Source organism: Heterodontus francisci, chromosome 1 (genome assembly GCF_036365525.1).
Source record: "Heterodontus francisci isolate sHetFra1 chromosome 1, sHetFra1.hap1, whole genome shotgun sequence".
NCBI lineage: Eukaryota > Metazoa > Chordata > Chondrichthyes > Heterodontiformes > Heterodontidae > Heterodontus > Heterodontus francisci.
Genome location: NC_090371.1, coordinates 42,655,874 through 42,800,052, shown reverse-complemented (window position 1 = coordinate 42,800,052; position 144,179 = coordinate 42,655,874). Strand labels below are relative to the sequence as shown.

At 44.5% G+C, this 144,179-nt stretch overlaps 1 protein-coding gene across 3 annotated transcripts; it reads right to left on the bottom strand.

Annotated features, from left to right (window-relative positions):
• Positions 1 to 56,174: 56,174 nt before the first annotated feature.
• Positions 56,175 to 140,542, bottom strand: tacc3 (transforming, acidic coiled-coil containing protein 3). 3 transcript variants are annotated; one of them, XM_068029667.1, is made up of 17 exons: positions 140,423 to 140,542; positions 111,705 to 111,870; positions 100,102 to 100,259; positions 96,814 to 96,875; positions 88,307 to 89,348; positions 86,315 to 86,369; positions 84,799 to 85,003; positions 82,327 to 82,385; positions 80,858 to 80,976; positions 79,044 to 79,104; positions 77,872 to 78,024; positions 73,061 to 73,137; positions 72,913 to 72,956; positions 72,526 to 72,686; positions 68,111 to 68,217; positions 66,043 to 66,163; positions 56,175 to 56,837 (listed from the first exon to the last, which is right to left on the bottom strand). In XM_068029667.1, exons 2-17 carry the CDS (start codon positions 111,867 to 111,869, stop codon positions 56,772 to 56,774), a joined length of 2,655 nt encoding a protein of 884 aa, XP_067885768.1. In that variant the 5' UTR covers position 111,870; positions 140,423 to 140,542; the 3' UTR covers positions 56,175 to 56,771. The 3 variants fall into 3 exon arrangements, with proteins under 3 accessions (XP_067885768.1, XP_067885773.1, XP_067885782.1); XM_068029672.1 differs by having other exon boundaries at positions 140,460 to 140,538; XM_068029681.1 differs by lacking the exon at positions 140,423 to 140,542 and adding an exon at positions 140,249 to 140,379.
• Positions 140,543 to 144,179: the final 3,637 nt, after the last annotated feature.

Below are 144,179 nucleotides of genomic sequence, written 5' to 3'. Positions count from 1 at the left end.
CTGTGTCCGCTCAGTGAAGCACTGTGTCCTCTCAGAGTGAATCACTGTGCTCTCTCAGAGTGAAGCACTGTGCCCTCTCAGAGTGAAGCACTGTGTCGTCTCAGAGTGAAGCACCATGTCCTCTCAGAGTGAAGCACTGTGCCCTCTCAGTTGAGATGCACTGTGCCCACTCAGAGTGAAGCACTGTGTCCACTCAGAGTGAAGCACTGTGTCCTCTCAGAGTGAAGCACTGTGTCCTCTCAGTTGAGAAGCAATGTGCCCACTCAGAGTGAAGCACTGTGTCCACTCAGAGTGAAGCACTGTGTCCTCTCAGAGTGAAGCACTTTGCTCTATCAAAGGGAATCACTGTGTCCTCTCAGAGTGAAGCACTGTGCTCTCTCAGAGTGAATCACTGTGTCCTATCAGAGTGAAGCACTGTGCTCTCTAAAAGGGAATCACTGTGTCCTCTCAGAGTGAAGCACTGTGCTCTCTCAGAGTGAAGCACTGTGTCCTCTCAGAGTGAAGCACTGTGTCCTCTCAGTTGAGAAGCACTGTGCCCACTCAGAGTGAAGCACTGTGTCCACTCAGAGTGAAGCACTGTGTCCTCTCAGAGTGAAGCACTGTGCCCACTCAGAGTGAAGCACTGTGTCCTCTCAGTTGAAGCACTGTGCCCTCTCAGAGTGAAGCACTGTGTCCACTCAGAGTGAATCACTGTGCCCTCTCAGAGTGAAGCACGGTGTCCTCTCAGAGTGAAGCACTGTGTCCTCTCAGAGTGAAGCACTGTGTCCGCTCAGTGAAGCACTGTGTCCTCTCAGAGTGAATCACTGTGCTCTCTCAGAGTGAAGCACTGTGTCCTCTCAGTGCAGCACTGTGCCCTTTCAGTGTGAAGCACTGTGCTCTCTCAGAGTGAAGCACTGTGTCCTCTCAGATTGAAGCACTGTGTCCGCTCAATGAAGCACTGTGTCCTCTCAGAGTGAATCACTGTGCTCTCTCAGAGTGAAGCACTGTGTCCTCTCAGTGCAGCACTGTGCCCTCTCAGAGTGAAGCACTGCGCCCTCTCAGAGTGATGCACTGTGTCCTCTCAGAGTGAAGCACTGTGCCCTTTCAGTGTGAAGCACTGTGCTCTCTCAGAGTGAAGCACTGTGTCCTCTCAGAGTGAAGCACTGTGTCCTCACAGAGTGAAGCACTGTGTCCTCTCAGAGTGAAGCACTGTGCCCTTTCAGTGTGAAGCACTGTGCTCTCTCAGAGTGAAGCACTGTGTCCTCTCAGAGTGAAGCACTGTGTCCTCACAGAGTGATGCACTGTGTCCTCTCAGAGTGAAGCACTGTGCCCTATCAGAGTGAAGCGCTGTGCTCTCTCAGAGTGAAGCACTGTGCCCTCTAGAGTGAAGCACTGTGTCCTCACAGAGTGAAGCACTGTGTCCTCTCAGAGTGAAGCACTGTCCTCTCAGAGTAAAGCATCGTCCTCTCAGAGTGAAGCACTGTGCCCTCTCAGAGTGAAGCACGGTGTCCTCTCAGAGTGAGGCACTGTGGCCTCTCAGAGTGAAGCACTGTGTCCTCTCAGAGTGAAGCACTGTGTCCGCTCAGTGAAGCACTGTGTCCTCTCAGAGTGAATCACTGAGCTCTCTCAGAGTGAAGCACTGTGTCCTCTCAGTGCAGCACTGTGCCCGCTCAGAGTGAAGCACTGTGCCCTCTCAGAGTGATGCACTGTGTCCTCTCAGAGTGAAGCACTGTGCCCTTTCAGTGTGAAGCACTGTGCTCTCTCAGAGTGAAGAACTGTGTCCTCTCAGAGTGAAGCACTGTGTCCGCTCAGTGAAGCACTGTGTCCTCTCAGAGTGAATCACTGTGCTCTCTCAGAGTGAAGCACTGTGTCCTCTCAGTGCAGCACTGTGCCCTCTCAGAGTGAAGCACTGTGCCCTCTCAGAGTGATGCACTGTGTCCTCTCAGAGTGAAGCACTGTGCCCTTTCAGTGTGAAGCACTGTGCTCTCTCAGAGTGAAGCACTGTGCCCTCTCAGAGTGAAGCACTGTGTCCTCACAGAGTGAAGCACTGTGTCCTCTCAGAGTGAAGCACTGTGCCCTTTCAGTGTGAAGCACTGTGCTCTCTCAGAGTGAAGCACTGTGTCCACTCAGAGTGAAGCACTGTGTCCTCTCAGAGTGAAGCACTGTGCCCTCTCAGAGTGAAGCACTGTGTCCACTCAGAGTGAATCACTGTGCCCTCTCAGAGTGAAGCACTGTGTCCTCTCAGAGTGAAGCACTGTGTCTGCTCAGTGAAGCACTGTGTCCTCTCAGAGTGAATCACTGTGCTCTCTCAGAGTGAAGCACTGTGTCCTCTCAGTGCAGCACTGTGCCCTTTCAGTGTGAAGCACTGTGCCCTCTCAGAGTGAAGCACTGTGCCCTCTCAGAGTGAAGCACGGTGTCCTCTCAGAGTGAAGCACTGTGTCTGCTCAGTGAAGCACTGTGTACTCTCAGAGTGAATCACTGTGCTCTCTCAGAGTGAAGCACTGTGTCCTCTCAGAGTGAAGCACTGTGTCCGCTCAGTGAAGCACTGTGTCCTCTCAGAGTGAATCACTGTGCTCTCTCAGAGTGAAGCACTGTGTCCTCTCAGTGCAGCACTGTGCCCTTTCAGTGTGAAGCACTGTGCTCTCTCAGAGTGAAGCACTGTGTCCTCTCAGATTGAAGCACTGTGTCCGCTCAATGAAGCACTGTGTCCTCTCAGAGTGAATCACTGTGCTCTCTCAGAGTGAAGCACTGTGTCCTCTCAGTGCAGCACTGTGCCCTCTCAGAGTGAAGCACTGTGCCCTCTCAGAGTGATGCACTGTGTCCTCTCAGAATGAAGCACTGTGCCCTTTCAGTGTGAAGCACTGTGCTCTCTCAGACTGAAGCACTGTGTCCTCTCAGAGTGAAGCACTGTGTCCTCACAGAGTGAAGCACTGTGTCCTCTCAGAGTGAAGCACTGTGCCCTTTCAGTGTGAAGCACTGTGCTCTCTCAGAGTGAAGCACTGTGCCCTCTAGAGTGAAGCACTGTGTACTCACAGAGTGAAGCACTGTGTCCTCTCAGACTGAAGCACTGCCTCTCAGAGTGAAGCATCGTCCTCTCAGAGTGAAGCACTGTGCCCTCTCAGAGTGAAGCACGGTGTCCTCTCAGAGTGAGGCACTGTGGCCTCTCAGAGTGAAGCACTGTGTCCTCTCAGAGTGAAGCACTGTCTCCGCTCAGTGAAGCACTGTGTCCTCTCAGAGTGAAGCACTGTGACCACTCAGAGTGAAGCACTGTGTCCACTCAGAGTGAAGCACTGTGCTCTCTCAGAGTGAAGCACTGTGTCCTCTCAGAGTGAAGCACTGTGTCCTCACAGAGTGAAGCACTGTGTCCTCTCAGAGTGAAGCACTGTGCCCTTTCAGTGTGAAGCACTGTGCTCTCTCAGAGTGAAGCACTGTGTCCACTCAGAGTGAAGCACTGTGTCCTCTCAGAGTGAAGCACTGTGCCCTCTCAGAGTGAAGCACTGTGTCCACTCAGAGTGAATCACTGTGTCCTCTCAGAGTGAAGCACTGTGCCCTCTCAGAGTGAAGCACGGTGTCCTCTCAGAGTGAAGCACTGTGTCCTCTCAGAGTGAAGCACTGTGTCCTCTCAGAGTGAAGCACTGTTTCCGCTCAGTGAAGCACTGTGTCCTCTCAGAGTGAATCACTGTGCTCTCTCAGAGTGAAGCACTGTGTCCTCTCAGTGCAGCACTGTGCCCTCTCAGAGTGAAGCACTGTGCCCTCTCAGAGTGATGCACTGTGTCCTCTCAGAGTGAAGCACTGTGCCCTTTCAGTGTGAAGCACTGTGCTCTCTCAGAGTGAAGCACTGTGTCCTCTCAGAGTGAAGCACTGTGTCCTCACAGAGTGAAGCACTGTGTCCTCTCAGAGTGAAGCACTGTGCCCTTTCAGTGTGAAGCACTGTGCTCTCACAGAGTGATGCACTGTGTCCTCTCAGAGTGAAGCACTGTGCCCTTTCAGAGTGAAGCGCTGTGCTCTCTCAGAGTGAAGCACTGTGCCCTCTAGAGTGAAGCATCATCCTCTCAGAGTGAAGCACTGTGCCCTCTCAGAGTGAAGCACGGTGTCCTCTCAGAGTGAGGCACTGTGGCCTCTCAGAGTGAAGCACTGTGTCCTCTCAGAGTGAAGCACTGTGTCCGCTCAGTGAAGCACTGTGTCCTCTCAGAGTGAATCACTGTGCTCTCTCAGAGTGAAGCACTGTGTCCTCTCAGTGCAGCACTGTGCCCTCTCAGAGTGAAGCACTGTGCCCTCTCAGAGTGATGCACTGTGTCCTCTCAGAGTGAAGCACTGTGCCCTTTCAGTGTGAAGCACTGTGCTCTCTCAGAGTGAAGCACTGTGTCCTCTCAGAGTGAAGCACTGTGTCCGCTCAGTGAAGCACTGTGTCCTCTCAGAGTGAATCATTGTGCTCTCTCAGAGTGAAGCACTGTGTCCTCTCAGTGCAGCACTGTGCCCTCTCAGAGTGAAGCACTGTGCCCTCTCAGAGTGATGCACTGTGTCCTCTCTGAGTGAAGCACTGTGCCCTTTCAGTGTGAAGCACTGTGCTCTCTCAGAGTGAAGCACTGTGTCCTCTCAGAGTGAAGCACTGTGTCCTCACAGAATGAAGCACTGTGTCCTCTCAGAGTGAAGCACTGTGCCCTTTCAGTGTGAAGCACTGTGCTCTCTCAGAGTGAAACACTGTGTCCTCTCAGAGTGAAGCACTGTGTCCTCACAGAGTGATGCACTGTGTCCTCTCTGAGTGAAGCACTGTGCCCTTTCAGAGTGAAGCGCTGTGCTCTCTCAGAGTGAAGCACTGTGCCCTCTAGAGTGAAGCACTGTGTCCTCACAGAGTGAAGCACTGTGTCCTCACAGAGTGAAGCAATGTGTCCTCTCAGAGTGAAGCACTGTCCTCTCAGAGTGAAGCATCGTCCTCTCAGAGTGAAGCACTGTGCCCTCTCAGAGTGAGGCACGGTGTCCTCTCAGAGTGAGGCACTGTGGCCTCTCAGAGCGAAGCACTGTGTCCTCTCAGAGTGAAGCACTGTGTCCGCTCAGTGAAGCACTGTGTCCTCTCAGAGTGAATCACTGTGCTCTCTCAGAGTGAAGCACTGTGTCCTCTCATTGCAGCATTGTGCCCTCTCAGAGTGAAGCACTGTGCCCTCTCAGAGTGATGCACTGTGTCCTCTCAGAGTGAAGCACTGTGCCCTTTCAGAGTGAAGCACTGTGTCCACTCAGAGTGAATCACTGTGTTCTCTCAGAGTGAAGCACTGTGCCCTCTCAGAGTGAAGCACGGTGTCCTCTCAGAGTGAAGCACTGTGTCCTCTCAGAGTGAAGCACTGTGTCCGCTCAGTGAAGCACTGTGTCCTCTCAGAGTGAATCACTGTGCTCTCTCAGAGTGAAGCACTGTGTCCTCTCAGTGCAGCACTGTGCCCTCTCAGAGTGAAGCACTGTGCCCTCTCAGAGTGATGCACTGTGCCCTCTCAGAGTGATGCACTGTGTCCTCTCAGAGTGAAGCACTGTGCCCTTTCAGTGTGAAGCACTGTGCTCTCTCAGAGTGAAACACTGTGTCCTCTCAGAGTGAAGCACTGTGTCCTCACAGAGTGATGCACTGTGTCCTCTCTGAGTGAAGCACTGTGCCCTTTCAGAGTGAAGCGCTGTGCTCTCTCAGAGTGAAGCACTGTGCCCTCTAGAGTGAAGCACTGTGTCCTCACAGAGTGAAGCACTGTGTCCTCTCAGAGTGAAGCACTGTCCTCTCAGAGTGAAGCATCGTCCTCTCAGAGTGAAGCACTGTGCCCTCTCAGAGTGAGGCACGGTGTCCTCTCAGAGTGAGGCACTGTGGCCTCTCAGAGCGAAGCACTGTGTCCTCTCAGAGTGAAGCACTGTGTCCGCTCAGTGAAGCACTGTGTCCTCTCAGAGTGAATCACTGTGCTCTCTCAGAGTGAAGCACTGTGTCCTCTCAGTGCAGCATTGTGCCCTCTCAGAGTGAAGCACTGTGCCCTTTCAGAGTGAAGCACTGTGTCCACTCAGAGTGAATCACTGTGTTCTCTCAGAGTGAAGCACTGTGCCCTCTCAGAGTGAAGCACTGTGTCCTCTCAGAGTGAAGCACTGTGTCCTCTCAGAGTGAAGCACTGTGTCCGCTCAGTGAAGCACTGTGTCCTCTCAGAGTGAATCACTGTGCTCTCTCAGAGTGAAGCACTGTGTCCTCTCAGTGCAGCACTGTGCCCTCTCAGAGTGAAGCACTGTGTCCTCTCAGTGCAGCACTGTGCCCTCTCAGAGTGAAGCACTGTGCCCTCTCAGAGTGATGCACTGTGCCCTCTCAGAGTGATGCACTGTGTCCTCTCAGAGTGAAGCACTGTGCCCTTTCAGTGTGAATCACTGTGCTCTCTCAGAGTGAAGCACTGTGTCCTCTCAGAGTGAAGCACTGTGTCCTCACAGAGTGATGCACTGTGTCCTCTCTGAGTGAAGCACTGTGCCCTTTCAGAGTGAAGCGCTGTGCTCTCTCAGAGTGAAGCACTGTGCCCTCTAGAGTGAAGCACTGTGTCCTCACAGAGTGAAGCACTGTGTCCTCACAGAGTGAAGCACTGTGTCCTCTCAGAGTGAAGCACTGTCCTCTCAGAGTGAAGCATCGTCCTCTCAGAGTGAAGCACTGTGCCCTCTCAGAGTGAGGCACGGTGTCCTCTCAGAGTGAGGCACTGTGGCCTCTCAGAGCGAAGCACTGTGTCCTCTCAGAGTGAAGCACTGTGTCCGCTCAGTGAAGCACTGTGTCCTCTCAGAGTGAATCACTGTGCTCTCTCAGAGTGAAGCACTGTGTCCTCTCAGTGCAGCATGGTGCCCTCTCAGAGTGAAGCACTGTGCCCTCTCAGAGTGATGCACTGTGTCCTCTCAGAGTGAAGCACTGTGCCCTTTCAGAGTGAAGCACTGTGTCCACTCAGAGTGAATCACTGTGTTCTCTCAGAGTGAAGCACTGTGCCCTCTCAGAGTGAAGCACGGTGTCCTCTCAGAGTGAAGCACTGTGTCCTCTCAGAGTGAAGCACTGTGTCCGCTCAGTGAAGCACTGTGTCCTCTCAGAGTGAATCACTGTGCTCTCTCAGAGTGAAGCACTGTGTCCTCTCAGTGCAGCACTGTGCCCTCTCAGAGTGAAGCACTGTGCCCTCTCAGAGTGATGCACTGTGCCCTCTCAGAGTGATGCACTGTGTCCTCTCAGAGTGAAGCACTGTGCCCTTTCAGTGTGAAGCACTGTGCTCTCTCAGAGTGAAGCACTGAGTCCTCACAGAGTGAAGCACTGTGTCCTCTCAGAGTGAAGCACTGTGCCCTTTCAGTGTGAAGCACTGTGCTCTCTCAGAGTGAAGCACTGTGTCCTCTCAGAGTGAAGCACTGTGTCCTCACAGAGTGATGCACTGTGTCCTCTCAGAGTGAAGCACTGTGCCCTTTCAGAGTGAAGCGCTGTGCTCTCTCAGAGTGAAGCACTGTGCCCTCTAGAGTGAAGCATCGTCCTCTCAGAGTGAAGCACTGTGCCCTCTCAGAGTGAAGCACGGTGTCCTCTCAGAGTGAGGCACTGTGGCCTCTCAGAGTGAAGCACTGTGTCCTCTCAGAGTGAAGCACTGTGTCCGCTCAGTGAAGCACTGTGTCCTCTCAGAGTGAATCACTGTGCTCTCTCAGAGTGAAGCTCTGTGTCCTCTCAGTGCAGCACTGTGCCCTCTCAGAGTGAAGCACTGTGCCCACTCAGAGTGAAGCACTGAGTCCACTCAGAGTGAAGCACTGTGTCCTCTCAGAGTGAAGCACTGTGCCCACTCAGAGTGAAGCACTGTGTCCTCTCAGTTGAGAAGCACTTTGCCCTCTCAGAGTGAAGCACTGTGTCCACTCAGAGTGAAACACTGTGTCCTCTCAGAGTGAAGCACGGTGTCCTCTCAGAGTGAAGCACGGTGTCCTCTCAGAGTGAAGCACTGTGTCCTCTCAGAGTGAAGCACTGTGTCCGCTCAGTGAAGCACTGTGTCCTCTCAGAGTGAATCACTGTGCTCTCTCAGAGTGAAGCACTGTGTCCTCTCAGTGCAGCACTGTGCCCTTTCAGTGTGAAGCACTGTGCTCTCTCAGAGTGAAGCACTGTGTCCTCTCAGATTGAAGCACTGTGTCCGCTCAATGAAGCACTGTGTCCTCTCAGAGTGAATCACTGTGCTCTCTCAGAGTGAAGCACTGTGTCCTCTCAGTGCAGCACTGTGCCCTCTCAGAGTGAAGCACTGTGCCCTTTCAGTGTGAAGCACTGTGCTCTCTCAGAGTGAAGCACTGTGTCCTCTCAGAGTGAAGCACTGTGTCCTCACAGAGTGAAGCACTGTGTCCTCTCAGAGTGAACCACTGTGCCCTTTCAGTGTGAAGCACTGTGCTCTCTCAGAGTGAAGCACTGTGTCCTCTCAGAGTGAAGCACTGTGTCCTCACAGAGTGATGCACTGTGTCCTCTCAGAGTGAAGCACTGTGCCCTATCAGAGTGAAGCGCTGTGCTCTCTCAGAGTGAAGCACTGTGCCCTCTAGAGTGAAGCACTGTGTCCTCACAGAGTGAAGCACTGTGTCCTCTCAGAGTGAAGCACTGTCCTCTCAGAGTAAAGCATCGTCCTCTCAGAGTGAAGCACTGTGCCCTCTCAGAGTGAAGCACGGTGTCCTCTCAGAGTGAGGCACTGTGGCCTCTCAGAGTGAAGCACTGTGTCCTCTCAGAGTGAAGCACTGTGTCCGCTCAGTGAAGCACTGTGTCCTCTCAGAGTGAATCACTGTGCTCTCTCAGAGTGAAGCACTGTGTCCTCTCAGTGCAGCACTGAGCCCTCTCAGAGTGAAGCACTGTGCAGTCTCAGAGTGATGCACTGTTTCCTCTCAGAGTGAAGCACTGTGCCCTTTCAGTGTGAAGCACTGTGCTCTCTCAGAGTGAAGCACTGTGTCCTCTCAGAGTGAAGCACTGTGTCCGCTCAGTGAAGCACTGTGCCCTCTCAGAGTGAATCACTGTGCTCTCTCAGAGTGAAGCACTGTGTCCTCTCAGTGCAGCACTGTGCCCTCTCAGAGTGAAGCACTGTGTCCTCTCAGAGTGATGCGCTGTGTCCTCTCAGAGTGAAGCACTGTGCCCTTTCAGTGTGAAGCACTGTGCTCTCTCAGAGTGAAGCACTGTGTCCTCTCAGAGTGAAGCACTGTGTCCTCACAGAGTGAAGCACTGTGTCCTCTCAGAGTGAAGCACTGTGCCCTTTCAGTGTGAAGCACTGTGCTCTCTCAGAGTGAAGCACTGTGTCCACTCAGAGTGAAGCACTGTGTCCTCTCAGAGTGAAGCACTGTGCCCTCTCAGAGTGAAGCACTGTGTCCACTCAGAGTGAATCACTGTGCCCTCTCAGAGTGAAGCACTGTGTCCTCTCAGAGTGAAGCACTGTGTCTGCTCAGTGAAGCACTGTGTCCTCTCAGAGTGAATCACTGTGCTCTCTCAGAGTGAAGCACTGTGTCCTCTCAGTGCAGCACTGTACCCTTTCAGTGTGAAGCACTGTGCCCTCTCAGAGTGAAGCACTGTGCCCTCTCAGAGTGAAGCACGGTGTCCTCTCAGAGTGAAGCACTGTGTCCTCTCAGAGTGAAGCACTGTGTCTGCTCAGTGAAGCACTGTGTACTCTCAGAGTGAATCACTGTGCTCTCTCAGAGTGAAGCACTGTGTCCTCTCAGAGTGAAGCACTGTGTCCGCTCAGTGAAGCACTGTGTCCTCTCAGAGTGAATCACTGTGCTCTCTCAGAGTGAAGCACTGTGTCCTCTCAGTGCAGCACTGTGCCCTTTCAGTGTGAAGCACTGTGCTCTCTCAGAGTGAAGCACTGTGTCCTCTCAGATTGAAGCACTGTGTCCGCTCAATGAAGCACTGTGTCCTCTCAGAGTGAATCACTGTGCTCTCTCAGAGTGATGCACTGTGTCCTCTCAGAATGAAGCACTGTGCCCTTTCAGTGTGAAGCACTGTGCTCTCTCAGAGTGAAGCACTGTGTCCTCTCAGAGTGAAGCACTGTTTCCTCACAGAGTGAAGCACTGTGTCCTCTCAGAGTGAAGCACTGTGCCCTTTCAGTGTGAAGCACTGTGCTCTCTCAAAGTGAAGCACTGTGTCCTCTCATAGTGAAGCACTGTGTCCTCACAGAGTGATGCACTTTGTCCTCTCAGAGTGAAGCACTGTGCCCTTTCAGAGTGAAGCGCTGTGCTCTCTCAGAGTGAAGCACTGTGCCCTCTAGAGTGAAGCACTGTGTCCTCACAGAATGAAGCACTGTGTCCTCTCAGAGTGAAGCACTGCCTCTCAGAGTGAAGCATCGTCCTCTCAGAGTGAAGCACTGTGCCCTCTCAGAGTGAATCACGTTGTCCTCTCAGAGTGAGGCACTGTGGCCTCTCAGAGTGAAGCACGGTGTCCTCTCAGAGTGAGGCACTGTGGCCTCTCAGAGTGAAGCACTGTGTCCTCTCAGAGTGAAGCACTGTGTCCGCTCAGTGAAGCACTGTGTCCTCTCAGAGTGAATCACTGTGCTCTCTCAGAGTGAAGCACTGTGTCCTCTCAGTGCAGCACTGTGCCCTCTCAGAGTGAAGCACTGTGCCCTCTCAGAGTGATGCACTGTGTCCTCTCAGAGTGAAGCACTGTGCCCTTTCAGTGTGAAGCACTGTGCTCTCTCAGAGTGAAGCACTGTGTCCTCTCAGAGTGAAGCACTGTGTCCTCACAGAGTGAAGCACTGTGTCCTCTCAGAGTGAAGCACTGTCCTCTCAGAGTGAAGCACTGTGTCCTCTCAGAGTGAAGCACTGTCCTCTCAGAGTGAAGCACTGTGCCCTCGCAGAGTGAAGCACGATGTCCTCTCAGAGTGAAGCACTGTGGCCTCTCAGAGTGAAGCACTGTGTCCTCTCAGGGTGAAGCACTGTGCCCTCTCAGAGTGAAGCACTGTGCCCTCTCAGAGTGATGCACTGTGTCCTCTCAGGGTGAAGCACTGTGCCCTCTCAGAGTGAAGCACTGTGCCCTCTCAGAGTGATGCACTGTGCCCTCTCAGAGTGAAGCACTGTGTCCACTCAGAGTGAAGCACTGTGTCCTCTCAGAGTGAAGCACTGTGCCCTCTCAGATTGAAGCACTGTGCCCGCTCAGAGTGAAGCACGGTGTCCTCTCAGAGTGAAGCACTGTGTCCTCTCAGAGTGAAGCACTGTGTCCGCTCAGAGTGAAGCACTGTGCCCTTTCAGTGTGAAGCACTGTGCTCTCTCAGAGTGAAGCACTGTGTCCTCTCAGAGTGAAGCACTGTGTCCTCACAGAGTGAAGCACTGTGTCCTCTCAGAGTGAAGCACTGTCCTGTCAGAGTGAAGCACTGTCCTCTCAGAGTGAAGCACTGTGTCCTCACAGAGTGAAGCACTGTGGCCTCTCAGAGTGAAGCACTGTCCTCTCAGAGTGAAGCACTGTGCCCTCTCAGAGTGAAGCACTGTGCCCTCTCAGAGTGAAGCACTGTGTCCTCTCAGGATGAAGCACTGTGCCCTCTCAGAGTGAAGCACTGTGCCCTCTCAGAGTGATGCACTGTGCCCTCTCAGAGTGAAGCACTGTGTCCACTCAGAGTGAAGCACTGTGTCCTCTCAGAGTGAAGCACTGTGCCCTCTCAGAGTGAAGCACTGTGTCCACTCAGAGTGAATCACTGTGTCCTCTCAGAGTGAAGCACTGTGCCCTCTCAGAGTGAAGCACGGTGTCCTCTCAGAGTGAAGCACTGTGTCCTCTCAGAGTGAAGCACTGTGCCCTCTCAGAGTGAAGCATGGTGTCCTCTCAGAGTGAAGCACTGTGTCCGCTCAGTGAAGCACTGTGCCCTCTCAGAGTGAATCACTGTGCTCTCTCAGAGTGAAGCACTTTGTCCTCTCAGAGTGATGCACTGTGTCCTCTCAGAGTGAAGCACTGTGCCCTTTCAGTGTGAAGCACTGTGCTCTCTCAGAGTGAAGCACTGTGTCCTCTCAGAGTGAAGCACTGTGTCCTCACAGAGTGAAGCACTGTGTCCTCTCAGAGTGAAGCACTGTCCTCTCAGAGTGAAGCACTGTGCCCTCGCAGAGTGAAGCACGGTGTCCTCTCAGAGTGAAGCACTGTGGCCTCTCAGAGTGAAGCACTGTGTCCTCTCAGGGTGAAGCACTGTGCCCTCTCAGAGTGAAGCACTGTGCCCTCTCAGAGTGATGCACTGTGTCCTCTCAGAGTGAAGCACTGTGTCCTTTCAGTGAAGCACTGTGCCCTCTCAGAGTGAAGCACTGTGTCCTCTCAGAGTGAAGCACCGTGTCCTCTCAGGGTGAAGCACTGTGCCCTCTCAGAGTGAAGCACTGTGCTCTCTCAGAGTAAAGCACTGTGTCCTCTCAGAGTGAAGCACAGTGCCCTTTCAGAGTGAAGCGCTGTGCTCTCTCAGAGTGAAGCACTGTGCCCTCTAGAGTGAAGCACTGTGCCCTCTCAGAGTGAAGCACTGTGCTCTCTCAGAGTGAAGCACTGTCCTCTCAGAGTGAAGCATTGTCCTCTCAGAGTGAAGCACTGTGCCCTCTCAGAGTGAAGCACGGTGTCCTCTCAGAGTGAAGCACTGTGGCCTCTCAGAGTGAAGCACTGTGTCCTCTCAGAGTGAAGCACTGTCCTCTCAGAGTGAAGCACTGTGCCCTCTCAGAGTGAAGCAATTTCCTCTCAGAGTGAAGTATCGTCCTCTCAGAGTGAAGCACTGTGGCCTCTCAGAGTGAAGCACTGTAGCCTCTCAGAGTGAAGCACTGTGCCCTCTCAGAGTGAAGCACGGTGTCCTCTCAGAGTGAAGCACTGTGGCCTCTCAGAGTGAAGCACTGTGCCCTCTCAGGGTGATGCACTGTGTCCTCTCAGAGTGATGCACTGTGTCCTCTCAGATTGAAGCACAGTGCCCTTTCAGAGTGAAGCGCTGTGCTCTCTCAGAGTGAAGCACTGTGCCCTCGAGAGTGAAGCACTGTGTCCTCACAGAGTGGAGCACTGTGTCCTCTCAGAGTGAAGCACTGTCCTCTCAGAGTGAAGCACTGTGCTCTCTCAGAGTGAAGCACTGTCCTCTCAGAGTGAAGCATTGTCCTCTCAGAGTGAGGCACTGTGGCCTCTCAGAGTGACGCACTGTGTCCTCTCAGAGTGAAGCACTGTCCTCTCAGAGTGAAGCACTGTGCTCTCTCAGAGTGAAGCACTGTCCTCTCAGAGTGAAGTATCGTCCTCTCAGAGTGAAGCATTGTGGCCTCTCAGAGTGAAGCACTGTGGCCTCTCAGAGTGAAGCACTGTGCCCTCTCAGAGTGAAGCACGGTGTCCTCTCAGAGTGAAGCACTGTGTCCTCTCAGAGTGAAGCACTGTGCCCTCTCAGAGTGATGCACTGTGTCCTCTCAGAGTGAAGCACTGTGGCCTCTCAGAGTGAAGCACTGTGCCCTCTCAGAGTGATGCACTGTGTCCTCTCAGAGTGAAGCACTGTGTCCTTTCAGTGAAGCACTGTGTCCTCTCAGAGTGAAGCACTGTGCCCTCTCAGAGTGAAGCACTGTGTCCTCTCAGAGTGAAGCACTGTGTCCTCTCAGGATGAAGCACTGTGCCCTCTCAGAGTGAAGCACTGTGCCCTCTCATGAGAATCACTGTGTCCTCTCAGAGTGAAGCACTGTGTCCGCTCAGTGAACCACTGTGTCCTCTCAGAGTGAATCACTGTGCTCTCTCAGAGTGATGCACTGTGCCCTCTCAGAGTGAAGCACTGTGTCCTCTCAGAGTGAAGCACTGTGCACTCTCAGAGTGAAGCACTGTGTCCTCTCAGAGTGAAGCACTGTGTCCTCTCAGAGTGAAGCACTGTCCTCTCAGAGTGAAGCACTGTGCCCTCTCAGAGTGAAGCACGTTGTCCTCTCAGAGTGAAGCACTGTGTCCTCTCAGAGTGAAGCACTGTGCCCTCTCAGAGTGAATCACTGTGTCCTCTCAGAGTGAAGCACTGTCCTGTCAGAGTGAAGCACTGTGCCCTCTCAGAGTGAAGCACTGTGTCCTCTCACAGTGAAGCACTGTGCCCTCTCAGAGTGAAGCACTGTGTCCTCTCACAGTGAAGCACTGTGTCCTCTCAGTGCAGCACTGTGCCCTCTCAGAGTGAAGCACTGTGCTGTCTCAGAGTGAATCACTTTGTCCTCTCAGAGTGAAGCACTGTCCTGTCAGAGTGAAGCACTCTGCCCTCTCAGAGTGAAGCACTGTGTCCTCTCAGAGTGAAGCACTGTGTCCTCTCACAGTGAAGCACTGTGCCCTCTCAGAGTGAATCACTGTTTCCTCTCACAGTGAAGCACTGTCCTGTCAGCCGGCCATCAAGCACCTATCTATTCTAATCCCTATGGCATTTCAAGTGCTCATCTAAATACTTCTTAAATGTTGTGAGGTTTCCTGCCTCTACCACCCCTTCAGGCTGTATTCCAGATTCCAACACCCTCTATGTGAAAAAAGTTCTCCTCAAATCCCCTCTAAACCTCCCGCCCCTTACCTTAAATTGTTGCCCCCTGGTTATGGATCCCTCTGCTAAGGGAAAAAGTTTCTTCCTATCTATCCTATCTATGCCCCTCATAATTTTGTATACCTCAAACAGGTCTGCCCTCAGCCTTTTCTGCTCTAATGGAAACAATCTAGCATATCCAGTCTCACTTCATAGCTGAAATGCTCCAGCCCAGGCAACATCCTGGTGAATCTCCTCTGCACCCTCTCCAGTGCAATCACATCCTTCCTATAGTGTGGTGACCAGAACTGTACACAGTACTCCAGCTGTGGCCTATCTAGCGTTTCATACAGCTCCATCATAACCTCCCTGCTCTTACATTCTATGCCACGGCTAATAATGGCAAGTATCCCATCTGCCTTCCTATCCACCTTATTTACCTGTGCTGCTGCCTTCAGTGATCTATGGGCAAGTACACCAAGGTCCTTCTGACCTTCTGTACTTCCCGGGGTCCTCCCATCCATTGTATATTCCCTTGCCTTGTTAGTCCTCCCATAATGCATCACCTCACACTTCTCAGGATTAAATTCCATTTGCCACTGTTCCGCCCATCTTACCAGCCCATCTACATCGTCCTGTAATCTAAGGCTTTCCTCCTCACTATTTACGACACCACCAATTTTTATGTCATCTGCGAACTTACTGATCATACCTCCTATATTCACGTCTAAATCATTAATGTACACTACAAACAGCAAGGGTCCCAGCACCGATCCCTGCCCCACTGGTCACAGGCTTCCACTCGCAAAAACAACCCTCGACCATCACCCTCTGCCTTCTGCCACTAAGCCAATTTTGGATCCAATTTGCCATATTGCCCTGGATCCCATGGGCTCTTACCTTCTTAACCAATCTCCCATGCAGGACCTTATCAAAAGCCTTACTGAAGTCCATGTAGATAACATCAACTGCCTTACTCTCATCTACACATCGAGTCACCTCCTCGAAAGATTCACTCAAGTTTGTTAAACACGATCTCCCCCTGACAAAGCATTGCTGACTATCCCTGAATAATCCCTGCCTCTCTAAGTGGAGATTGATCCTGTCCCTCAGAATTTTTTCCAATAGTTTCCCTACCACTGATGTTGGACTCACTGGCCTGTAATTACCTAGTTTGTCCCTTCTACCCTTCTTGTATGATGGTACCACATTTGCTGTCCTCCAGTCTTCTGGTACCTCTCCTGTGGCTAGAGAGAATTTGAAAATTTGCATCAGAGCCCCTCCCATCTCCTCCCTTGCCTCACATAACAGTCTGGGATATATCTCATCTGGGCCTGGGGATTTATTCACTATTAAGCCCGCTAAAACAGCTAATACTTCCTCCCTTTCAATGCTAATTTGTTCAAGTATTTCACAAAGCCCCTCCCTCATCTCTACACCTACAACGTCCTTCTCCATAGTGAACACAGATGAAAAGTAATCATTTAAAACCTCATCTATGTCCTCCGGCTCCACACACACATTGCCACTTTGGTTCTTAATGGGCCCTACTCTTTCCCTGGTTATCCTCTTGCCCTTACTCATAAAATGTCTTGGGATTTTCCTTTATCTTGCCTGCCAGTGATTTTTCATGCCCCCACTTCGCTCTCCCAATTACTTTTTAAGTATCCCCCTACACTTTCTATACTCCTCTAGGGCCTCCGCTGTTTTCAGCACTTTGAATCTGCCATAAGCCTTCTTTTTTTTCCTTATTCAATCCTTTATAGCCCTTGACATCCAGGGTTCCCTGGACTTGTTGGTCCTACCCTTCACCTTTACGGTAACATATTGGCCCTGAACTCTCACTATTTCCTTTTTGAATGACTCCCACTGGTCTGATGTAGACTTTCCTACAAGTAGCTGCTCCCAGTCCACTTTGGCCAGATCCTGTTTTATCATTTTGAAATCGGCCTTCCCCCAATTCAGTATTTTTATTTCCGGTCCCTCTTTGTCCTTTTCCATAAGTACCTTAAATCTTACAGAGTTATGGTCACTATCCCCAAAATGCTCCCCCACTGACACTTCTACCACTTGTCTGGCTTCATTCCCTAGGATTAGGTCCAGTACTGCCCCTTCTCTTGTAGGACTTTCTACATGCTGGCTCAAAAAGCTCTCCTGAATGCACTTTAAGAATTCCGCCCCCTTTAAGCCTTTTGCACTAAGATTATCCCAGTTGATATTGGGGAAGTTGAAATCCCCTACTATTATTACCCTATTATTTTTGCACCTCTCTGAGATTTGCCTACATATCTGCTCCTCGATCTCTCTCTGACTGTTTGGAGGCCTGTAGTACACTCCCAGCCAAGTGATTTGCCCCTTTTTTTTTAAGGTCTACCCATATAGCCTCATTTGAGGAACCTTCTACGATATCATCTCTCCTTACTGCAGTAATTGACCAATGCCACCTCCTATTTTACACCCTCCCCTGTCACAGCTGTAGATTCTATACCCTGGAACATTGAGCTGCCAGTTCTGCCCTTCCCTCAAACATGTCTCTGTGATAGCAATAATACCATATTCCCATGTGTTAATCAATGCCCTCAATTCATCTGCCTTACTAGTAAGACTCCTTGCGTTAAAATAGATGCAATCCAGGCTTGCATTGTTCGCTTGTGCCTTAACAGGTCTATATTCGCTCTGCCTTCCAGACTGACTCAGTTTCTTTTCTACATTTGACTGTGCATTACCCCCTACTGTACCTCCACTCTGTATCCCATCCCCTTGCCAAATTAGTTTAAACCACCCCCCCCCCCAACCCCTAACATCACTAGCAAACCTGCCACCAAGAATGTTGGTCCCGTTCTGGTTTAGTTGCAACCCGTCCAACTTGTACAGGTCCCACCTTCACCAGAAACAGACCCAGTGATCCAGCAAACTAAAGCCCTCCCTCCTGCACCATCTCCTGAGCCACGCATTCATCTGCTCTATCCTCCTATTCATATACTCACTAGCACGTGGCACTAGGAGTAATCCAGAGATTACAACCTTTGAGGTCTTGCTTTTTAATTTGCTACCTAGCTCCCGAAATTCTTGTTGCAGGACCTCATCCCTCTTTCGACCTATGTCTTTGGTACCAATGTGTACCAGGACCTCTGACTGTTCACCCTCCCCCTTCAGAATGTCCTGCAAAGTGATGAAGGAAACAGTTTATCCCATTGTGTAGATCTCCTGAGATTAAGAATTTCTCTAGTCCTATAGAGCAGAAATTACTGTTGTTAATGTCATCATACAAACACTTACTGCACTCGTACAGTGGCATCACAGTAATTTGTCAATTTGATTGCACCAAGTTTTCTTTTGTTTTAACAGAAATATTAACCTGTCTAGTTAAACAACTCCAGGAAAGTTGCAGAGAGAGGAACTACGTCGGATACTGTTAAGCATTCACACAATAACATCACGAACAGTCGTATTTAGCAAGATTGTTAACGTCTTTCATGGGAATCCCATAAACAAGTTTGTTACAAATACCAAAATGAAATCATTCCAAAGAATGTACTTATTGTAGCCATATGTAGGAAGTCGTGGAACTCTCACACCTGCAGCTGTAGCTTTGTTCCATTGGTATCATCAATGGGAATAATGGGCTATTCTCCATACTCCCTGTTCCTGATGCTGCTGGAGAAATTCATAAAGTCATGAGGGGTTCTTCGACACAAATCTTTTGCTACAAGGCCACCACTAACCAGCATTTGAGTTGTAAACTTGACACCCTACAGGAGCTATCCATGGTAATGTGTACGAAGGGTTGTTACCTGCTTTGCAGACTGTCATTGAACAATATGCAGGAGAAGCAGGCAGACAGGTAACACCTTTCATATCTATATATAATATAAATATCAGGACGGACCCCTGCCATGTGGGGAGAGCACCAGGTAAATTGTGGCGGCCACCCTTTATGATGGCTCGCCAAGGGCCCCCCGGCAGTAATAGCTGCTGGAGGTTCACCCCTCTGATCGCTGGGGCCTGCCTGCCTGGCCTTGGCACAGTAAATTAAAAAACTTACTTGATCATCAAGGGTGAGAACAGAAAGTGCCGGAAATACTCAGCAGGTCTGGCAGCGTCTGTGTGGAGAGATTCTTTCTGTTCTCATTTCAGAGTTCCAGCATCCGCAGTATTTTGTTCTTATTCTGATCTTCGAGGGTGCCTCAACATGGAAGAACCCTCTTCTTCCCGCAGTCTCAGCAGCAACTACCTCTATCGGCTGATTGGGCCGGCAGTTCTGAGAGGCAGGCCGCCATCCTCAATTGTACGCTGGTCTTGGCAGTGGCCTCTTAATTGGCTGCTGCCAGTGAACTCCTGCCCAGTCCCATCGTCTGCCCGTGCGCGTTCATTCTTGGCAGCAGGAAAAGCTCAGAGTTGGAAAAATTCCGGCCAGAGTTTCTGGTTCAGGTCGATGTCCTTTCATCAGAAGAATTGTTTTTCCTTCATGAGTTTCCTGCTGCTTTGGATGTAGGCTCTTTGGAGAAGGATGTAGGGTTGCATAAGAGTGTGGTTTTGGTATCCTGGCCAACATATGTAGAGGAACCAGACAACTACTTAACAGCCTCTTTTATCTCTTCACCAAGGAGTCAGCTGGGGTTTTACCTCCCAGCAGAGGTTTAGCGATGACTGAAGTCTGATTCAGTTCCCCGAATTCTCTTTCATTAACCTGGTTCGGATCAAAATTATTTTAATTTACTAACCCTCATTTAGGTTATCTTCTAGACGCTGATTGAGCGAATTAACTCATTCTTGCCAAACTATCAAGGAAAAAGCCAAGACATGCACTAACACTAGTTATTGGTTGCAAATAACAAGTTAAGCTTAAAGTTGGGTACATATACGTTTAACAAACATGCATGAATGTAATCAGAGTTACCTAGCAGTTGAGGAGCAAATCTTTAATGGACCGAGTTACTTAACCTATCAAGTAGCGAAGGCTAACAGGCAATTCATTGTATCACTGTAAATCAGCACTAATGAATGCTGAGCATTAACTATAGCTGTAAGCAGGCTGAGGCTATAAATTAGCGAGATTACTTCCAAAGTAATTCCTTAGATAAGTGAAAAGTTAACAGCCTTGATAACCATTCTATTAAATATCCCATGCCTATATGTGTAGGTGGTGAGGCAATACTGCAGCAGAGAAGAATTTTCTTCCTCATTGACTCTGATGATGATAATGAGGATGATGATGAGAAAGTGGTTGATGAGGAGCAGCCCACAAAGGGGTCCCTGGAGCAATATTCTGCTGCATGTTCCTCTGCTCCAACTCCCTCAATGTTACTCCCTGCATTGCCTCTATTTTTTTCCTTCCCACACATCAGTTCAGATAGTGTCACCTGGAGAGAATTAGATAGCATTAGTGGGGATGTGGCATTGGGTACACATTACGAGGGAACCAGAGGAGTGGGAGTCAGTAAGCATGTGCCACCTTCCCAGAAGATGCAGAGGAGAAAGTTGGTCATGGCACTCAGATCTCATAGATACTGGCATGAAAAGACAGATGTTTGAGAAACATTACATGTATGTTCAGGCTCTGAGGCCAGTCTCTAAAGAAGTGCAGAGACTGAAAATGGTGTCTCTATCTGCTATTCTCATTTTCAGTAACATCATGGAGGCATTTTATACATAGCAGGTATCAATGACGCATGTAGCAGCCTTGTTGTAATCTGTGGCAGTCCCAGAACCCCAGAACTGGCCTGGGACTGGTTCATGACTCCTGTCTTCACAGAACCGTGGACCTGGTGACAGTAGAGACCAGATTAGACGATACCCTTCGTACTAACTTTCACACGTTGGCTTTCACAATCTAAGAGCTGCCATTAACGCTGTCAGTGGGGATACAAAACCAGGATGTAGTGCAATGGCAATGGCAGGAGGTGATCGGCATGAGACTGCCATTTCTCAAGGCAGCAGGACATGGCAGGCATCAGGCCTTCCCTCTGTAGCATCATCTAAAGTGGGATGTAGGAGGAGATACCAGGCTGCCCAGTCACAAAATCCAGAGATACAGCTAATTGTGGCTGTCCCTCTCCTGCACAGGACCAAGCCACTATGAGAAGACCTTAGTACCATCAATTTTTTGTACCAACAGAACCAGTCAACCATCTCTTGAGGTTCTGCCCTCAGCTTGCATCTAGGAGAAACACTAGATAGGAAAAGAAAAGCAAGTTTATATTTCCAGTGAAAGCATGGTGTGAGGAAAGAATAGTATAGCTTATACTGAGTTCCTTGTACTTAAGGATATTGTACACTTATTTCATATATCAGTTATTCCTGGAGTTTACAGTCATGCAGGAAAGGCTGCACCTGTATCGTGCTCAGTTATTTGTTCATATTATTTAAGCTTGAAAGGTTATATGTTCTCGTACAGGTACTGGATTTGGGAGCTGGAGTAATGGCAGTGGTGACAAAGGGATACTGCTAAGCATCATTGGTAAATTGAGTTATGCTGTCCCTTGCAGCTATGACTGAAGAGTACTCAGAGAGAGCAGGCAAAATCTTTCTGCCTTAATCTCTGGCACAAGTAGGGAAAATCCCAAGATATTCTATAAGTATATCAATGGGAAGAGGATAACCAGGGAAAGAGTAGGACCCATTAGGGACCAAGGGAGAAATTTGTGGGTGGAGCCAGAGGACATTGGTAGGGTGTTGAATGAATACTTCACATCTGACTTCACCCAAGAGAATGAGGATGTAGATATGGAACTTAGAGAGAGAGACTGTGAGGTTCTTGAGCAAATTGTCATAGAGAGTGACAAGGTATTGGAGGTTTTGGAAGGCTTAAAAGCGGACAAATCTCCAGGTCCGGATGATGTACTGCGCTGTAATGTTCTAATTTGTGTCCCAGGATGCTGTGAGAGGAGGGTGGAGATTGCAGGGGCTCTGACCCTAATTTTTAATTCCTCTCTGGCCACAGGGGAGGTGCCAGAGGACTGGAGAACAGCTAATGTGGTCCCACTATTTAAGAAAGGTTGTAGAGATAAGCCAGGGAACTACAGACCAGTGAGTCTCACATCAGTGGTAGGGAAACTATTGGAGAAAATTCTGAAGGAGAGAATCTATCTCCACTTGGAGAGGCAAAATTTGATTAGGAATAGTCAGCATGGCTTTGTCAGAGGGAGGTCATGCCTAACAAATTTGATTGAATTTTTTGAGCATGTGACCAGGTGTGGAGATGAGGGTAGTGCAGTTGATGTAGTTCACATGGATTTCAGCAAAGCCTTTGCCAAGGTCCCACATGGGAGACTAATCAAGAAAGCAAATGCACATGGGATACAGGGTAACTTGATAAGGTGGATTCAAAATTGGCTTAGCTGTAGGAGACAGAGAGTGATGACAGACGGCTGTTTTAGTGACTGGAAGCCAGTGTCCAATGGCGTACCACAGGGATCTGTGCTGGGTCCCCTATTGTTTGTCATTTATATAAATGACATGGATGACTATGTGGGGGGTAGGATCAGTAAGTTCGCGGATGACACAAAGATTGGCCGAGTGGTTAACAGTGAGGTGGAGTGTCTTCGGTTACAGGAAGATATAGACGGGATGGTCAAATGGGCAGAAAAGTGGCAGATGGAATTTAACCCTGAAAAGTGTGAGGTGATACACTTTGGAAGGAGTAATGTGACATGGAAGTATTCAATGAATGGCCTGACACTGGGAAGTTCCGAGGAACAAAGGGACCTTGGCATGTTTGTCCATAGATCTCTGAAGGCAGAAGGGCAGGTTAATAGGGTGGTGAAAAAGGCATATGCGACACTTGCCTTTATCAATCGAGGCATAGATTACAAAAGCAGGGAGGCCATGTTGGAGTTGTACAGAACTTTGGTAAGGCCACAGCTGGAGTACTGTGTGCAATTCTGGTCGCCACATTATAGGAAGGATGTGATTGCATTGGAGGGGGTGCAGAGGCGATTCACCAGGATGTTGCCTGAGATGGAACATTTAAGCTATGAAGAGAGGTTGGATAGGCTTGGGTTGTTTTCGCTGGAGCAGAGAAGACTGAGGGGTGACCTGATCGAGGTGTACAAGATTATGTGGGGCATGGGCAGGGTGGATAGAGAGCAGCTGTTCCCCTTAGTTGAAGGGTCAGTTACGAGGGGACACAAGTTTAAGGTGAGGGGCACGAGGTTTAAGGGGGATTTGAGGAAGAACTTTTTTACCCAGAGGGTGGTGACGGTCTGGAATGCCCTGCCTGGGAGGGTGGTAGAGGCAGGTTGCCTCACATCCTTTAAAAATAACCTGAATGAGCACTTGGCACATCATAACATACAAGGCTATGGGCCAAGTGCTGGCAAATGGGATTAGGTAGACAGGTCAGGTGTTTTAATGCATCGGTGCAGACTCGATGGGCCGAAGGGCCTCTTCTGCACTGTATTATTCTGTGATTCTGTGATTCTGTGAAGGGCGGGACCATTTTGGGGTTTGCTATTTACCAGACTAAAGCAAATAAGAGCCCGCCTCTGGGCTCCCTGACCAATTAGGGAGGAGGGGTGTGATGATACACTCATTCTGTCAAGGGAAGGATTTCTAATTAAAAGCACCACAGCATCTGTCAGAAAAGCTCACCAGCGCTTGGATTTTTCAGGCTGCAGCAACCACAGGAATGGAGAGGAGACCTGGGAAGGCTGTTCCACCACTGCACACCCCGCCCCCCAACTTGGTCTCTCACTCTTCCCTGGAAGTCCTGCTGTGGGATCTGAGGGGCTGCAGTGAGGTGAGCTTTCCCAAAGTCGGGAGGAAGAGGACAACCTCGCCAACCAAGCAGGCCTGGATGGAAGTGGCCAAGTAAGTCAGCAATAGGACTGTGCTCCCTCCAACCTGGAGACCGTGCACCGAGAGGATCCAGGACCTAAGGATCGCATTTTATTTTCAGGTGCCAAGCCCCACACCCTGACTTGCCCAGCATTCTCCTGCACAGTACTCCCTTGCAGCTGCATTCATTCCTGTCTCTCCAGGCACCTCACATTGTCATCTGAACAGCTAACCCTCACTACCTCTCAGCCTTTTGTCCTCTTGCATGCATGTCTTATATTCACCCTCCACAAACTCCTCTCCACACAATCCATTTCTCATACTCACACCTCTCTGCTTTCTCTCCTTGCATGAGAAGAGAGCTTACATCTTGGCAAGAGGCAGAGACTCAGGTCTGGGGTTCCCCTCCAGTGACAGGCACCTTGTCAGCCATTGCCTGTGCCTGCGTATCTGCTCCACTGGGAAGGAGCTCTTGTTCCAGGAGGCTGCAGATGCCAGCAGCAATCTGCTGTGAGAGCCTGAGTCTCCGAAGACACTGGTCCTCACACCTGTCAAGAGAGCTTATATTCCGCCTGAAGACCTTGTGTTGGGGCTCTCACCTCCTCCCAGCTGGATCTTGGTGTCCATCCTCTCTGTCCTGTTGTTGGGCAAGCAGCTGAGCGGAAGGCAGATGGCGAAGGAGTTCTGAAGAAGGGTCACTGACCTGAAACATTACCTCTGCTTCCCTCTCCACAGATGCTGCCAGACCTGCTGAGTATTTCCAGCATTTCTTGTTTTTATTTCAGATTTCCAGCACCTGCAGTATTTTGCTTTTATATTAAGGTACATCTGGTGTTGCTGCTGGAGCTGTTGATGGTGGTGTACCCTCTGCCCTTGACACTCAGCAGAGGTAGAAGGTGGAGCTGCATAAGCTGTGCCCATGCCATGATGAAGGCTGGCAGAAGGGAAGTGCAGCTAAAAGTGAAGGGCCTTCCAAGAAGTTGACAAGCACCTGTCAAGCAGTGAAAGCACTCTTGTGGTCATGGCTGGAGCTCTTCAGTGTAACTGATTAAAGCCTTCACAACCTGTCAGCTTCACTGAAGAAGCTCTTCTTGCTGTGCACTCGCCTCAGTAACCCAGTTGCTGATAGTCTATTTATAAAGACCAGGAATGGTTGGGAAATCCAGGATCCAGTGCTAAATAACCTCTTAAGTGGCTTCTCAACAACTTCAACCAAATTACTTTCCCCAAGTCCCACGGTGGTTTCCTTCAATCCTGCATCTGGGGAAAGCCAGCAGAGAGTGGGATCACATTGGGATCATCACCTTCTGGGACTTTCCCGCCCCCTTCTCCCCCAAACCCATGTCCAACAGCTGGGAAAATTCCTCCCAGCCTTCCCTCTAACCTGCCTCCAAAGTAGCTAGGTCCATCGCCTAGGAATCTCCATGTCCAAGCATTTTTAGATGGTTAAGCTGTGCAGGACACAGCAACGTATAACCATACAGCATACATTCCCAGGGGCTAAAAACTGATCAAGAGGAGGTATGAAAAAGGCTGGCTGTGCTTAAAGTCGATAAGTCATGAGGACAGGATGAAATGCATCCGAAGATACTGAGGGAAATAAGGGCAGAAATTGCAGAGGCACTGGCCATAATCGTCCAATCATCCTTAGATACAAGGGTGGTGCCAGAGGACTGGAGAATTGCAAATGTTACATTCTTGTTCAAAAAAGGGTGTAGGGAAAAACTCAGCAACTACAAGCCAGTCAATTTAACTTCAGTGGTTGGAAACCTTTTAAAGACGATATCCGGGACAAAATTAACAATTACTTGGACAAGTGTGGATGAATTAAGGAAAGCCAGCATGGATTTGTTAAAGGCAAATCATGTTCAACTAACTTGATTGAGTTTTTTATGAGGTAACAGAGCTAGTTGATAGGGTAATGCAGTTGATGTAGTCTATCTGGACTTCCAGAAGGCGTTTGATAAAGTGCCACATAAAAGGCTTGTCAGCAAAGTTGAAGCCAGTGAAATAAAAGGGACAGTGTGGATACAAAGTTGGCTAAGTGACAGGAAACAGAGTATTGGTGAACGGTTGTTTTTCAGACTGGAGGAAGGTATATAGTGGGGTTCCCCAGGGGTCAGTACTGGAACCATTGCTTTTTTTGATGTATATTAATAACTTAGACTTGGGTGTACAGGGCACAATTCAAAATTCGCAGTTGACACAAAGCTTATGAGCTGTGAGGAGGATAGTGATAGACATCGAGGACATAGGCAGGTTGATGGAATGGGCGGACATGTGGCAGATGAAATTTAATGCAGAGAAGTGTGAAATGATACACATTAGTAGGAAGAATAAGAAAGGGCAATATAAAATAAAGGGGAAGAAACTTATTGGCAAGTAACTGGTAAGTTATTCCACTTATTACATTAGCAATAGTTAGGTTGTAAAGCTAAGTAATGGCAGGGCAGCTTGACCAAGTGGAAAGTGCCTCCTGTGGCATGTGGGGAGTCATGGACGCACCTTGTGTCCTAGACAAACACATCTGCAGCAAGTGTCACCAGCTGCAGAAGCTTGAGGTCCGGGTTTTGGAACTCGAGCAACGGCTGGAGATACTGTGGCGCATCCGTGAGGCAGAGAGCTACGTGGAGAGCATGTTTCAGGAGGTAGTCACCCCAGAGTTTAAGACAGCACAGGCAGATTGGGTGGCTGCCAGATAGACAAGAAGGTCAAGGCAGGTAGTGCAGGAGTCCCCAGAGGGCATCCCACTTTCTAATCGGTATTCAGTACTGAGTACCGATGGGAGAGAGGGTTCCTCTGGAGAGTGCAGCAAGTCATGACCAGTGCACCATGGGTGGCTCAGCTGTGCAGGGAAGTAGTAATCTCCAGATTACTCCCAAGGCCATGTGCTAGTGAGTATAGAAATAGGAAAATACACCAGATGAATGCGTGGCTGGAGAGATGGTGCAGGAGGGAGGGCTTTAGATTTCTGGGGTATTGGGACCAGTTCTGGGGAAGGTGGGACCTGTACAAGCTGGATGGTCTGCACCTGAACAAGACTGGGACAAATATCCTTGCAGGAAGGTTTGCTCGTGCTGTTGGGGATGGGAACCTAAGTGTAATCTTAGATAGGACAATTTCAGGGCAGGGAACAGGAGGCAGAAAATTAGCGAGTGACGCAGATGGACAGAAGAAGCAAAGGTTAAGAAGTGTGTATTACAGGAATTTGGCAGTGTTAAAGGGTATTTATTTAAATGCAAGGAATATAGTAAATAAAGCTGATGAGCTGAGGGCACATGACAGATAGACACATGACAACATGATATCTTTGCTATAACGGAAACTTGGCTTAAAGAGGGGCAGGAATGGCAACTCAACATCCCTGGAAATCGAGTTTTCAGGTGGGATAGAGAGGGAGATAAAAAAAAAGGAGGCTGTAGCGTTATTAGCTAAGGAATCAATAACAGCTGTGAGGAGGGATGATATACTAAATGAGTTATCAAATGAGGCCATATGGGTTGAGCTCAGAAATAAAAAGGGGCAGTCACACTACTAGGACTGTACTTTAGACCCCCAAATAGTGAGAGGGAGGTAGAAGAACAAATATGTAGGCAAACTTCTGAGTGCAAAAACTATAGGGCTATAATAGTTGGGGATTTCAACCACCCCAATATCAACTGGGATACAAACAGTATGAAAGGCACAGAAGGGACAGAATTCTTGAACTGTGTTCAAGAGAACTTTTTTAGCCAGCACGTAACAAGCCCAACGAGAGGGGGTGAAATTCTAGATTTAGTCTTTGGTAATGAAGCTGGGCAAGTGGAGGAAGTAACAGTGGGTGACCGTTTTGGAGATAGTGACCATAATACAGTAAGTTTTGGCATAATCGTGGAAAAGGACAAGATAAAACAGGAGTAAAAGTTCAAAATTGGGGAAAGGCGAATTTTAAGAAACTGAGAGGTGACCTGGTGAAAGTAGACTGTATACAGCTACTTGAAGGAAAATCAGTGGGAGGCGTTCAAAAGTAAGATACTACAGGCACAGTGTAGGCATGTCCCCACAAAGATAAAGGGTAGAACTGCCAAATCTGGAGCCCACTGGTTATCTAGAAGCTTACAGGGTAAGTTAAAGCAGAAAAGGAAAGCTTATGACGATCACAAAAATCTTAATACTTTAGAAAGCTGAGAGGAGTTTAGAAAGCGCAGGGGTGAAGTAAAAAAAGGAAATTAGAAATGCAAAGAGAGGACATGAAAAATAATTGGCAGGTAAAATCAAGGAAAACCCAAAGATGTTTTATCAGTACATTAAGAGCAAGAGGATAACTAAGGAAAGGGTAGGGCCTATCAGAGATGTACAAGGGAACTTATGCGTGGATGCAGAAGCTGTGGGCAGGGTTCTTATTGAGTTTTTTGTCTCTGTCTTCACAAAGTAGAAGGTTGATGTAGACATTGTAGTTAAAGAGGAGGAGTGTGAAATATTAGATACAATATGCATAATGAGAGAGGAAGTACTAGAGGGTCTGACATCCTTGAAAGTGGATAAATTGCCAGGGAAAGATGGATTGCATCCCAGGTTGTTAAAGGAAGCCAGGAAGGAAATAGCGGATGCACTGAAGATCATCTTCAAATCCTCACGAGATACAGGAGAGGTACCAGACAATTGGAGGTCTGCGAACGTTGTACCATTGTTTAAAAAGGGTGCGAGGGATAGGCCAAATAATTAAAGGCCGGTCAGTCTGACCTCGGTGGTGGGTAAATTATTAGAATCTATTCTGAAGGACAGGATAAACTACCACTTAGAAAGGCACGGATTAATCAGGGATAGTCAGCATGGATATGGTAAGGGAAGGTTATGTCTTACTAAGTTAATTGAGTTTTTTGAGGAAGTAACAAGAAGCATTGAAGAGGGTAGTGCAATGGATGTGATCTACATGGATTTTAATAAGGCATTTGACAAGGTCCCACATGGCAGACTGGTCAGTAAAATGAAAGCTCACAGGATACAGGGGAATGTGGCAGGTTGGATCCAGAACTGGCTCAGTGACAGGAAACAAAGTCGACAGATGATTTTGTGAATGGAAAGCTGTTTCCAGTGGCGTTCCACAGGGAACGTGTTGGGTCCTTGCTGTTTATGGTATATATTAATGATTTGGACTTAAATATGGGAGGCATGTTTGGGAAACTTGCTGATGACACAAAAATTGGCCGTGTAGTTGATAGTGAAGAGGATAGCTGTAGACTCCAGAAAGATATCAATGGATTCCTTGAGTGGGCGGAAAAGTGGCAAATGGAATTCAATCCAGATAAGTGCGAGGTAATGCATTTGGGGAGGGAAAAAGAAGCAAGGGAATACACAATAAACAGGAGGATATTCAGAGGGGTAGAAGAAGTGAGACACCTTGGAGTGTATGTTCACAGGTCCCTGAAGGTGGCAGGACAGGTAGATAGAGTGGTGAAGAAGGCATATGGAATGCTTTCCTTTATTGGCCGAGGTATAGAATTCAAAAGCAGGGATGTAATGCTGGAACTGCATACAGCGCTGGTTAGGCCACAGTTGGAGTATTGCGTACAATTCTGGTCACCACATTACTGAAATTGCTCTGGAGAGAGTACAGAGGAGATTTACAAGAATGTTGCCAGGGCTCGAACATTGCAGCTATGAGGAAAGATTAGATAGGCTAGGGTTGTTTTCCTTAGAACAGAGGAGGCTGAGGGATGACTTAATTGAGGTGTACAAAATTATGAGGGGCTTAGATAGAGTAGACAGGAAGCGACCCGGGTTCAGTTCTGGGTACTGCCTGTGCGGAGTTTGCAAGTTCTCCCTGTGACCGTGTGGGTTTCCGCCGGGTGCTCTGGTTTCCTCCCACAGCCAAAGACTTGCCGGTTGATAGGTAAATTGGCCATTGTAAATTGCCCCTAGTGCAGGTAGGTGGTAGGAGAATGGTGGGGATGTGGTAGGGAATATGGGATTAATGTAGGATTAGTATAAATGGGTGGTTGTTGGTCGGCACAGACTCGATGGGCCGTAGGGCCTGTTTCAGTGCTGTATCTCTCTATTACTCAATGACTATGACCTATTTGCCCTAGCAGAGAGGTCAATTGGTAGAAGGATTAGAGGAGACATGAGGAAAAACTTTTTCACCCAGAAAGTGGTGAGTGTCTGGAATTCACTGCCAGGAGCAGTGGAGGCAGAAACCCTCAATTCTTTTAAAAGGTAACTGGACATGCCCCTGTATCCCATGGGCTACGGACCAGGTGCTACAAGGTAGGATTAGATTGGGCGGCTAGTTTTTTTGGCCGGCACGGACATGACGGGCTGAATGGCATCCTTCTGTGCTGAAAGTTTTCTATGGTGCTATGGATGCAGGAACAAAGGGACCTGGGTGCATATGGGCAGAAATCATTGAAGGTGGCAGTGCAATTTGAGAAAGTGGTTAAAAAGGCATACGGGATCCTGTGCTTTATAAATAAAGGCATAGAGTACAAAAAGAAGGAAGCTATGGTGAACCTTTATAAAACACTGGTTCGGCCTCAACTGGTGTATTGTGTCCAATTCTGGGCACCGCACTTTAGGAAGGACGTGAAGGCTTTAGACAGTCTGCAAAAAAGATTTACGTGAATGGTTCCAGGGATGAGGGACTTCAGTTATGAGCATAGATAGGAGAAGCTGGGGCTGTTCTCTTTAAGAAGAGAAGGTTGAGACGAAATTTGATAGAGGTGTTCAAAATCAAGAGGGGTTTAGACAGAGTACATTGATCTAATGTGATTGGCAAAAGAACCAAAGGCAACCATGAGGAAAGGTTTTTTTACACAGCGAGCAATTAGGGTCTGGAATGCGTCAACTGAGAGTGTGATTTAATTGTGGCTTTCAAAAAGGACTTGGATAAGCACCTGAAGAAAAGAAATTTGCAGGATTACGGAGAAAGGGCAGGGGCGTGGGACTAACTGATTGCTCTTACAGAGAGTTGGCAGACTAAAGGGGCCAAATGGCCTCCTTCTGTGCTGTAGCCATTCTGTGAGTTTATTCTATGATTCTATATTGCACAGCTGCTCCTGATCTATCAAGGTAATGTAAGTGCCCCTTTAAGACACCTATGGTTCTCTCTATAAAAACTTCTAGTGGAGGCATGTGCCTCATTATAGTGCTCCACAATAGAGCTATTTTTGCATCTCTTAAATTTTGCATCATAACAGCACCTTGTCACCCATATTCCATCTTCTGATTTGACAATTCCTTGAAGAACTTAGGGAAGGTAGAATTCCTTAGGTCAATTGAATTATGACAACTTTCAGCAAATTTGGCATGTGGTCACATGTCTGGAAATCCAGTGAGTGGCATTAATAAAAATAGAAAATGCTGGAAATACTCAGCAGGTCTGGCAACATCTGTGGAGAAAGAAGCAGAGTTAATGTTTCAGGTTTTTCTAAGGTTTAAGGCTTTCATCCGAACCCATGAGTGGCAATTCCTTTTATTCAGAAATTTGAGGGGGTTAATTATCAGAGTTACATAGAGTCATAGAGTTATACAGCACAGAAACAGGCTCTTCGGCCCATCGTGTCCATGCCGGCCATCAAGCACCTAACTATTATAATCCCATTTTCCAGTACTTGGCCTGTAGCTTTGTAAGCTATGGCATTTCAAGTGCTCATCTAAATACTTCTTAAATGTTGTGAGGGTTCCTGCCTCTACCACCTCTTCAGGCAGTGCGTTCCAGATTCCAACCACCCTCTGAGTGAAAAAATATTTCCTCAAATCCTCTCTAAACCTCCTGCCCTATGCCCCCTGGTTATTGACCCCTCTGCTAAGGGAAAAAGTTTCTTCCTATTTAACCTATCAATGCCCCTCATAATTTTGTATACCTCAATCATGTCTCCCCTCAACCTTCTCTGCTCTAAGGAAAACACCACTAGCCTTTTCAGTCTCTCTTCATAGCTGAAATGCTCCAGCCCAGTTAACGTCCTGGTGAACCTCCTCTGCACCCTCTCCAGTGCAATCACATCCTTCCTATCGTGTGGTGCGATATATTGCACCTGCACACAGGGGCGCCCAGGAAAACAATGCAGCAGGTTCTCCCTATGTTGCAGCTGCTTTGCTATAATTCCATCATGTTGAGCAGATGATCTCCCTTAGCTCTCCTAAAAAAAATCCCTGTTGAATGCCAGGTTTCTACCCTGGTTGATATAACAGATTATCCTGTGGTTGCGCAAAATAAGCCTGTGGGCATCTCTTCCAAAGTGATAGGCAGAGCCATCCGAACAGATGATCTTGGCTACAGTTCCTCAGGGAGTGACTCGCCCAACTTCTCTTGTGAAATGCACTTTTCTCATGCAAAAGCTCCAGTGAAATTTCCATTTCTTCAGCTTAGACTGTTAAATGTTTTGAAGAAGCTAATATCTCAAAGGATGTATCCTCGTTAAGTGCGCTCCCCTCCTCCATCCTGTACTGTTCCTTCTCCTCAATTAAAATTGCAAACAAGGGAATGCCCATTGCAAATCTTTTTCCTGATACTCAAGTGCAGAGGGAATAGACCAGTGGTCTCACAGGCCCTGAGGGTGTTTGTGACAAGACCAACTTTATGCAAGGGGGGAAAAAAATGCTTTTAAAGCCCTTCTATAGCTCCAGCGATTACCCTTCGTTGCATCAGGCTGTAATCTCCAAATTTCACTCAAAATCACATCCACCAGTCTCAGCTAATGGTGCCATCAGGTACACGCCTGTTAACTCACTGTTAATTATCCCGGGTGCAGTGAAAAACAGAGGATACAAAGTGGTTAACCCAGTTTATACAACGTGCATTTGCCTTTTTTTAGTCATCATTGCAACACTATAATCCCCCACACACTGTCAAACGGAAACAGTTCGATTTCTTTTTGGAAAAATCACTCGTTCCTGACACGTGTTTTAATTATTTCAGGGAGAGGAAAAAAAGAATATTTCAGGTTTTGTTTTGCTGATTTGGCCCCAATTCACAAAGTGTCACCCGTAACCTCTTTCAAAATCCAAGTCTATCTGACCCGGTTGAGTTAAAAAAAAATTATTGAGTTTCAAAATTTTTACAAACCAAATGATGTACAAATAAAATCCTTGTAGGGAACTATGGTTTACATAAAACAAACTTCTTGTATCAGAGCTGGCATGAATCAATTATACTTGACAATCAAGGAAATAAAAGTAAGACATACTAACAACACAGTACGTAAAGACAGACAATAATAACACAAAACTCAGCATTATGCAGCACAAGGACAGAATGCCAGAACACACAAACCACAGTCATCAAACAAAGTAATAAAACTTCAACTTCAAACAACTGGAGTCATTTCACAGGAAAAGTTATATCAAGCTCTTCAATTCATAACACCTCAGTATATTTCATGTTTTATTATCTAATTCTATCATCTAGCTCTGCATCGAAAATGTTTCAACACTTTTCTTTGGGCATCAGCCCCTGTAGTTTGATCTGCCACATCCAGCAATCCTATTAACTGATGGCAAAGAAGTCCTTTTGTCCACTTGACCTTCTGGACCCTTGTTTTACTGGTCTTGGCACCCTGTTTCAGTCGTGTAGCGTGACATAATCACACACAACCATGAAGCAGCGTCACAGCATAACGTTATGACCTTAATAGTCCACGTGGCTGGTCTGTACTTCAACTCCACTTACCCACCTTTGATCCATATCCCTTCATAACCTTACCTAACAAAAATGCTATCAACTGCAGTCTTCAAAATTTCAAATGACCCAGCATCCAACGTCCTTTGGAGGAGAAATAGGGCAAAAGTTTTAGGGCCTAAACAAATCCCCGTGGAAGCCCACTTCCTCCATTCTGTTAGTCAGAATATATACCTATTATTCCTACTCTCTGTCTGCTACCCCTCACCAATTTTCAACGCAAGTCAAGATGCTTATAATGTCTTGTGTGGAACCTTATGGAATGCCTTCTGGAAGTCCATATAGATAACATCCCTAGACACTGCCTTATCTACCTTATTAGAGACTGCCTCAAAAACTTCAGTTAAATTAATCAGACATAACTTACCCTTAACAAAGCTATGCTGGCTCTCCCTAATCAGCTTATATTTGTTCAAATGCTCAGCCACTCTACCCCTAATGTCAGATTCTAGTAGTTCCCCACAACTGACCTAAAACTGACAGGCTTATCTCTACCACCTTCCTTAAATAATGGAGTAATATTAGAAAATTTCAATCTAACAGCACAGTTCCCAAATCATGAGAGATTTGAAAGACTATGACTAATGCTTCTGCAATTTCCTCTCCTACTTTTAATATTATTGATTGGACACTATTAGGAACTGGAGACTTATCTATCCTAAAGTCCCATTATTTTTTCCATTACCTTTTATTTACTTATATTGAATCCAATAAGTGCTCCCCTTGATCTGCTTTTAATTTTTCTTCTTTTGCAGTATTTTATCCTCTTCCTCTACCATGAAAACAGATACAAGATACTCCTTTTAATGGATTTGCCATTTGCCAGTCTGGAAATATACACCAGGTAAAGGTTGTCAACTGTGGTTGGATGTATTCCTGCAGGTTTCATCGTATGACTGCCCGCCTGCGCCCATTCCGCCCAGCCAAATTGCGTCCCCACACCCACCCATCTCGAATACTTCTATAACTAAGAAGCAAAAGTGTTCAAATAAAATCAGATAAATATCACAGATGCCCCTATGGATTTTCTCCCAGTTTGTTCTCAGCTGTGTTGAGGAGATTAATCTTTAGTTCCTGTAAATTCCAGGGCAGTCTTTGAGGGTTGGCACTGCCAGTTCTGCCAGCATCTGAAAAAAGGAAAATATTGATTAATAGTTCAGATTTGCCTGTCTTGTTTTTAGTTCTGATGAAGGATATACCCTCAAAATGTGAAGCTGTCTTTTCTCTGAACAGATGTTGACCAGCCTTCTGAATATTTCCAGGATTTTCTCTTTTTACTTCAGAAGTTAATGTTTGCAATTGTTTTTCTTTTTATCTCTTACTAAGAACTCAACTTTTTAAACAAAATTTGAATCACTGCTTAGGAATATTAAAAAAGGTTGGTTGAAAAGAAAAGTTTGACTTCAGGAAAAAAACACCTTTCAGACAGTCATTGAAAAAACAATTTTATTTTGTAGCAGGAATTTAATTTGAAAACAGACATTTACTGGGTTAAAATTGGACTGTAGTTTCAAGTGAAGTTGGACTCCTTTGCTGTGGGTTTTGGTACATTATGCAACATTGAGTACAAAATATCGAATCCTTATTAAGTTTTGTTCTACTAAAAGAAATTAGACCCTGCAGTTTTATAGACACAGGAAACAGGTACAGACAGAAATCCAAGTCAAAACCTCAATTAAGTCTCATTATTCCAAGGTAGCTGGGGTAATTTCCAATACCCATGTGACAACAACTTTTTACGATGTTTCTCTCAACTGCCCATGTTAAATTCCAAAACAGTGCAAATCTTATTACCTCTTGAAAATAAAACTGTCCTACAGTGCCATCTAGCGAGTAATAGGCAACTTCTGCTTGCCCAAGAATTATTTCTAGTTACAGTTTTAGAGAGTACTTTATAGAATCTTGCAGCACAGAAGGAAGCCATTTGGTGCATTATCTCCGTGCTGACTCTTTGAAAGAGCTATTCGATTAGTCCCACTTCCTTGCTCTTTCCCCATAGCACTAAGTTTCTCCTTTTTAAGTATCCATTTCATATGTAATTCCCTTTTGAAAGTCACCGTTGAATCTGTTTCTACCACACTTTCAACTAGTGCATTCCACATTGTAACAACATAGGAACATAGGAAATAGGAGCAGGAGTAGGCCTTTTGGTCCCTTGAGCCTGCTGTGCCATTCAACTAGATCATGGCTGATCTTCTACCTCAATGCCATTTTCCTGCATTAACCCCACTTACTGCATAAAAAAAAAATTCTCATTATCCCTGCAATTTTTGCCAATTATCTTAAATCTGTTCCCTCTGATTACTCACCCTCCTGCTAGTGGAAACAGTTTATTTCTATCTACTCAATCAAAGCCCCTGATAATTTCAAACACCGCGATTAAATTTACCCTTAACCATCTCTGCTCTTAAGAAAAAACCCAGTTTCTCTAGTCTCTCTACATAACTGAATTTCCTCATCCCTGGTGCCATTCTAGTCATTCTCCTCTGTACCCTCTCAAAGGACATGGCATCATCCCTAAAGCATGGTGCCCAGAATTGGGCACATACTCCAGCTGAGACCTAACCAGTGTTTTCTAAAGGTTTGTATGTAACTTCCTTGCTTTATGTCTCTATGTCTCTGTTTATAAAACTTAATACCCTGTATGCTTTTGTAACAGCTTTATTAACTACTGCCCCCAGGAGTCTGTTTCTGCACCCACTTTAACATTGTTCCACTTAATTTAAATTGCCTTTCTTAATTTTTCCTTCCAAAGTGTATCAATTCATACTTCTCATTGCATTTAAGTTGCCTTGTGTATTTATTGGTCTCTCTTCTTAATCATATCTTTGTTTCCCTCACCACACACATCACCTTACATCCACCTCTGGAAAAAAACTCCCTTAAAAGTTACCTGGAACCACACTTTCAAATTCCCTGCTACCAAACCTGCGACCCTCCTTTTCCCACAAAACTTCTGAAGTTGTCAATCTGCTCAATCACATTCTGTCTCCCATTTTTGATGCCTTTGTTTGCAGTAAAACCGTTTGTATCTCCCATTCTTGTGTTTCCTTTGATTTGGTCCACATTTTTGCTTTCTCAAATCCAAGGGACACTAACTTGAACGTAGCTGGCACACAACTGATTTAGTAATCCACCACCATATCTGGCTGGAGCATATCAAGCACTATTGGGTCTCACTCTATTCTGTCAAAGCCACTCACTACCCTGGATCATCCTGGAGAGTAAAGATAACCCCCCGATCCTTTACTCCATAACTAGTCATCTAAAATCCCTCCCCAACTCCATCAGAGCTCATGGACATGTCATCATAATCTTGATCATCCACACAGCTGTCTTTGCTGCTTCATCAGCCCCTGCCTTCCCACATTCCCCATTGCCACCAAGCCAAACCTCCCCCAAGGATCCCCCTTCCCTTGCCCTGAACCACACCTTTCTTTAGTTTCTCTCTGAACTAGCTTTGCCATGTATCTGCCCACTCCCCTGACCTCTCTATAGGGACAAAATGTTCCAATCTGGAAAAAATGGCAAAGTTCTCTTTGTTGTTGTGTGCACCTATGTTGCTGGAGTAACTTGCTAACCTCACCTCGTCTGGCGAGGTAATCCTATTTAAATATGCTCCTTTCACAGCTTGAGCCTTGGAATAGGTGTGATTTGATGTGAGGTCCATGGAATTGGGAGAATGCAGCACTCAAAGCCACATGAGGTAGGCCTTAACTAACTCCTGTCTTTGGAAAGACTACGGATAAGTTTTCATCCTTCTGGGGGAGGGTGGACAACCAGAGGTCGTGGTCATAGCAATGACATAGGTAGGAAGAGGGACGAGTCCCTGAAAGCAGATTTTAGGGAGTTAGGAAGGAAATTAAAAAGCAGGACCTCAAGAGCAGTAATCACAGGATTACTCCCAGTGCCACCTGCTGGTGAGCATAGGAATAGGAGGATTGAATGATTGAACGTGTGGCTTGAGAATTGGTGTAGGAGGGAGGACATCAGATTTCTGAGGCATTGTGACTGGTTCTGGTCAGTAATAAAGATGGCCAAGCTCAACAAAAAACAAATTCAACCAAGAAGTCCCCTCAATGGCTGCCATCACCACCTCCATCCCACCCCCAACAGTTCCCCACTCCCTCCTGCCATTGCGCTTCTCTTTGCCGCTCCCTCCTGCGCCCGTCTTATCGCCATTCACTCCAGCCTCACTGCTCCCCCTGCCTCTGGCCCAACCCGCACTTCCAGCTGCTTGCTCCCCACTTCCACCACCCACCCTTCCACCCCGCTCTCCGGCCACCCACTCCACCCACTCCACCCACCATCCCCCCCCCCCCCACCCTGCTCTCCGACTGCTCGCTCCCCACTAACCCCAACCCCCCTACCCCGCTCCAGCCACTAACTCCAGGGCATGCCAGGGGGGTCAGGAAGAGAGGAGCGAGGAACAATTGGCACAGGGGCGGGGGGGAAGCAGTGGCGTGGTCTGGAGTGAGCAGCTGAGGCAGGGGAAGCAACCGGTGAGGAGGGGAGTGGGGGAGGGGGGGTGGGAAAGAGAAAGCATCGAGGGCAGGAGTGAGTGGCTGAGAGGGGGGAAAGCAAGGAGGCCTGGAGCCAGTGGCCGGGGGTGGGGGACCAAGTGGCTGAGGGAAAGCAGCGGCATGGCGGGGAATTGAACGGGGTTAAGTGGCGATTGAAGCAGGGATGATGGGAGGGAGAGGGGTACTGTTCGGGTGAATGGAGATGGCTATTAAGGGCCGATGATGTTATTGTGTGGTGATGTCATGTGCGCACATGTGCACATTCATACTGGCAAGCTGGCAAATGTTGGCACACATTGATGCCATCCACGATCACGCTGCACATGCTTTGTGTTGTCAGGAGTCACTTTGTATCTCCGCAGGAAGATTTTCTAGTGCTGTTGGGGAGGGTTTAAACTAGCTTGTCAGGGGGATGGGAACCTGAGGGGTAGTTCAAATTGGAAGAAAGTAAAACTGGTAACAAGAGATAGAAAAGTAGCAACCAAAATTAGAAGGCAGGCAAAACAAAGGAGAGAATCAACTAGGGTTAGAATGCAGAATCATGTCAAGAAGACAAGGTTAAGGGTACTGCACCTGAATGCATGCAGCATTCGCAACAAGGTAGATGATTTAAAGGCACAAATAGAGGTAAATAGGTATGATCTAATTGCCATAACAGAAATATGGCTACAGGGTGACCAAGACTAGGAACTGAATATTCAAGGATATTCAACATATAGGAAGGACAGGAAAAAAGGAAAAGGAGGTGGTGTTGCATGTTAAGGGATGGGATCAGTACATTAGTAAGGGAGGATCTCAATCGGAAGAACAAAATGGGAATCTGCTTGGGTGGAGCTAAGAAACAGCAAGGGGCAGCAAACATTGGTAGGAGTTGTTTATAGGCCAAACAGTAGTGGTAGTGTGAGGCATGGTATTAATCAGGAGATTAGAGAAGCATGTAGCATGGGTAATACAGTCATCATGGGTGACTTCAATCTGCATATAGAAATTGGTAAACCTAATGAGCACTAATGCTATGGAGGATGAATTTCTGGAGTGTGTTAGGGATGGTTTTCTAGAACAGTATGTTGAGAAACCGACTAGAGAGCAGGCTATTTTAGATCTAGTATTATGTAATGAGAAAGGCCTCATTAATAATCTTGTTGTAAAATAACCTTTAGGGATGAGTGACCATATTATGATAGAATTTTACATTATGTTTGAAAGTGAGATAGTTCAATCTGAAGCCAGGGTGTTAAATTTGAACAAAGGAAATTATGAAGGGGCAAATTGGCTGAGGTGGATTGGGAAAATGCATTAAAAGGTATGACAGTGCATTGACAATGGATAGTCTTCAAAGAATTATTACATAGTTCACAGCAACTATACATTCATTCAAGGCACAAAAACCCCAAAAGTAAAGGCAGTCAACCGTGGCTAACAAAGGAAGTTAAGGATTGTATGAGATTAAAAGAAAAGGCCTATAAAGTTGCCAGAAATAGCAGTAAAACTGAGGATTGGGAGGATTTCAGAACACAGAAAGGGAGGACCAAGAAACTGATAAAGAAAGGAACATAGGAACAGGAGTAAAAACAAGAAGTGCTGGAAGTATTCAGTTCCGATCATGGGTCACTGACCTGAAACATTAACGCTGCTTCTCTCTCCATAGATGCTGCCAGACCTGCTGAATATTTCCAGCATTTCTTGTTTTTATTTCAGATTTCCAGCATCTGCAGTATTTTGCTTTTAATATAGGAACAGGAGTAGCCTGCTCTGCCATTTAATACGATCATGGCTGATCATCTACTTCAATGCCTTTTCCCCACATTATCCCTATATCCCTTTATGTCATTGACAGATTTCTAAATATCAATACTTTAAACAAACTTAATGACTGAGCTTCCACAGCCCTCTGGGTTAGAGAGAAAGGGAGAATAGAATATGAATGTAAACTAGCAAAATACATTAAAACAGACAATAAAAGTTTCTATAGGTATGTAAAAAGGAAACATTTGGCTAAGACAAATGTGGGTCCATTACAGGCAGAGTCAAGAGAATTTATAATGGGGAATAGTGAAATGGCAGAGAAGCTAACTGAAGCTTTATGTCTGTCTTCACTGAGGAAGATACAAGAAATCTCCCAGAATTAGAGATCCAAGGGAATAGGGAGAATGAGGAATTGAAGGAAATTAGTATTAGTAAGAAGATTGTATTGGAGAAATTAATGGGGCTGAGGGTTGATAAGCCCCCAGGGCCTGATATTCTACATCCCAGAGTGTGACAGAGGTAGCTATGGAGATAAGGGATGCATTGGTGATCATCTTCCAAAATTCTATGGAATCTGGAACGGTTCCTGCAGATTGGAAGGTAGCAAATGTCACCCCACTATTTAAGAAGGGAGGGAGAGAGGGAAAACAGGGAACTACAGACCGGTTAGCCTTACATCAGTCATAGGGAAAATGTTAGAATCTATTCCAAAAGGATGTGATAAATGGACACTTAGATAATAATGATCTGAATGGACATAGTCAACATGGATTTACGAATGGGAAATCATGTTTGACGAACCTGTTGGAGATTTTTGAGGATGTTACTAATAGAATTGATAAATGGCAGTTGGTGGTGTTATGACCCGGAGAAAAATGTGTCAAGGGGTCATTTGCTGTCTTTACCTGGCCTTAATGTAATAGGGTTTTATTTTTAAACACACTGTTTTGAGCTCCCATTTTGTGCATCCTTGTTCACAGTTTTCCAATAATAAGGTAAAGAAACCAACACACCAGGTTTTTTCAGGTTTCAAGAGTGAAATTTATTAAACCTTATACTCTAATACAGTTAATGCCTACAAATATGATGCACCCACACTAGCATGCACACACAATATACACATGCAAATAGGGACAGAAAAAAGAGGGGAGAAATATAGTAGAGAGGGGTTTGAGGCAACATCAGAAGAGTTTCTTGTTTACTGTGCTCCAAGCTCTCTTGATTGTAGGTAGTCTTGCTGTTCAGCAGGGCCGATTGTTCTTGTTAACCCTTGTTCATGTAGGACACTTTTCTCTCTGAGGTTCATGTGTTTTCAATGGATTCCAAAGCTGGTGAGAAACGAGATGACAGCTGACATGAGAGAGGTCTTCTCAAACCAGGAGCTTTCTGATTTCAAACACTCTGTTGGAAGTGCAAATTTCAACAGCCAGCTAGTCATGTGACTAAAACTGGTCTGACCACTTCTTCTGTGTTTGTGGATTCTGCTATCTTAGTCAACCTGGAAGGCTAACTCCCACTACCTTCAATATCTAGTAATCAAAAGTCCATTGTTAGTTGATTGGGTCAGGGCATGGGCCTTTGTCCCTTGTTCCAACACTGTTACCATGCAAAAGTCTTTCCAGTCAGGGGCTTGCAATTTTAAGTTTTAAATGCTCTTGTGGTGAAATAATGTTTGTCTCGGTCTTGGCAGATGGGGTGGTTTGCCTGACAGTGGACTTAGTATATTTGGATTTTCAGAAGGCTTTAAGTCCCCCACAGGAGGTTGGTTAGCAAAATTAAAGCACATGGCTGCATAGTTCTTAGACTGCCTGGCAGTCACCCATCCCTTCTCTGCCTGCATGCTCATAACCTGCGGTGTGACCAGCTCCCTAAATATGCTATCCACGTAGTCCTCTCCCTCACAGATGCACAACAGTGACTCCAGCCACCGCTCAAGTTCCAAAACCCAGAGCTCAAGTGTCTGTAGCCAGTGACACTTCCTGCAGATGTGCGCGTCTAGGACACATGGTGTGTCCATGACTTCCCGCATACCGCAGGACAAACATTCTACTTGGCCGAGCTGACCTGTATCATACTAGGCCCCCACGTGCCAAGAATGAGGCACATTAATTTTGTCATGAACATTGATTTTAAACTGTTACTGGAGTGTGGGGAGGACTTGTTGAACAGATCAACCGTGGCTGGCAAAGACATTTGCAGATTAACAGACGGTGTTTGGAAGGACAAAGCAGCCATTCCCTGACATTCAATGCACAATGGACTTTTGATCACCAGATGTTGAATGTGGGGGAAGCTCGCATTCCAGGTTGACTGCTAAGATGACCGAATACACAAACAGACATGGTCAAACCAACTAGTCACATGACTAACCTGCTGGGCAGCCTGAGCTTTTTGGATTTGTACAAAGCCTTTGGGGGAAAAGCTGTTTGTTCCTGGACTGAGATCGCTCTCCTGTCTGCTCCCATCTCTTTCTCACAAGCCTCTGAATCCATTGAAGAAACATGAACTCCAAGAGAGAAAAGTCTCCTACAGTGAACAAGGTTTAAGAAGAATACTAGGTTCCAACGAAAAGCAAGATCAACCTCCAATCAAGGACTCTACAGTGAGCTCAAAGAACGTAACAAAAACTCTTCAGATATTTCCTCAAACCTTTCCACTTTATTTTTCTTCTGCTCTTTTCTGTCTCTATTTGCATGTGTGTATCGAGTATGCATGCTAGCATGGGGCGCGGCGTGTATCCACAGGCGTTAAACCTAAACTCGAATTTGATTAACAAAATTTCACTTTTCTTCTTTAAACCTGAGAAAACCTGTTGTGCTGGTTTCTTTGCCTTATAATTGGAAAGCAGTGATTAAGGATTCACCAAGGGGGAGCTAAAAATACTGTTTAAAATTAAACCCTATTACACTAAGACTAGGTGAAGGCTGAAAGGCAACCCTAGACCTCATTCTCACCTAGTTGAAGCAGAAATTTGGGTGCTAGCATCTGGAATTTTACCTACAGACAAATGAGAGAAATTAGAAGTGGGAAGCCAAATTGTTCCCAAGCAAAAAAAAGAGCAAAATTTCATTACAATGTTTTCTTGTGATTGTGTGTGATTGAATACTAACATGTCTGCGACTGAAGCTAGTAGCTTCCCAAGCCAGGGTGAAGTAACTTGGGATAAGTTAAAAACACTGTCTATGGAGGCGTTGAGGAAGATGGCTGAGCAGTGAGAGATCACTGTACTTGGCAAGGCTAGGAAGTCTGAACTCCCAAGGCTAGTGGCCAACCATTTTCCCCTTGAATCTGAAGAAGCAGAAACAGGGTTAGAAGCATACTCTGACAGGGTATTGTTAGCATAGATATAATTGGAACAGAGGAAACATGAATTTGAGGAGAGGGAGAGAGAAAGAATATTCCGGAAGGAATGCGAAGAGAGAGAATTGAAGTAGCCTGAGTTAACCAGGGGGCAACAGTGTAACCCCAGTGAAAGCATGGCCAATATGGAGGAGTAGAATTCAGGGCTGGGTACAAAAAATTGTTAAAACTAGCTCCACTAATTCCAAAATTCAATAAGGAGGATGTCGAAAAATTTGTGTGTCCTTTGAGAAACTGGTAAGCAGTTAAAATGGCCAGCTGAGATCTGGTCTCTCTTACTGCATAGCAAGCTAACTGGAAAAGCCCATGAAGTTTATTCCCTGTTGTCAGATGAGAGTTCATCAAATTATGAACTGACCAAAAATATTATCCTCAGGGCATATGAATTGGAACCCAAAGCCTATCGCCAAAATTTTAGAACCCTCAAGAAGCAAGCTAATCAAACTTATCTGGAGTTTGAAAAAAGTAGGCAGCTGGCTTTTGACCAGTAGCTGAGGGCTGTTAAAGTACAGCTCAGCTATGAGAATCTCAGAGAAGTAATTCTGTTAGAGGAATTTAAACTCTCTCTCCCACTCTCCATAAAGACCCATGTAGAGGAGCAGCAGGTCCAGAGAGCCCAGCAAGCGGCCATTCTGGCTGATGAGTTTGCTTTAATTTATAAGTCAGTTTCCCAGGGGAGAACCTTCCCTCGTCACCCCACAAATCCGAAAAGGACAAAAGAGTGCGCTGGGAGGGAAAGAAAAGCAGGAGACACGGGGGCCCTCCACTAGCCAAAAAAGAAGGTGCAATGAGCAGGAGCAAGACCCGGAGACCTGTGTGCTTCCATTGTAATAAAGCAAGGCATTTAAAAGCTGACTGCTGGAAACTAAAGGAAAAACCTGGAGGGTTAATCAGCACACACCTGCTCAGTGAAGACAACAACCTGATGGAAAGCGGAGCAGAACAAGCTGTGGCTTTACCTGCAGTAAGAGTGAGAGCCAGGAAGCTTACGACTGTGTGCAGGAAAAGCGAATAGGATTCCTGAAGGTTATCAGGGTTTTGTGTTTGAAGGGAAAGTGACCCCGTATCCCTCGAGTGGGGCAAGCAAGCCCATAGTAATTCTAAGGGACACAGGGACCACTAGATCTCTTTCACTGGAAAAAGGCCTGACCTTTCCCCCAGAGAGTGCAGTGAACACCAGAATGGTGGTGAATGGTTTTGGAGGGCAGTGTACACTGGGTGCACCTGGAGTGCGACCTAGTTTCGGGACCGGTGACCGTAGGGATTGTCACTAGTTTGCATGTGGATGGAGTTGACCTGCTCCTAGGTAATGATCTTTTTTTTTATTCATTCACGGGATGTGGGCGTCGCTGGCCAGGCCAGCATTTATTGCCCATCCCTAATTGCCCTTGAGAAGGTGGTGGTGAGCTGCCTTCTTGAACCGCTGAAGTCCATGTGGGGTAGGTACACCCACAGTGCTGTTAGGAAGGGAGTTCCAGGATTTTGACCCAGCGACAGTGAAGGAATGGCGATATAGTTCCAAGTCAGGATGGTGTGTGACTTGGAGGGGAACTTGCAGGTGGTGGCGTTCCCATGTATTTGCTGCCCTTGTCCTTCTAGTTGGTAGAGGTCGCGGGTTTGGAAGGTGCTGTCGAAGGAGCCTTGGTGCATTTCTGCAGTGCATCTTGTAGATGGTACACACTGCTGCCACTGTGCGTCGGTGGTGGAGGGAGTGAATGTTTGTAGATGGGGTGCCAATCAAGCAGGCCGCTTTGTCCTGGATGGTGTCGAGCTTCTTGAGTGTTGTTGGAGCTGCACCCATCCAGGCAAGTGGAGAGTATTCCATCACACTCCTGACTTGTGCCTTGTAGATTGTGGACAGGCTTTGGGGAGTCAGGAGGTGAGTTACTCGCCTCCGGATTCCTAGCCTCTGACCTGCTCTTGTAGCCACAGTATTTATATGGCTACTCCAGTTCAGTTTCAGTCAATGGTAGCCCCTAGGATGTTGATAGTGGGGGATTCAGCGATGGTAATGCCGTTGAATGTCAAGGGAAGATGGTTAGATTCTCTTTTGTTGGAGATGGTCACTGCCTGGCACTTGTGTGGCGCGAATGTTACTTGCCACTTATCGGCCCAAGCCTGGATATTGTCCAGGTCTTGCTGCATTTCTACACAGACTGCTTCAGTATCTGAGGAGTTGCGAATGGTGCTGAACATTGTGCAATCATCAGCGAACATCCCCACTTCTGACCTTATGGTTGAAGGAAGGTCATTGATGAAGCAGCTGAAGATGGTTGGGCCTAGGACACTACCCTGAGGTACTCCTGCAGTGATGTCCTGGAGCTCAGATGATTGACCTCCAACAACCATCTTCCTTTGTGCTAGGTATGACTCCAGCCAGTGGAGGGTTTTCCCCCTGATTCCCATTGACCTCAGTTTTGCTAGGGCTCCTTGATGCCATACTCAGTCAAATGCTGCCTTGATGTCAAGGGCAGTCACTCTCACCTCACCTCTTGAGTTCAGCTCTTTTGTCCATGTTTGAACCAAGGCTGTAATGAGGTCAGGAGCTGAGTGGCCCTGGCGGAACCCAAACTGAGCATCACTGAGCAGGTTGTTGCTAAGCAAGTGCCGCTTGATGGCACTGTTGATGACACCTTCCATCACTTTACTGATGATTGAGAGTAGGCTAATGGGGCGGTAGTTGGCCGGGTTGGATTTGTCCTGCTTTTTGTGTACAGGACATACCTGGGCAATTTTCTACATTGCAGGGTAGATGCCAGTGTTGTAACTGTACTGGAACAGCTTGGCTAGGGGCGCAGCAAGTTCTGGAGCACAGGTCTTTAGTACTATTGCCGGAATATTGTCAGGGCCCATAACTTTTGCAGTATCCAGTGCCTTCAGTCGTTTCAGGGGTGAAGGTGGTAGCACCCCAGAAAGAAAGACCGCAGGAGGTCAGAGAGACAGGGCATTGGCGGGAGACAGACCCTTGCAGTTCCCTTGAATGTGTAGTGGATTAGGCCATGTTCAAACCAGTTCCCCCAGAGGATACTGCATTGGCACTGCAGGCAGATGACCATGAGGTCTCCCTGTCCGAGACTTTTTTTGGAAAGTTAGGTGACCCAGGGAATGAATTAAGTGGATTTTCCCGAGCTGAGGCTCAGCGAGTCAACCCAGTATTGCGACAGTTAGCACATGCTGCCCAGTGAAGCAGAGAGAGTCCCTGATTGTCACAATTTAAAGAATGAGGTACTGATAAGGAAATGGAGTTCTCCTCACAGACTTGCGAGCAAGGAATGGGCAATAGTTCACCAGTTAGTGGTGCCGCAGAGTTACCGGAGAGAAATATTAAGAAGGGCCCACGAGACTACAGTGGCTGTGTATGCCGGTATACAAAAGACCAAAGCCCACATAAGACAGCAGTTCGACTGGCCAAAACTCCACAAAGAAGTGGTGGAGTACTGTAGGAGTTGCCACATGTGCTAGGTTGAGGGGAAACCCCAAACTACAGTGAAACCTGCACCCCCAAGTCCTGTACTGGTGTTAGGAGGACCCTCCAAATGAGGGCTGGTGAACTGTAAGGGACCCCTGCAGAGAACAAAAAAGGGACAGGTAGGCACAAGGCTGGCAAAAAAAGTTACAGAGAATGGGAAAAAGTGACCAAGAGAGCAGGTTAAAGGAAGTACGTGAAGAATCCCAGATGAAAACCCCTACTGTCTGGTCAGCCAACCCCATATAATGTGAAAGATTAGACCCAACACTCTCCTTTGTAAATGCAGACACTAGAAGCACCCCACCAGAGTTGCTAACAGCATTTACAGGAACCTACAGAGACAAGAAAAGACCTCTAGGGGGCAGAGAAAGCATGAGGGTGATGCCTTACCTAGTCAAAGTGCCACAGGAGAGTGCAGTACTGCACAAATACCTGCAGACAGTAGTGTCCTCTGGGACAAAGGGGAGATTAGCAAAGAATCCTCCCCCACAGTCAGAAAAAAAGCAAACCATGCATCCCCTGAAATCAGCAAAGCACTGAAAGAGTTCAGGATAGACCCGTCCACTACTGTCTCTTTAAAAAAAAACCTCAGCAGGAACAAAGATCCTAGGCAGCCATGGAAATGGGCAAATGGAAGAGAAACTTCCCAATAACAAAAGAAACACACGTTTAATGGGATTCCAAAAAAGAGGCAATTAAAGCAGCACCAAGAGAAGACGAGCTGTAGTGAGTTTTAGGAGTTATGAATGAATGGGAATGAATGAGAAAAATGCATGAGTTTTTCTGTATCTTACAATTTTCCCAACTCTTTTAATGAAATATGCCTTTTCTCAAGTTGCATTTCATTCTGCTGGGTGTGGAGGTGTCATGCTAGGCCCCCATCTGCCAAGAATGAGGCACATTAATTTTGTCATGAACATTGATTTTAAACTGTTACTGGAGTGAGGGGAGGACTTGTTGAATAGATCAGGCATGGTTGGAAAAGACATTTGCATATTAACAGATGGTGTTTGGAAGGACAAAGCAGCCATTCCCTGACATTCAACCCACAATGGACTTTTGATCACCAGATGTTAAGGGTAGGAAGCTCGCATTCCAGGTTGACTGCTAAGATGGCCGAATACACAAACAGACATGGTCAAACTAGCTAGTCACATGACTAACCTGCTGGGCAACCTGAATTTTTTGAATTTGTACAAAAAGTTTGGAGGAAAAAGCTGTTTGCTCCTGGACTGAGAAGATCTCTTTCCTGTCTGCTCCCATCTCTTTCTCACAAGCCTCTGAATCCACTGAAGGCACATGAACCCCAAGAGAGAAAAGTCTCCTACTGCGAACAGGGTTTAAGAAGAATACTGGGCCTCAAAGAATAGCAAGATCTGCCTCCAATCAAGAACTCTACAGTGAGCTCAAAGAACCGTAACAACAACTCTTCAGATATTGCCTCAAACTTTTCCACTTTATTTTTCTTCTGCTCTTTTCTGTCTCTATTTGCAGGTGTGTATTGAGTATGCATGCTAGCATGGGGCGCAACATGTATCTGTAGGCATTAACTGAATTAGCGTTTAAGTTTAATAAAATTTCACTTTTCTTCTTTAAACCTGAGAAAACCTGTTGTGCTGATTTTGTTGCCTTATAATTGGAAAGTGGTGAAAAAGGATTCACCAAGGGGGAAGGTAAAAACATAGTGTGTTTAAAATTAAACCCTGTTACAGTAAGACTAAGTAAAGGCTGAAAGGCAACCCTAGATCTTTTTCTCACCTGGTCGTAACACCTGCCATAACCTAACTTTAAAAACATTTTATTACAATGAGAAGTAAAATAACTTACCAGTTACTCACCAATCAGCTGTACCGAAGAGAGAGGCAGCTACTGGAGGCAGAAAAAAGGTAGAAGAAAGAATGGAGCCCCTCCCTCATGCACCAAACTCCAACTTTACGCTCCGTGCACTCAAATTTTTTTTCATAATTTATAATTCCCCTCCTTACAAACTCCCTCCTTCACACTCTGTACCCTCCAGCAGTATTCAATACAGACAAGCAACACTGAGAGTCCCCTGAATTTATAATCTGAAAACAATGCTGCGTCAGTTCTACTAGAGCTCTGCTGGAGTACAGAAACCAATTTAAGCTAGCTATCAGATTAAGTAGCTACAGCTACTCTCAGAGTGTTTGTATATCCCTGATTAAAACTGCAGAAACCTAACTTACCTCTTAACTGAAATAGGAATTTCAATTAATTGATAGATTAAACAAAACAAAACTAGGCTTGAGAGATTAACCCTTACCACTCACTTACTAGACTTCCTTCTTTACACTCTGTGCCCTCCAGCAGCACTCAGTGCTTCTTTCCCAACAATTCCCATAACCCAAACCTTAAAATCCAATTCCTACTCAAGGAGTCCAATGTGGTACTAGTTTTCAGACAAACTGCAAGAGTACACTGGGATAGTTTGGCCAACAATTTCCCTTTGAACCCTATTAAGCAACCATCTGCAGTGAGGATTTTACCATGCCTAGTCAGTGTAATGTACTTTCAACATTGTGTACTGCACACAGTACTTCAATGAGCTACAGATGCTGCTTCTACTAAAATATACAAAACAAATCTAACCTGTTGACTTCGATCTTGGTGTAGAAGTCAGTCAGACTGTCCTCTGACCTGATTTAGTTGTATGCTATCCAGCAATTTGAAAAAGGGTTAAGAAAAACTGAAAAAAAGCAAAATACTGCAGAGGTTGGAAATCTGAAATAAAAACAAAAAATGCTGGAAATACTCAGCAGGTCTGGCAGCATCTATGCAGAGAGAAACAGAGTTAATGTTTCAGGTCAGTCAAAGGTGAAAAGAAGTGAAAGGAAGTCAGTCTGATGAAAGGTCTGTTTCTCTCTCCACAAATGCTGCCCGACCTGCTGAGTATTTCCAGCATTTTTTGTTTTCATTTAAGAAAAACTGACCCTGAGTTATTTTTAAGATCATTTTATCATAAAGAACAATCGTTTAGAACAAACATAATTTTTTTCTTAAATTTCTCCATTCATCTCTCCCATGCGTCACTTGCATGTAAGCACATGCAACACTGACATCATGGCCCTCTGGTATGTGTTCATATCTAATCTCTGCCACCCTTTTGGCAAGAACTCATCCACACTCTTGGTGATTTAAAGTTTAGTTAATAATAAGCCAATTTCTCCCAAGTATGTTGGGTTCGGATAATGCTTTAATCTCTGACCATACATGTAGATACGCAATCCTTTTTTGGCACTGGAATTGTGGAGGTGGAATACACGGGTTATGGTTTTAGAGGGATACACTGTGAGATAAAGGCCGGCTACCTGACCCGAACCAGACGGGACCCGACGACTTGTATCGGGCTCAGGTTCGGGCTCGGGTCGGGTCGGGTTGCAGTTTCAGGTCTGGCATTCTGGCTCGGGTCGGGTCGGACAAGCTCTATCACAGGTAAGTGGCTTCACTGTTAATGTAATTTTTTGACTAGAAAGGTGGTTTTGTTACAGTTATTTTAAGCTTGTGCAGATCAGCAACAAAGTGAAAAACGGAAGGTAAGTTAACTGATGGTCGGGTCAGGTTGGGTCAGGCGCGGGAAAAAATGGAAGGACTCAGGCCGGGTCGGATGTGGTTCTGTCGGGCTCGGGTCGGGGTTTTTTTTGTAGGCTTTTACTGTGAGACACCAAGTGCTGCAGTAGTCTGTCAACTTTGCAACGTCTTCACTAAAGATCTGGTCCAGACTGTAGAAGGCTGGAGCTTGGATGGCACAACAGATGTCATCAGCATAGAAGAACTTGTGAGACGTGGTTGTTGGCAGGTCATTTGTATATATGTTGAACAGCATTGGGACTAGCACTTGGTAGTCTGCCTCCTGCATGGAGCTGCACCTATTCAGTCCAGCTTGTAGAATTAGATCAATTCGCAGAGGCTTCAATTTTCCTTTATTTTCGATCAGATCTTTCTTTTCGTCTCCCATGTCAATGAAGAACAGGCTGTTGTCAGCCTGTGGTGGTCGGTTGGCCAGTCTTTTCCATGCACTTCCCCCTTGTCCAAGGTGGACTCAAAATCATCGGTTGTGAAGGTGTGTTTCAACATCTGCTCTGACCCTAGTTGGAAGCACTCTGGACAGCTTTAGGAGCAGGCCAAAGTGCCACACCCTATCATAGGCAGGATCTATGTGGGGCGCTGCTACCAGAACACTCTGGACCTCTGCACTTGCCCTATCATACTCAGCAGCAGAGTACTGTGCACCTGTCTGGCAAAGGTCATCACACACACCTCTGTTGATACTCAATTGAATGTGACAATGCACATCATAACTGGAACACTCTGCTCAACATCCCTCCCCAGCTTCCTGTCCTCGCAAGTATCACTCCCCCACACATCCACTGACTCTGAAAATCCACAAGCTAGTTGAAACCATCTGTGCTGCACCTCACTTACCACTCCATAATGACAAGTTCAATCCACCTACTGCCCGCCTTCCATCTCGGCACCTCCTATGGAGCAACCTTCCTGAGCAAAATCTACCAGCAGACATCCATTAGATCAAGGAATGGGAAACATGGGAAGTCACTAACAAGTTCCTTGTGCTGAACCCCATCACTCGAATAGCATGGCGAGAGTGGTCCTTGCGAAACAGGTTAAGGACAAGCCAGGGCCCCTGTGCAGCCAAACTCCACTGCCGCAGCCTCAGTACAAACCCCTTATGCTCTTGTGGAGACACAAACAATGCTGCACATTACCGAAGAGTGTCCCTCTACAGACTAAGTGGTGGAATAATCACCTTAAACTCAGCAAATGAGGAGGCTATCTCTTGGCTCTGGGGATTTGCATTTTCTAAATGAATAAGTGATTTAAATAAACAACAAATTGTAATTATACAGCACCTTTAATGCAGTAAAACACCCCTAGGTGCTTCACAGCAGCATAATCAGACAAAAAAAATTGATACCAAGCCAAAGTTTCAGTGATTAGTGGTTTCTACTTCAATGCAAGAAGTCTAGTGAATAAGGTTGATAGGTAAATTGGCCATTATAAATTGCCCCTAGTATAGGTAGGTGGTAGGGAAATATAGGGACAGGTGGGGATGTGGTAGGAATATAGAATTAGTGTAGGATTAATATAAATGGGTGGTTGATGGTCGGCACAGACTCGGTGGGCCGAAGGGCCTGTTTCAGTGCTGTATCTCTAAAAAAAAGGCTAATGAGCTGAGGGCACTTGGAAGTATGATATCATAGCTATTACAGAAACATGGCTGAAAGGAGGATAGGAATGACAACTCAACATTCCTGGTTTTGGATTTTCAGACAGGATAGAGAGTGGGAGTCACAATATTGATTAAAAAAAACAAACAGTTACAGCTATGAGGAGAGATGATGTGCTAAAAGGATCATCAAATGAGGCCATATAGGTTGAACTGAGGAACAAAACAAATGGCAATCACATCGCTGGGAATATACTATAGACCCCCAAACAGTTAGAGGGAGATAAAAGAGCAAATATGTAGGCAAATTCCTGAGAACTGCAGGAGGTGTAATACCTGCCCTTTTACCTCCTCTCTCCTCACTATCCAAGGCCCCAAACACTCCTTTCAGGTGAAGCAGCGATTTACTTGTACTTCTTTCAATACTGTATTCACTGCTCACAATGCAGTCTCCTCTACATTGGGGAGACCAAACGCAGATTGGGTGACCGCTTTGCGGAACACCTTCGCTCAGTCCGTAAACATGAGCATGAGTTATAAAGAGAGATTGGATAGACTGGGTCTGTTTTCCCTGGAGCGAAGGAGGCTGAGAGGAAACATGATCGCGGTATGTTAGATTATGAGAGGCATAGATAGGGTAGATAGCCAGAGTCTGTTTCTCATGGTAGGGATGACGTAAACTAGAGGGCATAGATTTAAGGTGAGAGGGAGGAGGTTTAAAGGCGGCGCAGTGGTGCAGGAACAGACAGGAGATTCTGTGGTCGCGAACGAGACTCCCGGATGGTATGTTGCCTCCCTGGTGCCAGGGTCAGGGATGTCTCGGATCGAGTCTACAGGATTCTTAAGGGGGAGGGGGAGCAGCCAGAAGTCGTGGTACACATCGGTACCAATGACATAGCTAGGAAAAGGGATGAGGACCTGAAAAGCGAATATAGGGAGTTAGGTTGGAAGCTAAAAGGCAGGACGAGCAGAGTAGTAATCTCAGGATTAATACCGGTGCCACGTGCTAGTGAGGCTAGAAACAGAGAGCGAGTGCAGCTGAACACGTGGCTACAGAGCTAGTGTAGGAGGGAGGGCTTCAGATATGCGGATCATTGGGATACCTTCTGGGGAAGGTGGGATCTGTACAAGAAGGACGGGTTGCATCTGAACTGGAGGGGCACCAATATCCTGGGCGGGAGGTTTGCTAGAGCTCTTCGGGAGGGTTTAAACTAGTTTGGCAGGGGGATGGGAACCGGAGCTACGGAACAGTGGATGGGGTAGCTGTTGAACAGGCAGATAGAGTGCAGAGAGTCTGTGAGGAAGGTTAGACAGTGGACAGGGCAAAGTTGCAGCCAGTATGATGGGTTGAAGTGTGTCTATTTTAACGCAAGAAGTGTCAGGAATAAGGGTGATGAACTTAGAGCATGGATCAGTACTCGGAGCTACGATGTTGTGGCCATTACGGAGACTTGGATATCACAGGGGCCGGAATGGATGTTGGATGTTCCGGGGTTTAGATGTTTCAAAAGAAATAGGGAGGGAGGGAAAAGTGGTGGGGGAGTCACATTGCTAATCAGGGATAGTATCACAGTTGCAGAAAGGGAGGTCGTCGAGGAGGGTTTGTCCACTGAGTCATTATGAGTGGAAGTCAGAAACAGGAAAGGAGCAGTCACTTTATTGGGAGTTTTCTATAGACACCCCAATAGCAACAGAGACACGGAGGAACAGATTGGGAGGCAGATTTTGGAAAGGTACAGAAGTAACAGGGTTGTTGTCATGGGTAACTTCAACTTCCCGAATATTGATTGGAACCTCCTTAGTGCAAATAGTTTGGATGGAGCAGTTTTTGTCAGGTGTGTCCAGGAAGGTTTCCTGACTCAATATGTAGATAGGCCGACTGGAGGGGAGGCTATGTTGGATTTGGTGCTTGGCAACGAACCAGGCCAGGTGGCAGATCTCTCGGTGGGAGAGCATTTCGGTGATAGTGATCACAACTCCCTGACCTTTACTATAGTCATGGATAGGGACAGGAGCAGACGGGATGGGAAAATATTTAATTGGGGGAGGGGGAATTACAATGCTATTAGGCAGGAACTGGGGATCATAAATTGGGAACAGATGTTCTCGGGGAAATGCACGACAGAAATGTGGAGGTCGTTTAGGGAGCACTTGCTGCGACTGCTGGATAGGTTTGTCCCGATGAGGCAAGGAAGGGATGGTAGGGTGAAGGAACCTTGGATGACAAGAGATGTGGAACAGCTAGTCAAGAGGAAGAAGGAAGCTTACTTAAGGTTGAGGAAGCAAGGATCAGACAGGGCTCTAGAGGGTTACAAGGGAGCCAGGAAGGAACTGAAGAATGGACTTAGGAGAGCTAGAAGGGGACATGAAAAAGACTTGACGGGTAGGATTAAGGAAAATCCCAAGGCATTCTACACTTATGTGAGGAACAAGAGGATGGCCAGAGTGAGGGTAGGGCCGATCAGGGATAGTGGAGGGAACTTGTGCCTGGAGTCGGAGGAGGTAGGGGAGGTCCTAAATGAATACTTTGCTTCAGTATTCACTAGTGAGAGGGACCTGGTCGTTTGTGAGGACAGCGTGAAACAGGCTGATATGCTCGAACAGGTTGATGTTAAGAGGGAGGATGTGCTGGAAATTTTGAAAGACATGAGGACAGATAAGTCCCCGGGGCCAGACGGGATATACCCAAGGATATTAAGGGAAGCGAGGGAAGAGATTGCCACGCCTTTGGCGATGATCTTTGCATCCTCACTGTCCACTGGAGTAGTACCAGATGATTGGAGGGTGGCAAATGTTGTTCCCTTGTTCAAGAAAGGGAATAGGGATAACCCTGGGAATTATAGACCAGTCAGTCTTATGTCGGTAGTGGGCAAATTATTGGAGAGGATTCTGAGAGACAGGATTTATGATTATTTGGAAAAGCATGGCTTGATTAGAGACAGTCAGCATGGCTTTGTGAGGGGCAGGTCATGCCTCACAAGCCTTATTGAATTATTTGAAGATGTGACAAAACACATTGATGAAGGAAGAGCAGTGGATGTGATGTATATGGATTTTAGCAAGGCGTTTGATAAGGTTCCCCAAGGTAGGCTCATTCAGAAAGTAAGGAGGCATGGGATACAGGGAAAGTTGGCTGGTTGGATACAGAATTGGCTGGGCCATAGAAGACAGAGGGTGGTACTAGATGGAAAGTATTCAGCATGGAGCTCGGTGACCAGTGGTGTTCCACAGGGATCTGTTCTGGGACCTCTGCTCTTTGTGATTTTCATAAATGACTTGGATGAGGAAGTGGAAGGCTGGGTTAGCAAGTTTGCCGATGACACGAAGGTTGCTGGAGTTGTGGATAATGTGGAAGACTGTTGTAGGTTGCAACGGGACATTGACAGGATACAGAGCTGGGCTGAGAAGTGGCAGATGGAGTTCAACCTGGAAAAGTGTGAAGTGATTCATTTTGGAAGGTCGAATTTGAATGCAGAATACAGGCTTAAAGACAGGAATCTTGGTAGTGTGGAGGAAGAGAGGGATCTTGGGGTCCATGTCCATAGATCGCTCAAAGTTGCCACCCAAGTTGATAGGGTTGTTAAGAAGGCGTATGGTGTGTTGGCTTCCATTAACAGGGGGATTGAGCGTAAGAGCCGCGAGGTTATGCTGCAGACCACACTTGGATTATTGTGTTCAGTTCTGGTCGCCTCATTATCGGAAGGGATGTGGAAGCTTTAGCGAGGGTGCAGAGGAGATTTACCAGGATGCTGCCTGGACATGTCCTACGAAGAAAGGTTGAAGGTGCTCGGGCTTTTCTCATTGGAACGAAGGATGAGAGGTGACTTGATAGAGGGGTACAAGATGATGAGAGGCATAGATAGAATGGATAGCTAAAGACTTTTCCCCAGAGCGGAAAGGGCTATCACCAGGGGGCATAATTTTAAGGTGATTGGAGGAAGCTTTCGGGGAGATGTCAGAGGTAGGTTCTTTACAGAGTGGTGGGTGCGTGGAATGCACTGCCAGCGGTGGTAGTAGAAGCAGATACATTAGGGACATTTAAGCGACTCTTGGATAGGTACATGGATGATAGTAGAATGAAGGGTATGTAGGTAGTTTGATCCCAGAGTAGGTTAAAGGTTCGGCTCAACAGCCTGTACTGTTCTATGGTTGCAATGACTTGTAACTCACTGCCCACAGGGGTGGTGGAAGCAGAGACAATGATTTCTAAAGGAAATAAGATGGCATTTGAAGGAAATAAATTTGCAAGACTATAAGGAAAACAAAAAAGAGCCAGGGAGTAGGACTGACTGGATTACTTTGCAGAGAGCTGGCATGGAGTCTATGGACCCAATGGCCTCCTCCCTTGCTGTAAAGTGACTGATGGTGGAGCAATTGAAGATAAAGCACCTCTTTTGCATGAGGTGACCATTACCCAGTACTTAACTGGCACTTGTCAATTCTGGGTGGGTTGTGGGGGGGGGGGGGGGGGGGGGGGGGTCAGTGTATGTATTACTCTTCCGAAACAGGGTAATAGGCAAAAACTGTAAAATGTTAGGTGTTCCATAGGTAGGCAGAAGATCAAAAAATTATAAATGTTTAGCATAACTTTGTAAGCAGGTCAGGCCACATCTGCCATAATATGTCCAATTCAGGGCATTATCCGTCAGCGTAAAGAGAAGCCATCAAAACCTCAGAGGTATTTTTTAATTAAAAGAAATCCCTCAAATTTCCCTCTTCTCCACATACCAAGGAGCAGGAGTAGCCCTTCAAGGCTGTGCCACCATTCAATGTGATCATGGCAGATCAGCAACTTAACCAGATACCTGCCTTTGCCTCACATCCCTCAATACCTTTGGATAATCAATGTGATTATATATTTGCAGGGCTGTGGGACTAATTGGATAAGTCTTAAAAGTACCAGCACAGACAGTTTTTTGTTCTGTTATTGTATAATTATTCAGTGCTTTAGCATGTCATGGATGTGAAAAGTTTTCCAAAAAGGAAAGTTCTTTTACGCCATTGAAAATATTACCAAAATTGATTGGAGAGAACAATCAAAGGAAAGATTAGCAAGGCTTAAGCTACAGTTTAATCACGAGGTCTATAAACTCACTCAATGGCAAACCCAAAATATTGGGTAAGGTTACATGAGTGGACAGATTTAAAATACATTTGAAAGATATTGACAAGAAAGTTTTATTCAAAGCAATATACACAAAAAATCCATTAGCTAAAGCAAAGAATGCTGGTGTGAAGGAAATTGTAATACTAAATAGGGCAAGTAAGGCCTCCTTATTGCAAGTGGAGTACAAACGAACATTTAATCTTGTTAAAATACAATCAGTCACACGCAGGAGGTTCGACTTCTAATGACATGCAGATCACAGACGTCCAGGTATTCCCCAACTGTTCAAAAAGAGACATGGATTTGGGTAAAGAATTTTTAAAAAATATTTAAACTAACCTTGGAGATTAACATTTTGGGACTTGATCAAGATATCAAAAGGTTACCAGAAAATCTTATACACACTTATGGCAAATTTCTAATATTGAACTTTATTTGTCACTAGCAACATATAAAACATACTCGGTCATACAAAAAAAGGAAAAATAGTTGAGATCAAAGTAGTACAGGATGCATTAGTTTTTACAAGTTGGATGAGGAAAATCAGATCTTCTCCATCTTGGAAATTAGTTCATCACAGATTTTTGACAGTTCTACATTTTCTTTAGTCTGTAGAAGAGATGAGATGAGAGTTAGGTTTATTATAAAATGCCAGATAATCAGATGATTACCTACTGCACTGTCCCCATCCAACAACTTGTACTTAAAATAGTACAAACTTCTAGACAATTGACAAATCAAAAAGGTGACTGCTAATGAAAAATATCCTGATAACCCAGAGAGTTTCCCAACAGATGTCCTTTAAGGTTAAGATTTCTTCAGCTCATTATATTTAAATGGCTGCATCCATTGATAATGCATTGAGATGTAGGCAAGGTTAGCATTTATTGCCCATTCTAGTTTCCCCCATTCCACCCACCCCCCATGATAGTTGCCATCTTCAACTGACAAAAATCACCAAGAAAACTGCTCAGCAGTTACAGTCAACTCCACTGACTAGACTGGAGTTACATGGTTTCTTGCCCTAAAGAAAATTAACCAATTGTGTTTTTAACTATACTATTACTTAGATACTAGATTTCTTAGAATTCAAACCCTCTTATGATCAAATCTGAATTTGTTTTATTAATCCCAGGCTTCTGGGTTACTAGTTCAGCGTCACTAGACTTAGTAACCCTAGACTGATGGCAGATTCTTCACAGGTGAAGATCACTGGAAAACTTGTCTGTGGTAGTTGGCATGATTGTCAGTGACTGAAGAGGCCAATTCTTGATCTGTTGGCTCTTTAGCAGTTGGTGGACAAGAATTCCTGGTTTGGAGGGGCTTGGTTACTAGCAAACTTTTGTTGCCTGCGCTGGTCTTCAGCAGCCCTGCATCTGATTCAAACTTGTCGACTGCTTTCCCAGTTTTCCTGTTGTGCCAGTTGTCTGAGGGCAGCCTCCTGCTCCCACACCTGTTGGTCAATGTCAGCCACAGATATGGTCTTAAGAGTTTTCGCAATGTGCACCTAAATCTTACTGGAGCAAAGTTCACCATAAAGCACAGCTTGTGGCACGTCCTGCCCTGCCCAGCACAATTGGTGTTGTGAAAATGCATTCAATGCTGGACATATCAGCTTGGTTAAAGCCTTCATTTGTAATGTAGTCCTGCTATCTGATCTTAACCATGGATCAAAAGACAGCATTGATGGAAGTGCTGCAGCCATCACATTTGTTTTCTGTACAACAAACATGATTCTGACCCATGCAAGAGGGTGATGACAACTGCTCTGTACACTTTAATTTTTGTAGAGACACGTAGTAATGCTTTCACCAGACATGCTTCAAAAAGGTGACCAAAAGGAGCCTTGGACAGGTCGATTGTTTATGTCTATGTTGATAGTGGCATCAGACAATGTTACCTGGATAAATAAACAGTTCCACAGCATTGATCGCAGCCTCAATGCTGATCTGCAGTGGACTAATTTTCTCAGGGCTGCAATTGGTACAGCACTTCTATTTTCTTTCGGCTGATAAGGCCAAAGGCTATGGTAACCCCAAACTAGTGACATCACTGACTTTTCCAAATTCACCAAAAAAAAATCACAAATGCTTTAAGTTGATCACTTCAAATTTACTCCCATTGCCAGACAATTATCAGCAGTTTGCTTATCAGGGGCCTTAAAGTTTTGTATTTCGTCAAAAGCTGGACTTTTTCAATGCTTCCCCTTTATTTTTTTGCAGATTAAAAAAATGCCTGCCATTATCTTATGAATGTTCCAAAATTTACACCAGTTGGATATTGTGCAACTCTTGAAACTGTAGACTGTCCTGGACAGTCCTCTGCCAAACAAATCTCCATCATTTTGGAAGTTTGCACAATGAGCTATGGATAACTTAATCACTTTGCTACTGCTGCTTGTTTTTGCTCTGTAAAGATTTAATTTGGCAAGTGGCCAACTGATTTTGTATTGAACATATTTATGGGCATTGCTGGCCAGACCAGCATTTATTTCCCATCCCCAATTTCCCCTGAAGGTGGTGGTAAGCGGTCTTGAACCACTGCTGTCCATGTGGAGTAGGTACAACTGCAGTGCTGTTAGGAAGAGAGTTCTAGGATTTTGACCCAGCGATATAGTTTCAAGTCAGGATGGTGAGGCTTGGAGGGGAGCCTGCAGGTGGTGTCTCCATACATCTGCTGCCCTTGTCCTTCAAGGTGGTAGAGGTCACAGGTTTGGAAGGTGCTGCCTAAGGAGCCTTGGTGCGTTGCTGCAGTGCATCTTGTAGATGATACACCCTGCTGCCACTATGCGTTGGTGGAGGGAGCGAATGTTTGTGGATGGGGTGCTAATCAAGCAGGCTGCGTTGTCCTGGATGGTGGAGCTTCTTGTGTTGTTGGAGCTGCATCCCATCCAGGAAAGTGGAGAGTATTCCATCACACTCCTGACTTGTGCCTTGTAAGATGGTGGACAGGCTTTGGGGAGTCAGGTGGTGAGTTACCTGCCACAGGATTCCTAGCCTTTGACTTGCTCTTGTAGCCAGAGTATTTATATGGCTGCTCCAGTTCAGTTTCTGGTCAATGGTAACTGACCCAGGATGTTGATAGTGGGGGGATTCAGCAATTGTAATGCTATTGAATGTCAAGGGAGATGGTTAGATTTTCTCTTGGAGAAAGATCTAACAAGCAGGATCATTGATCTTGTCTAACTACTGCAGTTCAGCAAAAACACTTACAATTGAATCCATAGCATTTTAAACTTTCTTGCACAGATTTAAATATTTTTTTTAAAAAAAAAGAAAGTTATGAATAATTAGCATGCCACATTTAATTTCAACAAGTAATAATTACAATGAATTGTTGCTGGAGAATGTTTCTGAAGAGATGACTGAAATAGTGGACAGGGGAATGTGTTATTTGTATGGCTTCCAGAAGTCATTTGACAAAGTCCCTCATAAGAGACTGTTAGCTAAAGTTGAAATTCAAGGAATTGAAGGCAAACTATTGACCTAGTTTTGGGCAGCAGTGGTTAGCACCGCAGCCTCACAGCTCCAGCGACCCAGGTTCAGTTCTGGGTACTGCCTGTGCGGAGTTTTCAAATTCTCCCTCTGACCATGTGGGTTTCTGCCGGGTGCTCCAGTTTCCTCCCACATGCCAAAGACTTATAGGTTGATAGGTAAATTGGCCATTGTAAATTGCCCCTAGTCAGGTAGGTGGTGGGGATGTGGTAGGGAATATGGGATTAGTGTAGGATTATTATAAATGGGTAGTTGTTGGTCGGCAGAGACTTGGTGGGTCAAAGGGCCTGTTTCAGTGCTGTATCTCTCTATAAAGTCTATAATAAACAGTCTATAGTTAGGAAATTGGCTAAGCATCAGGTGACAATAGGGATAATGGGTAGGTTCTCAAATTTGCAACATGACTATTTTCCTGCAAAGATGCGTTGGGGCCTCAACTATTACAAATTTGCCAGAGGACAAAGATAAGCAATATTGTAAGCCAAGAACAAACAGTACAGCACAGGAACAGGCCATTTGGCCCTCCAAACCTGCGCCATCTGGATGCCTGTCTAAACTAAAACTTCTGGGGTCCATATCCCTCTATCCCCATCCTATTCGTGTATTTGTCAAGATGCCTCTTAAACGTCGCTATTGTACCCACTTCCACCACCTCCCCCAGCAGCAAGTTCCAGGCACTCCCCACCCTCTGGGGGGGGGGGGGGGGGGGGGGGGGGGGGGGGGTGCGGAAATGGCCTCACACATCCCCTCACACCTTAAACCTACGTCCCCTAGTAACAGATTCTTACAACCTGGGAAAAAGCTTCTGACTATCCACTCTGTCCATGCCACTCAACTTAGTAAGCAGTTTAGATGGAAGCAAAATTAAAATTGATTAAAGGGAAGTGAATGGCCAATATTGTGACAAATGGGTTTCAATGTCGATAACTGTGAAGTCATCCACTCTAGAACAAACAAAGGTACAGTTTTGGATACTGTTGGGTGGGATGGCCTATCAGGGGAAAACAGCAGCAGCCAGAGCAGTGGCACCACAGCCGGCACTGTTGTTCAGCAGGGAGGGACAAAGCACAGAAGAGCAATAGTTATAGGGGACTCTATAGTCAGGGGCACAGATAGGCGCTTCTGTGGACGTGAAAGAGACTCCAGGATGGTATGCTGCCTCCCTGGTGCCAGGGTCAAGGATGTTTCTGAACGGACAGGGGGAATTCGGAAGGGGGAGGGTGAACAGCCAGAGGTTGTGGTAAACATCGGTACCAACGACTTAGGCAGGAAGAGTGACGAGGTCCTGCAGGGGGATGTTTGGTAGAAAGTTAAAAAAAACAGGACCTGTTGGGCGGCAGTGGTTAGCACCGCAGCCTCACAGCTCTAGTGACCCGGGTTCAATTCTGGGTACTGCCTGTGTGGAGTTTGCAAGTTCTCCCTGTGTCTGCGTGGGTTTCATCCGGGTGCTCCGGTTTCCTCCCACAGCCAAAGACTTGCAGGTTGATAGGTAAATTGGCCATTATAAATTGCCCCTAGTAAAGGGAGGTGGTAGGGAAATATAGGGACAGGTGGGGGTGTGGTAGAAATATGGAATTAGTGTAGGATTAGTATAATTGGGTGGTTGATGGTCGGCACAGACTCAGTGGGCCGAAGGGCCTGTTTCAGTGCTGTATCTCTAACTAACTAACTAAAGGACCTCTAGGGTTGTAATCTGGGGATTACTCCCTGTGCCATGTGCCAGTGAGGCTAGAAATAGGAAGATAGTGCAGCTAAACACGTGGCTGAACAGCTGGTGTAGAAGGGAGGGTTTCAGATATCTGGACCATTGGGATCTCTTCAGGGACAGATGGGACCTGTACAAGAAGGACGTGTTGCATCTAAACTGGAGGGGCACGAATATCCTGGCTGTGAGGTTTGCTAGCGTCACTCGGGAGGGTTTAAACTAGTGTGGCAGGGGGGTGGGAACCAGACCAGTAGGACAGCTAGTGAAATAAATGAAGGGGAACTAGTAAATAAGGCCAGCAAAACTAAGAGGACGAGCAGGCAGGGAGATGTTGCAGAGAACAGCAGGACTGGTGGTCTGAAGTGCATTTGTTTCAATGCAAGAAGTATAACAGGCAAGACAGATGAACTGAGAGCTTGGATTAGTACTTGGAACTATGATGTTGTTGCTATTAGAGACTTGGTTGAGGGAAGGACAGGATTGGCAGCTAAATGTTCCAGGTTTTAGAAGCTTCAGGAGGGATAGAGGGGGGGGGGATGTAAAAGGGGTGGGGGAGTTGCATTACTGGTTAATGAGAATATCACAGCTGTACTGCAGGAGGACACCTTGGACGGGTCATACAGCGAGGCAATATGGGTGGAGCTCAGGAATAGGAAGGGTGCAGTCACAATGTTGGGGGTTTACTACAGGCCTCCCAACAGCCAGCAGGAGGTAGAGGAGCAGACATGTGGACAGATTTTGGAAAGATGTAAAGGTAGCAGGGTTGTAGTGGTGGGTGATTTTAACTTCCCCCACATTGACTGGGACTCACTTAGTGCTAGGGGCTTGGATGGGGCAGAATTTGTAAGGAGCATCCAGGAGGGCTTCTTGAAACAATACGTAGATACTCCAACTAGGGATGGGGCCATTCTGGACCTGGTATTGAGGAATGAGCCCGGCCAGGTAGTTGAAGTTTCAGTAGGGGAGCATTTCAGGAACAGTGACCATAATTCCATAAGTTTTAAAGGTACTTGTGGGTAAGGATAAGAGTAGTCCTCAGGTGAAGGTGCTAAATTGGGGGAAGGCTAATTATAATATTAGGCAGGAACTGAAGAATTTAGACTGGGGGCGGCTGTTTGAGGTAAATCAACATCTGACATGTGGGAGTCTTTCAAACGTCAGTTGATTAGAATCCAGGACCAGCATGTTCCTGTGAGGAAGAAGGATAAGTTTGGCAAGTTTCGGGAACCTTGGATAACACGGGAAATTGTTAGCCTTGTCAAAAAGAAAAAAAGCATTCCTAAGGGCTGGAAACAGACGAATCCCTTGAGGAATATAAAGACAGTCGGAAGGAACTTAAGCAAGGAGTCAGGAGGGCTTAAAGGGGTCATGAAAAGTCATATGCAAACAGGATTAAGGAAAATCCCAAGGCTTTTTATACATATTTCAAGAGCAAGAGGGTAAGCAGGGAAAGGGTTGGCCCACTCAAGGACAGAGATGGGAATCTATGCGTGGAGCCAGAGGAAATGGGTGAGGTGCTAAATGAGTACTTTGCATCAGTATTCACCAAGGAGAAGGACTTGGTGGATGATGAGCCTAGGGAAGGGAGTGCAGATAGTCTCAGTCATCTCATTATCAAAAAGGAGGTGGTGTTGGTGTCTTGCAAAGCATTAAGGTAGATAGGTCCCCATGACCTGATGGGATCTACCCCAGAATACTGAGGGAGGCAAGGGAAGAAATTGCTGGGGCCTTGACAGAAATCTTTGCATCCTCATTGGCTACAGGTGAGGTCCCAGAGGACTGGAGAATAGCCAATATTGTTCCTTTGTTTAAGAAGGGTAGCAAGGATAATCCAGGAAATTATAGGCCGGTGAGCCTTACGTCAGTGGTAGGGAAATTCCATTTGTAAACAAAAGGAACTTATTTGCGAGAGACAGCATGGTTTTGTGAAGGGGAGGTCGTGTCTCACTAATTTGATTGAGTTTTTTGAGGAAGTGACAAAGATGATTGATGAAGGAAGGGCAGTGGATGTTATCTATATGGACTTCAGTAAAGCCTTTGACAAGGTCCCTCATGGCAGACTGATACAAAAGGTGAAGTCACATGGGATCAGAGGAGAGCTGGCAAGATGGATACAGAACTGGGTTGGTCAAAGAAGACAGAGGGCAGCAGTGGAAGGGTGCTTTTCTGAATGGGGGGGGGGGGGGGGGGGGGGGGGGGGAAATGTGACTGGTGGTGTTCCGCAAGGCAGAGAGATCTGGGCGTACAGGTCCACAGGTGACTGAAAGTGGCAACACAGGTGGATAAAAGGTAGTCAAGGCGGCATACGGCATGCTTGCCTTCATCGGTCAGGGCATAGAATATAAAAATAGGCAAGTTATGCTGCAGCTGTACAGAACTTTAGTTAGGCCACACTTACAATATTGCGTGCAATTCTGGTCGCCACACTACCAGAAGGACGTGGAGGCTTTGGAGAGGGTACAGAAGAGGTTTACCAGGATGTTGCCTGGTCTGGAGGGTATTAGCTATGAGGAGAGGTTGGATAAACTTGGATTGTTTTCACTGGAACGACGGAGGTGGAGGGGTGACATGATAGAGGTTTACAAAGTTATAAGCAGCATGGACAGAGTGGATAGTCAGAAGCTTTTTCCCAGGGTGGAAGAGTCAGTTACTAGGGGACATAGGTTTAAGGTGAGAGGGGCAAAGTTTAGAGGGGATGTGCGAGGCAAGTTCTTTACACAGAGGGTGGCGAGTGCCTGGAACTTGTTGCCGGGGGAGGTGGTGGAAGCAGGTACCATAGAGACGTTTAAGAGGCACCTTGACAAATACATGAATAGGATGCTAATAGAGGGATACGGACCCCGGAAGTGCAGAAGGTTTTAAGTTTAGGCAGGCAGGCTTGGAGGGCTGAATGGCCTGTTCCTGTGCTGTGCATTTTTGTTCTTTTGATAGAATAGGGTACTTTAAATGGTGTAATGCTAGAAATAGGAGAGAAGCAGGTACATGAGTCATTAAAATGTCCAGAAATAGAATGTTGGACTTTATAGCCTCAGAACTAGAAATCAGGGGGTAGAAGTCATGCTTCAGCTATATAAAGCCATGGTTAGACCACACCCAGAGTACTGTGAGCAGTTCATGGAAACTACACCTTGGGAAGGATACATAGCCTTGGAGTGCAACATAGATTTACAAGAATGATGCCTTGGTTCCAAGGAGATTACACAAACTAGGGTTGTATTCTGAAATTTAGACAGTTAAAAGGAGTTATTTAAAATCAAAGTTAAGAAATAGCTTCCTCTATTTACCCTATCAGCATAAGGAGTCCAGGACTGGGGCATAATCTAAAAATTAGAGCCAGTCCTTTGAAATTAGAATACATTTCTACACAAAGGGTGGTTGAAGCTTGGAGCTCTTTTGCAAACAGCAACTGATATTTCTCAATTATTAAATTTTAAAATCAGAGATTGATGATTTATCAACTGCAGATATTAAGGCATGTGGGGCAAAGGCAGGTACATGGAGTTAGGTTACAGATCAGCCATAATCTCATTGAATGGCAGAACAGGCTCGAGAGCCTAAAATGGCCAACACCTGCTCCATGTTCAAAAATTATGACTGGCCACAACAATGGCATATAATGGCATATACCTACTTCAAATCTGCAAGTTATGTGGTAAATGGTTTTATTGCATGAAATGGTTAGGACTTTGAAGTGGGGTCTTGCTCCAATTTTTGGAAATCCATAGTGTATTTCAATGTCTTGAGCAACAGATTCTTGCATATGGATGGCAGCATTTATACACCTGAAATAGATGGTGCCCAATTCTAGATCACACTGCAGAAACTGGTCATTCCACAGCACCTAGTGTCAGGAGGATGATTTAAAGATTTAAGTAGGATTCAATGAGAAAATAGAAATTTAAAATTGATATTTGGCTTTAAAATCCATGTGAAAATATCCACCTTCCTGAATCAGGCTTAAACCAAAAAGAGACAGATATTCATCCTCTACTCAATACATTGCATGGAAAACCTTTCACTGGAAGAATTGGGGCCAAATAAGTAAATATGTAAAGGTTGGTAGAAGAATAAGCACACATGATTGTTAGGAGATTGATGGACCTAATGTTCAAGTCAGCTTATATAGACTACAGTGTCCAGTTTAGTCAGCTCAAATGACATTTAAGTTCTAGAGGCAGAGTTGATTTTCAGAGCTGAGGATAGGTTCGGTAAACTAGAGCTCTTCAGCCCAGGGACAGGGGTGAGACTTAAAGTACAAGGTAAAAAAAAAAAACACTATCTGAAAGACAAAACCTGCAATATTTAAAAAAGGCAAGCCAAGAGAATATAGACTCAGGTCACCAGCAGTTAAATCAGATGTCAGTAAGAAAATTCAATAAGCAGCTTTTGAAAAAATAGCAGGGAGGAATATTCAAAAACAGTTGGAAAAAAAAAAAGAGTAGAAAGTGATGGTTTTACTTTTTGAAAAAAGTGTTCACTAAATGGCCTCGACTATATTCATCTGGATTTATTGGGAGGTGGGATATGTAGTTGTGGAAAATGAACCTTGAATACCTGAAGATACAGATCTACAAAGACTGAGTAAAAGAATCTGCATCAAATTTAGTCAGCTTGCCTTTTCTTCCACACTCCTTTCCATGGAATTGGCTTTCATTTGCTCCTTGCGCAGATGAGCCTGGAGAGCAGCAATCTCTGCCTTGTACTTGTTACGTACTTGTGCAATCTCTTCATTTGCTCTTTTCAGGAAAAGAAAAAGGTTAGCTATTTATTAACAAATGCCACTACTAAAATCCAATTTGTTATATATCTCATGCTTCACAGTATCCACATTACAGCAACAAGCCTGTCACTAGGAACAGAAATTTGCTAGTCATTTAATTAGATCATAGTTGACCTGTACTTCTACTTCATATCCCTCAATACTACTTGGCCAATAAAAATCAGAATCTCAAATTTCAATTGACAGCATCTACAACCAGCAGAGGGCAGTGGGGAAAATTTGACTTCCACTTTAAGGGTTTTTTATTCACTAATCTATCAAGTCCCTTGTCATTTGTACAAGGATCAATTAGATCACCTAACCAAGGGAATAAAAGCCAAGTTCATGCATGAATTTTAAAAAATGGTAACTACATTAAGATCTGACTGTACAAATTGAGTAAACAGCTTAAGACCAAATGGCATTGCTTTAAATAGAAGACAACTACCAATAGTGCCATGGGATCTTGTACCCAATTGAATAGCAGATGGTTAAATGCCTCTAATTCCCTAGGAACTAGACGTTCTCAGCCTAGACTTTAAAATTTGTTCATGGGATTTGGGCAAGGCCAGTATTTAATTACCTATCCTTAAATTACCCTTAAAAAAATGGTGGAGAGCCATCTTCTTGAACCACTGCAGTCCATGTGGTGTAGATGCACCTGCAGTGCTATTTGGGAAATCTGGCCAGTTTCCTTATTTCAAATTTTCTATAGATGTTTGATAGAACCACATGGCTTGCTCGACCATTTTAGAGGGCAGTTAAGAGTCAACCACATCAGTTGCACTGCAGTTTTATTATGAGTTCAACATGCAGCTGCAAAAATAATAAAAAGCAGGAAACTGAACACTTTCCATGTCTGGCAGAATCAAGCACTTAGTTTAGGTACAACTGATTTAGGTGAAAAGTAAAGTTGGCCTACATTGGTAGAGGATGGAATATTTTGATGTTGAAGGCTCACTGACCTGAAATGTTAACTCTGGATGTTGGGCTTCATAGAGCCAGAGTAAAAATCAGGGAAGGCATGAACTTTTATAAAGCTCTGGTCACCACACTTTAGCAAGGATGTGAGGGTCCTTGAATGGGTGCAGAGGTGGTTTACCAGAATGGTTCCAGGGAGGAGGGATGTTACAAAGTTAGGTTAGAAAAGCTGGAACAAAAACAAGAAATGCTGGATTCACTCAGCAGGTCTGGCAGCATCTGTGGAAAGAGAAGCAGAGTTAACGTTTCGGGTCAGTGACCCTTCTTCGGAACTGGCCAGTTCCGAAGAAGGGTCACTGACCCGAAACGTTAACTCTGCTTCTCTTTCCACAGATGCTGCCAGACCTGCTGAGTGAATCCAGCATTTCTTGTTTTTGTTCCAGCTTTCCAGCATCCGCAGTATTTTGCTTTTAGAAAAGCTGGAATAGTCCTTGAAGCAAAAAGATTTGAGGGGAGATTTGATAGAAGTGTACAAGATTGACAGGTTTAAGTAAGTTAGACAAGAAAAACTTTCTATTAACTGATGGTACCAGGACAAGGGGACGCAGATTTAAAAAAAGGTTTGGGCAAGGAGATGCAGCAGGAAAAAAAAAATGAAGAACTTTTTTTTCCCTCACAACGCAGCAAGTGGTAGGGACCTGGAACTCACTTTCCAAAAGGGTGGTGGAAGCACAATGATTTCAAAAGGAAATAAATTTACAGGGCCTCAGCAATTGAGCAAGGGAGTGGGACTGACTGGACTGCTCCATGGACTTGATGGGTTGAATGACCTCAGTCTATGCGGTCAATGACTACCAATTTATTTAGCCTGTTACCCCAAATTTTCTTCTGGTTTTGTGGACATTTAACAGATAGTCAACTTCACATTTAAAAAAAAAACAAACATTCTGGCTCAATGAAATTTCAATATTGAGGCTACAGAACCATTGAAAAGAATACTCACTGATTCAGTTTTTCTTCAGCATGAACTTTCAGAGCCTGGTACCTCTGCTCTTCCTTTTTAATTCTTGCAAGATAATCCTGAGCACATTTCTTTAGAGACTCTTCATTCTAAACAGAATTTGAAAAAACTATCAATTCACGTGCCCGATGGCAATTAGTCAACTGACTTGAATATCAGTGGTGCCATACTGCAGTTCCTACACATTGGGTCCAGTCACTAAAGGACAAAGAAATTAAAAAAAAAAAACTTAGCTGACTGGAACCTCAAGAATGCAAGAGGCCACAAGCTATTTGGGCAGTCTACATTTGTGGCAAATGCAACTAATGTAGACAAATAAAGTGATAGGCTTTGGGAAGTGAAGATCTACAGGTACAGATCTTTAGAAACCGGAACTGTATTTGGAAAAGGAACAATGGGATTGATTGCTTTTGTTTATGGGGCACTAATAAAATCTGGTTATGATTAACATGCATGATAGATACATTTCAACAAAAAAGAAAAAATTCCAAGGGTGGGATCTGCCATCTGTAGTTAACTAAAACAATTAAAGATAGGCTTTTTCTTTAAGTTTGATACTATTATTGCACAACGATGGGTGGCAGGTCAGAGGATTGGACAGAATATAACAACGAAGAATGACAAAGATTGATAAGGAAGGTAAAATTAGAGTAAAAAAAAAAAGCCAGCTAGAATCAAAGACAGATAGTAAGAGTTTCTATAGATATTTATTTATTTATTTTTTTTTTTAAAGTGTTAACAAAGTGAACATCGGTCCTATATAGAGTGTATCTGGGGAATTAATAATGGATAATAAAGAGATGGCAATGAATTGAACAGGTATTTTGCATCAGTCTTCACTACTGAGGATACAAGTAACATCCCAGTATTAACTGAGAGTCAAGAAATGGAAGGGAGGGAGGAACTCAAGAAAAATACGATCACCAGAGAAGTGGTACTGATCAAATTGTTGGAGCTGCAGTCTGACAAGTCCCTGGCTCCCAATGGACTTCATCCTAGGTGGTGAGAAGTGGCTGCAGAGATAGTTGATGGGTTAGTTTTAATTTCCCAAAATTTGCTAGATTTGGGGAAGGTTCCATTAGATTGGAAAATAGCAAATGCAACTCCTTTATTGAAAATAAAAAGGAGACAAAAGCAGGAAACTGCAGGCCAGTTAGCTTAACATCTGTCTTAGGGGAAAGGTTAGAAGCTATTAAAGACCATATAGCAGGGCATTTAGAAACAAAAAAAAAAATCAGGCAGAGTCAACATGGATTTGTTAAAAGGAAACTATATTTAAACCAATTTATTGGACTTCTTTGAGGGAGTTACATGTGCTATGGATAAAAGGGGAACTGGTGGATATATTGTACTTCGATTTCCAAAAGGCATTGATTGATAAGGTGCCACATCAAAAAAGGTTATTGTGTAAGGGGCAACATTGGCATGGATAAAAGATTTGTTAACCAACAGGAAACAGTAGGCATAAATGGGTCATTTTCTGGTTGGCAAGATGTAATGAGTGGTGTGCCACAGGGATTTGTGCTGCGGCCTCAACTTTTTACAATTTATATAAATGACTTAGATGAAGGGACCGAAGGTATGGTTGCTAAATTTGCTGATGACAAAGAGGAGGAAAGTAACTTGTGAAGAGGCACAGTGGCGCAGTGGTTAGCACCGCCGCCTCACAGCTCCAGCGACCCGGGTTCAATTCTGGGCACTGCCTGTGTGGAGTTTGCAAGTTCTCCCTGTGTCTGCGTGGGTTTCCTCCGGGTGCTCCGGTTTCCTCCCACAAGCCAAAAGACTTGCAGGTTGGTAGGTAAATTGGCCATTATAAATTGCCCCTAGTATAGGTAGGTGGTAGGGAAATATAGGGACAGGTGGGGATGTGGTAGGAATATGGGATTAGTGTAGGATTAGTATAAGTGGGTGGTTGATGGTCGGCACAGACTCGGTGGGCCGAAGGGCCTGTTTCAGTGCTGTATCTCTAAACTAAACTAAAACATAAGGGGGCAAAAGGGATATAGATAGGTTAAGTGAGTGGGCAAACACCTGGCAAATGGAGTATAATGTGGAAAAATGTGAAATTATCCACTTTGGCAGGAAGAATTAAAAAAAAAGCATATTATCTAAATGGTGAGAGATTGCAGAGTTCTGAGATGCAGAGGGATCTGGGTGTCCTACTGCATGAAATCACAAAAAGGCTAGTATGCAGGTACAGTGCATTAGGAAAGCTAATAGAATGTTATCATTTATTGTGAGGGGAATGGAATACAAAAGTAGGGAGGTTATGCTTCAGCTATAGAGGGCATTGGTGAGACCACATCTGGAGTGCTGGTCTCATTTTAAGGAAGGATGTAAATGCTTTGGAGGCAGTACAGAGAAAGTTTACTTGACGAATACCTGGAAATGGCAGGCTGTCTTACGAGGAAAGATTGGACAGGCTAGGCTTGTATCCACTGGAGTTTAGAAAAGTAAGAGGCAGCTTGATTGTAATACAAGATGCTCAGGGTCTTGACAGGGTGGATGTGGAAAGGATGTTTCCCCCTATGGGAAAATCTAGAACCAGGAGTCACTGTTTAAAAATAAAAGGGGTCGCCCTGAAGACAGAAATGAGAAATTTTCTCAGGGTCATGAATCTTTGGAATTCTCTTCTTCAAAAGGCAGTGGAAGCAGAGTCTTGGAATATTTAAGGTAGAGGTAGAGTAATCAGTTCAGCCATGAACTTATTGAATGGTGGAGCAGGTACGAAGGGCCGAGTGGCCTACTCTTGCTTCTAATTTGTAAGTTTATATTAGTTCGGCCCCAGTGGGTAATCCATTAAGACAATTACTGGTGCCTTGGATTATGTGCAATGCAGATTTAGAGCTGTCACCAGGCATTATGGAGATATCCAAGCGTTCTTAGTTTTGAAAGGGTAAATTGATATTTCCACTCTGAACTGGCAACGAGATATAATGTATGGGTTTAAAAGCAATGTCAGAGTACTCAACGCATTGCCCAAAGTCTCAAGTCCATGTCAGCTCTCAGTAGCACAATCTCAGTCCCATTCACCTGCTCTATGCCCATAGCTGCAAATTTATTTCCCCCACAAGTACCCACCCAATTTCCTTTTGAAATAATTTATCTCGCTCCTCCACTTCCAGCACCCTCTTGGGCAGTAATTTCCAAGTCATTACCTTATCTAAACCTGTCAAAGAAAAGTTGATCCAATTAGCTGATGGTCCAGTTTGGGCAGAAGATGCAGGGCAGATGAGAAAGAACCTTTTATGTAATGAGTGGTAATGACCTGGAACTTGCTGCCTATGAGGATGGTGGAAGTGGGAGATGATCTATGATTTCAAAAAGGAAATTGGGTAGACCCCTGAGGGAAATAAACCTGAAGGGCCAAATGGCCTCCTCCTGTAATGATTGTCATGTCAGATCAAATTCTCATTAGATATTCCCAAGACTAAATTTGTAATAGAAACACCTATTTAAACTCATTACTCTTAAACACAATGGTTCTGGTGTGGCTATTTTGCATTTCCCAACAGCTCAGATTACTGTACTGTAGAGAGATTCCAATATTTCAACATTTTCTACTTTAAACTGCCAAAGGATTTGCTTTCCAACTCTTATAGCAAATTATGCACAATAGGGTAGAATGCGACCAGCAGGGGACAGTTACAAATACAAGTCTTGGTCCAGTCTTCTCTACCCTTATTTCACCTGAAGACTATTTAGCCTCAACTCCCATGTGCAATATCAGATCAACTAGCTTGAAGGAAAATAAATGGGAACAAGCAGGAAATGACCAAAGATATGCAGTAGTTTGGTAAAAGCACAGCATATTTTCTCATGTTACTTTCATCACCTCTCGACAGCATTGAGCTGATCTTTACCCATGCACAAGGGGAAACAAAGTCCACTGCACTGTTCTGCAGTGGTTTGGATCTGTGCTTTTAGCACATTATACAAGATCAATTTCACACTAGTGCAGCTCTTCAAGATATGCAAGCTTTTGTTTCAATCATTTCTCTTACCATTTTCTTTTTCTCACCATACATATTTTAGCAGAGGCACCTTGAGAAAAAAAAAACAGCCTTTTCGGAGGGAGGTTAAAGATTTCCCCAGCCTAACATGATTACATCATAAAACCATTTCAGTCTCAAAAGCCAGACTAAAAATAGTCAACCTTGTATTTGAATGGCAATGAGCTGAAAAATTACTGAATGCGATGACAAACCATATTTCACCTGGCACATTATTCAACTAAGATCAATCTATTTTTGATCCAATGATTAATTTTAAAAGCTTTCCGTTTAACACAGTGCTGCATTCCAAGCTGCCTTCAATTTGCTGCTCAAGATCATGATTGAATAGGATTGATGTGGCTGCAAAAATGCCTTGAATTATCTTTTTTGAAGCAGACTCACCTTTTTATAACCCTCAAGTGCTTCCTTCTGTTTCTCAAATCGCTTAAACAACTCCGAAAATGATTTTTCAACTGAGTTTAGCTCCTTTAAGGCTTGCAGTTTTTCTTCTGTTACTTTTGCCAGCTCTGCCTTGGCTAATTCACTTTTTTTGCCAGATTCTTCTGAAAATTCAAAGGTCAAAGAGAATCTATGAAAGTGCCATTTTCTAGGCAATTTAGACTCACCATTTGATAAGGCAATACACACCAACTACATCTTCCCAAAAAGATTGAAGTACCATGAATTTGCATGATTACAAACTTGGTAAAATTGTTAATTTAGCGCAAGTTCCAACTGCAAAAGGAAATCTACCAAGAATATGGAGTTTGAAGTAACAATAAAACTCACCCATCATTTGAAAGGTCACCTCAGAATATTCATTAACAATTTTTCTAGGGATAATATACAAGATTGTTAGCATTCAAGGATTGTCAAAAGTTTTGTTTTCAATATCCAAAATTACAAGGAAACCTCATACATGAAAAGGTATCCTTACTTCATTTCTGCACATTGTACAAGGCTTTCTTCATACTTCTGTTTCCATTCCAAAGTTGTTGCTTCCTGTTGAGTCACCTATGAATTGTAAGAAAGTGGATCAATGTACCAGAAACCACAATAAAGCAAAGAAAATAAAAAAGTTGCAATCTGCTACAGGTGAAACTTGAAAACATCCCAACACACATGTCCACCCAAAGCAATAAATGTTGATATACAATATCCCAAAGATTACAGCAAGGGTTCAAGGCAATCAAGCCATGTGGAGCATTAATTCTGGTCATATCAGTGGGGGGGGGGGAAAAAGAGAAAAATGTATTGCAAGGATGCAGTGAAAAGACACTCTGAAGTGAAGGGAATGAGCTCAGAAAACCAGGGTGGGCCATTTAACCCAAGCTTGTTCCACCATTCAATGAGATCATGCTGATCAGTGACCCAACTCTGCATACCCATACCTTTGGTTAAAAATGCACCACGCAAATTTAAAAGCAGTTGATTCATCAATTGCCATTTGTCAGAAAGTTCCAGACTTTACCAGTGAAGTGTCTAACATTACTCCCAATAAAGGTCTGGCTCCAATTTTTCCTGGGACCGTGCCCCCCTAGTCCTATAACTCCCAACTAGCAGAAATAGTTTCTCCATCTTAAATTGCAATCAAATCATCCTTAATCTTCTAAATTCCAGTAAATACAACCCTAGCTACATGACAATTTTAGACAACTTCCAACTCTACAGTTTAGAAGGGTAGGTTGAGGAGGAATTAAAAGATATAAGAGGCCATGATTATCAGCTTGGCTCAGTTGGCCTAATCGCAGGTCAGAAAGTTGTGGATTCAAGCCTCACTAGGTTAGAGCTTAGTTTAAGCTAGCAGTACAGAGAATATAGGAACGCAGGAGTAGGCCAATCAGCCCATCAAGCCTGTCCTGCCATTCAATATGATAATGCCTCTCTTCCCCTCCCCCCAGCCATACTATCCTCATATCTGCTGATGTAATTTGTATTTAGAAATCTGTCAATCTCCGCTTTAAACATACTCAATGGCTGAGCTTCCACAGCCCTCTGGGGTAGAAAATTCCAAAGATTCACAACCCTCTAAGAAATTTCCTCATTTCTATCCGAAGTAACTTCCCCCTTATTTTGAAATTGTGTCCCCTGGTTCTAGACTCCCCAACCAGGGGACACATCTTAGCTGCATTTACCCTGTCTATCCCTTTAAGTATTTTGTAGGTTTCAATGAGATCACCTCATTCTTAAACTCTGGAGAATACAGGCCCAGTTTCCCCAGTCTCTCTTCATAGAAGTTCCTCCATCCCAGGAACAAGTCTGCTGAACCTTCGTTGCACTCCCTCTATGGCAATCCTTCCCAAGATAAGGGGACCAAAACTGAACAAAGTATTCCAGGTGTGGTTTAACCAAGATCCTATACAACTAAAGCAAGACTTCACTACTCCTGTACTCAAATCCTCATGCAATAAAGGCCAAAATACCATGAGCCTTCCTAATTGCTTGCTGCACCTGCATGTTAGCTTTCAGTGACTTATTGACAAGGACACAGGTCCCTTTATACATCTACACTTCCTAAGCTCTTACCATTTAAGAAATACTCTGCACATCTATTCCTCCTACCAAAGTGGATAACCTCACATTTTTCCACATTATATTCCATCTGCCACATTCTTGCCCAATCACCAAGTCTATCCAAATCCCCTTGAAACTACTTTGCATCTTCAACACACATTTCCACCTAGTTTTGTGTCATCGGCAAACTTGGAAATATTACATTTGGTCCCCACATCCAAATCATTGACATATTGTGAACAGCTGGGGCCCAAGCATTGATCCCTGCAGTACCCCACTAATCACAGCCTAAATGCAAGAATGACCCGTTTATTCCTACCGTTTTCTGCCTTTTGTTAACCAATCCTTAATCCATACCAGTATATTACCTCCTATCCCATGTGCTTTAATTTTGCTGACCAACCTCCTGTGGGGACTTATCAAAAGCCTTCTAAAAATCCAAGTATACCATGTCCACTGACTGCCCTTTATCAATTCGGTTAGTAATATCCTCAAAGAAACTCCAACAGATTCATCAAACATGATTTCCCGTTCATAAATCCATGTCGATGATGCCCAGATTATCCAAGTGTCCATTCATCACATCCTTTAGAATAGATTCTAACATTTTCCCCCCTAACAACTGATGAAAGGCCAACAGGTCTGTCATTCCATTTTCTCTCTCCCTCCCTTCTTAAATAGTGGGGTGACATTTGCGACCTTCCAATCTGCAGGAACCACTCCAGAATCTATAGAATTTGGGATGATGAACACCAATGCATCCATTATCTCCATTGCTACCTCTTTCAACACTCTGGGATGTAAAATATCAGGTCCTTGGGACTAGTCAACCTTCAGCCCCATTAAATTTCTCCAATACAATCTTACTAATTTTCTTCAATTCCTCATTTCCCCCTAATTTCCTGGATCTCCAATTCTGGGAGATTTCTTGTATCTTCCTCAGTAAAAAGATAGACACAAAGTAATAATTTAGCTTCTCTGCCATTTCTCTATTCCCCATTAGAAATTGTCCTGACTGCCTGTAATGGACCCACATTTGTCTTAGCCAAATGTTTCCTTTTTAATGTAGCTGTAGAAGTTTGTGTCCTTTTAATATTTTTTTGCTAGCTGATATTCATATTCTATTCTCACTCAGTTTCTACAGCCTCCTTTGCTGTATTCAAAAATCCTCCCAATCTTCAGGTTTACTATTATTTCTGGCAACTTTTAATCTTATACAATCCTCAACTTCCTTAGTCACAGTTGACGGCCTTTACTTTTGGCGTTTTTGTGCCTTGAAGGAACGTATACTTGCTGTAAACTTGGAAGAAGCACAAAACCAAAGGATGCAAGAGGGGATGAAAGGCTGGAGGAGATTGCAGAGATAAGTATGGCAAGCCATGGAGACATTTGAAAACCAAGAATAACTTCAGGCATTATGACTTGGGTCACTGTGGATGGAGTGATGGGTAAATAGGAGAGTCAAAATATTCATCAAAAAGATTAAAATATTACCAGTTACCCATAAAGCTTAAAGGCAATACAAGACTCCATTAGGACCATTAAAGAACACAAAACAAACACTGGTGAACTCCTAGGACAAGGCAGAAGTATAAGTGACTATCTTGCATCAGTTATATGGTACAGAAGGAGGTCATGTAGCCCATAGAGTCCATGCCAGCTCTATAGAGCAATCTAGTTAGTCCAAGCCCCTGTATGCTCTTGAAGTGCCCATCCAACTTCCTTCTGAAATAATCCATAGTATCTGCTTCCACCACCCTTGCAGGCAGTGTGTTCCAGGTCATTACCACAAAGGAACTTTAAAATTATACACATTCTCAAATCTTAAAACCCATGTTCCCTAGTCCTTGTACCATCAGCTAATGAGCACAGCTTTTCATGTCATAATTTTGTACACCTCTATCAAATTTCCCCTCAATCTCCTTTGCTCCCAGGAGACCACCAGCTTCTCCAATCTAACTTTGTAACTAAAATCCCTCATCTCTGGTAAATCTCTTCTGCAACCCTTCAAGGTTCCTTCACATCCTTCAAATTAGGACAATGTACAGTTCACACTAAAAAGTTGAGAATGTCAAAGTAAATGTATTCTATAATCCAGGAAATAAGGGGCCTCAAATTAGAGGGCAGCTGGGCAAAGAAGTGAAGTCACCCAAGAGAATTAAAAATGAGTGAGAACGAGACCCAACAGTTGAAATGCACAAGTTTCTGCAGGTGCAGTGCAGAGGTTATTGTGAAGGCAAAGAAAGTTAATTTTATTCACTCACAGGATGGGGGCATTACTGAGGCCAGCATTTATTGCCCATCCCCAATTGCCCTCGATGAGGTAGTGAGCTGCCTTCTTGAACCCCTACAGTCAACGTGGATTAAAGCTTTTTGTAGTGGATTCGATACAACAGTGACTTAGTAGGCTATTTGAGTCAACCACATTGCTGTGGGTCTGAAGTCAGAGCAGACTGGGTAAGGATGGCAGGTTTCCTTCCCCAAGGGAAAGTGAACTTTTTTTTTCTTACTATAAACTGAATCCAATAATTTCATGGTCACCAATACTTTCACAATACTAGCTTTTTATTCCAGATTTATTTAATTGAATTTAAGTTCCCAACTGCTGTGGTGGGATCTAAACTCATCTGAATTAGTCCTCACCTCTGATTATGGTACAGTAACAACCGTACCCCTAGAATGTTTAGAGAGGACACTAGTATATACAAGACTAGTTAAGCCTCATCTGGAATACTCTGATTCTTTCCCATTGAGGGTGAGGAACACTGGACTAGAACTGCTGGGTCTTTGCCTTAAAAGTGTAGGCTTTTTTTGGGAGTGGGGATTTCAAGTATTAAAGGAATAAAAATAAACTGTGGACAGACCATTGAACAAGATAGTTAGGGAATAAGAGGGTCATACATACAACTCAAAACTTGATCCAAGAAGCTTTTTACATAGATGGTTATTGACACATGGAATAAGTTATTGGCTCAAGTGACAAGTGCAGATTAGCTGCTATAGTTAAGAAGTTGGAGGAGTCCTTTGCTGTGTACCATGTATCTCACGGCTCACTAATCAAGAGTTAGAAAGTAAAGGAATTTCCCCATTGTGGAATTGGTACTCTGGTCTAACAATAAGTGAACTGCAGCTTGTTCAAATTCCAACTAAACAGTTTTAACAATGTAGTTTCCAGCTAAAGCAAACATACTTGTACCTTGGAAACAGGGAACCCTGAAAACTATTAGTACTTGCCTCTTGCTTTACAGCCAGAATTGCAGCATCCATGTCCTTTTGGCTGTATTTCAGCACCTCAACAATGGCATCCTCAGCAGGAACTGTAACTGATGTGAAATCAGCTACGGGATTAATAATGGATTGCAAATCAGGGATCAAGGTAGTTATATCCTACACAGAAAAGATTAGTAGTAAGAAACTGCACAGAATCACAACTTTCAAAAACCATCTTTGACATGTTACCATTCAAAACTTCAATTAGATTAGAGTTTTAATACCCTTACAAGAGTAACATCTTGCCACTACCCCCCTTCTACAGGGCCCAGTTAAATCTTAAACTTTCCATTTATATTGCAAAATTATGGAAATTAACAGGAAACAATGCAACTCTACCCAAGAGTGTGAATCAAGTAGTACTCTTCCATTGCTTAGCACAAGTCAAACAATTTAGGGCTTTAAAAAAAAAATTATGCAGAGTTGAGACATGCAATGCCCTATTAGAAAGTGGTAGAAACAGAATCATAGTAGCTTTAAAAAAAATGTGTAACTATCAAAGATGAAACTTAAGGATATGTGGAATATGGGAAATGGGACAAACTGAGTTGCCTGTGGTAGTATTCTTGCCTCAGGACTACAGATTCAAATTCCACTAGAGGACAAAAATCTAGGCTAATGCTCCAGTGCATTACTGACAGTGTGAATGCTGCACGGTCAAAGCCATCATCTGTCAGACAAGACATTAAGCCAAAACCCCATCTGCCTTCAGGTGGATGTAAAAGATGTTCTGGTCATTATTTATTTCAATATAACCAAAATCAGATAATTGTCATTTTTGCTGCTTGCAAACTGGATACCATGTCCAGGACTCCTACATTACAGGACTGACAGCACTTCAAGAGCTTGTCACTGGTTGAAAAATGTTTTGGACATCCTGTGGTTGTGAAAGGAACTATATAAATGCAAATCTGAGAAATGGCCAAATTTCCCTTCTGCACTAGAATTTTATAACATCACTATGACACTTGCAGTAGTGAGATTAAGTAATAAGTGACAAGTTAGAGACAGACAGCCTTCAGGCAAATATTCAAGGCTAAACAAAATCCTCAATGTCTGTAAGAATGAGCCTGCATGACTTTCAAGTATATGAAGAAAGTGAAATTACTGTAACATTGTTAATGAAAGTTACTTACAACCATTACATCTGGCTGTTCATGCTGAATCAGTCTGGGTTCAAGATCCCCTATGCTCAAACTGTAGACAAAGAATTAGCAGCTTTTAAATGTTTGTGAATTAAATTTCTAAGTTTAAATGACTAGAAATAAGATGCTTCAATATAGACACTCAATATCTACATTCAGAACCAGGTATATTAGATATCAAGCGAGGGTGCCATACAGCAAGGGAGCAGCAATCTCAACCAAGTGTAACAATTGTCTAAAGCAAGCTATCCATTTCCCCCATATCCTGTGACCAGATAATAAGTGCATGTTGATCATAGGAAGTTTACAGCACAGAAAGAGTCCACTTGACCCATTGTGTCTGTGGCAGCCAATCGAGTCACCCAGCTTAATGCCACTTTCCAGCATTTGGTCTGTAGCCCTTCAAGTTATGGCAATTCAGGTGCACATCCAGGCATCTTTCAAAAATGAAGTTTTCTGCCTCTACCACCCTTTCAGGCAGAGAGTTCCAGACCACCCCCCTCTGGGTGAAAAACATATCTTCCCTCTAACCCTACCACTTTAAATCTGTGCCCCCTCCATGAAGGTAAACTGACCCTTCTTATCCACTTTGTCTAGGCGCCTCGTAATCACGTCTCCCCTGTTCCAAGGAAAATCACCCCAGCCTATCCAATCTTTCCTTTAATTGTAATTTTCCAGTCCTAGCAACATCCTTGCAAATCTCTGTACCCTCTAGTGCAATTACATCCTTTCCATAGTGAGGTGACCAGAACGTCTCAGTACTCAATCTATGGCCCAACTAATGTTTGATATAGTTCCAGCATAATCTCCCTACTTCTATATTGTCTTGGCTAATTCAAAAAGAATTCCATATGCCTACTTAACTACCTTTTTTTTAAAAAAAAAACAACCAGACTTGCTACCTTCAGGGATCTGTAGACATACACTCCCAGGTCTCCCACTTCAGTAGCCCCCCATTTATTGGGTATTTTTTTTGCCTTGTTTGACCTCCAAATGTATCACTTCACAGGGTTAAATTCCATTTGCCACTTTTCCACCCACTTGACTATCCATTAATATCTTCCTGCAGTCTACAGCTATCCTCCTCGCAAGAAGTTTGTCGATGACAAAAATTGATTATGCCCCCTACATTTATGTTCAAATAATTAATATACAACACAAAAAGCTGGAGACCTAGCACAGAGTCCTGTGGAACCCCACTGGGAAACAGTCTTCCAGCTGCAAGGTTAATTACCCTTAGTTTCTTGCACTGATCCAATCTTGTATCCAGCTTGCTACATTCCCTTGTCCCTGGATCCCATGGGCTTTTATTTTTAAAGAAGTCTGCCATGTGGACCTTGTCAAAAGCCTTGCTAAAATCCATACAGACCACATCAACTGCATTACCCTCATCAATCCTCCCAGTTACTTCCCCAAAAAATTCAATCAAATTAGTCAGACATGACCTTCCCTTAAATCAAGGCTGATTATCTTTGATTAATCCATGCCTACGGTGAGTTTGCCCTATCTCAACTGATTCCAATAATTTGCTCGATACGGAGGTTAGATTGACTGGCCTATAATTATTTGGTCTATCCCTCAATCCCTTTAATATCTGACATTATACTAATGAAACACTGCATGCTACACAAGACTGAGCTGTGGACCAAAATTAGTTTAAAAATTTTGAAATTATATTAACTTTTGATTCTCTCCCATCTGGGATTTCAGCCAAATTCAAAACCACTAACTACAAAGTTAATTACAAGAACACTGTATATGCATGACCAGATACAAGTAATAGAGAAATTGAACAATTGCTTTACCTATTAGCTGTCGGGTTAGTCAAACTAGGTTTATTCAAAGTTGACTTAACAGGACTTTCCCTCAAAAGAGGATCAAACTTCAGGTATAGAGATTGCTTTCTCAAAGCAGAAGCATGGAACTGTAAAGAAAATTAGATTAGAATTTCAGCTCAGTGTTTGATTTTGGTAGAAGAGGTTTATTCTTAAGCAAGCACCAACATTGCCCTGGATGTGTTTCATGCTTAAAAGGTGAAGGGAACAAGTATGGAAATAAGGCAATGTCACCCTAAAATGCAAGGCAAAACAAAAACGTCAAATTAAAAAGGCATCAGAAATGCACTTTTTTTTTTTTTAAATTTGTTATGTGGGATGTGGGTGTTGCTGGCTAGGCCAGCATTTATGGCCCATCCCCAATTGCCCTTGAACTGAGTTGCTTGCTAGGCCACTTCAGAGAGCATTTTAAGAGTCAACCACATTGTTGTGGGTCTGGAGTCACATGTAGGCCAGACCAGGTAAGGACAGCAGATTTCCTTCCCGAAAAAAAAGACATTAGTGAACCAGATGGGCTTTTACAACAAATAGATAATGGTTTCATGGTCATGATTAGACTACCTTTTAATTCCAGATTTATTAATTGAATTTTAAAAATTCACGATCTGCTGGGTGGGATTCGAACCCAAGTCCCTAGAGCATTAGCCTGGGCTCTGGATTACTAGTCTAGTGACATTACCACTATGCAAGTGCCTCCCCATTTGGGACCATTCTGCCAAATGCTGGAGCACCAGTGTGCTGTGCCACTATTATACTGAGTTTATAGAGTCGCCCAACAGCAGTCAAGTGAACAGTTAATCAGCTGCCGATATTTTATTCAGTTGTTAGGAGGGAGGAAGTGACCTTGAATTCCCGGTTTGCAGGTTGTACCACTGGCATTCTAAAAAACAACCAAGAAAGTCACGTAGACTTGTCTAGATCAGAAGGGAACACCAAGTTTGATAGAAGCATTTTAGGGGAGTGGGGCTTAAGTGTTATTACTTTAATGAATGGTGTTATGAGCAAACAGCAATTTCACACACCCATAGTAATTCTCCCATTTGTCTGAAATAAATTTACAACTGGATACAACATAGTAAATGGTTGAAACTAAAACAGCAATGGTCAGAAGTACTGCATTTCTAAATGGGTAGAAATCTTCCAGAAGTCAAGCTCAGCTGTTTTAGTTCACAGAAGAATGTAACTCTTGAACTCAAAGTGGTCAGAATCACAACTAATCGAGCTTAAGCAGAAACACTACATGCAGTTTTTTTTTTAAAAAACAGCTTTAGACCAAGGACAGACACTCATCTGCCCAGAGACATGAAATGCTGGTTTACTGTTCAGGTAAATAACTTTACATAGCGATTTCATTGATATCTACACCTGCTCTGTAATCAGTGTATACAACTGACAAAATTGAATCAAGTCATGAAATCTTAAACAGTATTCATACTTACTAAAGAGTGTCCAAACTGTTCCAGGTAATCAATTTCTATTGGTTGATTAAATGCTGGAACTGGAACAGATCAAAATTACAAGTGTTTAAAAGGATCGTCTAATCTGCACAGCAAACATGTGGAAACACCTCCTTGCAGCAACAAATGGAAAAGCTGTTATGTCACTGGACTAATGACCAAGAGAATGTAAATTCAATCCCACCATAGCAGTTTGAGAATTTGAACAAAGCTTAAAGAAAATCTTAATAAAAAAAATGGCATCAGTAAAAGCGACCACGAAGTTCAGATAGTCATAAAAGCCCAACTGGTTCACTGCCATTCTTAGCTTGTCTGGCCTAGGTATGCAATTTCAATCTGAGTGAACTGCTCTTTGAGGTGACCTAGTAAGTTACTCAGTTGTATTAAACTGCAAAGAATAAATTGAGGCTGCACACTACCACTTTCTCAGGGCAAGAGATGCACACTAAAATCCTGGCCTTGCTAGAGATGCCAATAAATAAAAATGGTTCAAAATATTTTCTGCAAAAATGCATTTACTGATTCACTGAAGGATCAAATGTTTGAATTAATGTGTGCACTATAAATGTGGAGGGATTACTAACTTAGCAATCTGCAAATTCACCTAAAGCCTTTCCACTTAGAAATCTAACTTTACAAACACATTATCCTAACCAGTATTTCTCTCGCCATCATGGTGAAGGAGTCAACTTCCTTGCTGGGTATGGATATCTCTAATAGTCACCATAACTCTAGCCATCAAATATGAATCAAATCAGTTAAGGTTCTTACATTATAAAGAATCAGAATTGAGTATTTGATTAAGATAATAGTATCAAATCACAAAGCAAAGCAGACTATAAATTATTAGAGGACTAGATTCCCAAGAGACCAGAGTTTGAATCAGGATAGTCAGTTGGAGATTTCTGCAAGAACAAACTAGGTGGGGTGCAGGAAGAGGGCTGTACTACACAAGCATAGGCCACTAGTAACAGGGTAGGGGTGGGGAAAATCAGCTCAAGGATCGGAACATAGGAGCAGGAGTAGGCCATTCAGCCCATTGAGCCTGTTCCACCATTCAATACAAATCATGGCTGGTCATCCACTTCAATGCCTTCCCCCCCACACTATCCTCACAGACCCTGATGTCAGTTGTATTTGGAAATTTGTCAATCTCTACTTTAACATACTCAATGACTGAGCTTCCACAGCCCTCTGGGGCAGAGAATTCCAAAGATTCACAACCCTCCAAGTAAAGAAATTTCTCCTCATCTTTGTCCGAAGTGGCTTCCCCCCTTATTTTGAAATTGTGCCCCCTGGTTCCAGACTCACCAACCAGGGGCACACATCTTAGCTGCATCTACCCTGTCTATCCTTTTCAATATTGGAGGTTTCAATGAGGTCACCTCTCATTCTTTGAAACTCTGGAGAATACAGGCAGTTTCTCCAGTCTCTCTTCATAGGAGAGTCCCACCATCCTGGGAACAAGTCTGCTGAACCTTCATTGAACTCCCTCTATGGCAATAATATCCTTCCTAAGGTAAGGGGACCAAAACTGCACAGTACTCCAGGTGCAGTCTAACCAAGATTCTATACAACTGAAGCAAAACTGCACTACTCTAGTAGTCAAATCCTCTTGTGATAAAGGCCAACATAGCATTAGCCTTCTTGCTTGCTGCACCTGCATGCTAGCTTTCAGTGACTTATTGATAAGGACACCCAGGTCCCTTTGTACATCTACACCTTCTAATCTCTTACCATTAAAAAAATACTCTGCACATCTATTCCTCCTACCAAAGAGGATAACCTCACATTTTTCCACATTATATTCCATCTGCCACATTCTTGCCCAATCCCCAAGTCTTTCCAAATCCCCTTGAAGCCACTTTGCATCTTCCTCACACATTCCCACCTAGTTGTGTCATCCATGAACTTGGAAATACTGCATTTGGTTCCCACATCCAAATTGTTGATATATGCATGTGGATGCAGTAATCACTACATTTAAAATGGAAAATGAAGAGCTTTGAGGAATAGGTTTTACAAGCATTTGCAGAAGTAAAAAGCCTTTGGTTCAGTTTAGGTAGTTTCAATGGCAGAGTTTGAATAGACACCCCAAAACTTAGATTCTCTTCAAAAGATTTTAAACTTTACACTGTACACTAATACAACTCTGCTTGCACTTGAAAAAAAAAGGGTTTTCCTGCTTTGCTTGAACTAACATTTCATAACATTACTATGCCTGGATCTGAAGCACCCGTCACCTGCTCCTGCAAGCCAAATCAGGACTGATGATTTGCATACCACTGATGCGGCTAGCTGGACAGCACGAGCGAAAACTGGACAACACCTGGATTAGAGATTGAAGATGCCAAATGATTGCAGTAAAATAAAATTCAACAGGAGTCAAGAACTAGACTTCAGTAGGATTTAATTGACAGAAGTTAAGAAAAGCCAAGTAAAAATCAATCTTACTTTGGTCAGCAGGCCTGAATTCTTCAGCTTCACCTTCAATAATAGCATTAAGGAATGCAGAGGATCCTTGCATGGGAAAGTCAAGGTCAATCACATGCAGTGTTTCTGCATCACTAGTTGATTGTACTCTGGTGTCAGCAATTGTCTGGTCAAAACTGGATACCCGCCTGGTCTCAGTGACATTTCCAGCAGAAGGAATTGGATCCTACAAGCGAATGAACTTTTGCAAAGTCATGTGACAAATAGTCTTCAGTAACCATGTTACTCAATAAGCTCTTTGGCACTGCTCATTTCTACAGCCCAACTGGCAAAATTTAAACTCAATAATTAAGCTGTCTTAAAATTTGATCAGTTTAAATACAAGTTTGTCCCCAAGACTTCTATGGGGGCGGTGATGGAGGAAAAAAAAAGATACTCTGCCACAACTTGCTCATTCACTAAATCCAGTGAGAAAAGTTCCATCTTATTTACCAGAAGCTATCACTCCAAAAAGTAGAAAAACAGTTTAATTTTTGATAACCTAATGGAGGTGCAGCAGGATTGGAAAAATGCACAAGACTAAATTAGGACTGGGTCACAGGCTGTGCAAACTAAACCCATGAGGGTCAGGAAACTAGTGTATGGAAAGGAAGCAAGCAAAGCTGGATAAAAATTTCAGTTTTAAATAGGATGGAGGTCATGATACCAGTGAAGAAAGTATGGAGCAGTCAAGTTTTTGACAAAATGGGGACAAAGTTTCAACAGTGGTGGGGTGCGGACAGGCAATACTGCAGAGGAGAGAGCATGTGCTCACGGGGGGGGGGGGGGGGGGGTGGGGGTAAGGAAGTGGTAGTTAAGATCAGCTTGATGAAAAAAGTCATTGCATACTGTCTGGTTCTGTTTGAACAAGTAAGGTTGAAGATGTGACTGAGGCAAACAAAATAGTTTGATTTTTCTTGTTAGATTGAAACAAAGTTTGGAATCATCCGCAACTTGTAAAACTGCTTATGATAACATATGATTGTTGTACACAAGGGCAGGTTTATTCAACATACATATGGAAATTGAGACACTACCAGCAGATAGTGTCTCAAAGATCAATAAAAAAGGGATAGGACCCCAAGCTGTTGGAGATGTAGGGGTGCTAGAAGTCTTTGCTTCTGATGTTTTGGATTAGCTAAGGAGACACCAAAAGCAAGGTAGTCTATAATCATGAATTGTTAATTGTCACAGCATCCTGCTCCATCAAGCCAGGAGTTCAAGTCTTCAACTTGTACATCATACACATTTCTGCAGTTAAACATTTTAGATGTGCAATTCTGAAGGAATTATGTACGACAAGCTAGTCAAAAAAAAATTAAGTAACTTCAGGCTCATTTCTTATGCCCATTGAAATTTGTATACAAGCAAGATCTATCCAGAACTAACATTTGCAGGAGTACAAATCTTGCTCAAACATTTTACAGCTTCAAGGATTGAAATGCATTAAAGTTGTGGACCAGATTAGTGTCAGAGATTCAGAAATCATTTTACCCACCTGCAATAAAGGAACTGCTGCAACCTCCATCATGGGTTTAACTTTACATGTGTTCCTGTGAATATTGAGATCAATACAAAAAAAAAAAATTAAATTAAATTAAGAGTCAAAGCAAAAATCAGAGAAAAAAAAATACCCAAAATTGCAGATTTAAATTTTTGGGATGAAAAAGACAGAAGGCATCACAAGTTATATCTACAACACAAGGTGATCTAAGCATTATGGGGCAGAGTCACAGGGAAAGCAATATCTCTCGATGCAGTCTCTATCTTTATCTTCAGGTGGGGAGCAGAGTGTTGGAACATAGATGCTGAGTAGGTGTACTGGGCCAGAGGCAGTGAGCAGTCAGATGGACAATATGCATTCCGAGCCATTTGAAGGCGGGTCGATCATGCAGAGCAAAGAGTTTCCATCATGAAAGGCCACAACCACCAAATTTAAACCTACTTTATATTTGGGACTCATGGGACAGTTTGCATGGTGATGGTTCAATCCTGGGACAGGGATTAGGAGGCTCCCCAAAGCAGGAGGTTCATTTGAATTGCTGGAAATTCACCCCCTCTATCCAAAGAGAATTTCACAATTTAAATGTTAACATTTCCAAACTGGTAGCAAAAAAGACAACTAGTGCAAGACTCAGACAGGAGAGGGGGAGGTGGAGGCTGAAACCTTACTTTTTCAGGTGCTATTCTAAATGTTGACCATCTTATTCAGGATCATTGCCAATTAAAAACCATGGTGGTGGTTGGTAGTGGCAAAGCCAGTGTATATTGGAGAATAAATGTAAACACAAAAATTGCAAAGAGCATTCAAAAGACATTCCAACTACAGCATGTTTACAAGTCATATTCCTGCAGGTCAACTAAAATTAGGTCAAATGCTCCTTACTCTAGTTCCATAATGCACACTAATAGTGCAGAATGTCAATTTTAAAAATAGATTTGTTTTAATTTATTTTGGGGCTATAGGTACCACTGGCAAGGCCAATGTGGAGTTGGTTCTGGTACCATAGCAGTCTGTGGTGAGGGCATTCCCACAGTGCTGCTCAGTAGAAAGATCCAGAATTCTGACCCAGTGACCAGTAAGGAAAAGCAATATATGGTAGCCAGGGTTCTTGTGTACCTGCTGCTCAAATCCTTTTTTAAAACTAAAAAAAAAGAGGAATAGGGCTATATTTGAGTCAGTATTTAATAGAATTCTACAGAACTCACTAGATGTTAATCAGACAGCAATTGTTATCTTTTCAAAGATCTAAATTTAAAATGGACAAGGTGTTCAAAACCTACTGCCCCAAAGGGGCTGTTTTAGTAATTGCTGCAAATCTGCAGGCAAGGCCAAATCCAGAAGAGCAGGTTCACTACATAAATCACAAAGGTCAAAATCTTCTGAAGCCATATAGGATGCATTGGTCTTCTCCATTTCCAATATCTCAAACCTTGAGCACTAGTGGAGATGGGGAATTTCAATTGAGGGGCGGGGGGGGCAGGGGAAGGACAATGCAGTAGTGCAGTTTAGGATTGGACACCAATTTACAGAGCATGCAGAGGGACAGACTTTAAGAAAGTAGATTTAATGACACGAGAAAGCTTGAAGAGCATCTGTTAAAGCATACTTCTGTACACGTACTACAAGTGTTTTGACCATATCAATGAGACAAAGTAACCATTTCTTTCCAGATTACAGCACTAATTGGTGCAAGGCCATGGAAAATGTCAACTTTACAATATTGCAGAATGTGTTTAAAAAGCTTTTTTTTTTAAAAAAAAATTCTGACCCACAACCCTTAACGGCACAGAATGCTAGCATGTAGCCTGTTGTAGATAATAAATACAAGTTATAATTTCAGCTGCAATATTTTATACTCATTTATTGTTCTAGAATCCAATTTAAATGTGCATGCCTGAAAACTAGATTCATTCAGTTTGGGGAGGGAGGGAGCATTCAGGAAAATATTTCTACTTAAATCTGTAGAGATTAGGTTGATCTACTCACTTTTTAGAAGGTTGCTTTAGAGCCTCAGTAGGAACTGCATTTGTGCTGACTGTCTCAATGCTTGCTGGCTTCGGCACCTCACCCATTTCCTTTGCAATAGGCTCAACATTTTCTACTGTATCTTGTTTACACTGTAGATCAGAAGTGCCTGCTAGCAATTTAGCTGAACTAGGAGAATTACCAATTTTAGAGCTTCCACCAAAAGGATTAAAATTTGGGTCATCCAGTTTGTCCCACTCAATGTTGTACTCCATCTTTGGGATGAAAGCATCATCTGGATCAGTCTTCTCATTCAGACTTACAGCTTCCTTTGTCTGCTTTTCCAATTTGCTGCATACAATTTTGTCTGTAGTTATACCTGGCTTTTTAAGCCGCAACTGACTGCCAGGTCTTTTCCCCAACTTTTTCAGTGGGGGCTTCTTACTTTCAACATTACCATTGGTGAAATCAATCTCCAACCTCACTGGTTGCACTAAGTCAACCTCTGTCATGTTCAGAGATGACGGATCCTGTTCAGGTGGTGTATTCTGTAGTTTTAACCCTCCCATTTGGAATGGGTTGATAGAGTCAATATTGGAATCGAAAGTGTCTTTTGGGGGAAGTTGTGAAGTGTGCATTTTTATCTGACTTGTGCAAGGATCAATCTTCTCAAGACCATCTTCCTCACAGTTGCATGATGTCTGTGATATGATCACTTCACAGTCCTGTTCAACATTGTTGCTTTGACTTTCCACCTGTGAAGAGACATCGGCTGATGCATTTATGCTATGGTCTGCACTGCTGTTGGAGGGAGTGGCTTTTGACATTTGTATAGTTTTCTGAGGCAATGTTTGATCATTCACTGATGAAATCTTGGTACATTGATCCAGACAATCAAGCTCTGTGTCAGTCATTTTCTCTGCTGGGGAATTTAAGATTTTTGACATACCCTGGAAAGGGTTAATGGCATCAAGCATATCAAAATCAAGTGTATATGTTCCTTTAGATGAACTCTGTTCCTCATCCCCAAGACCAACATCATTGGCAGTAGTTTGTTTAGCCTCTGACAACAGCAGATAAATGACAAATTTTTAAAAAGTCAACCACTGTGCTACATCCAATTGTTCAGAAAAAAACCTATGAATTAACCCAACAGTTTTACTTTGTTCCAAGATCCAAACAAGGATTAAGCAATTTTAAGCATGGATTATAGTAAAACAGAAAAGAAATCCATCTCAGGTAAACTGGAATCAAAGATTGACATGCAAAACTAATGAAACAATAGACCACCTTAAAAAAAGGAGATAGATGGCTCTGGTACTGTCGAGTGTGAGTAATATGAAGCAGAAAAAAAAAAGAGGATGTATGACGATCTCTAGTTGATAATACAAGTGAGAAACAGGCTGAATATAGCAAGTTCAGTAGGGAAGTGAGAAGCGAGGCAAAGGGATTGTATGAGAAGAGACAGGCAGCCAACAAAAAAAAAAAAAATCCAAAAGTCTTGAGTAAAAATCTAGTTGAGGGTGGGGCTGATTAGGGACCAAAACAGGGATCTAGGCATGGAGGGAGAGAGCACAGATAAGGTAACAAGTTCTTTGCATCTGTCTTTACCAAGGAAGATACTGCCAAAGTCAGAGTGAAAAAGGAGGTAGTCAAGATACTGTATGGGCAAACAATTGATAGGTATTGGAAATGCTGGCTATACGTAAAGTTGATAAGTCACCAGGACCAGAAGGGAGACAGAGAATGCTGAGGGAAGTGTGGGAGGAAATTGTGAAGGCACTGGCTTTAAATCTTGCAATCCTCTGGATATGGGATGCTGCCAAAGGGTATAAGGATAAACCCAGCAACTAGAGACCTCAGGTTTAACCTTAGTGGTGGAAAAGCTTCTAGAACAAAACAAAGAACAGTACAGCACAGGAACAGGCCATTCAGCCCTTCAAGCCTGCGCCGATCTGGATGCCTGTCCAAACCAAAACCTTCTGCATCTCCGGAGACCATATCCCCCTCCCCTTTTACATCCCCCTCTATCCCGCCTGAAGCTTCTAAACCCGGAACATTTAGCTGCCAATCCTGTCCATCCCTCAACCAAGTCTCGGTAATAGCAACATCATAGTTCCAAGTACTAATCCAAGCTCTAAATTAATCTGCCTCATCTGTTATACTTCTTGCATTGAAGGGGGAGACAGTGGCGTATTGGTACTGTCATTTTGTTTTTATTGACATTGTCACTGGACTAGCAACCCAGAGCCCCAGGTATTGCTCTGGGGACATGTGTTCAAGCCCCACCACAGCAGAAGGTGGAATTTGAATTCAATTAATAAATCTGGAATTTAAAGCTAGTCTAATGGCCATGAAACCATGGTCGATTGTTGTAAAAACCCATCTGGTTCACTAATGTCCTTTAGGGGAGGAAATCTGCTGTCCCTACCTGGTCTGGCCTACATGTGACTCCAGATCCACAGCAATGTGGTTGACTCTTACATGCCCTCTGAAATGGCCTAGCAAGCCACTCAGTTGTATCTAACTGCTACGAAGTCCAAATGGACTGCAGTGGTTCAAGGGCAATTAGGGATGGGCAATAAATGCTGACCTGGCCTGCGACGCCCACATCCCATGAAAGAATTTCTTTTTTTTTTTTTAAATTGCAACAAATGCACTTCAGACTACCAGTCCTGCTGTGCTCAGCAACACCACCCTGCCTGCTCTTCCTCTTACTGGCCTTATTTACTAGTTCCCCTCACTTATTTCACCTGCTGTCCTACTGCTCTGGTTCCCACCCCCTGCGACACTAGTTTAAACCCTCCCAAGTGACACTAGCAAACCTCAGCCAGGATATTAGTGCCCCTCCAGTTCAGATGCAACCCTCCTTCTTGTACAGGTCCAACCTGTCCCTGAAGAGATCCCAATGATCCAGCTATCTGAAACCCTCCCAGCTACACCAGCTGTTCAGCCACATGTTTAGCTGCACTATCTTCCCATTTCTAACCTCACTGGCAAGTGGCACAGGGAGTAATCCAGAGATTACAACCCTAGAGGTCCTGTCTTAACTTTCTACCTAACTGCCTAAACTCCCCCTGCAGGACCTAGTCACTCTTCCTGTCTAGGTTGCTGGTACCAATGTGTACCACAACCTCAGGCCGTTCACCCTCCCCCTTCAGAATGCCCCCTGTCCTACAATGATAATGTGGGACAGTGTCATTTGGACAAATGTGGATTAGTTAAGGATCTGTTAAAGGCAAAGTGTTTACTATCTTGAGATTTTTGATGAGGTAACAGAGGGCTGATGAGGGTAATGCAGTTGATGTGGTGTATATCTGGACTTCCAAACAGCATTTGATGAAGTGCCACTTCAGTTTGGTAGCAAGGCTGAAGTGCATGGAATAAAAAAGGGACAGTGGCAGCACTTTTGTTCATGGGATATAGGCATCACTGATTAGGCCAGCATTTACTGCCCATCCCCAATTGTCCTCAAGGTGGTGAGTTGCCTTCTTGAACCACTGCAGTCCATGTGGGGTAAGTGCACCTACAGTGCTGTTAGGAACAGAGTTCCAGGATTTTGACCTAGAGACAGTGAATGAACGGCAATATAGTTCCAAGTCAGGATGATGTGCGGCTTGCAGGGGAACTTGCAGGTGGTGTCCTCATGCATCTGCTGCCCTTGTTATTCCAGGTGGTAGAAGTCACAGGTTTGGAAGGTGCCGTTTAAGAAACCTTGGTACTTCACTGCAGTGCATCTTGTAAATGGTACACACTGCTGCCACTGTCAGTGGTGGAGGGAGTGAATGTTTGGAGATGGGGTGCCAATCAAGCAGGCTGCTTTGGCCTGGATGCGGTCAAGCTTCTTGGACGTTGTTGGAGCTTCACCTATCCAGGCAAGTGGAGAGTATTCTATCACACTCCTGACTTGTGCCTTGTAGATGGGGAATCAGGAAGAGAGTTACTCGCTACAGGATTCCTAGCCTCTGACTTGCTCTTGCAGCCACAGTATTTATATAGCTTCGCCAGTTCAGTTTCTGGTCAATGATAAGCCCCAGGATGTTGATAGCAGGGGATTCAGTGATCGTAATGCCATTGAATGTCAAGGGGAGATGGTTAGATCCTCTCTTGTTGGAGATCCTGGCACTTGGTGAATGTTACTTGCTACTCAGCAGCCCAAGCCTGGATATTGTCCAGGTCTTGTTGCATTTCTACACAGACTGTATCAGTACCCGAGAAGTCACAAATGGTGTTGAACATTGATTGCACACTGCAATCAAACATCCCCACTTCTGACCTTCAGCTGCTTCATCAATGACCTTCCTTCAGAAGATGGCTGGGCCTAGGACACTACCTTGAGGAACTCCTGCAGTGATGTCCTGAAGCCGAGATAATTGACTTCCAACAACCACAACCATCTTCCTTTGCGATAGGTATGACTCCAACTAACGGAGTTTTTCTCTCCCTCTTGCTCTATATCCACCTCCAAATTTGCTCTGGCTCCTTGATGCCATACTCAGTCAAATGCTGCCTTGATGTCAAGTGCAGGCAGTCACTCTCACCTCACCTCTGGAGTTCAGCTCTTTTTCCATGTTTGAACCAAGGGTGTAGTGAGGTCTGGGGCTGAGTGGCCCTAGCAGAACCCAGACTGAGCAGGTTATTGCTAAGCAAGTGTCACTTGATAGCATGGTCAACAACACCTTCCATCACTTTACTGATGATCGAGAGTAGGCTGATGGGGCAGTAATTGGCCGAGTTGGATTTGTCCTGCTTTTTGTACAGGACGTACCTGGGCAATTTTCCACATTGCCAGGTAGATGCCAGTGTTGTAGCTGTCTTGGAACAGCTTGGCTAGAGACACCGCAAGTTCTGGAGCACAGGTCTTCAGTACCATTGCCAGAATGTTGTCATGGCCCCATAGCCTTTGCAGTATCCAGTGCCTTCAGTTGTTTCTTGATATCACACTGAGTGAATCGAATTGGCTAAAGACTGGCTTCTGATTCTGGGGACTTCAGAGGAGGTAGAAATGGAACAACTCAGCACTTCTGGCTGAAGATTGTTGAAAATGCTTCAGCCTCATCTTTTGCACCGATGTGCTGGGCTCCTCCATCATTGAGGATGGGGATATTTGTGGAGCCACCTCCAGTTAGTTGTTTAATTGTCCACCACCATTCACGACTGGATGTGGCAGGACTGCAGAGCTTGGAACTAATTGGTTGATTATGGGATTACTTGGCCAAGTCTATTGCATGCTACTTACACAGATTGGCATGCAAGTAGTCATGGGTTGCAGCTTCACCAGATTGGCATCTCATGGAGGTATGCCTGGTGCTGCTCTGGCATGCCCTCCTGCACCTCTTCATTGAGCCAGGGTCAGTCCCCCAGCTTGATGGGGGTGGTAGAGTGGGGATATGCTGGGCTGAGATTACAGATTATGGTTGATTACAATTCTGTTGCTGTTGATGGCCCATTGTGCCTCATGGATGCCCAGCTTTGCATTGTTAGATCTGTTCAAAATCTATCCCATTTAGCATGGTGGTTTTGCCACACAACACAATGGAGGGTATTCTCAAATGTGAAGGCAGGACCTAGTCTCCACAAGGACTGTGCGGTGGTCACTCCTAATACTATCATGGAGAGATGCATCTGTGGCAGGTAGATTGGGTGGACCAGGTAAAGTATATTTTTCCCCTCATTGGTTCCCTCACCACCTGCCGCAGACCCAGTCTAGCAGCTATGTCCTTTAGGACTCAGCTAGCTTGGTCAGTAGTGGTGCTACTGAGCTACTCTTGGTGATGGACATTGAAGTCCTCCCACCCAGGGGCGGCAGTGGCGCAGTGGTTAGCACCACAGCTCCAGCGACCCAGGTTCAATTCTGGGTACTGCCTGTGTGGAGTTTGCAAGTTCTCCGTGTCTGCGTGAATTTCCTCCGGGTGCTCCGGTTTCCTCCCACAGCCAAAAGACTTACAGGTTGATAGGTAAATTGGCCATTATAAATTGCCCCTAGTATAGGTAGGTGGTAGGGGAATATAGGGACAGGTGAGGATGTGGTAGGAATCTGGGCAACTCTCAACCTCCATAAATTTGCCCAGGCATGCGCCATGGAGAGGTCACTCCATAGTTGAACCACTGACCACCTCCAGGCGCGTATCCATTGTCTCTCGAGATAAGGAGGCCCAAAAGAAGAAGAAAGAAGTATAAATGGGTGGTTAATGGTTGGCACAGACTCGGTGGGCCGAAGGGCCTGTTTCAGTGCTGTATCTCTAAAACTAAATCACCTAGAGTACATTCTGCACCCTTGCCACCCTCAGTGCTGTTCAACATGGAGGAGTACTGATTCATCAGTGGGGGGTGGATGGGGAGCAGTAGGTGGTAATCAACAGGAGGTTTCCATGCCCATGTTTGACCTAATGCCATGAGACTTCATGGTGTCTGGATTCAATGTGGCAGACTTCCAGGGCTGTATACCACTGTGCCATCAGCTCTGCTAGGTCTGTCCTGTCAGTGAGTGAGACAGGACATAACTGGTGATGGCACTGTCTGGGATATGGTCTAAGGCATGATTTGGTGAGCATGACTAGGTCAGGCTGTTGCTGGACTAGTCTGAGACAGCTCTCCCAACTTTAGCACAAGCCCCCAGATGTTAGTAAGGAGGACTCTGTAGGGTCAACAGGGCTGGGACTGCCATTGTCATTTCCAGTGTGTAGTCGGTGCAAAGTCATTAGGAATAATGGGCTGTGTGAGGATGGCTTGTAAATCTCTATTGATGTAATGTAGGCACCATGGTTGAATTGATTACTGCTTAAGTAATTTCTGTGTTTATATCAGGAGCACAAGCGCACTTCCACTTCTGTATCAGTCCAAAATGTCCACATAGAATACCAACAGAAAGACCACTGCCTTGTGGGCGTCTCAGGAGAGACCAAGGCTAAGGGAGTAAACCCTAACAGAAAATCCGGAGCGGAACCCCGTAGGCGGTCATGTGTCACCTTTGGCATGTTTCCGGCAGTTCCTGCAGCCATACTGGTGCCAAACGTCGTGTCCTGCACTCCTTTGGACCCCACCAGAAAGGCCGAGAGGAGGGTTTTGACGACTGGGCAACTCTCAACCTCCATAAATTTGCCCAGGCATGCGCCATGGAGAGGTCACTCCATACAAACCACTGACCACCTCCAGGCGCGTATCCATTGTCTCTCGAGATAAGGAGGCCCAAAAGAAGAAGAAGTCGATGCCGGGTGGTCTGTCTGGTTTCATTCCTATCGCCTTTGTAGCAGTTAGAAACAACTGAGTGGCTAGGTAGGCCATTTCAAGTGCATTTAAGAGTCAACCACATTGCTGTGGGTCTGGAGTCACATGTAGGCCAGATTTCCTTCCCTAAAAGGACCAGATGGTTTTTTTTTAAAAAACTGAATGGTTTCATGGCCATCATTAGAATAGCTTGGGATGAGACTAAAGGATTAGAAGGCATGAGAGGATGCAGAAAAAAAAAAATTGGGAGTGGGTTCCTGGAATGAGGAAGTTCAGTTACATGAATAGGTTGAAGTAGTAGCTCATTCTCCATAGAGAGAAAGATTGAGAAAATGATTTACTAGGTGCTCAAAAATATGAGTTCTAGACAAGAGTAGACAGAAAATACTCCCATTGCTGGGAGTTGAGAAATGGAGGACACTGATTTAAGGCAATTGGCAAAGAACTAACTACAACACAAGGAAAATCTTTTATGCAGCAAGCAATTAGGGTCTGGAATGTACTACCCAAGTGTGAGATGGACACAGATTCAATCATCGCTTTCAAAACAGGAATTAGGTAAAACACCTGTAGAGAAAATCTGCAAGGCTACAGGGAAAAGGGTAGCAGAGTTGCTTGCAGAGAGCCGACACAGACACAACTGGTCGAAAGACCTCCTTCTGTACTTTATGGAGATAAGGAATTTCTTTGAGGGCCATTAATCTTTGGAATTCTTTTCCCCAAAGAGTGGAGACTAGGTCATTGAACATATTCAAGGCTGAGTTACAGATTTTTGATGTACACAGGAGTCAAGGTTATGTTGGGGGGTGGGGGAGAAAGCAAAGGTGGAAAGAGGCAGGCATGAAAGCAGAGTTAAAACCACAACCAAAATCAGCCATGATCATTGAATGGTAGAAGAGGCTCAAGGGGCTCAATGGCCCATTCCGGCTCAGATTTAATGATCTTATTAACCATTGAGATACTAATCTTTATAGTTTTACAAATCACAAGACAATTGTGTTCCTTTTGCCATATGCCCTGGATTCCATAGCAAGTGTTCAATAAATGAAAACACCGATCTAAGTTGATGTAGCAATGAAAACAGAACTTTACAATTCATAGTTAATTTTTTTTTTTTTAAAAACACTTTACATAAAAAGGCAAATGTCAACTGTTATGCCAACATCAAAACAGCATAATGCTGATGTTTTGGTTATGCAATAATGCATTCATTTTGACATTAAAGATTCAATTTTAAATAGATAATTATATTTAACTAAAATATTACTGTCATTTACTAATTTAAACCCAAGCATTCTTACCTGGTTTCTCAGGTCCCAGATTAGAACCAGGAAAGTCAGAAGAACCTCCAGAATCTTTCTTACTGCAATTAGAGCAGAAAGTTTAACAGAACATATCTGCAGTATAAAATGAAGCGACTGTTCAGCAACTTTTCAGATAATTGAAAAAGTAATTAAATGTTTAAGTGCAGATTTTGGGAAAAACTGGAGCAACTTTACTATTGGTACCAGACACATCAGAATCAGGTCACTCTTCCGGGTCTGGCATTTGGGCTTGGGCTGGACAGTGACAGTCAAGACGGGAAACAATGCGGAGTCCAAATGCAAGGTCTGCAGTGAGCGATTCCATCCAAGGTAGAGCACAACCCCTTTAATATAATTAACTTCATTCCAGTGGTCAGGTTGGGCACAGGGAAAAAAAAATTGGGCCAGGTTTAAATTGCAGACTTCATCAGGCCTTTAACTCAGGTCCACAATCCAGTTAATGGCTTTCTAGGTTCAGTGTTAAATGATTTTTGAAGTATCCAAGTAACACATGCAATGATTTATTGTTCAATTAGAACATGGAACTCTACAAGGAGCAATTTAAATGTAGCTGTGCTAGTCATCAAGGGGAATCCAGATAAACAAGGGAGAAAATAGAATTTTAGGGGGGCTAGAAGGGTGGGAAGCAGATTACATGGAGCATAAACTTGTTGATACCATGCAATTCAAGTACTTCAGCTATCTTACCAGATTGCTTAAGTACAAATATCATCCCACATTCAACTCCCAGCCTATGTTTAGTGAGCCAGTAGAAACACTACAACTAACTTTGACAGCCAGATCAGAAAAATTGCCTACTCTAAATTAACATTGGCAGGTTTGAAGGGATAGGTTGGGCTTGATCATGGGATGCTATCCAGACCCCCTACATGAGCTTTCTTCATAATTTAAATGTATGAAAATCTGCTGAAGTACTAGAAGGCAACAGACACCACAGGACCATACCTCAGTCAATGCCTTCAGCAAAAGAACAGTTCTCAGGACTTGAACATAATTCAAGTCCAAAATAGAATATAAATCTATTAAAAATGAGGCAACTTAAATGAAATAACTTTGGGCAGTTTCCAATCCACTTCCTAGTGGGTGCTGATCCAGGTAAAAAAAAAAAAGATACATTTGATTTTATTCATGGGATGTGGGCGTCACTGGCCAGGCCAGCATTTATTGCCCATCCATAATTGCTCTTGAAGGTGGTAGTGAGCTGCCTGCTTGAACTGCTGCAGTCCATGAGGGTCAGGTACACCCACAGTGCTGTTAGGAAGGGAGTTCTAGGATTTTGACCCAGCAACAGTGAAGGAACAGCGATATAGTTCCAAGTTAGGATGGCGAGAGACTGGGAGAGATACTTGCACGTGGTGGTGTTCCCATGCAACTACTGCCCTTGTCCTTCTAGGTGGTAGAGATCACTGGTTTGGAAGGTGCTGTTGAAGGAACCTTGGTGCATTGCTGTAGTGCATCTTACAGACAGTACACACTGCTGCCACTGTGCATCAATGGCAAAGGGATTGATTGAATGGGTTTGTGGATGGAGTGCCAATCAAGCAGGCTGCTTTTTCCTGGATGGTGTCGAGCTTCTTGAGTGTTGTTGGAGCTGCACCCATCCAGGCAAGTGGAGAGTATTCCATCACACTCCTGACTTGTGTCTTGTAGATGGACAGGCTTTTGGGGGGTGGGGGGGTGGAAAACAGGAGGTGGGTTACTTACTGCAAGATTCCTAGTCTGATCTGCTCTTGTAGCCATGGTATTTATATGGCTACTCCAGTTCAGTTTCTGGTCAATGGTAGTCCCTAGGATGTTGATAGTGGGGATTCAGTGATCATAATGCCATTGAATATCAAGGGGAGATGGTTAGATTCTCTCTTGTTGGAGATAGAGATTGCCCATTCTGGAAGCTACATATTAATGCACAAGGCATTGTTCTTTGCAGACAGAAAGAACACATACAAACATTGCACCGGTTTCAGCTAAACAAAAAAGTGGTAGCCATTTGTTGGTTCATTCCTCAGGGTAATGCCTTGATCAGAGTCAAGCTGCCTGGTTTAAATTTCAAAGACTTTGCAGTTAACAGTCACTAAACTGGTGCATTCTCCATAACACCTCAACCAGGGTTCACTTGCCAATCAGCACCCTCTTCTCATACAGTATAAAGTTGTTTTCCCTTACATTGGCATTCTTTGAGATTGTCCTGATGAGTGCAAGACAAAAAGCTTTGAAAACATGTCTATTTGCAGCAGATATAAAATTTAGTGAGCGCATCTAGCAAACTCCCTGCTCTTTGAAATAGTGCCATGGGATATTACACATCCACTGGCAAGATAAGATCGGGCTTTGCATTAATGTCTCATCTCGCAGATGAGACCTCCAACAGTGTAGCATTCTTTCTATACTGCACTGGAATGTCAGCCTAAATTTGTGCTCAAGTCTATGGACCACTCGGAGGGGAACGTGGTGATCTCATGCTTGCTGTACTTTTCTATTCAAGTATCATTCTGACTTGGAAACATCTCTTCATTCATTGTCACTGGGCAAATATTGCACCACTATCTAACCAAAAGCAGTGAATAACTTCACCAATGACAAAACTCATCAGCCCACATGTACAAAAAAAATTCACACTGAAATCAAATTCTGAACAGACAAAACAGTTAATGGTCTGTGCGCAAAATGCAGAAGCATTGAATAAAACTAACTGGTGCTAATTTGGTTCAGTTAGGGGAGGAAGAGTGAACTTGGTACAAGGAGGCTTTGGAAAGGTAGCTTTCATTCAACATATGGAGTATAAATGAATGTTCTGCAATTTCATTTGACAGCAACTACTCAGGTGGGTGTAGTTTTAAAAAAGACAATGCATCAGATGCACTTTGACCAAACTAAAACCAGGTTCTTGCATTCAGAGGAAGAGATATCAAAAAAAAAAAAGCAGATGCAACTTCAGTCATTAATCCACCCACCCAAATTCAGACTAAAATCTTGAAGCAGAATATAATAAGACTAGACAAAAAGTCATTTTGCCTCAGGATTTTAAAGGCATGTCCACAGGACAATAAATCAGATGGAAAGCACCAGAGAATATGCAAAAAAAAAAGCTGAAAAATACATTAGTTGTACCCTAAAATGGGATGATAACAGTATTAAAACAGGGCGAGTTTTTTTTTGTCACCATCAGCCAAACCTGATCAAACTCAGTTAGGGGAAATAAATCAGCATACGTTAAAAACAGGGTATACAAATTGCATCTCAAGATATCCCAAGGCACTATCTTACCCTTTTTCATCAGTCACATGAAGATTTCCTGGACTGCCGGTGTTCTTCCCTTCATTTTTCCCAGCCTCAAGTACTGCATCATCATCCCATTTGTTGGTCAGGTGTGGACTGAGTACTTTGCGTGTAACAGGATCTCTTACAGGAGTCTGGAAAGACACCTAACAAAAAACAAGAGACACTTTTAAAAAAAAAAACTATTGCATAGTTGGAATATACATTACAGCAATCATAAGCAAACACCACATCACTTCAAAATGGAAGTCTCAACAGAAAAAAGTAATCAGCACCTCAAGAAAATATCAAGTGTCGTTGTGCTGTATGGAGTTGAGGGACCATCTTCCCCACCTGGACAGGTTCAGGTCAAACTTGAGTTAAGAGTACCAAAGGGGAGGTGTGGGCTCACCCACCTACAGATTTAGTGGTGCCCACATGGGGCCTGATAAGGGGGGCAGGGAGAGGGATACAGCTAACTAGAAGTAGAGGCAGTTGATTTACAACACCAATGCAGACAACTACAGGAACCATCTCAGGTGTAGTGGGTACTGCAAGAGCAGCACAAGGAACTGGAGAACGGTGATCATTCAGCATGCAAGGAAGAAATCCAACAGCTCCAGTACAAGCTACAGCAACAGATATTGTTTGTGCTATGGCAGGGTCTGTGGAAGGAGGGAATGTGTTAGATAAATGGTAGAAGGTAGAAAATGAAGGTAGTGGCAATACAGGACAAGGTATAATGTACCTGGTACAGCAGACAGAAATGACACTGGTAGCTGGGGGAAACCCAGTGTTGAATTATGAAGCTTATACTAACATAATTAAGGGAAGCAAAAGATTTAGGAATTCTCAGACAGAAGGAGATGCAGAAAGGTACTTGAACATTGCAATGCAAGGCTTTAATGAATCCAAGAGAAAGGTGTTTGCTTTTTAGTCTGGATAAAACTATTCTGACTAGGCTAGCAGAAGACATCAAGAATGCCCAAAAGACAGTAACTTGGGACAATACTAAGCAATATGTTAGAGAAGCTTGTGGCTATGGAAGGAGTGATTTAAGATTATTTTTTATTTATTTATTTTTAAAAATTCTTTCATGGGACGTCACTGCCAAGGCCAGAATTTGTTGCTCATCCCCAATTGCTCTTCACAACTGAATGGCTTAGCAAGCCATTTAAGAATCAAACACATTGCTGTGGGTTTGGAATCACGTCAGCCAAACTAGGTAAGGACACAGATTTCCTTCCCTAAAAAGGAAATTAATTCGTGAACCAGATGTGTTTTTACAACAAATAAATGACATTACTGAGACTAGCTTTCAATTCCAGGTTTTTAAATTAATTATTTGAATTTAAATTTCACCGGCTGCTATGGGGAGATTTGAACCCACATTCCCCCAGAGCATTAACCTGGACCTCTGGATTACTAGATCAGTAGCATTACTACTACGCCACAGTCTCCCTCTCAGAGGGACTATGACTTGGAATGCGCTCCCTGAAAGGGTGGTGGAAGCAGATTCAATAGTAACCTTGAAACAGAAAATGGGTAAATATGTGGAGAACAAATTGCAGGGGTATGGGAAAAGCAGGGGAACGAATTGTATCTATGCCAGTTCTTTTGAAACATTAGCCAATCAGCCAAATGCCTCTTTCTGCGCTGCAAGATTCTGTGATTGTATTAACAATGGATTGACATTGGCATTTCCAGTCAAAGGGGACAGTTCCTACGAGGTCTAAAAGTCAGCTGAATTGGAACAGAGCAGCAGGGCCCAGCCAAATTAGGTAAATCTGAACAGATCTGTAACAAGACCATGAACTGAAATCCTCTCCTCTGAACATGGCACAAATTATGCAGGGAGAACACCCAGAAGTGGCCTGTTTATAATGAAACAGCTGGTGGTTTGGATTGGAATCAACCAGCAGGCAACAGTCTCCACTGATGGAGAAGAGATCTTATAGTTTACACATAACCTGTTACCAATACAGCCATGTCAGGGTTCAATGAGAGGTGTAGTCATGACAGAAGCTAGTGCTAAGGAAGTTAATTATGTTTTGGGAGGATAAAATAGGATAAGCAGAATAGGAACAATGCAGAAAGGGGGCAGAAAAGTACAGGAGATGAGACCCTGCCCCTAAAAAGAGCCAGGGGAGACAGAGATAAGAAACAAAATCTGTGGGGAAAAACAAATGCAGCTAAGCAGCCAGAGATAGTCATCTAACAGTGTGTTGAGAAATAGGGAAGGACCAAAAAAATAATCCAAAGGGTAGGGAAATCTCAGGATCCAATAGTGCATCTGACCCATACCTTGAAGATGCAAGCCAGGCTGGAGGTAAATGTAATTCTACCAAGGAGATGGAGGGGAACCCAAGCTGGAACAGTCCACACTGTCTGATCAATAAAGGTGGCTGGAACAGCCAGCTTTCATACCAGTGCCCACTTTGGTATGACTGCCATGGAAGGCTGACCATAGATTTAATAGAAAGAAAAAAGGAATGCCTGGTAGAAATAAGGGCATTGCATAGAGTGATTCACAAAGGATATGTGAATGTCCAACTGGTCTAGCAGCAAGCCCTATATTTTGGGAGGATTTACAGGAAATACACTGGCTGGCATGGTATCAAAACCTCTGCATACAAGCAGGGCCACTCAAAATAAAAACAGCTGGTGAATTGGAATGAGTATTGCAACTGTATGGAATCAATACCCCTTATTGTGGAGGTGGTGGTGTAGTGGCGAGGCGAGTGTATGCCCTTGACATCAAGGCAGCATTCGACAGAGTACGGCATCAAGAAGTCCCAGCAAAACTGGAGCCAATGGGAATCAGGGGGAACTTTCTGCTGGTTGAAGTCATACCTAGCACAAAGGAAGATGGTTGTGATTGTTGGAGGTCAATCATCTGAGCTCCAGGACATCACTGCAGGAGTTCCTCAGGGTAGTGTCCTAGGCTCAACCATCTTCAGCTGGTTCATCAGTGACCTTCCCTCCATCATAAAGGAGGAAGTGGGATGTTCACTGATGAATGCACAACGTTCAGCACCAATCATGACTCCTCAGATACCATGCAGCCCATGTCCAGATGTAGCAAGACCTGGACAAAACCCAGGCTTGGGCTGCTAAATTGCAAGGAACATTTCTGCCACACAAGTGCCAGACAATGACCATCTCAAACAAGAGAGAGAGTCTAACCATCTCCCCAATGCTCAATGGCATTACCATCTGAATCCCCATTAACATCCTGGGGGGTTACCATTGACCAGTAATGGAATCGGACCAGGCACAAATATTGTGGCTACAACAGGTCAGAGACTGGAATTTATGCAGCAAGGAACTCACCTAACTTCAATGCCTGACCACCATCTACAAGACAAGTCAGGAGTGTGATGGAATACTCTCCACTTCCCTGGACAGGTACAGCTCCAACAACACAAGAAGCTCAATGCCATCCTGGATAAGGCAGCCTGCTTGATTAGTGCCCCATCCACCACCTTCAACATTCACTCCCTCCACCGATAGTGGCAGCAGTGTATACCATATACAAGATGAACTGCAGCAACACACCAAGGCTCCTTCAACAGTACTTCCAAACCTGTGACCTCTACCACCAAGGAGGACAAGGGCAGCTGATGCATGGGAAGACCACCTGCAAGTTCCTCTCCAAGCCACACACCATCATGGCTTGGAACTATCCAAACATATGAATTAGGAGCAGGAATAGGCCACTTGGCCCCTCAAGCCTGCACCACCATTCAATAAGTTCATGGTTGAACTGTTAACTCCACATTTCCACCTACCCCCGATAACCTTTCCACTCCCTTGCTCATCAAGAAACCTCTGCCGTAAAAATATTCAAAGACTCTGCTTCCACTGCCTTTTGAGGGAGAGTTCCAAAGACTCATGACCCTCAAAGAATTTCTCCTCATCTCCGTATATATCACCATTCCTTCACTGTCGCTGGGTCAAAATCCTGGAACTCCCTTCTTAATAGCACTGTGGGTGGACCTACACCAAGGACTGCAGCGGTTCAAGAAGGCAGCTCACCACCACATTCTCATAAGCAATTAATGCTAGCCTAGCCAGTGACGCCCACATCCCATGAATGAATAAAAAAATGCTGTGATAGATCTAGTTAATCATGGTTTATGGAAGGAGAATGAACAGTGCATTCTGCTGGATGGGCAAGGAAAGGTGTGGTTTCAGAAGAGAGGGTATAGGATAGGGAGGCATTAATGAAAAAAGTTTGGAGTAGAGGGAAGCCATTATACAGCAGTAGAAGGGAGTGTTCACCCAACACAAACTGAGAGAATACCAGGAGTCAAGGTAGTAGCAGAAGGAGAACCTATGAAAGCCACCACACAGGGACTACAGTTTCCATGGCAGTAAAGTCCCTCGTGGATCAAGGGGTCTCAAGACTTCTGGCAACACAAATTCACTGATTTGGCCTATTAAGAAAATCAGATGGATCATAGAGGATGTTTACAGGTATTATACAGAACATTCCAGCACGTGCCCCAATGGTTGCTGCTATTGCAGATTTGAGTGGCAAGTTCTGTGAAAGTATACACTATTGGATATTTCTAATGGGTTTAGGTCTATTTCAATGAGGAAAGATCAGTACAAATTTGTCTTAACTTTTAAAGGGGACAGCAGTACACATGGACATGTCTGCCACAAAGATTTCACAGTAGCCTGTCTAAATTAGATCAGCAAATGGCTACATATTTAGAAGGGTTTTCTGGCAGGGAGAAGCTGATCCAGTATGTGGATAATTTGTTACTATTTACACAAACGGAGTTGTTGCAGGTCTTCATGCAATACAAGTTGAAGGTAAACAAAAAAATCCCAGACAGGGCAAAAGTATGTACAACTTTTGGAGCTTACATAGGAGACTGGGAGACAGAGGCCTAGATGAGGCAAAAAGGAAGGCAGTACAAAAATCAGGGGATGTTTGGTTTCAACAACATTTTTAGGACTGATTGGACATTGCTGCAAATTTATGGAAAATTATGTAGGTGTAGTTAGACTATTGTACACCAACATGAAAGTCAGCGAAATGGGAATGAGCAGAGGAATGAGGGGGCTTTTCACACACTTAAGGAAAAGCGGCAAACAGCCCCAGCTTTGGGAACAGAGTTTGTGAAATTTCTGGCAACAGTGCACAGCCAAAGAAGTTAGTTTAATTGCAGTAGTAATTACAGCCCATGGGAAATTTAGACCAGTAGTGTACGCTAATTAGACATTAACTGGTAGAAATGGCAGAGAGCCATCTTTTAGCAACCTATTAGGCAGTTAAGCAATTTGCTGTATTTACAGGAACTGCCACAATAACCCCAACAGGACATACGCCAAAGTTATTTGTTGGATAAAATTAAAAGGGACAGTGTCCAGCCCTATTAGATGGACCATTATTGGGGGTCATATGATCTGAAGGTGGAACTACTGAATCACCTGATCCTTGCAGTAAATATGGGGTGCATGGGAAAACATGAGAAATAGAAGGAGGGCTTAAAGAGAGTATTCACCCACAGGGGAGATACATCTTTGTAGATGGATCCAGTTTCTCAAAAAAGGAGAAATGCAGATAGGATATGGAATCAGAGCAATGAGATAGCCGTGTCACTGAAATTACCAATCACCTGATTGCACAGCAAGCAGAGTTGGCTGCTGCAGAATATACAGTAACCCACCCAACCAAGTTCCCACCACCATATACCATCTATTCAGATTCTATGTTTATTCTTAATTCACTGACAGCTTCTAGCAATTTGGAAAAAAGAGCCCAGTGTTATATGCAGTACAACTAGCCAAGGTAAAAATGGTCCCACATCAAATGAAACTGTATAAACCCCAAAAGACAGAGCAGAAGGGACTGTTATGAGTATGATAAAATGGTGTACATGGATGAGGGTATACTTGTGCCATTTTTTTCTTTGTTCATGTGACTTGGGCATCGCTAGCTAGGGATTAATTACCCTCGAGAAAGTGGGGGTGGAGCTGCCTTGAACTGCTGCAGTCTTTTGCGTGTAGGTACACCAACAGTGCTGTTGGGATAAGAGTTCCAGGATTTTGACTCCGTGACTGTGAAGGAACAGTGACACAGTTCCAAGTCAGGGTGGTGCATGGCATGGAGGAGAACTTGCAGGTGGTGGGTGTTACCACGCATCTGCTGCCCTTTTCTTTCCAGGTGGTAGCGGTCACATGTTTGGCAGCCTTGGTGAGTTGCTACAGTGCATCTTTTAGATGGGACACACTGCCAGAGTGTGTCAGTGGTGAAGGGAGTGAATGTTGAAGATGGCGGATGGTGGCAAGCTTAGTGTTGGAGCTGCGCCTATTCAGGCAAGTGGAGGGTATTCTATCACACTCCTGACATCTGCCTTGTAGATGGACAGGCATAGGGGAGTCAGGAGAGTCACTCACCACAGAAATCCCAGCCTCTTGACCTGCTCTTGTAGCCACAGCATTTATGTGGCTGGTCCAGTTCAGTTACTGGTCATTGGTAGCCTTCAGTATGTTGCGATTAGAGCCACAAGGACCAGCATCAGTCCCAGCCCCTCAAAACAGGAGGTGCAAACAGAAAGAGCGAGTGCCCAGCAGATGCTAGCCCTATAACTCTAAATAAGTTGCTATTTAACCAGCAGAGGTTGGAAAAGATGCAGAATGTACTATAGGTGGAGGACTTCAATGTCCATCACCAAGAGTGGTGGAGTAGCACCATGACTGACCAAGCCAGCAGAGTCCTAAAGGACATAGCTGCTAGGCTGGGTCTGCAGCAGGTGGTGAGGGAACCAAGAGAAAAACATACTTGACCTTGTCCTCACCAATCTGCCTGCCACCAGATGCATCTGTCCATGACAGCATTGGTAGGAGTGACCACCGCACAGTCCTTGTGGAGACCAAGTCCCATCTTCACATTGAGGATAGTCTCCATCATGTGTGGTACTACCACGGTGCTAAATGGGATACATTTTGAACAGATCTCGCAACTCAAAACTGGGCATCCATAAGGCACTGTGGGCCATCAGCAGAATTGTATTCAACCACAATCTGTAACCTCATGGCCCAGCATATCCCACACTATCAAATCAGGGAACCAACCCTGGTTCAAAGAAGAGTGCAGGAGGGAATGCCATGAGCAGCACCAGGCATACCTTAAGTTACAACACAGGACCAGTTGCATGCCAAACAGGGTAAGAAACCCCATAACGAAGATTAGATCAAAGCTCTGCAGTCCTGCCACATCCAGCCATGAATGGTGATGGACAATTAAACAACTGGAAGCAGTGGCTCCACAAATATCCCCATCCTCAATGATGGGGTAGCCCTGCATGGTGCAAAAAAATAAGGCTAAAGCATTTGCAACAATCTTCAGCCAGGAGTGCCAAATGGATAATCCATCTCTGCCTCCACCTGAAGTCCCCAGCATCACAGATGTCAGTCTTCAGCCAATCCAATTTACTCCACGTGATAAAGAAATGACTGGAAGCACTGACAACATTCTGGCAATAGTACTGAAGACCTGTGCTCCAGAACCTGCCGCTCCCCAAGCCAAGCTGTTCCAGTACAGCTACACTGGCATCTACCTGATGTAGAAAATTTCCCAGGTATGTCCTGTACACAAAAAGCAGGACAAGTCCAATGCGGCCAATTGCCGCCCCAGTCTACTTACGGTAATCAGTAAAGGTGATGGAAGGTGTTGTTGACAGTGCTATCAAGCAGCACTTGCTTAGCAATAACCTGCTCACTGCTGCTCAGTTTGGGTTCTGCCATGGCCACTCAACTCCTGACCTCATTACAGCATTGGTTCAAACATGGGCAAGAGCTAAAGTCAAGAGGTGAGGTGAGTGCGACTGGCCTTAACAACGCAGCATTTGACAGAGTGTGGCATCAAGGAGCCCTAGCAAAACTTGAGTCGCTGAGAAATCAGGGGAAAACTCTGCTGGTTGGAGTCACACCTAGTGCAAAGGAAGATGGTTGAGGTTGTTGGAGGTCAATCATCTGAGCTCCAGGACTTCACTGCAGGAGTTCCTCAGGGTAGTGTCCTAGGCCCAACCATCTTCAGCTGCTTCATCAATGACCTTCCTTTAATCAGATGGTCAGAAGTTCACTGTTGATTGTACAATGTTCAGCACCATTCGTGACTCCTCAGATACTGATGCAGTCCATACAGAAATGCAGCAATACCTGGACAATATCCAGGCTTGGGCTGATAAGTGGCAATAACACTTGCGCCTCAAGTGGCAGGCCAGGACCAGCTCCAACAAGAGAGAAGCTAACCATCTCCTTGATATTCAATGGCATTACAATTGCTGAATCCCCACAAACAAATATTCTCCTAGGGGTACCCATTGACCAGAAACTGAACTGGAATAGCCATATAAATACCATGGCTACAAGGGGAGGTCAGAGGCTAGGAATCCTGCAGTGAGTAACTCACCTCCTGACTCTCCAAAACCTGTCCACTATCGACAAGGCACAAGTCAGGAGTGTGATGGAATACTCTCCACTTGCCTGGATGGGTGCAGCTCCAATATTCAAGAAGCTCGACACCATCACGACAAAGCAGCCCACTTGATTGGCACCCCATCTGCAAACATTCACTCCCTCCACCACTGATGCACAGTGGCAGCAGTGTGTATTATCTGCAAGATGCCCTGCAGCAATGAACCAAGGCTCCTTAGGCAGCACCTTCCAAACCCACGACCTCTACCACCTAGAAGGACAAAGGCAGCAGTTGCATGGGAACAGGATCACCTGCAAGTTTCCCTCCAAGCCACACACCATCCTGTCTTGGAACTATATTGCCATTCCTTCACTGTCGCTGGGTCAAAATCCTGGAACTCCCTTCCTAACAGCACTGTGGGTGTACCTATACCCAGGACTGCAGGAGTTCAAGGCAGTAGCTCACCACTACCTTCTCAAGGGGGAATACACACTGTCCTAGCCAGCAATGCCCACATCCCATGAACGAATAAAAAAAAAGTTAACTGGATCTGCACAGCCTGGATAGTGTAGTAGGGGCCAATGCAGAGAACCTTTAACCCAGAAAGGGGGAAAAAAAAATGTTAACACTTCTCTTGGGAATTGTGTGGTACAAAAGCATGACCTCTGAACTAGATTGGTTTTAGATGGTCACCTACTGGGAAGAAAAAAAAACAGCTGAAGCTGAAAAATATTCTAAGGAAATGTATTTGACAGTAACAGCTCTGAAAAGGGGCAACATGATACCAAAAATTAGCTTTGTTAGAACAGAAGTAAAGGAAGGGAGACAAATGCATAAAAAAAAAAATGTAGCTTGGAGTCACTCAGGGATGGTAATATGCACAATACCCAAATTACAGAATGCTACAGACATTGCACTGCTCACACCTGCACAGGAAGATCTAGGTTGGGAAGGTTAAGTGCAGAACTGCATCCTTATGTAGCCTATAATGCCTCTGCAAGTGGAGTGGATAGGGGATTCCCAGAGACCTGGTGGGGTGTCAGCATGTGAAAGACAGTAGTAATTTGTCCCTACAGACTGCATGACCATGAAGCATCCACATGTGGATTCTCAGGGAAGAGGGCAAATTGCATGGTACAATCTACATCCAGAGAACATGGAATTGTTAACTGCTTAGGGGGAATGGAACATATTGTGCAAGTGCAACTGTAATATCTTCTACTTATGGGAATAATTTGATATGCCCAGTTATACAACCAACCTTCCACATTGAGCCTGCTCATGTATCAAGAGGAGATAGGATCCTACAACCCTTACACCAAGTAAAGGAAACTCTCAATGCATCAGACCCACACTCTTATTTGAAGGTGGAAGAATTTGCTAATAAAATTTGGCTCTGATCTAGATCTACTTGAACCTGAAGTTCAGGTCTTGTGCTGGTCATAATCCAATTTATAATTGTGATTTATTTACTATGTCTGGCGATGGCAGAGAAAAGACAGAAGAAGAGATAGAAAAAGTTAACAAGCAAGGTCTTGGCTCAGCAAAGAACAGAAGATGGGTTAAAAGGTGACTGATGTCCTGACTCCAGAGGATCAGTCTTTTGGGGAGTAGAGTTCTGTAGCCAGTCCTGCAGCAAGAATGTATTTAACTTAAAGTAAAATGGACATTAAAAAGAATCAAGCTGCTGTACTGCAAAGGCAGTTTGTATATTGACAATCACCAGAAATGGACCAAATTTCATATCCCAGGAACCAACAGGATTGAAGACAAGTCAGGAATGGAGATGACACAATTGACTGAATATACTAGTCAAGGGATAGCTGATGCAATCAAACACAATGGTATGTATATATCCAGGTTTAAGTGACTTATGTCAACCATTGAATGGATGTAGCCAAACTCTAAACAGCACTTAAGCTAACGAGCCAAGAGTTCCAGTCTGTCTGGAAATACTAATCCCAAAAACTGTTAGGGCAAAATTCATTCTGATGCGAAGAAACCAGAATCTTGCTTATCAAAACACCAGCATATGTTAATGGACTATTAAAGATGTAGGACTGTTGCAAGATTTATGAAGTTACAATCAAAAGTGGGAGGGGTTTGCATCAATCATGATCATGGTTGTGATTTTTGTACTAAGAAACATGCATTCAAGGACAAGAGCAACAACTTGCTAGGTAACCATGGGCAGGATTGATCCGCACAAATGGAAACACAGAAAAGTGCAGTTCAGAAATTATGCAACAGTGTTTGAGTATTGATTGAACTTGAAGGGAGTAGGGTACTGACGTTTGTAAGTTATCATTATCACAATAAACTTAAAAGAATACTGAGTGCACAGAGTAGTGAGCCTGACCATTTTCCCCACCCAGACAGGTTCAGGTTGGACTTTAGCATCAAGAGTATAAAAAGGGGAAGTACAGGTTCACCTACTTAGTATTTTGTCCTCTATCTTCCATATCTTCATTTTTTGGGGGCATACAGATTTAATACAGATCTGTATTTAATTTAACACAGATTTGGGGCATACATATTTAAACAGAATTGACATGTAGAGTCTGGAGCTTGAATTTGGGACCAGAATCACTATGCAGTTCACGTTGAAGCTAAACCCTTCTATAGATGTAGAATTCTCCCACAGCTGCAATGGTTGGATCTGAACTCAATTTGGGCTGCCAGCCCAGTACTATTAAAAATCCAAGTTACTGTAATCCTAACTTGGGAGCAGGGGTCCAATCTCAGACTTAATGGGTGAAACTTTTGGTGCATTGAAAATGTCAAGATGACAATGTGATGCTTCTACTGCTAAATGTTCTGACGGTGACTGCATGGATTTAAAACATGTTATTTTGGTAGGGTTTTTAAAAAAATGTTGAAAGGTTCAGTCTTAAAGTGTGTAGCTCCAACTTCAGAAAACGTGTACTGTACCAAAACATTAGTTACAGTGGAGTAGTCAGGATCTGGAATCCACAGCCTCAGTATGGTGGAGGCAGATACAAAAATCAGGGCTTTCAAAACAAAATTGGATAAGCACCTAAGCAGAAAAAAGTGGCAGGGCTACAGGGAAGGTCAGGAGATTGGGGACTAACTGTTATTCTAGCAGAGAACCAGCATGGACATAACAGCCTCCTTCTGTGCTAACCATTCTGATAAGTTCTTAACCAATGTCTACCTTTGACATTTTTACTGATCCTTTGGGAGGGAAATTTTCCTTCTGAGATATTCGAAGAATTGATGTCCTCCCTGTGGTGTCTGCTGGTGCTAGTGGGTCACATTGTTCATCCATTATTTTAGAACCTTGATTGAAGCAAGTGTTTTCATCGAAATCCAAACTCATGCTAGTAAAAGGCAAGAAAAATAAGATCAGATTATTCACTTGAAAAACTACCAGGTAAAGAAAGTCTGCTTTTATTGAAAACTAGACATGAAATTCAAGACTGCTAGATTTTTTTTTAAATACTTAATTCAGGAGTTCTTAATGGTGATCAAGTTAGACATAGAACTGGTAATTACAGGTTATTGAAAGCCAAATGTGAAGGTTTGAGAACACACTGCAAAGGCGACAATAGTATACTCATCAAGCTTATTTACATATCACCTTTAATAGACATCAAGGCAATGATGGGCTGGAAGCACAGAATGCAGCCAATTTGTCTGTGCTAACTCTTTGCAAGAGCAATCTGGATAGTCCCACTTCCCCCATAGACCTGCGATTTCCCACCCCCACCCTTTAAAAAAATGGACCATCTAATTTCCCTTTGAAAGCCACAATTGACTCTGCCTTCACCTTTTCAGGTAGTGCATTCTAGATCATAACTACTCACTATATAAATTTTTAACCTCATCACCCTTGACAAAAGAACCAAATCACCTTAAATCTGTGTCCCCGGTTCTTGACCCTTCTGTCAATGGGAAGTCTATCTGCTCTAGCCCTCAGGATTTTGAGCACCTCAATCTCAACCTTCTGTTTGAAGGACAGCAACTGTAGCTCATCCACAATCTATCCACATATCGGAAGCCCCTCATCCCAGCACATCTTTTCTGCTCACTCTATAAAGCCTCCACTTCCTTCCTAAAGTGCAGTAACCAGAATTGGGCACAATGCTTCAATCAAGATTAGACCAGTGTTTTACTCAGGTTTATAACTAGTTTCTGTACTTGATTTATAAAGTGGATTTTTAAAATGATCATTCATGGGATGTGCATGTTGCTGGCAAGGCCAGCATTTATTGCCCATCTCCAATTGCCCTCTCGAAGGTAGTGGTCTGCCACCTTCGTGAACTGCTCTAGTGTGGTGTAGGTACACAGTGCTGATAGGAAGGGAGTTCTAGGATTCTGACAGATGAAGGAACAGCAATATTTTTCCAGATAAGGATGGTTGAGATTTGCAAGTGGTGACATTCTCATGCACCTGCAATTATCCTTTTAGGCAGTAGGGGTTGTGGGTTTGAGTTACTGTAGTATGTAGAAGGCAGAATGCAGCCACATTGTGCCAGTGGTGAGGGAACAAATGGTTAAGGTGATATTTAGGGTATCAAGTGAATTGCTTTGTCCTGGATGATGTCAAGCTTCTTATTGGAGTTGTCGAGTATTCATCACATCTGATTAGTGTCTTTTAGGCAGTGGAAAGGCATTGCAGTCAAGTAGAGAGTCACCCACTGCAGAATACCCACCCTTTGAGCTGCTCTTGTAGCCACAATTTTGTGGCTGCTCCGTTAAGTTTCTGCTCAATGGTGAGGGAATTAAACAATGGAGGAGATAATCATTGTGACATGAATGTTACTTGACACTTAGCAGTCAAAGCACAGATGTTACCCAGATCTTGCTGCAAGTAGGCACAAACTGTTGCATTATCTCAAGTTGGGAATGGAATTGAATGGCTCCACTTCTGAATGTTGGAGGGAAGGTCATGAATGAAGCAGCTGAAGACGGTTGGGCCTAAGGAACTAGCCTGAGGAGCTCTTGCAGCAACATGCTAGGATGAAATGATTGGCCTCAACAACCAACCATCTTCCTTTGTGCTTGATACAATTCCAGCTAGTAGAGTTTTCCCCCAATTCCCACTGACTTCAGTTTTACAAGGTCTCTGATGCCATACTGTCAAATGCTGCCTTGATGTCAAGGGCAGTCACTCACTTCACTTCTGGAATTCACCTCTTACAATTTTTGATTAAGGTGAAATGAGATCTGGAGTAGAGCGGTTCTGCCAAAAGTCAAACTGAAGAATGAGCAGGTTATTGGAGAGAGGTGCCACTTGATGGAACATGTCGACAGTGCTATCACCTTATTGATGATTGAAAGAAGAGTGATGGGTAGTAATTAACTGGATTGGATTTGTCCTGTTTTTGGCAGGCAGGCCATACCTAGGCAATTTTTCACATTGTCAGTTAGATGCCAATGTTGCAGCTGTACTGAAACAGCTTGGCTAGAGGGGGCAGCTAGCTCTGGAGTAAGTCTTCAGTGCTACAGCTAGGAGGCTGTCAGAGCCCATAGCCTTTGATGTATCCAGTGCCTTCAGCAATTTCTTGATATCATGTGGAGCAATTCAAATTGGCTGAAGACAGTTGAGGATGGCAAGGATCTCAGGAGGCAGATGGATAATCCACTAGGTAAACTATCGCTCCTCGTCCTTTGACCTGTCTGCAGTATTTGACATAGTTGACCACACCATCCTCCAACACTTCATCGCCCAGCTGGCTGGAATGCACTTACCTGGTTCCATTCTTGAATCATAGCCAGAGTACAACTTGGCTTCTCTCCCTGCTCAGTTATCTTTTGCGTCACCCAAGGATCCTTGGACCCCTATTCCTCATCTGCATGCTGCCCCCTCAATGAGGGATGATTATCCAGACATCCAGTCCTGGATGAGCAAAAATTTCCTCCCTTACGAAAGGAAGAGGAATCAGACAAAATATAAGAAGTGGAGAATATAGGTATTGGATAGGGTAAAAGAGGAGAGTTTTTTTTTTCCATTCTTTCATGGGATGTGGGCATCACAGGCAAGGCCAACATTTTTTTTTCCCCCCATCCCTAATTGCCCTCAACAACCAAGTGGCTTGCTAGGCCATTTCAGAGGGCAGTTAAGGGTCAACCACACTGCTGAGAGTCTGGAGTCACATGTAGGCCAGATCAGGTAAGGACAGCAGATTTCCTTCCCCACTCAATAACTTCCCTAGCTACCAATTCCACGCCTTTTGCCGACAACTGTCTGAAACTAAACCAGTCTATTCACAACCTTGGTGGCATTTGGTGGACGAGTTTTTAAAAAAAAATTCATTTCATGGGATGTAGGCATCACTTAAATGACATTTGTTGCCTATCCCCAAATACACAAGGTGGTGAGCTGCCTTCTTGAACTGCTGCAGTCCTTCTGGTGTAGTGCACCCACAGTACTGTTAGGGAGAGAGTTCCAGGATTTTGATCCAGCAACTAAGGTACCACAATTCCAAGTCAGGATGGTCTGTGACTTGGAGGGGAACCTACAGCTGGTGCTGTTCCCATGCATCTGCTGCCCTTGCCCTTCTAGTGGAAGGGCCATGAGCTTCTGACCACATATCCATGCCATCACTAAAACTACCCATTTGCACTGCAGGATCACCAGTCTTCACTTTCTTAGCTCATCAGCTGCTGAAACCCTCATTCATGCCTTGGTTACCTCTAGATGACTTCTAATGCATTTCAGGCTGGCCTCCCTTATTCTACCTTCCATAAGCTTGAGGTCATGCAAAACTCAGACCTAAGTCCTTACTTAAAGTCCCATTCATTTATGACCCCATACTTACTGAACTACATTGGTCCTGGGCAAGCACTGATTTTACAAAATCATTTTCAAATTCTGCCATAGTCTCACCACTTCATCTGTCATCTCCTGCAGCCCCACAAGATACTTGCAGTCATCTAAGTCTTTTAGCACCCCAGATTTTCATTGTTCCAACATTGGCAGCCATGTCTTCAGCTGCTTAAGCCCCAAGCTCTGGAATACCCTCCCCAAACCTCTCCACTTCTTTCCTTCAACATGCTCCTCAACTCACTTGACCAAGCTGTTGGCCATCTGCCCTAATATTGCCTTATGTGGCTCAAAACTAATTTTGCTTTATAACACTTGTTAAACATCTTGCAATGGTTTATTACATTAAAAGGCACTAGCCCTTCGCTTTGCAAGCTGGAACGTCAGAACTATGTGTCCTGGCCTGTCGGAAGACCTTACACAAATCAACGATTCTCGGAAGACCGCCATCATTAACAACGAGCTCAGTAGACTCAATGTGGACATTGCAGCACTTCAGGAGACTCGCCTCCCCGCGAGTGGCTCTCTAGCAGAGCAAGACTACACCTTCTTCTGGCAGGGCAGGGATCCTGAAGAACCAAGACAGCATGGAGTGGGCTTCGCCATCAGAAACTCCTTGCTCAGCATGATAGAGCCTCCCTCAAATGGCTCGGAACGCATACTGTCCATCCGACTGCTCACCACCTCTGGTCCAGTACACCTACTCAGCATCTATGCTCCAACACTCTGTTCCGCACCTGAAGCTAAAGACCAGTTCTATGAACAACTCCATAACATCATTAGCAGCATCCCCAACACCGAACACCTATTCCTGCTGGGGGACTTTAATGCCAGGGTTGGGGCCGACCATGACTCATGGCCCTCCTGCCTTGGGCGCTATGGCGTTGGAAGGATGAATGAGAACGGGCAGAGACTGCTTGAGTTGTGTACCTATCATAACCTCTGCATCACCAACTCGTTCTTTCACACTAAACCCTGTCACCAGGTTTCATGGAGGCACCCAAGATCACGTCGTTGGCACCAGCTAGACCTCATTGTCACAAGGCGAGCCGCCTTAAACAGTGTTCAAATCACACGCAGCTTCCACAGTGCGGACTGCGACACCGACCACTCCCTGGTGTGCAGCAAGGTTAGACTCAGACCAAAGAAGTTGCATCATTCCAAGCAGAAGGGCCACCCGCGCATCAACACGAGCAGAATTTCTCACCCACAGCTGTTACAAAAATTTCTAAATTCACTTGTAACAGCCCTTCAAAACACTCCCACAGGGGATGCTGAGACCAAGTGGGCCCACATCAGAGACGCCATCTATGAGTCAGCTTTGACCACCTACGGCAAAAGTGCGAAGAGAAATGCAGACTGGTTTCAATCTCATAATGAAGAGCTGGAACCTGTCATAGCCACTAAGCGCATTGCACTTTTGAACTACAAGAAAGCCCCCAGCGATTTAACATCCGCAGCACTTAAAGCAGCCAGAAGTACTGCACAAAGAACAGCTAGGCGTTGCGCAAACGACTACTGGCAACACCTATGCAGTCATATTCAGCTGGCCTCAGACACCGGAAACATCAGAGGAATGTATGATGGCATGAAGAGAGCTCTTGGGCCAACCATCAAGAAGATCACCCCCCTCAAATCTAAATCGGGGGACATAATCACTGACCAACGCAAACAGATGGACCGCTGGGTTGAGCACTACCTAGAACTGTACTCCAGGGAGAATGCTGTCACTGAGACTGCCCTCAATGCAGCCCAGCCTCTACCAGTCATGGATGAGCTGGACATACAGCCAACCAAATCGGAACTCAGTGATGCCATTGATTCCCTAGCCAGCGGAAAAGCCCCTGGGAAGGACAGCATTACCCCTGAAATAATCAAGAGTGCCAAGCCTGCTATACTCTCAGCACTACATGAACTGCTATGCCTGTGCTGGGACGAGGGAGCAGTACCCCAGGACATGCGCGATGCCAACATCATCACCCTCTATAAAAACAAAGGTGACCGCGGTGACTGCAACAACTACCGTGGAATCTCCCTGCTCAGCATAGTGGGGAAAGTCTTTGCTCGAGTCGCTCTGAACAGGCTCCAGAAGCTGGCCGAGCGCGTCTACCCTGAGGCACAGTGTGGCTTTCGTGCAGAGAGATCGACTATTGACATGCTGTTCTCCCTTCGTCAGATACAGGAGAAATGCCGTGAACAACAGATGCCCCTCTACATTGCTTTCATTGATCTCACCAAAGCCTTTGACCTCGTCAGCAGACGTGGTCTCTTCAGACTACTAGAAAAGATCGGATGTCCACCAAAGCTACTAAGTATCATCACCTCATTCCATGACAATATGAAAGGCACAATTCAACATGGTGGCTCCTCATCAGAGCCCTTTCCTATCCTGAGTGGTGTGAAACAGGGCTGTGTTCTCGCACCCACACTTTTTGGGATTTTCTTCTCCCTGCTGCTTTCACATGCGTTCAAATCCTCTGAAGAAGGAATTTTCCTCCACACAAGATCAGGGGGCAGGTTGTTCAACCTTGCCCGTCTAAGAGCGAAGTCCAAAGTACGGAAAGTCCTCATCAGAGAACTCCTCTTTGCTGACGATGCTGCTTTAACATCTCACACTGAAGAATGCCTGCAGAGTCTCATCGACAGGTTTGCGTCTGCCTGCAATGAATTTGGCCTAACCATCAGCCTCAAGAAAACAAACATCATGGGGCAGGATGTCAGAAATGCTCCATCCATCAATATTGGCGACCACGCTCTGGAAGTGGTTCAAGAGTTCACCTACCTAGGCTCAACTATCACCAGTAACCTGTCTCTAGATGCAGAAATCAACAAGCGCATGGGTAAGGCTTCCACTGCTATGTTCAGACTGGCCAAGAGAGTGTGGGAAAATGGCGCACTGACACGGAACACAAAAGTCCGAGTGTATCAGGCCTGTGTCCTCAGTACCTTGCTCTACGGCAGCGAGGCCTGGACAACGTATGCCAGCCAAGAGCGACGTCTCAATTCATTCCATCTTCGCTGCCTTCGGAGAATACTTGGCATCAGGTGGCAGGACTATATCTCCAACACAGAAGTCCTTGAAGCGGCCAACATCCCCAGCTTATACACACTACTGAGTCAGCGGCGCTTGAGATGGCTTGGCCATGTGAGCCGCATGGAAGATGGCAGGATCCCCAAAGACACATTGTACAGCGAGCTCGCCACTGGTATCAGACCCACCGGCCGTCCATGTCTCCGTTATAAAGACGTCTGCAAACGCGACATGAAATCGTGTGACATTGATCACAAGTCGTGGGAGTCAGTTGCCAGCATTCGCCAGAGCTGGCGGGCAGCCATAAAGACAGGGCTAAATTGTGGCGAGTCGAAGAGACTTAGTAGTTGGCAGGAAAAAAGACAGAGGCGCAAGGGGAGAGCCAACTGTGCAACAGCCCCAACAAACAAATTTCTCTGCAGCACCTGTGGAAGAGCCTGTCACTCCAGAATTGGCCTTTATAGCCACTCCAGGCGCTGCTTCACAAACCACTGACCACCTCCAGGCGCGTATCCATTGTCTCTCGAGATAAGGAGGCCCAAAAGAAAAAAAAAAAGAAACATAAATACAAGCCATTCATATAGCCATTCAGCCCATCAAGCCTGCTGACATTCAAACAGACCATGGCTGATCATCTACCGCTGCCATTTTTCCCCCACTATCCCCATATCCCTTGATGTCATTAGTATCCAGAAATCTATTGATTTCGGTCTTGAACATGCTTAATGTTTGAGCTTCTCCAGCCCTCCGCGGGTAGAGAATTCCAGATTCACCACACTACATAAAGAAATTTCTCCTCATCTGAGTTTTAAACAGCCTGCCCCTTATTCTGAGACTGCATCCCCCCGTTCTACACTCAGGAAACATCCTGTCCACATCTACCCCGACATGCCCTGTAACAATTTTGTAAGATTCACCCCTTATTCTTCAAAACTCTAGAACCTATAGGACCAGTTTCTGCAATCTCTCAATAGACAATCCTGCCATCCCAGGGATTAGTCTGGTGAACCTCCATTGCACTCTGAGGAGAGTATATCCTTCCTTAGGAAAGGGGACCAAAACTGTACACTACTACAGGTGTAGTCTTACCAAGGCTCAATACAATTGCAGCAAGACATCTTTACTCCTGTACTCAAATCCCTTTGCAATGAAGGCCAACATACCATTTGCCTTCCTAATTGCTTGCTGCACCTGCATACCAGCTTTCAGTGACAAACAAGGACACCCAGGTTCCTTTCAGAATCAATTGTTAGTGCAGAAGGGGGCCATTCAGCCCATCATGTCTGCACTGGCTCTCCTAATGAACATTTCGCCTAGTGCTACTCCCCCACTTTTTCCCCATAATGTTGCATATTCTTCCTTTATAAAACTGTCTAATAAGCTTACCAAAAGGGGAAAGTATCATGGCCAGATTGATTTGTTGTTGGAGATGGTCATTGCCTGGCACTTACATGGCAAGTAACATTCATGCCACACATCAGCCCAAACCTGGATGTTGTCCAGGTCTTGCTGCATCAGTATTTGAGGAGTTGCAAATGCTGCTGAACATTGTACAATGCTTCCCAACCTCACCATTCAAGAAATACTCTGCATTTTGGTAGAAAAAACAAAATGGCATCACTCCACACATTCACATTATATTTCATCTGCCATGTTCTTGCCCATTCACTCAGCCTGTTCAAATCCCCCAAAAGCCTCCTTGCATCCCCCTCAACTTACATTCCCATAGTTTTGGGTCATTGGCAAATTTGGAAATATTACATTTGTCCCCACATTCAAATCATGTATATAGCTTGTGAATAATTGTGGCACCACACTAGTAACAGCCTGTCATCCTGAGAATGACCCATTTATTCCTACTCTGCTTTGTCTGTTAACCAATTCTCAATCCATAGCAGTATATCACCCCAATTCCATGTGCTCTAATTTTGTTTACTAACCGCCTGTGTGGACCTTATCAAAAGCCTTCTGAAAATCCAAATACACCACACCCACTGGTTCTCCATTATCTTTGCTACAAGTAACATCCTCAAAAAGCCCCAACAGGTTTGTAGAATAAGATTTCCCTTTCATAAATCCATGTTGTCTCTGCCCAATCATTTTCCAAGTGTCGTTATCGCATCCCTCAAAATAGATAACATTTTCCCCTACCACTGACATCAAACTAACAGGTCTGTAGTTCAGTTTTCTCTCACTCCCTTCTTAAATGCATTTGCTACTTTCCAGTCTGCAGGAACCCTTCCAGAATTTATAGAATTTTGAAAGATAACCACCAATGCATCCACTATTGCTACAACCACCTCCTTCAATACTCTGGGATGGAGCTCATTTAGTGCAGGAGATTTATCAACTTTCAATCCAATTAATTTGGAGTACTACCTCTTTATTGGTAGTAATTTGTTTTTTGTTTTTTAAAAAAATTTATTTGCGGGCGTCACTGGCTAGGCCAGCATTTACTGCCCATCCCCAATTGCCATTGAACTGGGTAGCTTGCTAGGCCATTTCAGAGGGCATTTTAAGAATCAACCACATTGCTATGGGTCTGGAGTCACATGTAGGCCAGACCAGATAAGGATGACAGATTTCCTTCCTTAAAAAAAAAAAGGACACTAGTGAACTAGATGGGTTTTTAGAACAATGGACAATGGTTTCATGGTCACCATTAGACTAGCTTTTAATTCTAGATTTATTAATTGAATTCAAATTTCTGCTCTGGTGGGATGCGAACCCATGTCCCTAGAGCACTAGCCTGGGTCTCTGGATTACTAGTTTAGTGACTTTACTATGCCACCACCTTCCCATTCCTCATTTTTACAAGTCCCTTGGTTCCCTAGTATTTCTAGGAGATTTGTCTTCCTCCATGAAGACAAAGTAATTGTTTAGTCTCTCCACCACAAACTGTCTTCACCTACAACTGAGCCACATTCATCCTTGCCAATATCTTTTCCTTTTCACATACCTAAAGCAGCTTTTACAGTCACCTTTGTTTCTAGCTAGCATTCATATTCTCTTTTCCCTTTCAGTTTCTTGGTCCTTTTTTTATTGGATTCTTATTTGCTCCCAATCCTCAGGCTTACCACTTTTTCTGGCAACCTTATAAGCCATTCCTTTTAACCTAAATGCAATCTTTAACTTGTTAGCCACAGTTGATTCACCTTTTCTTGATGGATTGTGTGTCTTAAAGGGATGTATATTTGTTCTAAACCTTGTAAAACTTCTTTAAATACTAGCCATTGCCTGTCAAATCCTTTCAAGTATTTCCCCAGTCAACTATAACCAACTTGCCCTCCATACCTTCATAGTTTCCTTTGTTCAGATTCAAGACCCTAGTTTCAGAATGAATTATATCTTTCAAACTTAATGTAGGATTCTAGCAAATTGTGGTCACTATATCCTAATGGCTCCTTTACAGCAAGGTTATTAAGTAGCCCCTTCTCATTACATAATACTAAATTTAAAATAGCCCAATCCAGAGTCGGTTCTTCAACATACTGCTCCAGAAATTCATCCTCCACAGCATTAGTGCTAATTAGGTTTACCCAATCTATATGTAAACTGAAAAGTAACTCATTACTGTATTGCCCATGCTACATGCAGCTCTAATTTCCTGATTTATACCATGCCCAACATTACCACTACAGTTTGGTGGCCTATAAACTCCCAATGTTTACTGCCCCTTACTGTTTTAACTCCACCCAAACGGATTCTACATCTTGCTCCTTCAATCCAAGATCCTCTTGCTAATGTGCCAACCCCATCCTTTAATAGTGCTACCCCACCTCCTATCCTTCCGAAGTGACAAATATCCAGTTCCCAGTCCTGGTTATCCTGTAACTACATCTCCAATAGCAATTAAATTGTACCCATTTACCTCTATTTTTGCCTTCAAATCATCTACCTTGTGAATGCTACATGCATTCAGATATAGAGTGTCCTTAACTTTGTCTCATTATTACTCATTCTGATCCTATTTGATATATGCCTTAGTCTTGTCTGCCTTCAAATTTTGTTTACTACTTTTCTACTTACTGTTCCCAGTTGTGCTTCCCTCCAATCGAAGCTCCCCCTTATGTTCCCAACCCCCTGCCAATTTAATTTAAATCCTCCCAACAGCACTAGCAAACCACCCTGCAATGATGCTAGTCCCCATCCTAAGGTGCCACCTGTCCATCATGTGGAAGTGCCAACTACCCCACAACAGGTCTCAATGTCTCAGAAATCTGATGCCCTCCCTCCTGCACCAATTCTGCCTGAAGATTATTATACATGCTTCAGCCTTCCTTTTTGCACTCATGCTGGAATCCACCATTACTGAGAATGGGATGCCCACTGAGTCATTTTAAATGCCCACTACCATTCACAACTGGATGTGGGTACCAACACTAACCTTGTCGGTGTGCATAGGCCATTTAATTTTTTTTTGTGCATCACAGTAATTTAAGGGGACCAACTCGTATTTGACCGGTGTGGGAACTTCAGGGTTGCTGTGCAGCTTAGAGGGAGAATTGTTGGCAGCACTGCAGTGCATCGATTTGATCTGCTGTTGGTGGGATTGCTTAATTGTCAATAGCATGCGGCTTCTGTTTAGTATGCATGCAGTCTTGTAGCTCACCAGGCTGGTACTACTCCCGGCATGCTCTCCTACACTCATCATTGAATCAGGATTGATCCCTGACTTACTGGTAGAGCAAGGGACACACCAGGCCATGATGTTAGATGGCACTGTACAATATTGCTCCTGTTGATGGCCCACAGTGCCTCATCGATACCCAGTTTGGAGTTGCTAGATTGGTTCTGAATCTATCCCACTTAGCATAGTGGGATACAACACAACAGAAGGTACCCTCTGAAGATGTGACTTGATTGCCACAAGGCCTGTCATGGATACATACATCTGTGACAGGAAGATTGGTAAAGACTCAAGTAGGTTTTTTTCCCTTCAGGTTTGCTCTCACCACTTGTCACAGGCCTAGTCTAACAGCTATGTCCTTCAGGACTGTTAATGACTGACTCAGACATTGAAGGCCCTCAGGGCGGCACAGTGGTTAGCACTGCAGCCTCACAGCTCCAGGGACCCGGGTTCGATTCTGGGTACTGCCTGTGTGGAGTTTGCAAGTTCTCCCTGTGTCTGTGTGGGTTTTCTCCGGGTGCTCCGGTTTCCTCCCACAAGCCAAAAGACTTGCAGGTTGGTAGGTAAATTGGCCGTTATAAATTGTCACTAGTATAGGTAGGTGGTAGGGAAATATAGGGACAGATGGGGATGTTTGGTAGGAATATGGGATTAGTGTAGGATTAGTATAAATGGGTGGTTGATGGTCAGCACAGACTCAGTGGGCCGAAGGGCCTGTTTCAGTTCTGTATCTCTAATCTAATCTAAAAAACTACCCTCAGTGCTTCTTTCATATGGTGTTGAAGATGACACAGTATTGATTCATGAGCTGAGGGAAGACTACAGTTGGCAAACAGGTTTCCTTGCCCATGTTTGATGTCATGGGGCCAAGTTCTAATGAGGACTCCCAGGGGCATCCCCTTGCAACTGTAAGAACTGTACTGCCACCTCTAGTGGATTCAACATGCTAGTGGGACAGGACATACCCAGGGATGATGAGTCTGGGACATGACTGAAAAGACAAGATTCTGAATAGGATTGCAAGGTTCTCAACTAACCTGTGGGACAGCTCTACCAATTTTGGCAGAAGTCCCCAGATATTAGTGAAGACTTTTCAGAGTAAAGTGGGTTGAGAGTGCCTTGACCAATGCCAAGTGGTCTATCAAGTTTAAATGAGACTTTTCACAGCTATTTGTTTCAATTGAGTGACTTGCTAGGCCATTTGAGGACAGTTAGGAATCACATGGCGGTTTCTTTGGCATCATAGGCCATACTGGATAAGGACAGCTGATTTCCTTCCCCAAAGGAAATTAATGAGTAACAACCAACTGTCCAGATGCCTATTAAACAGTTAGTGGTGCTGTGGAAATAAAATTTCTTATGTGCCAACACATCATAGCCATAGACAACCATACAGACATATTCTGTGGGTTATAATTAAGCTGCACAGTCCAACAAACTTCAACCATTGAAAACTCTCCAATCTAGCTTCCACTCCACTATACCAAACATATCAAAGTCAACCAAATCCTTCAAATTGTGACCATAGCTCACTGTTGCTAAACAATTATTCCATTTTTAAAAATTTACTCCTCTACACAACATTGCATTTTCAAGTCAGTGCTTTTGTCTGCCAAAGATTGAGTTCAAGCTATGCCAGACTTGAGCACATGGCTTTTGCCCTTGCCTTCAAACCATTCAATACATGGTACTTAGATCCAGAATCTCCAACTGTTTACCCCCATATGCACCCTGCTTTCCTCAATTTTTTTTTTTTTTTTTTAAAACGTGGAAGACCATTAAACAGTAAGGACACTCAGCAATGGCTTACTTTGATGTTGTCTAAAATAGAGAGAGTTTTAGAAATTGACATTTGTGATCCTTAGCCATTCCACTAATAGACAGTGGAGAGCTTCCCAGCTTACTGTTTTGCTCCCCAACTCCAGACCTCAGGTTTCAACTGTGACTACCTGGAAAATTAAGTTAGTTTGATTGCAGCAGAGTGGTGGCTGTTACAGGCAAAGAAAACTCAGTTATTGTAGGTATTGAGAAGGGCTACATGATATGATACATGTCCTTAAATTGTGGAATCAGTAAGGAAAGATAGATGACTTAGGGTGTGGCAAGACTGATGGCAAAAGCAGAAGTGCTTAAAATTATGAAAACATGGACAAAATGGATCCAAGAAAGCTTTATTATGTGCAGAATTTAAGCACAAGGGGCTACATTTACAAGTTAAAATTTCAAAAAATACTTCCTGCATTTTTAAAAGGAGTCCAAAACTATAGCATAAATTGCTAGCATGGCACAAGGAACTTCAACGGATTTTGCAAAGTAATGAAGCAGGTTCTAATCACAAATGGGTTTTGGGTTTCAGGGGTACTGGAAATGTATCAAGGGAATAGGATGGACCAATTAACTTCTGCCTGAAACAGTTAAAATAGTCCCCATTGCTCACAGAAAGCACATAGGTGTGAAAGCAATTTTCCTGATTTACCCACTATAACTAGTAGAGTGTAACCATTTTTGTTCAACAGTAATTGCACTATGTAGTGTAGGCAGCTCCCCAAAAGAGGGAATGCACTAAAGACAAAGTACCAAAAATCTAAATTCCACTTGGAAGATACAGGCATAATTAATTTCACAGTTCTGCCAACACTCAGAATCCAGCTGTTGAGAAAGGTTTAAACACCTAATGTAGCCAATTAACAGTTCTAAATGCCAGAGGGATTTGACAGTTTGCTGAAAACAAAAATCCCAAAGGCTGTAATTCACCCCACTTGAGCAAGATCCTTCATTTAGCAGCTTTAAAAATCAGGAGTGTGCCAATGCCACCAGTTCCCAGTGCAGAGGCCTCAGACTGAAGTAAATATAAATAGGGATGCCTTTCTATATTAGTAGTCCTGTTTAATATAAAGTTTGGAGCATCTAGTGCCATTGGACCAATTGTTGCCTGCTTGGAAGGAATGGGCTTTAAAAAAAAAATGATCCCTGCAAATGCTGGAAATACTCAGCAAGTCTGAACAAAGAACAAAGAAAATTACAGCACAGGAACAGGCCCTTCGGCCCTCCAAGCCTGCGCCGATCCAGATCCTCTATCTAAACCTGTCGCCTATTTTCTAAGGGTCTGTATCTCTGCTTCCTGCCCATTCATGTATCTGTCTAGATACATCTTAAAAGACGCTATCGTGCCCGCGTCTACCACCTCTGCTGGCAACGCGTTCCAGTCACCCACCACCCTCTGCGTAAAGAACTTTCCACGCATATCCACCCTAAACTTTTCCCCTCTCACTTTGAACTCGTGACCCCTAGTAATTGAATCCCCCACTCTGGGAAAAAGCTTCTTGCTATCCACCCTGTCTATACCTCTCATGATTTTGTACACCTCAATCAGGTCCCCCCTCAACCTCCGTCTTTCTAATGAAAATAATCCTAATCTACTCAACCTCTCTTCATAGCTAGCGCCCTCCATACCAGGCAACATCCTGGTGAACCTCCTTTGCACCCTCTCCAAAGCATCTACATCCTTTTGGTAATGTGGCGACCAGAACTGCACGCAGTGTTCCAAATGTGGCCGACCCAAAGTCTTATACAACTGTAACATGAACTGCCAAGCCTTGTACTCAATACCCCATCCGATGAAGGAAAGCATGCCGTATGCCTTCTTGACCACTCTATTGACCTGCATTGCCACCTTCAGGGAACAATGGACCTGAACACCCAAATCTCTCTGTACATCGATTTTCCCCAGGACTTTTCCATTTACTGTATAATTCACTCTTGAATTGGATCTTCCAAAATGCATCACCTCGCATTTGCCCTGATTGAACTCCATCTGCCATTTTTCTGCCCAACTCTCCAATCTATCTGTATTCTGCTGTATTCTCTGACAGTCCCCTTCACTATCTGCTACTCCACCAATCTTAGTGTCGTCTGCAAACTTGCTAATCAGACCACCCATACTTTCCTCCAAATCATTTATGTATGTCACAAACAGTAGTCCCAGCACGGATCCCTGTGGACCACTGGTCATATGTCTCCATTTTGAGAAACTCCCTTCCACTGCTACTCTCTGTCTCCTGTTGCCCAGCCAGTTCTTTATCCATCTAGCTAGTACACCCTGGACCCCATGCGACTTCACTTTCTCCATCAGCCTACCATGGGGAACCTTATCAAACACCTTACTGAAGTCCATGTATATGACATCTACAGCCCTTCCCTCATCAATCAACTTTGTCACTTCCTCAAAGAATTCTATTAAGTTGGTAAGACATGACCTTCCCTGCACAAAACCATGTTGCCTATCACTGATAAGCCCATTTTCTTCCAAATGGGAAGAGATCCTATCCCTCAGTATCTTCTCCAGCAGCTTCCCTACCACTGACGTCAGGCTCACCAGTCTATAATTACTTGGATTTTCCCCGCTACCCTTCTTAAACAAGGGGACAACATGAGCAATTCTCCAGTCCTCCGGGACCTCACCCGTGTTTAAGGATGCTGCAAAGATATCTGTTAAGGCCCCAGCTATTTCCTCTCTAGCTTCCCTCAGTAACCTGGGATAGATCCCATCCGGACCTGGGGACTTGTCCACCTTAATGCCTTTTAGAATACCCAACACTTCCTCCCGCCTTATGCCGACTTGACCTAGAGTAATCAAACATCTGTCCCTAACCTCAACATCCGTCATGTCCCTCTCCTCGGTGAATACCGATGCAAAGTACTCGTTTAGAATCTCACCCATTTTCTCTGACTCCACGCATAACTTTCCTCCTTTGTCCTTGAGTGGGCCAATCCTTTCTCTAGTTACCCTCTTGCTCCTTATATATGAATAAAAGGCTTTGGGATTTTCCTTAACCCTGTTTGCTAAAGATATTTCATGACCCCTTTTAGCCCTCTTAATTCCTCCTTTCAGATTGGTCCTACATTCCCGATATTCTTTCAAAGCTTTGTCTTTCTTCAGCCGCCTAAACCTTATGTATGCTTCCTTTTTCCTCTTAGCTAGTCTCACAATTTCACCTGCCATCCATGGTTCCCTAATCTTGCCATTTCTATCCCTCATTTTCACAGGAACATGTCTCTCCTGCACGCTAATCAACCTCTCTTTAAAAGCCTCCCACATATCAAATGTGGATTTACCACATGGATGACAGCATCTGTGGAGAGAGAAAGTTAACGTTTCACGTCTGGGACCTTTCATCAGAATCCGAGGTTAGAGTAAAGGGAAAGGAGCAGAGGAATTTCTGAAATGTGTTCAGAACTTAACTGACTAGTGTGTTTTGAATCCAACCAGGAAGGAGGCATTGCTGGATCTGGTGCTGGGGAAATCAGGTGGGTCAAATGGACATTTGGCCATACAAATTAGGAGCAGGAGGCCACTTGGCCCCCTGAAGCCTACTCCACCATTTAACAAGATCATGGCTGATCTGATAACTGCAACTCCACATTTCCACCTACCCCCAATAACCTTTCACTCCCTTGCTTATCAAGAATCTACCTCTGTCTTAAATATTTAAAAGCTCTGCTTTTCTACTGTGTGAAAGATTAATATACTCATTAGAATGGTGCAGTCTGTAGTGAAGAGAATGGGTAAGACTGTCTTTTTTTTTTAGAAAGTTACTTGATTTTGAGGAAGACTCAAAAATATTTCTCCTCACCTTGGTCTTAAATGGGCGACCCCTAGTTCGAGATTCTCCCACAAGAGGAAACATCCTTTCCACATTCACCCTGTCAAGACCCCTCATGATCTTGTTTCAATTAAGTCACCTCTTACTCTTCTAAACTCCAGTTGATACAAGCCTGTCCAACCTTTCCTCAAGACAACCTACCCATTCCAGGTATTAGTCCAGTAAACCTCCTCCAAACTGCTTCCAACACATTTTACATCCTTCCTTAAATAAAGAGACCAATACTGCACACAGTACTGCAGATGTGTTCTGATCAATGCCCTGTATAACTGAAGCACAACCTCCCTGCTTTTGTATTTGATTCCTCTAATAGAATGTTGTCATTTATTGTGTTACTTGCTGTACCTGCATACTAATCTTGTGACTCATGCACTAGGACACCCAGATCCCTCTGCATTTCAGTACTGCAATCTCTCACCATTTGGATATGCATTTTTTTCTTCCTGCCAAAATAGACCATTTCATATTTTCCCCATTCACAACCTGTCTATATCCCTTTGTAGCCTCCTTATATCCTCTTCAAAAACTTACCTTCCTACCTATCTTAGTGTCATCAGCAAATTTAGCACCATACCTTCAGTCCCTTCACCCAATTCATTTATATAAATTGTAAAAGTTGAGGCCCCAGCACTATGGCACACCACTCGTTACATCTTGCCAACCAGAAAACAACCCATTTATGCCTTCTGTTTCCTGTTAGCTAGCCAATGTTCTATTCTTGCCAGTGTTCCCCACTAAACCATGAGCTTTTATTTTCCACAATAACCTTTGGTGTGGCACTCATCAGATGCTTTTTGGAAATCAAAGTACAGTACATCCACTAGTTCCCCTTTTATCCACAGCACATGTTACTTCCTCAAAGAAGTCCAATAAATTGGTTAAGCCTTCACAAAACCATGTTGACGCTCCCTAATTACCATGATTATTTATTTATTTTTATTTAAAGTGCCCTTCTCTAACATCTTTAATAGCTTCTAACATTTTCCCGATGACAGATGTTAAGCAAACTGGCCTGTAGCCTCCCACTTTGTCTCCCTCCCTTTTTGAATAAAGGAATTACACTCACTATTTTCCAGTCCAGCAGAACCTTCCCTGAATCTAGGGAATTTTGGAAAATTAAAACTAATGCATCAACTATCTCACTAGCCACTTCTTTTAACTCCCGAGGATGAAATTAATCAGGACCTGGGGACTTGTCAGTCCACAGCTCCAACAATTTGTTCAGTACCACTTCTCTGGGGATAGTAATTTTCTGCAGTTCCTCCCTCCCTTCCATTTCCTGACTTACAGCTAATACTGGGATGTTACTTGTATCCTCAAAAGGTAAGACCGATGCAAAATACCTCTTCAATTAATCTGCCATCTCCTTATTTTCGCTTGTTAATTCCCCAGACTCACTTTCCACAGGACCAACGCTCACTAACTTTTTGGTTTAAAAAAAAAGTTATAGAAACTCTTACTATCTGTTCTTATATTTCTTGCCAGCCTTCTCTGGTACTCTTTTTCTCCCCCTTAATGTTTTTAGTCACTTTTTTTTTTTAAATCTTGTCCAATCTTCTGACCTGCCACCTATCTTTGTGCAATTGTACACTTTTTTTTTAAATGTTTGATACTATCTAACTTTTTCAGTTAACCACAGGTCCTTCCCTTTGGCTCTCATTGGAATGTACCTATTCTGAAATATCCCCTTTAAGTGACTTTCACTGCATTGCTATTCATCGATCCCTTAACCTATTTTGCCAGTTCACTTTTGCTAGCTCGGCTTTCATAGAACATAGAACAGTACAGCACAGGCCCTTTGGCCCACGATGTTGTGCCGACCCTTTAACCTACTCTAGGATCAAACTACCTACATACCCTTCATTCTACTATCATCCATGTACCTATCCAAGAGTCGCTTAAATGTCCCTAATGTATCTGCTTCTACTACCACCGCTGGCAGCGCATTCCACACACTCACCACTGTGTAAAGAACCTACCTCTGACATCTCCCCTAAACCTTCCTCCAATCACCTTAAAATTATGCCCCCTGGTGATAGCCCTTTCCGCCCTGGGAAAAAGTCTCTGGCTATCCACTCTATCTATGCCTCTCATCATCTTGTACCCCTCTATCAAGTCACCTCTCATCCTTCTTCTCTCCAATGAGAAAAGCCCTAGCACCCTCAACCTTTCTTCGTAAGACATGCCCTCCAGTCCAGGCAGCATCCTGGTAAATCTCCTCTGCACCCTCTCTAAAGCTTCCACATCCTTCCTATAATGAGGCGACCAGAACTGAACACAATATTCCAAGTGTGGTCAAACCAGGGCCTGAGAGCGGCAGCATAACCTCGTGGCTCTTAAACTCAATCCCCCTGTTAATGAAAGCCAACACCCCATACGCCTTCTTAACAACCCTATCAACTTGGGTGACAACTTTGAGGGATCTATGGACGTGGACCTCAAGATCCCTCTGTTCCTCCACACTACCAAGAGTACTTTAGATGGGTCAGTTTTTGTCCAGTGTGTGCAGGAGGGTTTTCTGACACAGTATGTAGACAGGCCAACCAGGGGCGATGCCACATTGGATTTGGTACTGGGTAATGAACCCGGCCAGGTGTTAGATTTAGATGTAGGTGAGCACTTTGGTGATAGTGATCACAATTCGGTTAGGTTTACCTTAGCGATGGGCAGGGACAGGTATATACTGCAGGGCAAGAATTATAGCTGGGGGAAAAGAAATTATGATGCGATTAGGCAAGATTTAGGATGCGTAGGATGGGGATGGAAACTGTAGGGGATGGGCACAATCGAAATGTGGAGCTTATTCAAGGAGCAGCTACTGCGTGTCCTTGATAAGTATGTACCTGTGAGGCAGGGAGGAAGTTGTCGAGCGAGGAAGCCGTGGTTTACTAAAGAAGTTGAAGCGCTTGTCAAGAGGAAGGCGGCGGCTTATGTTAGGATGAGACGTGTAGGCTCAGTTAGGGCGCTTGAGAGTTACAAGCTAGCCAGGAAGGATCTAAAAGGGAGAGCTAAGAGGAGCAAGGAGAGGACACGAGAAGTCATTGGCAGATAGGATCAGGGAAAACCCTAAGGCTTTCTATAGGTATATCAGGAATAAAAGAATGACTAGAGTTAGATTAGGGCCAATCAAGGATAGTAGTGGGAAGTTGTGTGTGCAATCAGAGGAGATAGGGGAAGTGTTAAATGAATATTTTGCATCAGTATTTACAGTAGAGAAAGAAAATGTTGTCGAGGAGAATACTGAGATTCAGACTACTAGGCTAGATGGGATTGAGGTTCACAAGGAGGAAGTGTTATCAATTTTGGAAAGTGTGAAAATAGATAAGTCCCCTGGGCCAGATGGGATTTATCCTAGGATTCTCTGGGAAGCTAGGGAGGAGATTGCAGAGCCTTTGTCCTTGATCTTTATGTCTTCATTGTCGACAGGAATAGTGCCGGAAGACTGGAGGATAGCAAATGTTGTCCCCTTGTTCAAGAAGGGGAGTAGAGACAGCCCTGGTAATATAGACCTGTGAGCCTTACTTCGGTTGTGGGTAAAATGTTGTAAAAGGTTATAAGAGACAGGATGTATAAACATCTTGAAAAGAATAAGTTCATTCGCGATAGTCAGCACGGTTTTGTGACGGGTAGGTCGTGCCTCACAAACCTTATTGAGTTTTTCGAGAAGGTGACCAAACAGGTGGATGAGGGTAAAGCAGTGGATGTGGTGTATATGGATTTCAGTAAGGCGTTTGATAAGGTTCCCCACGGTAGGCTATTGCAGAAAATACGGAAGTATGGGGTTGAAGGTGATTTAGAGCTTTGGATCAGAAATTGGCTAGCTGAAAGAAGACAGAGGGTGGTGGTTGATGGCAAATGTTCATCCTGGAGTTTAGTTACTAGTGGTGTACCGCAAGGACCTGTTTTGGGGCCACTGCTGTTTGTCATTTTTATAAATGACCTGGAAGAGGGTGTAGAAGGGTGGGTTAGTAAATTTGCAGATGACACTAAGGTCGGTGGAGTTGTGGATAGTGCCGAAGGATGTTGTAGGGTACAGAGGGACATAGATAGGCTGCAGAGCTGGGCTGAGATGGCAAATGGAGTTTAATGCGGAAAAGTGCGAGGTGATTCACTTTGGAAGGAGTAACAGGAATGCAGAGTACTGGGCTAATGGGAAGATTCTTGGTAGTGCAGATGAACAGAGAGATCTTGGTGTCCAGGTGCATAAATCCCTGAAGGTTGCTACCCAGGTTAATAGGGCTGTTAAGAAGGCATATGGTGTGTTAGCTTTTATTAGTAGGGGGATCGAGTTTCGGAGCCACGATGTCATGCTGCAGCTGTACAAAACTCTGGTGAGACCGCACCTGGAGTATTGCGTGCAGTTCTGGTCACCGCATTATAGGAAGGATGTGGAAGCTTTGGAAAGGGTGCAGAGGAGATTCACTAGGATGTTGCCTGGTATGGAGGGAAAGTCTTACGAGGAAAGGCTGAGGGACTTGAGGTTGTTTTCGTTGGAGAGAAGGAGGAGGAGAGGTGACTTAATAGAGACATATAAGATAATCAGAGGGTTAGATAGGGTGGATAGTGAGAGTCTTTTTCCTCGGATGGTGATGGCAAACACGAGGGGACATAGCTTTAAGTTGAGGGGTAATAGATATAGGACAGATGTCAGAGGTAGTTTCTTTACTCAGAGAGTAGTAGGGGCGTGGAACGCCCTGCCTGCAATAGTAGTAGACTCGCCAACTTTAAGGGCATTTAAGTGGTCATTGGATAGACATATGGATGAAAATGGAATAGTGTAGGTCAGATGGTTTCACAGGTCGGCGCAACATCGTGGGCCGAAGGGCCTGTACTGCGCTGTAATGTTCGAAAAAAAAAAAGCCTGTATTCTGCATTCAAATTCGACCTTCCAAAATGTATCACTTCACACTTTTCCAGGTTGAACTCCATCTGCCACTTCTCAGCCCAGCTCTGCATCCTGTCAATGTCCCGTTGCAACCTACAACAGCCTTCCACACTATCCACAACTCCAGCAACCTTCGTGTCATCAGCAAACTTGCTAACCCAGCCTTCCACTTCCTCATCCAAGTCATTTATAAAAATCACAAAGAGCAGAGGTCCCAGAACAGATCCCTGCAGAACACCACTGGTCACCGAGCTCCAGGCTGAATACTTTCCATCTACTACCACCCTCTGTCTTCTATGGGCCAGCCAATTCTGTATCCAGACAGCCAACTTTCCCTGTATCCCATGCCTCCTTACTTTCTGAATGAGCCTACCACGGGGAACCTTATCAAACACCTTGCTAAAATCCATATACATCACATTCACTGCTCTTCCTTCATCAATGTGTTTTGTCACATCTTCAAAGAATTCAATAAGGCTTGTGAGGCATGACCTGCCCCTCACAAAGCCATGCTGACTGTCTCTAATCAAACCATGCTTTTCCAAATAATCATAAATCCTGTCTCAGAATCCTCTCCAATAATTTGCCCACAACCGACGTAAGACTGACTGGTTTATAATTCCCAGGGTTATCCCTATTCCCTTTCTTGAACAAGGGAATAACATTTGCCACCCTCCAATCATCTGGTACTACTCCAGTGGACAGTGAGGACGCAAAGATCATCGCCAAAGGCGCGGCAATCTCTTCCCTCGCTTCCCGTAATATCCTTGGGTATATCCCGTCTGGCCCCAGGGACTTATCTGTCCTCATATCTTGCAAAATTTCCAGCACATCCTCTCTCTTAACATCAACCTGTTCGAGCATATCAGCCTGTTTCACGCTGCCCTCACAAACGACCAGGTCCCTCTCACTAGTGAATACTGAAGCAAAGTATTCATTTAGGACCTCCCTACCTCCTCCGACTCCAGGCACAAGTTCCCTCCACTATCCCTGATCGGCCCTACCCGCACTCTGGCCATCCTCTTGTTCCTCACATAAGTGTAGAACGTCTTGGGATTTTCCTTAATCCTACCCGCCAAGACTTTTTCATGTCCCCTTCTAGCTCTCCTAAGTCCATTCTTCAGTTCCTTCCTGGCTCCCTTGTAACCCTCCAGAGCCCTGTCTGATCCTTTGCTTCCTCAACCTTAAATAAGTTTCCTTCTTCCTCTGGACTAGCTGTTCCACATCTCTTGTCATCCAAGGTTCCTTCACCCTACCATCCCTTCCTTGCCTCATCGGGACAAACCTATCCAGCAGTCACAGCAAGTGCTCCCTAAACCACCTCCACATTTCTGTTGTGCATTTCCTGGAGAACATCTGTTCCCAATTTATGCTCCCAGTTCCTGCCTAATAGCATTGTAATTCCCCCTCCCCCAATGAAATATTTTCCCATCCCGTCTGCTCCTGTCCCTCTCCATGACTATAGTAAAGATCAGGGAGTTGTGATCACCATCACTGAAATGCTCTCCCACCGAGAGATCTGCCACCTGGCCTGTTGCCAAGCACCAAATCCAATATAGCCTCCCCTCTATATATTGAGTCAGGAAACCTTCCTGGACACCTGACAAAAACTGCTCCACCCAAACTATTTGCACTAAGGAGGTTCCAATCAATATTAGGGAAGTTGAAGTCACCCATGACAACAACCCTGTTACTTCTGCACCTTTCCAAAATTTGCCTCCGTGTCTCTGTTGCTATTGGGGGGTCTATAGAAAACTCCCAATAAAGTGACTGCTCCTTTCCTGTTTCTGACTTCCACCCATAATGACTCAGTAAACAAACCCTCCTCGACGACCTCCCTTTCTGCAGCTGTGACACTATCCCTGATTAGCAATGCCACTCCCCCACCTCTTTTACCTCCCTCCCTATTCCTTTTGAAACATCTAAACCCCAGAACATCCAACATCCATTCCTGCCCTCGTGATATCCAGGTCTCCATAATGGCCACATCATAGCTCCAAGTACTGATCCATGCTCTAAGTTCATCACCCTTATTCCTGACACTTCTTGCGTTAAAATAGACACACTTCAACCCATCATACTGGCTGCAACTTTGCCCTGTCAACTGTCTAACCTTCCTCACAGACTCTCTGCACTCGGTATCTGCCTGTTCAACAGCTACCCCATCCACTGTCCCATAGCTCCGGTTCCCATCCCCCTGCCAAACTAGTTTAAACCCTCCCGAAGAGCTCTAGCAAACTTCCCGCCCAGGATATTGGTGCCCCTCCAGTTCAGATGCAACCCGTCCTTCTTGTACAGATCCCACCTTCCCCAGAAGGTATCCCAATGATCCACATATCTGAATCCCTCCCTCCTGCACCAGTTCTGTAGCCACGTGTTCAGCTGCATTCGCTCTGTTTCTAGCCTCACTAGCACGTGGCACCGGTATCAATCCTGAGATTACTACTCTGCTCGCCCTGCCTTTTAGCTTCCAACCTAACTCCCTATATTCACTTTTCAGGTCCTCATCCCTTTTCCTAGCTATGTCATTGGTACCGATGTGTACCACGACTTCTGGCTGCTCCCCCTCCCCCTTAAGAATCCTGTGGACTCGATCCGAGACATCCCTGACCCTGGCACCCAGGAGGCAACATACCATCCGGGAGTCTCGTTCGCGACCACAGAATCTCCTGTCTGTTCCTCTAACCATTGAATCTCCTATCACTATCGCTCTCCTATTCTCCCCCCTTCCCTTCTGAGCCGCAGAGCCAGGCTCAGTGCCAGAGACCTGGCCGCTGTGGCTTTCCCCTGGTAGGTCCTCCCCCCCCCCCCCCCCAACCAAACCGTATCCAAAACGGTATACTTATTATTGAGGGGAACGGCCACAGGGGATCCCTGCACTGTGCGCCTATTCCCTTTCCCTCCCCTGACGGTCACCCAGCTACCTTTATCCTGTGACTTAGGTGGCAGTACTTCCCTATAACTGCTCTCTATCACCACCTCAGCCTCCCGCATGATCCGAAGTTCATCCAGCTCCCTAACGCGGTCTGTGAGGAGCTGGAGTTGGGTGCACTTCTCACAGGTGAAGTCAACAGGGACACAAGTGGTGACCCTCACCTCCCACATCCTGCAAGAGGAGCATGCAACTGCCCTAGCTTCCATCCCCTCTGCTCTAAATTGACAAGAGAATAAAGACAAATAAAGGAAAACCTTACCATACCCTCCACACAAGAGCCCTTTTTTTTGGTTGGAGGAGGAGGATTGGTGGGAGACACTACACGTGTAGGGTTTCGGGTTTAGCCACTGCCCGAATATACAAGTTCACTTACCCAGCAGTCCCCGTGTCCGCCGAATCACGAGGTAAGTACTTTATAGTGAAACTTACCTTCCCGGCTGCCCCCTGGCTCGCACTATCACCACTACCGCTGATCAAAAGGGATTCATGCTCTCAGAATTGCCTTGAAGTTGAAAATACTAGTCGGATACCCATTCTTCTCTCCATCAAACTGAACATAAAGTTCAATCATCTTATGATCATTGCTGCTTTGGGGCGCCTTCACTTCAGGGCACCTTGTCCGTGGGAGAACACTTGGAAAAGAGTAAGCAGCAATGATCACTCATCCATTACTCATCTAAACCTTATGATCCAATTTAGAAGTTCTACTTTAGATTGAAGTAGAGCTAGCTTCAATGGGAGGAGGGGAAAATTTCGGGTAAAATGATACCAAAGTTTGCAAGCGAAAATGGTAACAGAACAATGGGTGATCTTTAAGTTGTTTCAGGCTAGATACATTACAGCAAGAGGAAAAACATAGGGGAACCAAAGCCAGAGCTCCATGACAAGGGAGATAGAGAATATGATGAAAGAAAAGAGTGCATGATGGGCATCAGGTGAATTCTTCAAGAGACACCATATACAATAAGTTGAGGGGACGTGAAGAAAGTAAGACTAGGAAAGAGAGAATGAGAACAAAAGGGAACCCCAAAATTTACATGCAGGTTGTATGAGGCAGGGTGGGGTCTATTAGGGATAAAGAAGGTGATACATGCTTAAAGGCACAAGGCAGGGTTAGAATACTTACAGTACTTTGTATCTGTTTCCTAAAGTACAGAATGCTGACAAAAATTAGTAGAAACTGAAAATGTAGAGGTAGTTAGTTGGATGAAAATTGATGAACAGGACATACTGGAAAGGCTGACTATGCTTTGAATGGATAGATCACCTGGTCTGGACAGCTTGCATCCCAGGTTGCTAAAGAAAGTGAGAGTGGAGATAGCAAAGGGCTTGCCATAATCTTCCAACCTTCAGGATACAGGGAAGGTGCCAGAGGATTGGAGAATGGCAAATGAAACACCTTTATTCAAGAAAAGGGCACAAGGACATTCCTAGTAACTACAGGCCAATCAGCATCATTGGTGGGTAAAGTTTTAAAAACAATAATCAGGAAGGAAAAAAAAGGTTTGAGCTAATTAAGTAGATTGGATTTGTAAAAGGCAGATCATGCTTGACTAACTGGATTTTTTTGAAGTAACAGGATTGGTGAAAGAAATTCAGTGGATGTTGTCTATATGGATTAAGAAAGCATTTGACAAAGTACCAAATGAAAGACTGGTTAACAAAGTCGAGGCTCATGCAATAGGAGCGTCAGTGCCAGCTTGGATTAAAAAAAAAATGGTTTAAGGACAGAAAACAGCAAGTCACAGTAAATGGTTGTTTTTCAAACTGGAGAATGGTAGACCCAAGGGTTAGTGCTGGGACATATGATTCGGATATTGGAATACACAGTAAATTTTGAAAAGTTGCCAGTGATACCAAACTTGGAGGCATGGCAAATGGCAAGGATGACAGGACATAGGTAGGCTAGCAGAATGGGCAGACAAGCAGTAGATGGAATTTAATGCAGGGAAGTTGAGGTGATGCATTTTGACTGAAGAGAATATAAACTTAAAGGCACAGTGCTAAAGTTTGGGCAGGGACAGAGACTGGGAGGTGGGGCAAGGGCATATGTTGCCACCTTCAAAGATACAAACATATTTATATAGCACCTTTAACAAAGTAAGGCATTTCACAATTACAGAACAAACATGACACCAAGCAACAAATGGAGATTTTAGGTCAGATGATCAAACACTTGGTCAAAGAGGTAGGTTTTGAGTGAATTAAAGGAGGAAAGCAAGTTGGAGAGGCAGAGAGGCACAGGGAGGTATTCCAGAGCTTGGGACATAGTCAACTTAAGGCACAACCATCAACAGTAGGGCAATTAAAATTAGGGATGCACAAGAGGCCAGAATTAGTAGTAGTGTGGGTATCTTGGAGGCTTCTGGGGCTAGATGAGATTACAGCGAGAGAGAGAGAGAGAGGGGCAAAGCCATGGAGTGATTTGAAAACAAGGGCCAGAATTTTAAGACCAAGACGTTGCTTGACTGGGAGCTAATGTAGGTCAGTGAGCATAGGGGTGACAGGGGAATGACAATAGGATTTGGAGAGAGTTAAGGCACAGGCAGAGTTTTGAATGATCTCAAGTTTACAGAGTACAATGAGGAAGACCAGCCAGGGGTGTGTTGGAATAATCAAGTCTAGAAGTAACAAAAACATGAATGAGGCTTTTCAGCAGATGAGCTGAGATAGGGGCAAAGTTACAGGTGGTCTTCATGATGGCATTAATGAAGTCAGAAGCTCATCTGTGAGAAATCTGACAATGACTTAATCACAAACTGTTGCCAAGGAGGAAGAAGTTGGTAACTAGAGGAGAGTTTGGAACATGGACTGAAAACAAAGGCTTCAGTCTTCCCAATATTTAATTGGAATAAATTTCTGCTCATCTAGTACTGGATGTCAGATAAGCAGTCTTGTAAATTTAGCAGCAGTGGATGAGTCAAGAGAAGTTGGGGTGAAGTAGAGCTGAGTGTCCTCAGCTTACATATGAAAATTAATGCTGTGCTTTCAGATGAGGTCATTGAAGGGCAACATGTAGCTGAGAAATAGGGAGGTGGAAATCCTCACCAGGACTTTGGGACAGAGTTATAAGGCACTAAAATCCAGATTAATACACTCACTTCACTAAAAAAAAAATCAAATCCATTTGATCACATGTCATTTACAGCATAGGCCATTCAGCCCACCAAGCCCATGCCAGCTTTCCATGGAGCACTCCAGTCAGCCCCACTGCCTTGCTCAATCCCTGTAGCCCTGCAAGTTTATTATAATTCTATACTTCAGCTAATAAAAAAGGAAAGAATTCCATATGCCTTCTTAAGCACCTTATCAGCCTGCCCTACTACCTTCAAGGATCAATGGGCATTCACTCCAAGGTCCCTCACTGCCTCTACACCTCTCCATATTCTCCCATCAATCATGTATTCCTTTACCTTGTTTAAATTCCCCAAATGCATCACCTCACACATCTCCAGGTTGCCACCTTTCTGCCCATCTAACCAGATCAATATCTTCCTGCAGCCCACAGCTATCCTCCTCACTATCTACCACACAACCAATCTTTGTCTCATTTGTAACCTTCTTGATCAAACCCCATACATTTACATCTAAATCATTAATATAGATCACAAAAAGCAGGGGACCAATTACTAAGCCTTACAGAACGCCACTGGAAACAGCCTCCAGTCGCAAAAAACCTGCTCCTCCACCCTATAGTGTGCATTTATAAGGCACCTTTAACATAGCAAAAGGTGACAAGGCGCTTCACACGAGTGCTGCACGTCAAAACTGGACACCAAACTCACAGGAGACACCATGACAAATGATTCTCCCAACACCCCCGGAGCCCGGCCGCTCCCTCCCGGTACTCCGCAGTCCAGTTACTGTCAGGCTGCACCGCCGCGCGCCGATCCCCGGCCGACTCCAGCCGCTTCTCCAGGCTCCCTCTCCGCACGGTCTCTCGAGCCCGGTTCTATTACCTGCAGCTATCACCTCTTCCTCACAGACGATCCTCACCTCCTTCTTCTTCTTCTCTCTCTCGTACTCACTTTCTCGCGCAAATTTTAAAAATTCCGACCGTTTAGTGCCGCGTCCAATGGAAAGCGGCCGTTCCTGAGGTTATAGTTCATCCAGTTACGAAATGACCAATGAGCAGTGGGAAAACGGCCCGTGTCTATGTTGTTCTCGCGAGATGGTAACACGGTTGCTACTGCGCATGCATTGATTTTTTTTTGGAGGTGACAATTTTGTCAGAGTGAAATCTTATCAGTGTCCAGGCGCTAGCATGGGAGGGGTGTTTTCATTCAGCTCACCAGAAACACACAAGAGCAGCAGTTGCATTTTTCACCCGTTGTTCAGTTTCTTGGTCCACTGTGGTTGCCAAATGGTGTGAATTACGTTGTCAAATTGAGTAATTGTATTCAGTGAAGTAAAGGCACACCCTTGAGTAACTTTTACATAGAATTGCATGGAATCTACAGCACAGAAACTGGTCTGACTGGCAACTCTGCTTGGATATAATTCTTCTTTTGGGCCTCCTTATCTCGAGAGACAATGGATACGCGCCTGGAGGTGGTCAGTGGTTTGTGAAGCAGCGCCTGGAGTGGCTATAAAGGCCAATTCTGGAGTGACAGGCTCTTCCACAGGTGCTGCAGAGAAATTTGTTTGTTGGGGCTGTTGCACAGTTGGCTCTCCCCTTGCGCCTTGGATATAATACTGCAGACTTTATCACATGACCTCCTGCCTCCAACAACCCACCCAGTTCAGAAGGGAAATGAAAAAGAAATAAGCAGAGAATATGAGAGGTGACTGGCAGCTAACATAAATGGAAATCTAAAAGGTTTCTGTAGGCATATAAACAGTAAAAGGAAGGGTGGGGCTGATTAAGGACCAAAAAGGGGATTTACGCATCGAGGCTGGGGTACTGAATGAGTAGTTTCTATCTGTCTTTACCATGGAAGAAGATGCCATCAAAATCATACTGGAAGAGGAAATAGTTGAGACCCTGGATGAGCTAAAAATTGATAAAGAGGTGGTATTAGAAAGACTGGCTATACTTAAAGTTGATAAGTCACCAGGACTGGAAGAGATGCATTCAAGGATACTGAGTAAAGTAAGGGTGGAATTTTTTTCTCTCAAGTCTTTGGAACTCTTCCTCAAAAGGCAGTGGAAGCAGAGTCTTTAAATATTTTTAAGGCAGAGGTAGATAAGACTCTTGATAAGCAAGGGGTGAAAGGTTATCGGGTAGGCAGGAATGTGGAGTGAGGTTACAATCAGATCAGCTATGGACTTATTGAATGGCGGAGCAGGCTCGAGGGGCCGAGTGTCCTACTGCTCCTAATTCTTTTGTTCATATGTATTGCGGAGGCACTGGCCATAATTTTGCAGTCCTCCTTAGTAGCATTCCCAAAGGACTGGAGAATTGCAAATGTTACACCCTTGTTCAAAAAAGGATGTAAGGATAAGCCTAGCAACTGCAGGCCAGTCAGTTTAACCTCAGTGGTGGGAAAACATTTAGAAGCGATAATCTGAGTCAAGATTAACAGTCACTTGACAAATGTGGATTAATTAGGGAAAGCCAGCATGGATTTGTTAAGGACAAATTGTATTAAACTAATTTGCTTCAATTTTTTGATGAGGTAACAGAGAAAGTTGATGAGGGTAATGGTGGATGTGGTGTAGATGGACTTCCAAAAGGCATTTGATAAAGTGCCACATAATAGGCTTGTCTGCAAAAATCAAGTCCATGGAATAAAAGGGACAGTAGCAGTATGGATATGAAGTTGGCTGTGTGACAGGAAACAGTAGTAGTGAACAGTTGTTTTTTGACTGGGAAAGGTATACTGTGGGGATCCTCAGGGTTCAGTACTAGGACTACTGGTTTTTCTGACCTATATTACTGACCTAGGCTTTGGAGTGCAGGGCACAATTTCAAAATTTGTAGGTGACACAAAACTTGGAAATACTATGAACTGTGAGAAAGATAACAATAGACTTGAAGAGGACATAGACAGGCTCGTGGAATAGGTGGACACGTGGCAGATGAAATTTAATGCAGAGAAGTGTGAAGTGATACATTTTGGTAGGAAGAATGAGGAAAGGCAATATAAACTAAAGGATACAACTCTAAAGGGGGTACAGGAGCAGAGAGACTTGGGGTATATGTGATCAAATTGTTGAAGGTAGCAAGACAGGTTGAGAAAGTGGTTAATAAGGCATATAGTATCTTGGGCTTTATCGATAGAGGCATAGAATACAAAAGCAAGAAACCTTTCTAAAACTCCGGTTAGGCCCCAACTGGACTATTACATCTTGTTCTGGTCACCACATTTTAGGAAGGATGCGAGGGTCCTTGAGACGGTGCAGAGAATTACCAGAATGGTTCCAGGGATATGGGGATTTTAGTTACAAGGTTAGATTGGAAAAACTGGGGTTGTTCTCCTTAGAACAAAGGAGATTGAGGAGAGATTTAATAGAGATGTACAAGACTATGACAGGCTTAAATAAGTTAGACAAGGAAAAACTGTTCCCATTAACTAATAGTACAAGGACTATGGGACACAGATTTAATGTTTTGGGCAAAAGATACAGGGGGAATATGAGGAAGAAATTTTTTATGCAGCGGGTGGTAATGACCTGAAACTCGCTGCCCACAAGGGTGGTGGAAGCGGAGACGATCAATGATTTCAAACGGAAATTGGATGGCTACTTGAAGGAAATAAACTTGCAGGGCTATAGGATCGAGTGGGGAGTGGGACTGACTGGATAGCTCCATAGAGAACTGGCATGGCCTCCTTCTGTGCTGTAAATGACTGACTCTAAGAAGTGATCTATTTTGGTAGGAAGAATGAGGAGAGGTAAAATAAAACAAAGGACAATTCTAAAGGGGGTGCAGAAACAGAAAGATCTGGGGGGTAGATGTGCACAAATCATTGAAGGTGACAGGGCAGGCTGAGTAAGTGGTTAAAAAGACACACAGGTCTCTGGGCTTCATAAATAGAGGCATAGAGTACAAAAGAAATGAAGTTGTGATAAACCTTTATAAAACACTGGTTCGGCCTAAACTGGAGTATTGTGTTCAATTCTGGCCACTGCATTTTAGGAAGGATATGAAGGCATTAGAGAGGATGCATAAAAGATTTACGAGAATAGGTCCAGGGATGAGGGACTTTAGTTACATGCATAGATTGACGAAGCTTCTTAGCCAAGAGGAGATTTGATAGAGGTGTTCAAAATCATAAAGGGTCTGGATAGAGTAGATAGAGAGAAAACTGTTCCCATTGGTGGAAAGGTTGAGAACCAGAGGACACCAATTTAAGGTGAATAACAAAAGAACCAAGGGCGACATGAGGAAAATCTTCTTTATGCAGTGAGTAATACGAGGATCTGGAATGCACCTGCCTGAGAGTATGGTGGAAGCAGATTCATTCGTGGCTCTCAAAATGGAATTGGACAATTATCTGAAGAGAAAAAATTGCAGGACTATAGGGAAAAGGTGGGGAGTGATATTCACTGAATTGCTCTTGCAGAGAGCCAGCACAGACATAGCGGGCCGAATGATCTCTTTTTTTATTCATTCATGTGATGTGGACGTCGCTGGCTAGGCCAGCATTTATTGCCCATCCCTATTTGCCCTTGAGAAGGTGGTGGTGAGCTGCCTTCTTGAACCCCTGCAGTCCATGTGAGGTAGGGACACCCACTGTGCTGTTAGGAAGGGAGTTCCAGGATTTTGACCCA

Excerpts from the sequence above, each read along its gene's own strand:
- tacc3 (XM_068029667.1), bottom strand. The coding sequence starts at position 111,869 with ATGAGTTTGGATTTCGATGAAAACACTTGCTTCAATCAAGGTTCTAAA. Across the intron at positions 96,876-100,101 it reads CATGTGACTGATGAAAAAGG|TAAGAAAGATTCTGGAGGTT; the intron begins GTAAGATAGTGC and ends CTCTAATTGCAG. Across the intron at positions 73,138-77,871 it reads TTCTGGCTGTAAAGCAAGAG|GTGACTCAACAGGAAGCAAC; the intron begins GCAAGTACTAAT and ends TACAATTCATAG.